Raw genomic sequence first — 114,422 nt, 5'->3', positions numbered from 1 at the left:
GCAAATATAAGTGGGAGAGATTGAAGTTCCAAGTGAGGTGAAGTGGGTATGGGGGAGGATAGTCACTTCAAAAGTGAATCCCCCATACCCACTAAAGTAAAGCTATGTCATCTGCCTCTTTGTTGTAGTCATTAGGATTCCCTGTGATCTATCTTAATGTCCCAACATTCTTGGGTAGGTATACAGATTGGGCTTCTATCACTACATTCACTAAATTTTCATTCATGGAAATCCAGTTAGGGCTAGCAGAGACCTTGTAAATTACCCATATACTTCAATTGATCATTTAAAAAACTTAAGCTAACCCCAAACAAGGGAGGCTAGGGAGGGGAATAATAGAAATCCATTGGATTAAACAAAGGGGAATGAAGGGAAGGGAGGGGAAGAGGAATAAGAAAGACAGTAGAATTAACTGGCCATAATTTTCCTAGCCTTGTGTTTGTTTACATGACCAGGGTAACTCCAAATCATGTACAACCACAAGAGTGGGAACCTAAATAAAGTAAGTCATACTTTATGTATGTATAATCCGCCAAAATAAATTCTACTGTCATGTATAACTGAAATTTTTTAAAAATTAATTTAAAAAATAAGGACTAGAGGTAGCAAAGGTTTTGGGCCTTGGGATTCTCTGGCCTTCGTACTGAATATTGCGAGACCTGTATTTTTTTATTCTCCCATTATTCCTTTAATCCCTGAACCATGTCCACCCTCTATATCAAAGAAGCTAAGAAGAAGGGAAGGACATAAACGGAAGGTCACCAGAAGGGACGGAGAAAGGAGGTTTCTCACTAGACCCTGACTTACTTCCTTTTGCTTTCCCCCACCCCCAGGAAAGTTATTTGGAACTTCGGGAAGCCTCTGTAGAAGGACTTTACTCTGGCACTTTGGAGATGTTACACTATTCATATAGGTTTGGCAGACAAAGGCTTGAACCACACAACTAGTCTTGTCAGAGTGCCTGTGATCCTTTCCCAGAGCACAAGAGTATGGCTAGCCTGAGAGGAGATGCTTCAAAGCCATCACCACTTGTCTCCTTATCTCCCCTGGGAGGCTGTGTGAGTCAGTTTTTCATCACCTCCCAACATCTAGGTTCTGATGAGGTACAAGGCTTCCTGACCCATTTTCCTCAGAACAGGACTACAAAATATATAGCCATTTAGCTGCAGTATAGAATTGCCTTCTCAGCATGGGATGTATCCCACACTTCACATGGTAGTCCTCTGGCCCCAAAGTCATCCTTTTTTGTGTTTGAGAGAAGCACCCAGAGGAACTGGAACTTCTGGTGCTTTCTGTTTCCCTATGTTAACAACCATCTGTTAATAATAAATGCAACGAATCTAAAAGTGATTCATTTTATCTTTACTTGTTGAATCAGCCAGGCCTTGAATTTGGCCTTGCCTTATGTGCCTGATAGTTGCTTGCTGTGAATTTCACATTCTAGTATAGCACCCTCCTTTGTTACAAAGGGAGTTGAGCTGGACAAAAAGGTGTAGCTCATAATGGCTTTTCCTCCCCCTGTACATCAAAGGGAAAATCAGTCCATTTTCTGGGACTTTCAATTTGTCTGGAGGAGTAACAGATTCTCTTTGCATTCTCTATATGAGGCCAACCTTACAGAAAGTAGAGTTGGCATCTATATTCCAGTATTTGAAGGATTCTTCTTGGCTCACAATATGTTCCCTACAAGTCTTCCAATACATTGTCTGTTGACCCTTATAAACCTGAAAGCTCAGAGCTTGCCCTCCCCACCTTGTTACCCCTAGATGACAATGAAAGTGTGTTTCTAAAAGGTCCTTGTTAACATTTATGAAAAGGAAGAGGTAGAGTAAGTAGTTGGTAAGGGTATGTATTTTGCCCACACTTCTTCATTAGCACATTATTGATGACTAATTCATATATTCTTCTAACTGTTCTCTTTGAAGAAGCCTGGCCCTAAAGAATAACCAAAATACACGTTTATAGGAATGCTGAGTCAGGAGTACAAGGCAGGGGGGAATTATATAAGTGGTGATGGCGAGTCCTGCTTGTTAGTCTGCTGATCAGGTTCTGTTTCTATTTTACGAGCATTTACTAAAAATTTACTAGGAACAAGTCTCCATAGTAGGTACTAGTAAGAGCTTCCACTTTTGTCCCTATGTCTCCATTAAATGCTCCCTTTCTCAATTATCAATAACTCACTGAGTTCAGACACCTAACACTATTTGAGAATTATTGACTTGGGTGCTCTAATAAGAGTATTCACAATATTTTTCATCTTAGGATACCCTCACTGAAATGAAGAGTGCTAGGAACATAATGAGTGGTCAATAAATGCTTCTTGAATCAGGCCAGATAAGTCACAACTATAATTTGTGCATTGTGCCCTGCAATTATAAGATCACTTCCTTCTCCACTCCTGCAAATTCACAGTGGAGGACTCATTCTCATTAACTATCATGCTATATACATCCCCCTATATCTACAGAACTTTCTTGATCTCTGTTACTCCTAACATTTGTAACTGAGACCCCCTCATCCCCACCTATGGGCTCTGCTTCACTGAGATTCTGGGGCCAACTCTTTTCCTACATAGCATATAAGATTCCTGTCTTTGTTCTGGCACATTGAACAGAGATGGTCTTTCCAAACATCACATCACGCATTCATAGACAAAAAAAATACACCTGAAAACCTTGGCTGTTATTATGGTTCATGAAAGGAAAGTGACCATAACACTCGGAGCACCAAGAGATCTTTATTACAGCAGTGCAACAGAGGAGAAAAGAGAGAAAGAGGAGAGAGAGAGAGAGAAAGAGAGAGAGAGAGAGCAAGAGAGAGACAGAGAAAGCAAGAGAGATAGCAAGAGAGAGAGCAAGAGAGACAGAGAGAGCAAGAGAGAGGGGCCCGGCAGGAGGGAGTTTTTATAGCCCAAATCTAATGGGGTCTCTGGGTCTCCAAGCTGCCTTGTTGGCACAAGGGGGTTAAGTGCTCAGCCTTGAGCGGGGGCTTGGGCGTTTGGGCTTGAAGCAAACAGGTGATAAAGAACCAGACAGAGGGTTTGAGTGGTCAGGTCATCCTGCAGCTAACTTTGTTTGGCATGCCCTACAGACAACTTACTCAGCCTGTCCTGCACCTAACAGTTCAGATGTTAGGTGTCCCCCCAAATGCTTATGTGTGAGACAATACAAGAAGGTTCAGAGGACAAGTGATTGGGTTGTAAACATCTTAACGCAATCAGTGAATTAATCCCCTGGTAGCGATGAACTGAGTGGTAACTGAAGTGGTAATGAGTGACTGGAGGATGCAGGAATTGGGGCGTGGCTTTGGGTATATATTTGTATCTAGAAAGTGGAGTTTCTCTCTCCACTTCCTGATTATCGTGATGTGAGCTGCCTCCCTCTGCCACACTCTTTCACCATGATGTTCACCCTCACCTGGAGTCCCTAGGAATGGAGTTGGACTTCTATGGACTGAAATCTCTGTAATCATGAGCCCTAAATAAACAGTTCTTTCTCTACAATTGTTCTAGTAGGGTTCTTTAGTCATAGCAGCTAAAAAGCTGACTAAAACAGCTGTGGACAATAGCCTCATATCTGGCATTTCTCCAGATTACCAATTAGACCAATTATTCCCTAATACTCCAAATTCTTGTCTCCTTTATGTTTTTTTTTTTTCCTTTATGTTTTAATCCTCTTACCTTTGGGCTATACTTCTGTAGGCCCTTGGTCTGACCTCCTTTCAAGTCACTACTCTAACTGCCTACTTGACTGCCCTGTTTGCTTCACATTGCATGGCCTTTTAGTCTCAGGGCAACATCAAATCTGATTAATTACTATGTGGCATTAAAATTTCTTTTAAATCCCAACCCTGAGGTACTGCCTACCATTCCTAGGCTCCTCCTATAAAGCAATTATTTAACAGTAAGTTAGCTCACTGGCTTCTGGTCCTACTCTGACCTTAACCAATGAGTTCTGGCACTAGGGACTTACTTGTTCTCCCTTAGTTCCTAACTTCCATTCCAGTTCCTGAAACTGGATGTGTCATATTTCTTTGGACTTTATATCTTCATTTCCTTGGAGTTGACTGTAAATAGCTCCTAAAATAAAAGTCTTCATTATTGGATCCTGAGTTCCAGACCTCCTAGACCCCTCTCTGCACAGATCTCTACATATTATGAGTGTTTTCCCCCAAGTCACTTACCCAATTCCAGTAACCCATAATTGTTCATTTAGTCCTCCCCCAATTAAATTCCAGTGACAGACAGCCAAGAACTCATGAATACATATATATTTATTTAATTCATAATATAGCATTTTGGATGGGCTGGGATATTTTAGAGAGGGATGAGACTGTGTTTAATTCACAGATGCTCATATTTGTTTCACTGGGAGAGACACTATTGGTCCAGAGCTCCCAGTACAAACAAGCCTGGGATAAAGCATTTGATAAAAAATAGTTCAACAAGAGTCTAATAAATATTCTAGCCAATAACAATAACACAGCATATGTCTGAAGCCGGCAGACCACACCATAAAGGGCAGCTTTTCCTGACCTGATGGCAATGTCTGGCCAACTTGTAATACACAGCCAAATACAGCCAATGGCTCTAAGGCTGAAATTGGCTTCAGGAGCTAGAAATAAGTGTGGGTGTGGTTCATATCTACCTGCCTCACTTTCTCTTTTCCTTGGAAGAAAGGATATCAAATATTTGAGCTAATTCAAAAGTCCATCCATGGATTGCTCCATCCAGGTAGTCATCATATATAAATATGTAAACCATGGAAGCTTAAAAAATTCGCCTAGAGTATTTTTGCTGAAAAGAATGTATAAGTGATTTTGCTGCAATTGGAATTTCACTGCATCTGAAGATACACAATGGAATGACATAATAAAAATACAGCCAGATGCAGTTACTCTTACTTATAGGTAAATAGCCAGAACCTCTATGTGGCATTAAATTTTCTTTCATATTCTCAAACAGGCTAAACTTTATTTTTGTGCTTTCTTCAAGAAGACAATATAAAAAGTGAAAAAAAGCATAAACTGCAGACAGAAAATAATTTTCCAGCAGAAAGAGCTGTGGAGAATAGATTGAGTAAAGCAACAAAAAAAGTTTATGAAGTCACCTTCCTTGAAGATGTTAAATACAGATTCTATTCCCCTTGTGCAACTGGGTTAAGCTAGAGACAGCCAATGGCTTCTCTTATGGTTCCTGGTACTGCCAGGATTCTACGAAAGTCTTAAGTTTATTAAAGTAAATATGTGAGACTTGAAGAATCCCTACTGTGTGCTTTGCAACTTTGCTGTATCTTGGAAGTCACTTCATTATTTGGCTCAGAAGTTGGGACTTTACAGTCAAACTTCATTGCTTACCTCAAACTGTTTCACTTCCCGGTTTATTTAGTAGGCTTAGTTCTGAGTGATTTTAGCCTATAATCAACTTAAACATACCTTCAAAGAACAAAGTGAAAAAAATTGAAATGTTATTGAAAAGAATGGTGTCACATGTTCCAAAGACAATTCCCCAAGATGACTGCCAAAGTGTATTTGAGGAGAACAATGCTCATTTATATGTATGAGCCCTATTGCATTTTCAAAATAATATCAATACAGACAAAATGGAGAAGTAACCAAACTTTTCTGCCCAGTAAATAACAAATACCACCCTGGTCATCAGAGTACAAGAGATAAATTTTGCTTATTCATTTGTTCATTCATACATTTGTTCAACAAACATTAGCCAGGCAACTATTCTCTTCCAGACACTGTGCCAAGTATTAAAAACACAACAACAACAACAACAACAAGACACAGTCCTTGCCCTCAAGGCATTCCCAGTCTAATAGGGAAGATAATTATTATACATTAAACTTTCATGTGCATTAGAATAACCTGAGGAGCTTGACAAAAATGTACATTTCCGCCTGTTTCCAGATACTCTAATTATGTGGGGTCCAGAAATCAGTTGTTTTGACAAACAAACCATGGAAGGTGATCCTAATATAAGTGTTCTGAAGACCACATTTTGAAAAACACTGCTATACACTGTGATTATTGCTCAGGGAGGGGATACTTAGAGTGCCATGTGGGTTCCAAAGAGGGGCCCATAACTCAGTTAGGAGATCAGGTGTTAGTCTGAGAGAGTGAGAGGTGGAGAAATTTAATCCAGGCTAGAGTCAAAAGTAGGGTGGAAAAATTATTGTCCCAGGGCAGTAAAAGGCTTTGAGAAGGAGATTAATATATATGACACACTTACTAAATGCCAGGTGCTGTGCTAGGCAGTTTCCACATGCAATCTTTTTTTTATTTTTTTATTGTAGATGGACATAATATCTTTATTTATTTATTTTTATGTGGTGCTGAGGATGGAACCCAGTGCCTCACACATGCTAGGCAAGTGCTCTACCACTGAGCTACAGCCCCAGCCCCCACATGCTATCTTTTGAAATCTTTGAAACAGTCTGTGAAGTATTATTTTACAGAAAAGAAAACAGAGGCTCGGAGAAGTGAAATGCCTACCCTTGGTCACACTACTAGTAAATAGCAGAGAAACTAGGATTATTCTAATTCAAAATTATAACCCAAAGGCTTTCCATTACAGTAAGCTGTTTGCCAGCACTACTTAATCTTACTGGGGTTGCTCATTTCCTGATTAGCAGTAAGTACATATGGTCTTTAAAGCCAGAAAGCTGACTTTACCATTACATGTGTAAATTTGAGCCTTCCTTTTATATCTGCATCAGTCTTGCTTTCCATGTTGGGTAAACAATATCTGTAATTAGGTGATATTTATAGAGATACTCTTTCTCTTATGCAGAATCATAAGCCATTTGAGAGCAAGAACTGTTTTCTTAATATGTGCATTCTCAGGGCAGTAGTGTGTTACCTGGCATCTAATAGTTTATGTAACAAATTAATAAATGAACATTTACCATGCTGAAGGAAAGGAAGACGAGCAGAGTTTTGACATTACTTTAAGGCTCCAATCTACAAGTGATTGTAGCTGTAGCTATCACTTCATAATTGCAAAACAGTATTATCACAATTCCCAAAGAACAGACTCCTTGGGGAAGACTTAGCTCCTGGAAAAGGAGAAAGCTATGAATCTGATAGCTCTTAGTCTCTGCAATACAACTGGCAAAAATCATAGACCATGAAGTTCATTTCCCTTCAACTTTGCTGATGAGGATGAAGTTAACGTCTGCATTTGAAAAGATGGCTAAGTAAATGAATAGTGTGAAGAAGATTGTAAATGGAAATAGTATTTAACCTCATTTAACAATGACAAACTATTCTCAGGCATTTGCGAGCACTTCAGAAGTTTCAGGGTTTTTTAAAATCTGAAAACAGTATATTTATATGCAAATAGTTGTTGCATCTATACAGTTCCTTCCTTACTGATTAAGTAAAGCAAGTTTCTACAGAAGCTGCATTATACAACCGCTTTGGCCTAATTCTGGGAACTGTATATATGTGTGAATGATGAAACCATATTTCTTTGTAATATTCTGACATAATTTTTAACAATTCAGATGGATCTCCTCTATTAAGTATCCTCCATGAAATTGTGCCACATAGGACACTTCTACCTGGATCAGTTTTCTATCTAGCAATAGCATCTCTTGTACAATGTTCTCCTCAAGTCTCTCTTAATTGAACCAAGAGTGCTTCTCACTGTCTATGTCAATGATTGCATATATTATGTGTGTGTGTGACAAGAGGAGGGAAGGAAGAGTTGGAAGGGGGAAGGGAGAAATGCTGATTGATTTTGTTGTTTATTTTAGGGAAAAAAAATGAATGGTGTAATTTATTTTTCCTTCCAGTATATTTATCACTCAAATGTGCAAATTAAAACTTTTATTTTGTAAATATAATATATAAAATTAATTTGATTATTTTATATATTATATATACATCCATGTTTTCTTTGTAGTGAAGCATTGCTTGTAGGTTTTTATTAAAAGAGACATACAATATGTGATCATTTGACACTGTTCAAAATTCTACTTGGCCAAACTGGCCAGTACTAGAAAGGCTGACCACCATACCCTATTCTGGCTGGCTAGCTCCTTGTTCAGAGTATCTTTCTACATTATTACCTAGAATTACCCTAATTCCTTCTAATATAATTTAAACTCTTAAATCACTGGGAATTTTTAATTGTCCAATGACAACAGAGGCTTTCTCTAAATTTCGTCTTCAATGGCTTGAACCCAGACTATTCAGATAATTTGTTCTGAGGAACTCAATTACATTGATTCAAATACAAGCTTTAATGCACAAAAATTAACTCTACAATATCTAGTTATTTTGGATGCTTCAGATGAATTTTATTTTTATCTTGTATATTGAACACTAACTGAGGGGAAGAACTGCTGAACAGGAGAGCCAGTGAATTATATGCTCTCTTGAAATTTAATGGCAAGCTTTCATCCCAGAAACATAAGGGGATTCTTGAGGCCTACAGTTGCATTCCTGCCGCTCAGGGTAATCAATAAAATCTGGGGCAGGCAAGCCAGACAGGATCATTAAGGATTTGTTCCAGATTGTAAATGTTGGACACACTGGAAGAATGAAGGTCACATCAAAGGTATGAAGATGGAGAGAGTTAGCTGGGTCATAGAAAGACAGCATGTTGTTGTCATAATCCAGGAGGACACCTAGACGCTTCAACTGTGGGGGCACATCCACCAGCATTTCCTTATTGTTATGTCTCACTACAAAGTTACTATTGCAGCGAGAGAAGACCCATGAAGATGCATTCTTGCCAATCCATTCATTCTTTGGAGCTGATTTATAGGCAATACCAATTGCATACCTGTGAAACAATGGAAAGGAGAGAGAAATACACATTCATAAATGATATGAGTTGTTCTAGACACCATATAGGACATATAAGAAGCAGAATACATGTTTTTGCCTTCAATAGTTACAAAATGCTAATATCAATAGAGCTTTGAAAAGTTAGCAATTAGAGCTATGTAGTCATTTCCATCTCCTACCACCACATATATTCCATAATCTTATTAAAAATGGAAATTTTTTTCTAGGACTGATTTTCATCACATACTTTTTAAACCATGTCTTATTGATATTATGGTTATGCTATAAAATTGAATCCCCAGGGATTTAAAAAGAGAGGGAATAAGAAAAAAGAAAAATTGGATCCACTCACCATGTTGAAGAACCCATGACCACCTCCCAATAGTGGCAGCCACTATCAATGAATATATTTCCTGCAGCCCCATAGCACCCTGTGCCACTAAACCTCTCTGGGGTATGACTTTTCTTCAGAGAGCTTTCATCCTTCTCCATCTGCAATCCATCATTGGAGATCTTCAACTTCTTGTGAGTCATTTTAGGATCCAGTTTAAAGGGCTGGCCTGAAAAAATTGAAAATAGAAAAAGCATGATGAAGCTTTTAAGAATTTTACTTTTTTCTTCCAGGACCATCAATAGCAGTGGAGCCTTGATATAATGATCATTCTTTGGTTAGTGCAAGTTGGCTGCTGTTTAGACTATATTAAGGAGGCAGATCAGAAGCCACATTTTCAATTAAATAAGAATAGAGGCCAATCCCCAAAAAATTATCTTCTAAAGGCATTTATTTCACCACTGCAGGAAAAAATTGGATCTCTCATATGAGTATTTTCCTAAAATCATATTCTAAGCATATGAGAGCTAGTCAGCTGCCCACTAGAATATATTATCAAATTAAAAGGGATGTCTCTAAGGCTTGTGTCCTCAAATATGTTTTGTACTTTGCTTTATTTCAGTGGGTGGTTTGAAATTCGGGTAGATTGTAAGAGAAGGAGTATCATGATATTTGAGGGGGACAAAGTGAGGAGTACCTATAAGGCAATTGCTGTTTGGTGGCAAAAACAGAAGACAAAACCTGAAAAGAACTCAGCAAAAGAATAAGTTTTTGCTCTCATTAAATTGGAATGTAAACAAAATATCATTAGGCATCTTTGAGTGACAGTGCATCATCAGTGATGAGAGAAAACATTTATTGTGTAAGGATCATTCACAACAGATAATTCTTTATAACTATATGACCAAAGCATTGTTATCAGAGGCCAGTTGCTGGGTATGGCAAAAGCTTTATTATTAAAATGCTTCTGTGACAGACACTGTTGGCTGGCCCAATTCCCATTCCCTATTTATTCTCTTCTACCCAATCTCCTATCCTCCCTTGCTGCCAAAGGTGGCTAATGAGATGGAACTAAAGTCAGAGGGGTAGAAACTTCTGGGAAGTTTTCTATTTTCCTGATAGAAGAGATAGTCATCATGTGTACCAATGGTTTAATTCTGTCTTCCTATCTTTAAAAGAAATAAGATATCTGGAGTTTGCAGTAGCCATTTTGTGATCACATGGCAATAAGCCAATGCACAAAGGGAGAAGGTACCAGTGCCATTTATGATACTGCAGAGCTGCTGCTCCAGCCCTGAACTGCCTACCTTCAAACTTCTTTTTTGTTGTTGTTTTTGTTTTTAGAAATACATGACAGTAGGGTGTATTTTGACATATTATACACACATGGAGTGCAACCTATTACAATTTTGATCCCATTCTTGTGGTTGTACATGATGAAGAGTTACACACTCGTTGTGCATTCAGAAAAAGAAAAAAAAAACTATTTGTTTGAGTTACTAACAAATACTAATGGTTAAGCAGCTAAGTTAGTTGCATTTTCTATTATTTGTGGTCAAAAGCATTCCTAACAGATATGGCTTCTCTGCAGTAGAGGTTTGCTGCATAATCACAAATAATGGTCTTTCCCTCAATTTTCCACCAAGCATGGGGGCAGGGAAAAGCAGAGAAAAACGTTTCAGTTACATTTTCCCAAACAATCAGCTATTTTATGTATCTCTCTGTCCACAAATTTCCCATAGACACCAACAAACCTCTTGTTCAAAACACAAATTACAAAAGTACAGCTCCTCCACACAGTGCCGCTGCTCTCACACACTATTGTGGGTGCCTGCTCGGGTTATCCTTCCTGGGGAGAAGAAAATTGATCTTTCCTTTTAGAATCACAACATACTGTTAGTTTTTAGTCGGGTAGGTTCACTGTTCCGGCTGCCTGCTTGGTTTATGGCTTTAACAATGAAGATGTAGCGTGTTCCACTCTGGAGTCCATGCACTGTGTAATGATTCTGTTTAATGTTGGGAACAATCATCCAGCTATCCACTGAGTTATACAGGCCTGTAAAGTGGGAAAAGACAAGGACATCAATCAACAGGTTCTAAAGAGAGGATGAAAAGCACACTGAAAATTCAATCATAAGCCCCCCAAAGTGAATTCATTTTCTTTTGAGTCCTGGACAACAAAATGAAATGAACAAGAGCTTATGATTCCACTATTTTTTAGTCCCACAGAGCTAGGCTTATGCCACGTTCTTGACTTGTAACCACTAACAAAAGTTAGGTTATTTCATTTTTTTGCCAAATAACTCAGGAATGACCATTATGCCAAATACACAGAACCATCATTCTTAGGGAGTCACTGGATCTTTACCCCAAGTTCCCATTCCTCCACAGGCTGAATCTGGCCTTTCATGGGTGGAGCAGTCCTGTGCAGAGCACAGAAACATGAAAACTCAAAGCATAAGGGACACCTAGACATTGAATTTCCCTCATTTTACAAATGGGAAACTAGAATGGAGAGAAGATATGCCTGAGGTCATAGATTTTTGATGAGGGTGCTAAGTAGAATCTTTTAATCCCAGTCTAGTAATCTCTCCACTACATCACATTTCATGGAGTTAAGGACAGTGTTTGTCTCTGTAAGCTTGTGAGGCTTTCAGGGTTTATGATTCCTCTTTAGTACCCATTTTCACATGTACCAATCTTGCTAGGTTTCAAAGTGTCAGAGAAGTCAATGAGATGACATGATAATCAAAATAAGATATCATCTCAGTCTGACACTGTACATTTTTACCCCTTCCTGGCTGATTCTCGTACTTCTCTGGGGTTGGATAGTCTAGGAAAACATTATCATCTGGAACCTTTTCCCCTCCAAAGTATGGAAAGAAATCAGAGATCCAGACTTCTGATTTTGAAGATCTTTTAGACTATAAACATTGACTTAAAAGGGGGAATATACATAATTAAAAATATATATTTGACTAGCTTTCAGTAAAAGAAGAACCTACATTCTAGTCTACGGGTTATCTAGATTTCCCTCTGCTGTTATCTCTTTTTTCAGTCAGCTTACCACTTTTTAACCACAGTTCTACCAGATGATGGAAAGGGCAAGGAAAATGAGTAATGGATTTGGTCACTTCTATGAAGCTCTAGTAAAGGATGTACTGAGGTTGGAAATTGGAAATAATAAGTCATGAGTGTTTTGCAAGAGATCTGATCAAAAGGGTTTTATAATTCATTTGGGGGAAGGTTGAAAAAGCCTAAATTAAAACTAGAAAAAGAAACATAATAGGAGGCAAACCTATGTTGTATAAAGAATAAGTACATGGAGGCACTGGTGATTCTTATGAAAAGACAATAAGTATAACAGTCAGGAATATTATTTGAGACCCTGCATATCTATGTACCAATACACATGTGAATCAAAAAGTGCACATAAAATTTTAATACAAAGAGGAAATTATATGATCTTATAGATACACTTCCAACAATAAAAAAACTTCAAAATGAAGTATTATACATCTGCAGAAAAAGAATATGTATGATCTCTATGAGTTAATATAGGGTGCTTTCCAGGATATATGATGAATTGTAAAAAGTTAATTAAACAAAAGCATCTATAGTATGCCACACTTTTTGAGAGAAAAAATAAAGTGAGAACATAATAAAGTGTCTTGTATTTGCAAAACAACAATAATAGCAATAGGAAAGATAACCAAAAAATAATGAAGTTAGTTATCCTGAAAGGATGAGGATGGAGGAAGAGGATTAAATGGACATGGGAGAATGGCCTGGGGTTGTAGCTCAGTGGTAGAGCACTTGTTTCTCATGTGTGAGGCACTTGGTTCTATCCTCATCACCACATAAAAATAAATAATTAAAACAAAGGTATTGTATCTGTCTACAACTAAAAACAGTCTTAAAAGGACATGGGAGGAAATGATACTTCTTTGAGTATATCTTTTTGAGTTAAATCAGCAAGGATGGGAAAAGACTGAAAACTAGACTGGAACTAATGACAACTGAATTTCCAATAAATAATAATCACACCACAGCAATGGGGATGGTAGAACTACAAGCAGACCCTTGAATTATTGTTAAGTGGTTTCTGTTTGTAGTGATATGAGCAGAGCAACCCTGAAAGTATTTTAGATATGATATTGAGTAAATAAGTATACATACTGATGTTATTGGGAGACAGGGTTCCCACTATGGAAGAAGGAATATACAAATATGGAATGAGGGAAGGTGAGAAAGAACTCATGGGGATGGGTTGGAATTGACACTGATGTGACTGAATGACTTCTAAAATATATAGATCAGCCCTCCTTATCTTCAAGTTCTCTGTCTAAAGAAACAACTAACTACATGTCCAAAATGTTTAAAAACTGTATCTGTACTGGACATGTACAGATTTTTTTTCCTTGTCATTATTTCCAAAACAATACCATAACTATTTATATAGCATTTATATTTCTTTAGGTATTATAAGTAATCTAGGAATGATTCAGAGTATAACAGGAGGATATGTGCAGGTTATATGCAAACATTATATAATTTTATATAAGGGACTTGAGCATATGCATAGTTCGGTATCCTTGGGAGATCATGGAACCAATTTTACCTGGATACCAAGGGATGATTACATATGTTTTTGTATGGGCATATAGGTGTGTACACAGAGTATATATGTATGTATATTATAGGTATATGCATATGCTTACATAGGTGTATACCTAATAACCAGATCTTGGTCTCTACTTTTCCCACTAAAAGAAACCAAGGCTGATTGAACAAAATGGCTGATTTCAAGGCTGGGACAGGATAAGTTCAAAATTAGAACATTTTTGAAAAAAATATTTTGTAGTTTTAAATGGACAGCATGCCTTTATTTTATTTGTTTATTTTTATATGGTGCTAGGGATCAAACCCAGTGCCTCACACATGCTAGGAAAGTGCTCTTCCACTGAGCTACAGCCCCAGCCCCAAGCCTAGAACATTTTTTTAATGACAGAAAGTAAGGAAGTCCTCATGAAAATGATAGGAGAATGAATATAAGACCCAGAAGTCATCCTGAAAGATTACTACTGGCCAGAGCTGGACAAATTGAGCACCAAAATAAATAAGGGCAGTAAAGAATTATAAATAATTGATTATGGAGAATTCATGAGTCCATACTGGTAAGTAAATAAACAAATGAGGGGGTACAAGGGGTAGGGCTCTTGCTTACAATAGAAATATGAGTGCTAACTTGTAATTGTGGGAGGGAATACTCAGCTGGAGAATCATCATCTTTCTATCATCATAGTAAAGAATGGATAAGACAAAAATCAATTGATGCTAAAACAGGTGTGAGGTGAGATGGGTTTGATGATGTAGCAGAACATTTTAATGATCAACAGATTTAACAGATTGCTTATTAGTAGCAAAAGAAAAACACAAATGGCATGGTGAAGAAACCAGAAGATACTTTGACCAGGTGATCAAAAGCAGTATCAACAATAAAGGGCAAGTCAGCATCATGTGCCTCTAGATATGACACTCTGGGGACATAACATCCCTTATGTAGTATTCCAGCCATGAATGTGTGACCCAAAAATAATTGTGAGGAAACATCAAAATGAGGAACAGTATAATAAAGAAATTAAAAGGGGACTGAATTAGAACAAATTACATTCCATGCTTTTATAATTATGCCATAGTATATTCTATTGTCACATATAACTAAAAAGAACCAATAAAATATTTACAAAAAGTCAATATCATTAAATATAAGCAAGGGCTGAGGAAATGTTCCAGACTAAAGGAAGCTAAAGAGAAATGCTGAGGGCTGGGGTTGTTGGCTCAGTGGTAGAGCACTTGCCTAGCATGTGTGAGGCACTGGGTTTGATCCTCAGCACCGCATATAAAACAAAATAAATGTCCATCAACAACTAAAAAATACATATATTAAAAAAAGAGAAATGATAATTAAATGCATTACCTGATCCTAGACTATAAAGGACAACATTGGGTTCTTTATAAGTTATAATGAACATTTTGGGGTTAATTGTCAAAATTGGAATATGAATGATGGTTTAAATAGAAGTATTGCCTCAGTGTTAAATTTCTCAAAGTTGATAACTGTACTATGATTATGTAAGAGAATGTCCTTATTCTTAGGAAACACCCACTGAAGACTTTAGGGGTGAAAGACTATGATGCATGCAATTTACTCTCAAACAGTTCTGAAAAAAAAAAGAGAGAATTGTGTGCCTGTATGAACATGGCACAACAAACCCCATTAATATATGCAACTATAATGCACCAATAAAAATGCAGAAAAAAAAATAAATCCAAAAATAGAATGTTTCAAATGACAAAGGAAATGGGGCAAAGTATTAACAATAGGTTAATGTGGGTGATGAGTACATGGGCATTCTTTGTGCTAGTCTTGAACTGTTCTGTAATTTTGAAATTATTTCTAAATTTAATTGGATAAATATATGATCCTCTGACTATCACTGAGATGTTATGAGATGGGACTTATGACTGAACTATGGAAACAGAAGTTTATCTCTTGTTCAAAAGGGAAACACCACAATATGGAAATCTATGAACCTTAGTGTAAATGCATAGTAGAGAGCATTTGTATGGGAATGAAAAGGAGGGAAAATAAAAGTTATATCTTTGTGGTAGTATGTTATAGACTGCCTAGTCAGTCACAGGTTATGAACATTGCTTTTGTAATGCAAAATACAAAACTGAGACGAGGAAAGAAAAAAGAATAATTGGGAAGACTAACATCTGTTGGAATTCTCATTCAGCTAACACGATCATCTGAAACAGTATTGGTCATGATTGCAAATCTTACAAGTGGTGGAAAGATGGTTTAAAAGGAAGGAAGGAAGTTGAAAAACAGGGAGAACTACTTTTCTAGCCTTAATTTTAACCATCAAGAAAGAAACATGTGGATAAAGAAAACATGAAAAATCCTCAAGGGGAAGTAGCTCTCAGAACTGGAGTTCAGTCCACAGCGGCAGGCCCTACTACCCCTTGAATTTTCATCTTTATTTCTTATAAAATTGTTTCCCATTTCAATTAGAAATTTTGCTTCAGGGGTCTCTTCCTTTATTCCTGTGCTACTGCACTTTTCTTTCAATGATTAGAGGAAGAAATAAGAGTCAGGCTGGTAGGGAAAGCAAATGTATTGGAAGGTATTTGGATTCAAAAGGATCTTGGCATACTGAAATGAGGGTTCAAATCTAAGCAGATTTTTTTTCTTGTGGTGGTACTGGGAATTGAACCCAGGGACACTGTACCACTGAGTACATCCCCAGCTATTTTAAAAAAAATTTGAGACAAGGTCTCATTAAATTGCTGAGGATCTTGCAAAGTTGCTGAAGCTGGTCTTGGATTTGCAATCCTCCTGCCTCAAACTCCCAAGTCACTGGGATTATAGGTACATGCCAATGAATGAGTTCCAGATAAAATGTAATAGAGATAAATGCAAGGTGTTGAGTTTCAGATATTCAATTATAGGAATAGGATTTGGACTTCGTAGAGTTTTCAGTTGGCTATATGCTCAGTGAAGTCAGTAGTCAATGTGGCCGCCAAAATACAAAAAGTAAGAGTACAGAGCAACTGGACAGTGACTCATGTACAAGAGAAATAATCCAGCAATCTTTTGTGGTGACCACATTTGGATATGCTATTCGCCCTTTTTACATCACACTTTGTAAACCACTTTAACAAACAGGAGAGTGTTAATAAAAAGGATATCAGGATGGGAAAGGGTCTGAAAACCATGCTGTATGAGGAGCAACTGAAATAACTAGCCAAGAAAAGATAAAATTTAGATGGAACATATACAAGTTACCTAAAATTATATGATGAACTGGTATGTTAAAGATGGATCAGGTTTGTTAATAAGGCACAAAATACCAGACCTATTACTAACTGGTAGATATAGTTTAACTCAAGGAGCATTAAGCTTGAACTCTGACAGGTTTGGTTTTCAATCCTGACTCCATAATTCTGTAGCTCTGTGACCTTGGGCAACTCACTTGAGTCTCAGTTTTTAAATGTATGAAATAAAATCAATATAATCTACTTCATATGGCTAAATAAGAAGTCATAAGGATCAAATGAAATAATATATGTAGGAGTATTTATAAATGGCAATGATAATATGCATAGAAAATATTATTGTTATTATTTACTAAGAGAAAAGAAGCACTGATAATTATTTATAGCTATACAAAAATCAACTGGGCTATTTTGTTAGAAGTGAGCTCCCCATCACTGGCAATGTTCAAGCAAAGACAGGATGATAATTTATTGGATGTCTGGCAGAAGAGAAGATTAGAGTAGACTTCTAAGGTCCATTCCAATTCTAAGATGTCATAATTCTATCACTCTTAGGAATTATCCTTCAGATATTTCTTTACAAAGGAATATATAGCTTTGAAAACAAAAGGTGACAACCTTTAGATCTTTGTCAATTTTTAAATTTGCTCTCAACTCTCAGGGAATGACTGTTCTCCCTGTATTAGGAAGTAGAAGCACAGATACTGGTTCTGAGACTTTCTAAGAACATGAAAGACAAGTACAGAAAGGTATGTCACTGAAGAAACATCCAGGAACTCAGCTACATGAGCCAAGTGGCTTAGGCTGGAGCTGCACGAGGCAAGTGTTTTTTAGTGTTTGACTCCCAAATGTCCTCTTTTATCCCCTCCCCACTATTGTCACAAAACAGAATTCTGCCCCAGAATTGTCACAAAATAGGAAAAGGAAGTCCAAAATGAGGGGTCAGTTGGAAAAATTCCTCTCATGTTGGCCTGTAAAGTCAGACATAAATGAAAAACACGAAGTTAAAAAAATATTGAGTTGCAGCTATGAAGATGCAACCATAGAGTGGGGATCAGTCCCAGTCTTGAATCCAGCTTTAATATTGCTTTTATTTCTATCCTCCCATCAAGTGCATTGAGGGGAATTTTCAGTTCAATGCCTGTAAACTGGCAATAGATGAATCAAGTTCCTACTCTGCCAGAAGGTGAAACCATCATAACAGGTGAGCTAAACAACTGCATTATAACATCTTTCATTTTGTGGTCCACTGACATGTTTTTATATTTACTGTAATTCTTCATGGAAAGGGAGAAGGAGTAAAGGGAAGAGTGACAGAGGCAGGAGGCTTGTCACCATGTTTACTAATACAAATCAGTACACCAAAGGAAGTAATAGTCTTTGAACAAAACATTTTATCATGATAATGAAGTGGAAGAAGAGTCAGGGAAAGAGATGTTCACACACATGGAATCAGTGATGATGGTAGCTTAACTGTCCAGGAACAAATGCTGAGCAGCGCTCTCCTTAGGAGAGTGGAGTGCCATGGATTAGTTGAGAAAAGGCTAGGGATTACATAAACGAATGGGAGTGGCCCCAGTGACTGCCCAGCAAGGAAATACACAACTTGCTTGTCCACCCATAAATAAAGTTTTTGCAATGCCCTGAGGAGCTTACACTGTCTATGAAAGACTATACTAAACAACCTAACATGTCTTACAAACACTTGCCTCGTGGCGCCCCGGCCAATCTTGAGCAGCTTACTGCTTCCTTACATTTCCTTATCTCTGGCCACAGGCCCCAACTACACCATGACTTACTGATGAAGTTAGCCTGGCCAGTGAATATGGTGTACTGAAGCTCATAGGAGCTGATGCTGAACTCATCATCCGAGATCCAATGGACTGTAATGGTGTCATGGGAGGCAGTACAGAGTTCTTCTCGGATGGATGGTGGGTTTGGGGCTGTAAGGAAAGGTAGACAAGACAGTAAGGAAAGCACATTCTCCTTTATCCAAGTTTATAATCCTTACTCTTTCTGCCTAACCCAACATCTCTTGGAGTAGTTTTCATTGTTTTGTTTTGCTTTGTGGTGCTGGGGGTCCAACCCAGGGCCTTGGACATGCTAGGCAAACACTACCACGGAGCTGCACCCCATCCATGGAGACATTTTCTTAGAAAAACTTAGGATTGCAAGAACCATGCAACCTGAAGCACAGTGCTGAGACTTAAGCTCTCCCAAAGTACTTTTATTTCAATGATGAAATATTTTAGGCCAACATACAAGCTTAAGTTATTATGATGATCACCCCAGCTGTCTAGTTTGCCTATAAACACATATGTAGGTATTAGAGCAAAGTAGCCACATGGTTTTCTTATTACATGGTTCTTAGCATATTTATTTATATTTCAGAATGGGTTTTATTATATATGTTTGACAGTATATTCAAATGCAAATCAGTATGAGTTCCCCCATCTGTAAATGGGGATGATAATTACCTTATAGATTTGTTGTGAGGATTAATTATTTAAAATTAATATACAGTGTCTGTATAAAGTAGATGTTCAGTAAATGATAGCTATGTTAATATATTAACAAAACAGCTATAAATATAATGTTAGTGTGTGTATATTTTCTTAGGAAATAACCATTCAATAACCCTCAATGTAAGCAGCATTTTTAACAGGCAGGCTGTATCCCTTATTTTCTTTTTTGTAGACATTTATTACCCTCTATTTCAGACATTTTAACAATTGTACCCTGTCACTTTTGACAGATGTTTCTGATATGCAAAACATGTCTTGAAAACTAATCCTGAGTCCTAATAGCTCTGAGACTGGATATAATGTTTTACAAAATATTTAAAAAATAAACATGGTAACTAAAACCGATGTTAGAGAGGATAAATTCTCAGTAAGGCTGAGATAGCTCATGCTTAAAGAAAAAAACAGATCAAGAGGGATCACATTTGTTTGGTATCCTGTATTTTCTCAAGTTGTCTGCAAGCCAGTTATTTCTTACAATTTTCTTCCTGATCAGTTGATTCCTAAGTTTCCTTAAAACCATTTGAGTAGGACCTAACAATGTGGGACATTCTATAATATTCCCTAATTCTTACCTATGTTTTACCCTTATAACAGTTAAAAATATGTAACTGATAGACTCAGCAATTTCTTGTGTTTTACCTTTAAGTATGGATGGTATACCCTTTCTTACTCCAGAAATATTTGACAAATAATTTTTCACTCCAATTATATAAACTAAGACACATTCTAATATTTTTACAATCATTTTAAAGATTTCAAAATAATTTACTTGTAAATATTGTCCTTTTCAGATTATTTTCAACTAAAAGCTCATTGAAAAATTAAAATGGGAAGGAAAGCACAGTAATTTCGCACCTGTTAAATAGTCTAGCCCCTCCAACAATTTCTTTTCTCTAGAAAAATCTAAAGCAAAGTTTTCAAAGGCATCATTAAAATTGATATCTGGAATCAGAACTTGAGAAGATGCAGTTGCCATAGCGACCCTGAAAAAAAAAAAAGAAGAAAAGTTCATCAATATACATCAACATAGGTTTGCAACCTTCATTCAGTGTTTGATTTCTGGTTTAACGAGGTGAAAATAAGTGACTTGTAAGGCTTGATTTGTTAACTGAAAATATCATAGCTGTGCTTTTCCAACAGAAACCATTTCAATTTTAATCGTCAGGAACCAATTAAGAGTTATACAATATTTATTCACATATGTTCACCCCTCAAACATACTCCCCCATCCTGTCTTAATTTTGAGAAGTAAATACAGGATTTTTTCCCCTCTGCATCATTTTCCATCTGGCAGGCAGCATCAGAACTAGACCTCTGAAGGCTTGGTAAGAGCAGTTTGAGAAATTGTTTCCTCCCTCTCTATTTTGTTCATGATAATCAACAAAATGACATGCTGGGTTAATACCTTACTGTAAATCCTGTCCTTTATTTGATCTTTTATAATATTTATGTTTCATTTTATTGTTCTATATTGTATATGCTACAATAATTTTATTTTTCCAACTAATTCTAAGAGACTCAAGAACGAGGTTCATATTTTGTACTTCTTAATTTTCCATGGTCTCTAAAACAGTGTTGGAAATATGGTGAATAAATAATTGTTGAATTAATAACTGAATTACTAGCAACAACAATACAATTACTAAGATTTATTGAGAGTTTAATACATATAGGACATTTTGTATACACTTTACATGCATTATATAATTTACTCCTTACCATAACCCTGTGTAGTAGATGCAATTTCTATTTTGCAAGTGAGAAAACTGACACAATGAAAAAACAAAGTAACTTGCCCAAAATCACACAACCAATAAAGATCAAAATATAATTGAACCTTTGTCCACCTGACTTTAACCTCTGTACCCATAACCATTTCTACTATTCCTTTTATTTAAAAAAAATGGTGTATGTTTTACACACTTGAGCAAATCTTTTTTTGTTTGTTTTTTGTACCAGGGGTTGAACCCAGCAGTGCTTAACCACTGAGTAACATCCATAGTCCTATTTTATATTTTATTTAAGAGACGGGGTCTCACTGGTTGCTTAGGGCCTCACTAAATTGCTGAGGCTGGCTTTGAACTTGTAATCTTCCTGCCTCAGGCTCCCAAGCCACTGGGATTATAGGCATATGCCACCTCACCTGGTTACACTTGAGCAATTCTTAACCATGTTTCTGCATCAGAATTACCTGGGGGGCAAGGTCTTTTAACAAAATACATATATTTAAGTTCTGTATCAGACCTTATGAACCAAAGCCAATGAAGATCTTTGTGCATGCAAATGACAGGCTGGAAAGAAATATTAAATTGGCATAACAACATGCAGATTAGGGTGGAAGGAAGAAGCATCACATGTAAAAAGTTAAGAAAGGAAATTTTTATGGGGAACAAATTATAAGGGGATAGGGAGTTGAACAAATACATATCCTCATGTAGGCATGCCCTCATATACATCTACAAATATCTCTTGTATGTTTTTGAAAATAGAGATATTTTGGGAATAAAGTGCAGATCAATATAAACAAATCAAGGGGCTGGGATTGTGGTCCAGTGGTAGAGTGCTTGCCTAGCACATGTGAAGCCCTGGGTTCACATAAAAATAAATAAATAAAACAAAGGTATTGTGTCCGTGTACAACTAAAAAAATTAAATATATATACACACAAATCAAATACAATTTGGTAAAATCTTTAGGTCTCACATTTAACAGCCAGTCTTCTAAGATTTGGTGAATAAGGAGACAACTTCTTAGGGTAAAATTTCAGCCAAAATAATGGTACATAAAATCTCTTCCTGGCCTCCCCAATCTTTCTTCTATCCATCCATCCATCCATCTATCAACCCACCCATCCAACAAATACTTAAGCAAAACTAATGTGCAAAGGGAGTCACCCTCAGGGACTTGGAATCTAAGGGAAATCTCCCCAGAAGAAGTTAATTTTGAGCAATCACCTAGATGATGAATAGGAGTTAGCTAAGCAACGGCAGTGAGGGTATGTGTGTTCTCTCTTGCCTGAGGACTGGAGAATGAGACAGTCATGCAGGGCCTTGTAGGACCTCATGTTACAAACTTTGGCCTTTATATTAAGAACAATGGACCACTGAAGCATTTTAAGAAGAGGTGTGATATGCTCATATTTATGTTTTGAGAAGAGTATTATGACTGCAGTGGATGGACTGGAAAGGGACAAAATTGGAAGCAATTAGACTGGATTTTAAGGTGCCAGAAATGAGTAGCAAGTAAAAAGTGGTAATGCACATGTAGACAAATAAAACAGAAAGAGTTTATTCAAAAACTGTGAAAGCAAATGGAAAACAAATATATTAAAAATCCAAACTACATGAGAAATCAAAGAAATGTAAATTGAAATGAGATAGCATGTAGGTTATAAATAATGATGATATAGGGGTACTTTTATTAGGACTGAAATTGATAGAAATTTTGAAGGTTCATTTAGCATTGAATATTAAAATACATTAAAGTGAAATATTCTTTGACATTGCAGTTCTACTTCATAAAAATTTTAACAAGGAAATAATTTAGATGTATGCAGTGACACAACTACATGGGCATTCAACACAGTGTATGTAACCTAATTGTCTAACAATGGAGAGTGAGTTAAACATTGTATTATACATCAAAAGATGAAATATCACTAGACCATTGGTTTTACACTGATAGGGAAAAATTTGTGATATGTTGTTTCAAATGTAGGATATAATGCAATATATACAATATGACCATATGATACACACACACACACACACACACACACATACTACCACTAGAATGCTAAATTCCCAAATGTTAATGGTGGCTGGAAGGTTAAGAATGAGTTAAAGTAATGCAGTGGGATGTGGGTGTGTATGTCTTTCTGTCTCTGCAAAACACAATATCCACATCTTGTTGCAGTCTCCCAAGGTATTGATCTCTATTAGGGATAATATAACAATTGCTATTTGTAAGGGGAAAGAGACAGCTCTTTTATCTAAAATTTAATTTTATCTGAAGTCATGGTGCCTTAACACAATACAGGGAATAATGGTGGGGAAGAATTTCAGACTCTGGGAAAAACCAATGAGAAAGATTAAGTTGGATAATTGATTCTCAAGTCATACCACATAAACAGTCATTTATTCCACCTACACCACACACTACATTTGAGCCTATGAAAAAAGATTTACACAGAAAGTTGGGAATCATCAACATGGTAATTGATGGTAATTCAATGGTAATTGAAGCCCTACAAGCTAATAGGTTGGCAAAGAGGAGAATGTATAGGGAGAGAAGGGAATATCCTAAATCAAAATCAAGAAGAGCAATAGCATTAATGGAATAGATCAAGGGAGAATTGCTCACAAAGGCAAAACCGATCACATAGGTTAAAAAAGGGAAAAAAAAGAAAGAAAGAAAGAGAGAGAGAAAGAGAGAAAGAAAGAAAAGAAAGGAAGGAAGGAAGGAAGGAAGGAAGGAAGGAAGGAAGGAAGGAAGGAAGGAAGGAAGGAAGGAAGGAAGGAAAGAAAGAAACCAGGACCATTCATGGAAGATAAGGGAAGAGCAATTGAAAGGAAAAATATTAAGCATACAAAGTTCTCTTTCCTTGAGAAAAACTAAAGAACTAGAATGTTCGGATTCATAAAATAATCTTTAAACCATTTTAGGTTAAATACAAATGAACTTCTTGGGCTGGGGATGTGACTCAAGCGGTAGCGCGCTCGCCTGGCATGCGTGCGGCCCGGTTCGATCCTCAGCACCACATACAGACAAGGATGCCGAAACTAAAAAAGAAATATTAAAAAAAAAAAAAACCCCTCTCTCTCTCTCTCTCTCTCTCTCTCTCTCTCTCTCTTAAAAAAAATGAACTTCTCATAAAAATTAGTTTAGTCAAGACCTCAATTCCTTAGAAAGTCATTTAAAAACGGAATACTGTTCTCTTCTTGCTTATTTCCCTTAATTAGCTGGAGTTAAAAACAATTTACAATTTGTACCTAAAGAATTCGGTTTAAGCCGGGCATGGCAGCACAGGCCTAAAATCCCAGCGGCTTGGCAGGCTGAGGCAGGAGGAGTGTGAGTTCAAAGCCAGCCTCAGCAAAAGCAAGGCACTGGGCTGGGGCTGTAGCTCAATGGCAGAGCGTTTGCCTGGCACATGTGAGACACGGGGTTCAATTCTCAGCACCGTGTACAAATAAATAAAATAAAGGTCCATCAACAACTAAAATATATATATTTTAAAAAGCAAGACACTAAGCAACTCAGTGAGACCCTGTATCTGAATAAAATACAAACAAAAATAGGGCTGCAGATAGCTCAGTGATCAAGTGCCCGTAAATTCAATTCCTGGTACCAAAAATGGTTTGAACACAGTTGGTCATGGCAATTCTACTTACTTATTAACTTTTCAGTTCTTTTTCACTAGGATGGTTGTGAGCTATGGAAAATGTCTTTATGTTCTGCATCCAATCTAAGAGGACTCTAATTACTTAAAATCATATAGGTCATAATTAAAATTATTTTCATTTCTCCATAAAATAAGCATTATTATTTCACACTCTTTCTATTGTCGGAATTTATATAACAGGTATATTTCTTAGAAAGATGGTTGTTTGCAACCTCTGCTTTTGAAAAGGCTATTACTGTATATTCTCCATTGTACAATATATTTTCATGAAGACTGTTATACTAGTGGCTTTGATTATCAGTGATAACCAATTGTAACTGCCTATTTGTACCACACACACATGAACTATGAATAAAATGGAGTTAGCAAACAAAAAATATGATCGGCAGAGAAAATGCTACTTAGACAGCAAGTAAGATGAAAGACAAAGATGAAAAAAAGGAGTGGCTACTATATTTAGCAACAAGATCTTTTTTTAGTGATCTTGAAGAAAAAGCACTTTCAAAGATATGGAAGTGGGAGAAAACATTACACAGTTGAAGAGTAAGTGGTAACGATTAAATACACTGGTTTCAATACATGTTTTAGCTTTGCTTTCATGAAATCCCACTGAAATGACAAAGAATAAAGCATCATAAATCCACAAAGACAAAGAGAATGGAAAAAAAAGATGCCAGTAATTAAGAGATTGTCAACATATGTTTGGAAGCTAGAAAGGGATGGGTGTGTGGTAACCAACAACAGATCAGAAAAAGCTAGATCAGGAAGCCAACAACATCAAACTGATTTAGTGCCACAAATTTGAAAGTTTGCATGAAGAACAGCTAGATCCCAGATTCACTCAATCAGAGACTGCATTTCCCTCATCCTGGCAGGAGATGTGAGGTTTGCCTTCTGCAGAGCTTTGACATTATACTAAAAGCAGTCTTAAATCTCTCAGTTCTCTTTCCCCGGTTGGCTCCCAGAATCCTGGCAGCCAGGCTTATAACCTCCACCACCAAAGCAGGAGATTGGAGAATTTCTTCCAAGGGAAAATAACCCAAGAGAAAATGCCTATAGAATTGACACTTCAGGTCTCTCAATAAAAAACTGGCACTCTACCTTGTATTACTACAGCAAAGTTCCCTAAGCAATGAATTGCCCCCATCCACTCTGAGCTTCCAGACATCTTATAGTGCTTAAATTAAAAAAGGCAGCTGAAAACTTACCAGAAATTTAGAGAAGAACAGAAACCAAAACAAACTAATAGAGAAAAGAAACTTGGAAGATATCAAGACAATGTAGGATTTGAAAGGAAACTTTTTAAAATGAAAATATTCTCAGACAAATAGTTTGAATCCACAAAGCAATAATGCTAAAGAAGAAACAAAAAGACAAGAATAATGCCAAAAAATATCTAAAAAGAACCCTTGTAAATAAAAATATGAATGTTGGAATTAAAATTTTAATAGAGGGCCAGGGTTATGGCTCAGTGGTAGAGTGCTTGCCTAGCATGCCTAAGACACAGGGTTCGATCCCAGGAACCATATAAAAATAAACAAATAAAATAAAGGTATAAAAATGTTTAAAAAAATTTAAAGAAAGATGGGGGAGAGAAGTTAAGGAAATAAAAAAAACTAAAACAAAAATAAACAGTCATGGAAAATAGGAAACATTTTTTTAATTTGAGGAAAATCTAGGATGTCAATTGCATGATTAATTAGAGTCCCAGAAATAGAGATGAGAGAGGATAGAGGGAGGAAGTTATTAGTGAATAATAAAAGAAAATTTTTCAGAATCAAAGATCACTAGTGTTTAGACTGGAAAGATTCCCTGAGTATCCAGAAAAATGAATAGTCAAAGATGCATAATCAAAGCAAAACTTGGTAAGATTTTGGAAAAACTGGGTTAAAGAAATGACTTTCATACATACAAGAGGAAGTGAGGGGAAGGGGAAAAATAATATAAGGGGGACAAACGAATGTCAGTAGAGGGGGCAGAGAGAGAAGAGGGGAGGGGAGGGGAGGGGAGGGGAGGGGAGGGGGGATAGTAGAGGATAGGAAAGGCAGCAGAATACAACAGACACTAGTATGGCAATATGTAAATCAATGGATGTGTAACTGATGTGATTCTGCAATCTGTATATGGGGTAAAAATGGGAGCTCATAACCCACTTGAATCAAATTGTGAAATATGATATATCAAGAACTATGTAATGTTTTGAACAGCCAACAATAAAAAATTAAAAAAAAAAAAAAGAACACGGAACTAACTAATGGGGCATTGTTTCTGTAATTAGGGTAAGGGGGCTCTGTTTCTGTAACTGGGGTGATTGGGCTAATTATGATTGGCTAAGTGTCCCTTTGCCTGACTGCACTCTCCCGCTTCTGTAACCTGGCTTGCTTGCATTGGCTAGACCCCCAAATGTCCCTTTTGTGGTTTTCAGGCTTATAAGGAGCACCCTTGCAATTATTTGGGGCTGATCAAGGGAACAGCTTTATATTCTGGTCGCCACCGGTGTGCTTCAATAAAGGCTTGATTCGATTAAAAAAAAAAAAGAAATGACTTTCATATATTTTATTGGTATAAAGATAGGATTTTAAAACCTTCTAGATTTTAATGGTTATTATTAAGAAGGTGAAAGATAACAAATGCTGACATGAATGTAGAGAAAGGAGAACCTTTTTACACTGTTAGTTAGAATGTAAGTTAATAGAGCCATTAAAGGAAACTGTATGAAGTGTCTCAAAAAATGATAAATAGAACTATTATACAATACAACCGTCCTATTTCTCAATGTATATACAAAGGAATTGAAATCAACATGCCAAACTCCCCATGTTTATATGTATTCACAATAACTTATATATAGAGTCAACACAAGTTTCTGTCAATGGATGAATGAATAAAAAATATGGAATGAATATATATATATATATATATATATATATATATATATACACGCACACACACACACACACACACACACTGGAATATTATTTAGCCTTAAAAGCTTTATCCATGACAGCATGGATAAAGCTAGAGGACTATATGCTAAGTAAAATAAGCCAGACAGAGAAAGACAAATACCATATAATCTCACTTATATGTAAAATCTAAAAATGTCCAACTCATATATGTTGGGAATATAACAGTGTTTACCAGAGGCTGGTGGAGGGAGAGAATTGGAAGTTATTGCTCACAGGGTACAATATTTCACTTAGACAGGAGCAATCGTTTTTATTTTTATTGGTGCATTATAGTTATACATAATAGGGGAATTTATTATGTCATATTCGTACATGCACATAACACAATTTGATCAGTCTCATTCCCCAGTAATTTCCCTTCCCCTTCCCTCCTCAGGAGAATAGTTTTTAAGATCTGTTGCATAGCAGAGTTACTGCAGTCTATAATCATATATTGTATATTTCAAAACAGCTAAGAGAGCAAATTTCAAATGTCTCACCACAAAAATATAAGTGAGGTGAAATATATATTAATCAGTTCAATTTAATATTCCATATCATGTAGATATATCAACACATCATATTGTACCCCACTAGTGTATACAATCATAACTTGTCTAATAATGCTAATTTCAAGGAAACTTGTACATTTAAAAATATGTCATATTCATAAGACCAGGAAATCAGAATGACAGTGAACTTATCCATACAACACTGGAAGTCAGAACACAATGGAGTCATGCTTTCAGAATTATAAACAAAATTTATTTATAACCTGTGAAGAATGAAAATTAATTTAAAATATTTTTGAGACAAAGTTCTCAAAAATTTTGCTTCTTATGTGCTATTAAGAAACACTGAGAAATTTTGTTTCAAAAAATTAAGAATGTAAACTTGTAGAGGAAGAGAAAATCCAGGCACAGCCTGATTGACTTCCCATAATTAAGGAGACAGGGTGAAGAATGGAGAGAAAATAAGTTTGTAGAGTTCACAAGGCAGAAAACCAGAAAGTAAAGAGCTACAGTAAGAAAATTCTAGAGATCTTCAGAGGGTTTCCATGTAGTATTCAACAGAATACTGATCAACATATACATGGGAAGAAATTACCAGTGCTGGGGAAAGAATCAATTAAAAAGATTAGGGAGAACAATCTCTGATGGTAATACAGGGCCAGAAATAGTGGCAATATTGTCTGCTCCCACAGTGGTTCCAGAAAATCATGGATTCGTGAGACACTGTATAAAGCACTCATAAGTATTTCACCTCAGTAGCGAGGAAAAACTATTCTAGACTAGACACTTCTCTGCTCTCATCTAATCTTTGCAGTGCTGGGGATGGATCCCAGGGCCTTGCACAGGATAGGCAAGCATTCCACCGCTAAGTAAGTATACCCCCAGCCCTTCTCCTAACAAATCTAAAAACAAGACTCAAAAGGATCAAGCTATTTTTAAGTAATTTGACTGTGTCTCAGAACAAAGTTTACAAATCTTTATAATAAAAAAGCCAACAAGATAATATTCACAAAGTTTGGCATCTGATTAAAAAAAAAACATCAAGATAAAATTCACAAAATTTGGCATCTGATAAAAAAAAATACCACATGCAAAGAATAAAAAAATACAACCCATCATGAAAACAAAATCAACCAATTGAAACTGACCCAGATCTGACACAAATGTTAGAATTAGCAATCAAAAACATTAAAATAGTTATTAAATTTTTATTCTGTATGTTCAGAAACTAGAGGAAAGGCTGAATATCTTTAAGTAGATATTTTAGAAGATATTTTTAGAAAGACCCAAACTTCTAGAGAAGAAAACTACAATATTTGAGATGAAAAATACACTGGAGGGGGTCAAGAGCAGATTAGTCATTATAAAAGAAAAAGTTAATGCACTTGAAAAAATATCAGTGAAACACCAAGGGAAAAAAAATCCAAAAAACAAACAAACAAACAAAAAGAACATCATTAAACCATAGGACAACTTTAGGCACTCTAATACACAAGTAATTAGAATCCCTAAAATAGAAGAAGGAATTAGCCTAAAAATATTTGAAAAAATAATAGGAAAATGTTGCCAAATTTGCATGTCAATTGATATCTAAGATTAAAAAGAGAAAATAAAAGTAGCAATGTAAGAATGCTATTTATAAATGTAAAGTTCATGCCCATTGAAATATCTAATAGAGTTGAAATGGCTTGGCTTTGTTGAGAAAATATAGATGATGATATTAGACTCCACAGATTTGAATCCAGCTTCTGCCCATCACTAGTTGGGTGATCTTAGGCAGGTTGCTTAACCTTTATGAACCTTGTTGTCTTATTTATAAAATGGTAGTAGTAGCAGAGTCTACCACATAAGGTTTTTATGAGGATTAAATGTGTTAGTCCTTATAAAGACTTAGCATAGTACCCAACATAAAGTAAGTTGCTGTTGCTATTATTATTATTATAGATCTGGAATTATAAATGAGAAGATTAATATTTCTTTCAATGTGATTTGCAGTAATATTTTACTTTCTAATCATGCACAAGGTATCATTTGACATAAATATATTTAAAATATTATGGTAAATTAAGGGTGAGGACCTGGAAAGTCTTAAAAGTAGTTTAATGTGAAGAAAAAGAGAGGGATATGGTGACAGCTAGAGAGGATATGAGGAAAGGAAAGTTTCAGGGATTTTTGTTTTTGCTTTTAGGTAGGAAAGACATTAGTGGTTTTGAATGTGGATGTGAAGTCAACTAAAGAGTGGCAGAAATTGAAGCTATGGGGAAAAAGAGGGCATGTGGTCAAAGGACAAATGAAGGAACATCTCTTCATTGTACACAGAAAGAGGGTAGAAGTAATGGATGTAGATGTAGGTGTGTCCAGCACTTTGGTATGAGTAGATGAGGAATTTATCATTTCATACCTACCATTTTCAGTTTAAAAGGATGGGCAGGCATTTCCTGAGCTTAAGCAGGAAGGAGGCTGGGTTGGAATTTTGAAGCTAGTACAAAAGATTTAAAATAGCCAGTGTGGAGATGACTTTAAAAGGAAGTGGACTAAAGCAACACAACAAGATTTTAAATCAGTGCTTAAGGCTCAGGTCAGATGAGAAGCCACACATTTTTGGTAAAATAGTACCAACCTGTTTGGCTATGTGATTTTTCCAGCAAAGTTCTGCAACTCAAATACAGGCATGAAAATATTAAGAATAGGTGGAGTGATTCGGGGTTAGGATTTTATCAGGTGGGTGTGATAAAAGGACAATGAGCAATGGAATTGGGCAGATTGAAAAGAATAGCTGAAGGAAGAAATCACAGATCCAAAATAGGTTAAAGAAAGAAGTGAAGACAGGAAGTAGCTGGTAGGGAGGAAAAAAGAATAGGAGTCCAGATTAGAAGTCCCAATGGAGTTCAAAAATAGAGATGCATTTGAAGCAAAGAGTTTTAAGCATGGAGTTGTAATTAGAAAGTGGGATGCTTCAGTTTATGATTTCAGTGCAACTCTGAGTGAGGATAAGGTTCAGCATTTAGTCCATGGGAGTGGGTGGATTAAGTGGAGCCAAGGTGAGAGTCACTGGAGGAACAGATGTTGGGGCGAGTGCTAAATGGCTAGAGCATTAGATGGGTCAGTCATATGGGTGCAGCTAAAGTCACCATAATGATGCACAGGCAATACGAAGAAGACTATGAGCTGGAACCCAATTCTCCAATGAATGAGAGGGAGAAATCAGGAGGTTAAGTCTGGCCTAATGATCTACTGTATCCCCTTGAAGCCTTGGAGATTATACTCAACAATGTTTCACTTTAGGCCATGGACTCTGCCAATAGTTTATAGATGGGCTTCTAAAAATCCATCATAAAATTATATACAAAATTCTCTGTGTATACATCTAAAATGCATTTTCTTTTTTTTATATTTTTTTATTATTATCTACACATGATATTACAATGATCTTGGCAATTCATACATTTGCATCATTGGGGTATAATTTCTCATTTTTCTAATTGTACAGATTAAAATGCATTTTCTCCACTCTGGAATAAGGTTCATCAATTTCATCAGATTTTCAAAGAAGAAAGTGACTAAATAAAAGTCAAATTATCATTGCTCTAAATGTTTTATAAAAGCAAGAATTAAATAAAAACAATAGAAACTGCATGTATACTTCAGAAAGGCACACACCTATCAATGTAACCAAAAGTTTCTCTGACCCTACACCACTACCATCAGAGAGCTCAAGCTCTAAGTGAGCAACAAGGAGAGAAGGCAGTAGCTAGGCCTCATGTTTGGCTGCGCATTAAAAGAACTGGCAGGCTGCAAAGATGGAGAGAAGGATACAGAAATCCACAGGGAAATTTACCACTGAGGCTCAAGAATTACCTAGCTGGTAAAATCTTCAAATGGCAGCTGCTATATACATGCCTGAATATAATTCACTGACTTTTAAGCTTGTTCCTTTTCACAATACAGGACATTTCAAAAGAATATAAGAAACCCACCTCTCAGCAATATTTTTTGCAGACTGTAGAAACCGTGCCTGGTCATTTTCTTTGAGGATATGCTCAGCTTGGTTGATGAGGACCGTTGACCGTTCAAGACACTGGCGGCAATTAGCAACCTGCTGTGCCAACTTTCTTAGTTTCATAACCTTAAAGGAATTAGTCAAAGAAAAAAATAAGATAAAGACACAGCACTTAATTAAAAACAATAAAACAAGTTGAAGGAGATCTGCTGCAGTGATTCTAAAAATAAGGCTTATTAATACCCCATGATCCCTTTACTAACCATTCACCTTCTCACCCCACCCACTAAAAACTCTCTTGCCAACCCCTCCTCCTCCAATCTACAGCTCCCTTACTTATGTTGCACTCAGCCATGTACTCTGTTATCTACCTCCTCTTTATATTAATAATATTAATTTTACTGATTGTAGAAGCAGTCCATGCTCATTACAGAAAAGCTAAAAAGTTGAAAGTATAAAAAAGAACTGCTATCACCTAGAGATCACCATTGTTTACATTTTATCGTCAATATACTTTTGCACATAAATTTCACAAGAAGTACCTCATTTTTCTTTATGAATATATATATATATATATATATATATATATATATATTTCTCTAAATATCTTTACACATACCTGTGGGTACACAAATCTGTGTTCTTGGAAGCTTCCATTCCTGTTAACTGGAGCTACCCAGAATGGCATAAAGTATTGGCCATCAAACCAGACTCTCATAACTTTTTACATTGTGCCCACAGCATGAGCTTATGATCACTAACACTGACCAGCAGGCCGTCAAACCTAAAACCATATAGCTGCATGGAGGCTCACAGCTGACGTTTTTGACCATGATTCTTCAGTTCCCAAGTTTTTAAAAATCTGGGAGTTTTTCTGGACTCCTCTCTCTCCTTCATCTTTTATACCTAAATAAATTGGATGATTCCAATCATTTTCTTGTTGGCACTACCTATTCTGTTCTTTCCTTCTGTGTGTGCTGTCTACATTCTGCTTTAGGTCTTCAACAATTCATATGAAGAATCATGTTGTAAGCCTCCTAATGTACTTCCCAGACTTCAGCATCATCCGATCTGCTCTATCTGGCCATATCAATCAGTCTTCTAGAATGGCTTCCCAACACCATTCAGTCTAAAGCCAAAGTACTCATAGTGACATTCACAGTCTTTCCATAATTCTAACCAACATTTCTATTATTACTTTTTTCTTTTTCTTTCTTTGTGTTCACTTACAACAAACAGTAAAGCACTCAGATCCTAAGTATACAACTCAGTGAATGTTTACACATATATACATGCATGAAACCAACAACTAGGCCAAGGTATAATATGTTTCTAGTATCCAGATCTGCTATACTTCTTATTGGATCCATAGCACTAGGCCAAACATTGCTTCTTTGCCTTTCTTCTTTTAACCTCATTTCTTCTTGCTTTCATGATCTAATTTCAAACTGCAATCATCAGAATTCAACTCTTTCATTTATAAAGAGTCAACTCTTCCTTGGCTTCACTGAAGTGCTGCTGTGCTTTACCTTTGTCTCTTTGATTTTGACAGCAATCATTTGCTTCCTCTGCTGGATGATCTCTACCAACTCGTCACATTCTTCCATAAGTTTTGCCTCATGCATAGCAGTATTCACCTGCCAAGAAAGTCCAGAGTATTACACAGTGATTGTTGCCTTTGTCCCCTGCTGGCTCTAAAAGATTCGGACTGACAGCTAAACATGCACAACTTCTTCCATACCTCCCTCGATAAGATCCACTCCTAGAAGAAGAGTAGAGATGATGATATTAATGATGCAAGGGCATTGAAGCACCACAGATAGGAAGCTCTCCGGGCCTCTGGTAGGTCATGATGGTTAATGGAAAGCTGGGCAGAAGGACAGATGAGATGGGGCATGTTATTCCCACTGTGCAATTCCCTTTACTCCAGCACCCTGTCCTCCTGATATTCTTTTGTAAAGAGGGTAAGGAGATTTATGTATGTCAGGAAAAGAGGATCCTTCTCCACAGGCACAATAATATTAAGATAACAATGCAACAATATATTTTTAGCTCGCCTCACCAAAAATGTTTTCAGTTTCCTTGTTCCCTTCTACCTTCTAAATATATGAATATGCAGATACATTTTCACATTAAATATATGAATGTGTAGATAGAATTGAAAAAGAATACTATTTTTCATTGCCTTTCCATGGGTTGATTTCTTTTTCTACTCATCTCTATCACTATTCATATTATATGGTACAGAGCCACCAGAAGGGGCTAAAATGAGAGCAGGGCATTTGGAGGCTGCCTAAATGTGAAGGGAAAGAAAGGGACCAACAACTAACATTTTTTCAAACATTTAGTGTGCCAAGCACTTTAGAAATAAAAATTTCATATAATTATCCATATGACTCTATGACATAGGAATCATTTTTATTTGCATTTCAGACAGGCAAGCTGGGGCTCTGAGAATTTTAGTGACCTGCTCCAAGTCACATAGTTAGAAAGTGGTAAAACCAGAATTCAAACCAAGTTCTGTCAAGTGAAACCCTTTGGCAGGCTGGGTGGGCAGATGAGGTTCAGTTCCATTTCAGCAGCACACAGAGCAGTCACACAGGGAAGCACAATCATTCCAAGAGTCTATTCAAGGATCACTCGAGCAGAGCTCTAGAAGGCTGAGGAATAGACATGGGTTACTTGAGAGCATCAAAACTCAAGGGGCTACCTGTGCTTCATTAGCAAGGCAGGGCTGCATTTCTAATTGCTATCTGTCTTTTTTTTTTTACAAGGTTCCTCTACATACTTCAATCCCAGCAAGATAGCTTTGCCTGGAACCTGTTACCTCCTCTCCCAGCCTCTAAGGCCCCTACTGGATAATTTCCTGTTTATTATTTAACCAAAATAAAATCTATTAGCCAGTGAGTGACAAACTTATTTTGCTTTGTTTCCATGTTCCAGGGAGAATGGCACAATGGGAGCTTCCACTTATTTCAAGTGAACATTCCTACTCTGACCATTGCACTTTCTTTTTCCTCTGACTACCCTTCCTTTCCCTAAATTGTATCTACCTTTCCAAGGCAGATATCTTAACATCTCAAGGAACTCACACTCATCCAAGAATAAGAGATTTATCTAATTCTCCTTGGGTCCTTGCTTAGAGTATCTGGAAACTTAGGCACTGCCCGTTTATAGTTTCTCTTTTTGAGCTGCTACTGGTGTAGTAAAAAATGGTGTGCAACCTCGTTACTTATAATTTAGTTCTTGAACTAATCTTTACACAACACTTATTCTATGCCAGACACTGCTTTACCAGTTTACAAATATCAGCTCTCTCAATTCTGAAAACAATCCTATGAGGCAGGTATCTATCATTCCCCTTTGACAGGTAGGGAAACTTGAGCACAGAGAAATTAAGTGATTTGCTCAAGGCTACACAGCTAGTAGTGGTAAAAGTGAGATTTAGATCCAGGGAATCAAACACCAGAGTCTATATTTTTACCTGTTACACATATTGCCTCTCCAGATTAATATAACAACACATCTTTGATTTCTGACAATCATTATGTCTTTTGTACCATTTATCTTTATCCTGTTATCCCCTCTTCTTTAGTCATTTCAGAGTCCTTGCTGTTCCCCTAGAATCAATGAACTTTCATGTTCTGTGACTTTGCCTATGATTACCCTTTTCCTTAGAAGGGCATGTCCGCATTATTGAACAAACTTCTACTTATCTTTCAAAGTTCTATCCATGGTCATCACTTTTGTAACTTCTTCTCAGCTCCCCATACACAATCAATTGGTCCCCTCTTTATATTTCCATAGCACTTTATATATAATTCAGTAACACCATTTACTACCTTATATCATAGCAATTGTATTAGTCTGCTTTTCCCACTTAAACATGAATTCTGATGGCCAGGAACTATGTCTTATTTGACTTTGTGTATCTCCAGCATAATGAATGACACATGGGATATGTTAAGTAAATATCTGTTAGATTGAATTCAATGGTGATAAAAAGTTTTTGTTTTTGTTTTTCTGCTTGCTAGGCACATCAGTTTGATCATCCAAGTTATCCTAAACTCTCTACACTATATCTAAAGACAAATATCATCTCCTCTCCCGATTTGTCCTTCACTCCTGACTTATTTTTTTGTCAATGGTACTATGAGTATTACAGTTTGTCAGGTTCAGTAAAACTTTGACTTCTACTTCTCCCTCATCCCCCACATAAACTCACAATAGTCTTAAAGTCTTTCCATTCTTTTCAATCTTGCTAAGGCTCCTTTGATAATAAAGTGATGATCTGAGTCAAGGAGTCAATAAATTGAGGCCTTCATTAATCACCCTTTTGGATTATTATTGCAATAGCCTCCTCAACTAATCTACCTCCAGCATCTTTCTTTACCCAAAAGCCAGAAAAAAAAATACCATCTTCATTGTCAAACTGGTATTAAACATATTTGTGTGCAATGCATTAAGCTAAAGTTCTGCCCTCAATAAATTTATAATCTAGATGGGGAAGATGCTTATACATGTAAAACAAACCAGTCATGGTAGCAGAAGTTAAACACCAAATGAATGATGTAGAGTATAATCACAGAAACTGAAAGGAAAGATCAGACCCTCAGTAGGGAAATGGAGAAAAGATGCATGAATGTCATGGGACTTGGATTGAATCTTAAAGATGGAGTAAGATTTAGATTTAAATGTAAGAGTGGGGGTATATATCAAACCATGCAATAGGGTTTGTGTAAGATAACATATTGCCAAACTTTTTCTTCAGGTAATATGCTATCTTTGAAAAAAATAGTTTTGAATAGAGGGAAGGTAATGTGATGGGAGGATGACCACAGTTGACTTTTGAGAAGAGAAACTGGGATTGATGTGATGGGAGTAATTGCAACCTTGCAGGCAAATTAGGAAGCTATAGTGATGTGAACAGCGCCTAGCCAGGGGGGATAACAGGAATAGAAAGGAAAGGTCAAATAGTCCCTTGCTGAAAAATCTAGACAACAAGCTCCGAGGAAAGGAAAGGTTTATACGCTACTTTGCTCCTCCCTTGGTACCTGGCCCTAAGCTTTACACACAGTGAATGCTTATGAAACATTTTACTGATTACTTTAACACAGTAGAATATCAAAATGATAATGCCAAGCATTAGAAAACACACTTTCATAAATGTATTTTGTAGATAAAATATAAGTTGAAGGGTGGGAGCTTGTGCAGGAAGGGTCTTTTGACAGCCACATCAGAGGAGATAAAACAACCCAGCATGACTGGTGGAGCGGAAGTTTGGCTGAAGAGGCAAAATCCCAAACTGAAGGTAAAGAGTGGCATTAAAATCTTTCCATGTCAAGAAGCAGCCCAAAAGAGCAGGGTATTTAAGTGTTTTCTGAACAGGAAATACTCCAGGGGAAAAACTGCCTTCATGATGTGAATAAAACAACTCAAATTGCTTGGAAGGCACTTGAAAGCCCAGATGTTTTGTTTGAAAATGCAGTAAGGTATTTCACATGCATATTAACCCCTAGTTGGAAATAACTGGGGCTATCTCCTTAAGTGTCCTTGGTTGGTTGTTTTATGGAAGACCCCAGCTCTTTATTTGACTTTTGCTCTTTGTTTGGGGTTAGTGGGTTTGATTAAAGTGCTTTATGTCTATGGAACAATTTATCCTCCTTGAAATTACCATTAGGGTAATTTTTGTCAATCTACTTGTGCAAATCTACCCACCTCAAAAAAAATACCTCTAAGGGGCAGTTTGTGATGCTTAAGACTAAGAGCCCCAGCCTCAATATTCCAGGACCTAAGCCCTAGATACACAGGCTTCCCTTGTAAGTCCCCAGGTCCTCATTCTGCTCTGTGCACTTTTACTTTCTTCCCAAAGATGACAATTGTTTTCGATTTGTGTTATTTCTTTCAAACTGCCCATTCTACTCTACTTCCTGAAGTTCTTTCTTACCTCCCAGCCCAAAGAATGACTGTATAGTAAGACCCCCAGTCCTCCCAAAATTCTACTCTTCCCTAATGCAAACATACAAGTCCCTTGTTGGAAGAATTTTACTGCTGGTCACTATGAAGAAATAGACTTAACAAACAACCAAAAGCTATTTTGGCAATTGTTTCAATTTTGTATTAAAATGTAAGTGGGGGCTGGCGTTGTGGCTCAGTGGTAGCATGCTTGCCTAGCAAGCGCAAGGCCTTTGGTTGGATCCTCAGCACCACATAAAAACAAATAATAAAGGTATTGTGTCCAGCTACAACTAAAAAACATATTTTGAAATGTAAATGGACTAGATCTTTGTACCCTTAACTTCTTGAAGAGAACTTATTTGATAATTTTTAAGAGGTCTCTCATATGTTCGTTCTATAGGTCTTTTATTCCTATGATTAAAGTTCATCAGCCTTGCTGGGATTGGTGGCTCACACCTATAATCCCTGTAACATAGAAGGCTGAAGCAGGAGGATCACAAGTTCAAGGTCAGCTTCAGCAATTTAGCAAGGCCCTAAGCAAATTAGAGATACTCTGTCTCAAAAAAAAAAAGTAAAAAAGGCTGGGGATGTGGCTCAATGGTTAAGTGCCCCTGAGTTCAATTCCTAGTAAAATAAATAAATAAAGTTTATCAGCTTTCCCTCCGTATTTATACCCATGAGAAACTTCCCCATTCACACTCTCCCCTCAGCTCAGTCATACCCATCAGCCCTACAGAGTACTGCACAGGAGTATAGAAGGCACTGACATTTCCTGTTCAGGTGGAACAATATATATAAAGTAGTAGATGATTCTATATAACCAGACGCAAATGCAATGTGTTTATATGGCAACAGGATCCTGGTTGACTTTTCCATCTTAGTGTCTTCCACTCTACACAGTAAATACCAGACTGGTTTATTTCTTCAAATCTGTTACCCAAATATATATTCCCATTCCACCTAGAAGATTCTGAAATTCTAGCGTTAAAAATCATTTGGGAAAGTTTTTATTTCAGCAAACATTTGTTGAGTGCTCGTCATTTCCTGAGTGGGAATAAGACTCAACACTTCTGCCTTCAAGGTATTTGCAATGCAGTAGAGAAAACGAGGATACAACTAATTATAATTTAGGAAACAACAAAACAAATAATATAATAGGATACAAATAAAGATGTAGTAGAACTTACAGAAGGGAAAACAATATTTGTCCAGAAAAGGACAACCAGAGAATTCAGGTAGGTTTCCTGTAGCTAAATTGTTCTTGATCAATGTAAATAGCAGCATAATTCACAATAGCCAAGCTATGGAACAAATGTAGGTACCCTTCGACAGATGAATGGATAAAGAAAATGTTGTATACATATACAAGGGAGTATTACTGAGCCATAGAGAAGAATGACTTTATGATAATCACTACTAAATGGATAGAACTGGAGGTTATCATGCTTAGTGATAGATGCCAGCCTCCAAAAGTCAAAGGTTGAATGTTTCTCTGATATGCCAAAGATAATCCAAAATAAGGGGGTATAAAAAATAGAAGATCAGTGGAGTAGATGAACGAGATTGAAGGGGAGGGAGGAGGACTGGGATAAGGAAAGAACAGTAGAATGAATCTGACCTAACATTCCTATGTACATATATGAATATACCACAGTGAGTCTCACCATCATGTATATCCACAAGACACTAATTAAAAAAAACTATAATAGCAAAAAGAACAGTAAATGAGAGGGAAGGAGATAGGGGAAGGGAAGAGGGAAAGGAAAGGGGAAATACTGGGGACTGAATTAGAACAAATTATATTCCATGCTTTTATAATTTTGTCAAAATGTATCCTAAATGTTATGTATAACTAAAGAGAACCAATAGAAACATAAAAAGAAGTGGGATTTAAGGAAACAAGTCCAGCCAGAGAGAATGTTATAAATAATATGAGCAAAAGCACAGGCAGAAAAGTAGAGAATTTGCTTGGGTAAAGCAAATCAGCCTGACAGATACAATGGAGGAAATAAGGCTGGAAATGGAGGTTGCAGATATATTATAAAGAATATGCTGTCGTTTTGTGTCTCTGAAAGTACCTGGATGAAATGTCAGGAATTTAGCACTATAGTAACACTTCAAGTATTGTTGAGAACAAGGTAGAGAGAGAAAGCAGGCACTGTATTCAAAGTGGGAGGGCATGACAAGCTCCCCACTTCCCACAGTTGCCTTAGCCCACTCTCTCAGATTCCATAACATCAGGGAAAAAAAGGCTGAATTGGACTTCATTCAACATGCAGTTGCTTTCTATACAAGGGAAATGAGAAGGAAAAGTAGGAGGTAAATTGGACATCTGATAAATTATCAAGAAGATGTTATGAACAGCTTTGTCATCTTAGTGAGCTGCAAAGACTTCATTACATTTTTATAAGAAAATGCAGTGTTTATGAAGCAGACAGCAATCACTGTGGCAGCAATGATGCTAATGTGTTAAACCAGATTGCACTTTGAGGAGACATACACACACACACACACACACACACACACACACACACACACACCCCAGCACCTTCAGTGGCACAGTCCTGTTGTATCAGGAAGATTCAAATGAATAAATAGGAGAAACTATTTTCCTTTTTGTTTTTGAAACACCACAGCATTTCAAAGATCGTCCTGCTAGCTTTATATAAAAATAACTAAATGAAGCAGTAATTTCTTTAATGGTTCTATTGGTTTTTATTGATTTTTTAAAAAATAAATGACAGCGGAATGCATTACAATTCTTGTTACACATATACAGCACAATTTTTCTTATCTCTGGTTGTATATAAAGTATGTTGACACCAATTCGTGTCTTCATACATGTACTTTGGATAATTATGTCTATCACATTGGGTTCTTATCTGTTTCTTTAGATTTAGTGAGAGGTGGCCACTTAAGTACTAATGGATATGTGAAACTATTAATAGGAGTTTTAGTTTCCTCTCCTGGAGTAACTACAGGCTAGGAGGTTATTATTATTTTTTTTTACTGAAGTAAGTTAAGCAATCTATGGCCTCAGTTCCTAAGTTATTATATTTTGGCAGGAAAAGGGGACAGAGATTAAGAGGGTGGAGTTGGAAGTAGGTGAAGAATAGGCTGTTTGAGTTAGAAAAGTAGTATGGATGGGGAGGTGGCAGCTAAGGCATCTCTAACAGTGAAAGAATGCTACTGAATTGGGCTCCAAACCACAGGCTATGGGAGGCCTCTAGGAAGACATTGACTGAGAGGTTTCCTGTCAGCTTGGGGGAAAAATATATAATAGTGAACCCTTTTCTAGTGCTTGCCACATGCTAGGCACTATTCTAAATGTTTCATGTATTTTAACTCATACTTAGTCCTGTGACGTAGACCCTCTTATTATGATTCTCATTCTACAGAAGAAACTGAGAAACATAGAAGTTATGTAACTTGTCCAGGATCATAAAACTAGTAAATATCAGCCAGTATTTATAGTCTGCCTCATGTCTTTGATTTTAACTTCTCTCTCTCTTTCTCTCTCTCTCTCCTCTCTCTCTCTCTGTGTGTGTGTGTGAAAGAGAGAGAAAGAGAGAGAGAGAGAGAGAGAGAGAGAGAGAGAGAGAGAGAGAGAATGTTCACAAACATGCTTCTTTTCCCCCTTTGAATTTCCTCTGAAGATAATCACATTCCCTAGAGTTAACCATTGCAAGTGTTTTGTGTATTTCCTTCCTTTTGGGAAAAATATACTGTAGAGATACATAAAATGAAACATATTTAGAAAACATAAATAATGCTCACATACACATATTCCATGCTTATTTTACCTAGTCTACCTAATAAAAACATTGAAGACAGAGAGCAAGGACACTTTGTTCCACATATATGCTTTAGGAATGGCTTTTGTTTTTTGGCTATTCATTATTGGTTTTGGAGTTCCTCCTCTCCAGGGTTCAGACCACCAAACTTTTATAGCCTTAAGGTTAGTTACTGTATCCCCCATATCTATTTTCATATCAGGTAACTGCTTAAAACATGAAATAAAAAGTGGGAATATATAACCTAGGTTTTGCATATAGTAGTTTCCTTACATAGCTATAAATTTTATTTGAAATGAGGGAGAAACCTCTTTCATATGTCTTCAGAACCATGAAAGGAATAGATGTAGAAAAGACTACAAAATCATATATTCTGACCCTTTCAGTTTATATATAGAAATATAAGCCCTAGAGAGGGGAGGGGGCCTATCTAACATTACTATTAAGAAGTGACAGTGCCAAGCTCCAGAGTCAGATCTTTTGACTCCCCACCCAGTGTTCTTTCCACTCTACTGCTTATTTTGTGAAGCATAGCACTTGCTTATAAACTCCTCTGAAGACATAAAACTTTCCAATTCTTAGCACTATGCATTTACCCTAGAAATATGAACATTTATGTTGATGGAAAAAAAAAAAAAAACTACAGGAATGTTCATAACAGCTCTGTTTGCATTAGCCCAAAACTGAAAACAACTGAAAAGTTCTTTACTTGGAGAAAGGACAAATAAATTGGGAAACATCTACACAATAGAACACTATTTGGTAATAAAAGTAAAAAATAAAGACTATCCATACAATTTGAATGAATCTCAGGGGCATTATGATGAGTAACAGAAAAATCACAATATTTTACATGCTATATGATTCCATTTACATAACATTCTAGAAATGACCAAACTATAAGCATGAAAAACAGATCTGTGGTTGCAAGGGAAGGCAGATATAACAATAAAGAGGTAGCACGAATGAGATTGGGGGGATGATAAACTATGCCATCCTAATTACAGTGGTGATTACCAGAATCTATACATGTGTTAAAATTACACACACACACACACACACACACAAAAATATACAAATATACACACAAATATACATGCACCCAGAAAGCTAAGTGCATGTAAAAACTGGCAAAAAAAATTTAATCGGGCCTGGAGTTTTCTCAATATATTATTGTAACAATGATAGTTTCCTGATTCTCATAATTAGGTGGTTATGTAAGATATTAGTGCTGGGGAAGGTTTGGTAAATGATATATGTGAATTTTTAATTTTTTAAGTAACTTCCATGTGAAATTAAACTACTTCAAGATAAAAATTTGAAAAAAGAAAACACAAACTTTGGGGAAGTCCCACAATCTCTTAGACAATCCTAGTGACTCAATATTTCTATACTTTTCTGAAAACCTAACTGATATACCCTATTACATCTTCAGGCCCTTGCACATATATGATAAATGGCTTGAATCAGAAATTCTCTCTCTCTCTCTCTCTCTCTCTCTCTCTCTCTCTATATATATATATATATATATATATATATATATATCCATCTCTCTCTTTCTCTTTCACATACATGTACCTCATTCTATCTTATTTTTATACCACTTATAATCCTTAATAAGAATATTTATTTATTATTTATTTAGCTATTGGGACTTGAACCCAGGGGTGCTTAACCACTGAGCCATATCCCCAGCCATATTTTCTATTTTATTTAAAGACAGGGTCTCACTGAGTTCCTTAGTGCCTTGCTTTTGCTGAAGCTGGCTTTGAACTCATGGTTCTCCTGCCTCAGCCTCTGGAGCTGCTGGGATTACAGGAGTGTGCCACTGAGCCCAGCTAAGAATATACATTTTTTATAATATACATGTTTTATTATGCATCTCCCCCCAGTAGAATGTAAACTCCATAAGGCTAAAGATTTCATTGTGTTCATTACTGCAGCCTCCACACATAGAATAATGCCTGGCATACCCTAGGTGCTTTATAAATATTTGTGGAATGAATGAATATGTGTGTGTTGGCCATGCAATAAAGATATAAAGAAAAATGTGTAATTTGACCTTCAGTATCCATGGGTTCCATATTTGTGGATTTAACCAAACTCAGATTGAAAATATTTGGAAAAAGATATTGTATCTTCACTGTACATGTACAGGGTTTCTGTCACTACTCCCTAGACAATACAGCATAACAACTATTTATATAGCATTACATTGTATAAAGTGTACTTTAGAGCTATTTAAAGTATATTGGAGGATGTGGGTAAGTTACATGCAAATACTGCACCATATTATGTAAGGGCATCTGTGGATTTCATATCTGAAGGGGATCCTGAAACCAATTCCGCATGGATACTGTGTAATGAATGTGCTGTGTTATGCTTCTTCATTACATGAGATAAATTTCCCTTTTTTCTACACAATTACTCAAAATGATTTTCTTTTATCTCTTCTGTCACTTCAATATTGTTTGCTGAATTATGAAAAAGATGTTACAATAACAACCTAGGTTCTAGAAGGCCATGTGTTCTGAAATATTTCCTTTCCCAATATTAAAAAAAAAAAATGTTGCTTTTCCTAGGTTATTGGCTGTACTCCAATCATACTTCCAAAGGAAAGATTGTACTTTCATCAGCCAGCCACCAGAGGGTACTGTTTACTTGGTTATCCTTTCTCAGTATACTTTGTGTACCAAGCCATGTGCTGGGTATAAAAAGAAAACTGGATAAGGTATAATATCCGTGTTTATAGTTTAGTCTGATGAAGAGACAAATTGGCACATATAAGTGCTAAGATGAAAGTATGTACAGGGTATAAAGGAGGAACCCCTGAACTAGATATGGGAGGTTCAGAGAAAAGCATGGTGTATGGGTGATGGCTTTCTGGAAGAGGTGACACTTGAACTGAGTCTTATGCAACAAGCAGTAGTCAGCCAGAAGAAAAGGGAGAGAGTGTAACTTCTAAGAAGATAAGTGCCATGTCCACCATAGTGTTCCCAGTGCCTGTCTCGAGGCAAAAATATGCTTAAATATTTATGGAATGAATGAACAAAGTATATGGTACAGATGGTAAAAGAACAGGCTTGTAAGATAGGCAGGGTTATGCTTGTGCTGGGTCTTATAAATTTTTATTTTAAAGGTGATGGGTAACCATTGAAGGGTTTGTGGGAAAGGAAAGATATGAGGGATGTTGCACTTTAGAAAGCTTATTCCCACAACAGTGTGGAAAATGGATGCTGAAGGTGACCAAATGTGTCAGAAAGAATAGTTAGGAACTCTAGTCTCCAAAGTGAATGTGACATGGTCATAGCCACTGCCTTCAGGAAGCTTATATTCCAATGAAGGAAATAACATGTAATCAGGAAATTCCAATTCAGCCAAGTAAGAGATATGCACAGGCCACACTGCCTGAGTTTATGTAGCTGGCAGGTGGCAGAGCCAGTATCAGAATCCAGGATTCCAAATTCCTAGTCCAGGGCATTTTCGAAGCTACCCTTTTTTCTGCCTTTCACAACCATGAAATTATATAAGCAAAGAAGACCAAGGCAAGCCAATGAAAGCTTATGCCTTCTTTAGCCTCAAACAGGACTATAGAGAGAATTTAGTCCCTCTTTATACTCAAGTCTGATACAAGCATTCCTCCCCTAAGGCCTTCACTTCTGGGAGAAGGTATCAGCATCGTGATACTCCTATATACATACAGAGCCATGAATCTCTATCAGAAGGACCACAGAAATTCAAACTAGGGCATTGTCCTGAGAAAGAAGTCACACATTTTAAGGCAGGGGACTTTGGATGACAAAGGGGAAAAAACCCTTTGGTTCTACATTCAGAAAGCCAGATGATCACTAGGAGAAACAAAGCACAAGTGGAAGAGTGGAAAGAGCTAATGAATGGCTTGTATTGCCTTGAAGCTGTAGGGCTGGGCTGGGAGGTAGTGAGAAAAGATAGAGAAGTACCAGGAAAGAACCCCAAGAACAACAACCTGAGAAATTCTTTATGAAAAGATTACTGGGAAGGGAAGCCTTAGAATAATCCCCAACTCTATGGTAACAAAGATGTCTTGAGGATATATTTCCACAGATCTCAAATCCCTTATATGTCAGGAAAAAGACTACACTTAAGAGGTGTCTATGGAGCAAAGTCCACAGGGATGAGGGGGTCCTGACTAGAGGCCTTGGCCAGGTTACCTTGGTGAGGATGGGATAAGGAGAAAAAGAAAAAGAGATAAAAACACACAGGGAGACAGAGACAGAGGCAGAGGCGGACAAAGATCACAGCAAGGGCTGTAAAGACAAATTCCCTAAAGGCAGTGTCAAGGAATATGGGATCCTGGGAGTCCTGGGATGAGGGCATATTTTCTTGAACCAAAAATAAATTAAACTAAAATTGGAGATAGTTAAAAAATGGACTTTGAAGCCAAACACCACCAACAACACACACACACACACACACACACACACACACACAGGTTAGCCTCCTGGTTCTGCTACTTACCAAAACCCTATTTGATCTGGGGTAAATGGTCTCAGTTTCTTCTTCTGTAAATGAGGATAACACTAATACCTAGACTCATGTGATTTTGTATATATTTATTAAATTAAATAACATATATAAAGCACCTAATATCTTTCCTGATATATGCTAGGTTGTCAAATACTTGTATTTTGTTTTTTTTTATTTGTTTTACTATTACTACTAAGACAGTGACAACAACTGTGACTCCTAATGTTATACACTATATCTTCTGAAGTTTTCTACGGAGCCAACAATCAGTATAATTTTATCATATGGTCTATTTTTAATGGTTTTGTTAGGGCATTATAGTTATACATAACAGAGAGGTTCATTTTGATATAATCATACATGCATGGAATATAATTTGCTCCTTTTAGTACCTAGTACTTCCTCTTTTCCTCCCCCTATTCCCTTTTCTGTACTCTTATTGGTCTTCCTTCTATTTATTGCTTTTTAAATTGGTGCCCTAACCCAGAATAGCTAAAGCAATCCTTAGCAAGAAGAGTAAAGCAGGCGGCATCACTATACTAGACCATAAACTACACTACAGAACAATAGTAACAAATACGGCATAATATTGGCACCAAAATATTGGCATTTGTACACCAATGGTACAGAATAGAGGACACAGAGACCAACCCACATAAATACAGTTATCTCATATTAGACAAAGGTGCCAAACACATATAATGGAGAAAGGATAGCCTCTTCCGCAAATGGTGCTGGGAAAACTGGAAATCCATATGCAACAAAATGAAATCAAGCCCCTATTTCTCATCATGCACAAAACTCAACACTAAGTGGATCAATGATCTAGGAATTAAACCAGAGACCCTGCACCTAATAGAAGAAACAGTAGGCCCAAATCTTCATCATGTCAGATTAGGCCCTGACTTCCTTAGTAAGACTCCTATAGCACAAGAAATAAAATCAAGACTCAATTAATGGGATGGGTTCAAACTAAAAAGCTTTTTCTCAGCAAAAGAAACAATCAGTGAGGTGAACAGACAGCCTCGGAATGGGAGCAAATTTTCACCACACGCACATCAGATAGAGCACTAATCCCCAGGATACATAAAGAACTCAAAAATCTTAACACCAAAACCACAAATAACCCAATCGATAAATGGGCCATGGAATTGAACAGACACTTCTCAGAAGATGATATATAATCAATCAACAAATATATGAAAAAATGTTCAACATCTCTAGCAATTAGAGAAATGCAAATCAAAACTACTCTTAAGATTTCATCTCACTCCAGTCAGAATGGCAGCTATTAAGAATACAAACAACAATAAGTGCTGGTGAGGATGTGGGAAGAAAGGCACACTCCTACACTGCTGGTGGGACTGCAAATTGGTGCAACCAAAATATGGAAAGCAGTATTGAGATTCTTTGGAAAACTTGGAATGGAACCACCATTTGACCCAGCTATCCAACTCCTTTGTCTATACCCAAAGGACTTCAAAAAAGCATACTATAGTAACACAGCCACATCAATGTTTATAGCAGCACCATTCACAATAGCTAAATTGTAGAACCAACCTAGATGCCCTTCAGTAGATGAATAAATGGATAAAAAAACTGTGGTATATATACACAATGCAATATTACTCAGCATTAAAAGAGAACAATATCATGGCATTTGCAGGTAAATGGATGGAGTTAGAGAATATAGTGTGAAGTGAAGTAAGCCAATCCCAGAAAACAAATGCTGAATGTTTTCTCTGATATGAGGATGCTGATCCATAATGGGGATGGTGGAGGGAGGAGCATGGGAGGAATGGAGGAACTTTAGATAGGGCAAAGGGGAGGGAGGGGGAGAGAGGGAGCAGGCAGGTAGGACAGATGGTGGAATGAGATGGACATCATTATCGCCAGTATATGTATGAAAACACAAAAGGTGTGACTACTTCGTGTACAACCAGAGACATGAAAAATTGTGCTCTTTATGTGTACTATGAATTGAAATGCATTCTGCTGTCATATATAACAAATTAGAATAAATAAATAAATTTAAAATATAAAAAAATAAATAAATTGGTGCCCTATAGATATACATAAAGATGAAATTCACTGTGGTTCATCTGGTCTATTTTAAATTAGTTTCTGAATATAGTCTGCTTTGCTTTCTGGAACATACTGGGTCATAATTTGTTTTCCCCTTACTCTTCCTTCCACATATAAGCACATAGACATTATTTCCAAATGCAGTCAATCTCCATACAGGGTTAGCCATGACTCTTAAGGTAAGAAGGTCTCTCTCCCTACCAGAAACTATACTACCACCTACTCTTTAATTCAGGCAAGAAGGTCAATGCCAGAAAGGAGGTCAACTACTAATTTCTGACAAAACACCAATTACATTTCACATCACTGGCTGGGAATGAATTTGGCTGGCCTGAGCTTGTTTTTCTGCTCTGGGCTCCCCCATAATTAACACAATCCCCCAGGCTCAGAGCCCAAAAGATAATAGCTTGAGTTTAGAAGAAATAGGTGTGTAAGCAGGAAAGATATCTAACATGTTTCTTGCTTATAAAAATATAATACTGTAATTACCTTCAATTGTAGTCTCTCTTTGCTCCTTGAGAGAAAGAACTACGCCTCTTCTGTGCTACTATTCTCTAAGCAGAGTAGTGCTTTATGTACTAGAAGCTCATTAAAAGATTTGTTAATGAATTGATGAATACACACCATCCCACATCCAATCTCTGTTCTATATAGTAGTGAATACTCTTACTAGCCCGCCCATGGTTGGATGCAGGAATAAGAGACAGTTGTCAAAAATATCAACAGAAAAGATACCCACTGGAGTCAGGCTGGCCCAGACCCGCCTCGCTGGCTTGCGTGGGGATCTTGGGCCCAGAGTAGGCACGAGTCCATCCCACCACACACCAGAGTTCAGACCCAGCCCAGATCCGCCTCCCTGACCTGCGTGGGAGTCAGGGCCCAGGATAAGCTTGGGTCCGCGCCCCCCCCACACGCCACCACCACATGGGAGCCCAGGTCTTGTTGAGAGCCACAGCCAAAGGGGCCCCAGCAAACTTCCAGCTGCCAGTTAACATTCGTTAACCCCGAATGTTAACGCCTGAAGCAAGAAAGGCATTAAAAATCATTGAAACATATATGGAAAATATGCATTTGGATAGAATTGATATAAGTTTGCCTTTATTATTTATTGTACTACCAACAAAAAATATTCCTACAGGAGTATTTTGGCAAGAAGGTCCATTATTATGGATACATTTATCTTATTCTCCTAACACTATTCTTACTAGGTATCCTGAGGCTGTAGGACAATTAATACTCAAAGGAATAAAAGCAGCAAAGGGAGTGTTTGGAATTTCTCCCAATAAAATTATTACTCCATATACTATGGATCAAATTGATGAGTTAGCTAATGAGTTAAATACTTGGGCAATAATCATGTGCAAATCTAATGTTTCATTTGATAACCACTTACCATCTAATCCTTTATTGTCTTTTTGGTCATTGCATCCTGTAATTTTTCCAAAATTGACAAGAAAAACACCTATCATGAATGCTCCAAATATATTCACTGATGGGTCAAATAATGGTACAGCAGCAGTAGTTACCCCTGATCAAACTTTTACATTTTTAGTACCCAAACAATCAGCTCAAAAGGTAGAGCTTAATGCAGTTTTACAAGCTTTTGTGATGTTTAAAGATTCTGTATTTAATTTATTTTCTGATAGTCAGTATGTAGTTAATGCTATAGTATCTCTTGAAGATGCTGGTAGGATTTCCCCTTCCTCTACTGTTTTCTCTTTGCTTTCCACTATACAAAGTCTAATCTGGGACAGAAAAGATCCATTCTTTATAGGACATATCAGGGCACATACAGGATTGCCTGGAGCCCTTAGTTTGGGCAATGATTTAGCAGATAAAACTACACATGACATACATATTTTCTCTACACTAGAAGAAGCTATAAATTTTCATAAAAAGTTCCATGTCAATGCTAATACTTTACAAAAGCGTTTTAAAATAACTAAGGAACAAGCTAGACAAATAATAAAACAATGTCAAAATTGTGTGACCTTTTTACCACAAGTTAATCTTGGAGTCAATCCTAGAGGATTGATACCTAACCATATTTGGCAGATGGACGTCACACACTTGCCAGAATTTGGAAAATTAAAATATTTGCATGTTACAGTTGATACTTCTTCTGGATTTTTGATGGGCTCCCTTCATGCCGGAGAAAAAACTAAAGATGTTATAGCTCATTGCTTACAAAATTTTGCCACTGTGGGTGTTCCAAAACAGTTACAAACAAATAATGCCCCTGGTTATCCTTCTACCTCTTTTAAACAATTTTGCTCAACATTTGGCATTACTCATATAACAGGAATGCCATACAATCCACAGGGACAAGGCATAGTTGAAAGAGCTCATCAAACTATTAAAATGTACTTATTAAAGCAAAAAGAAGGAATTGGGAAGGGGTATATATTCCCCAAAGATAAACTTAAAATAACCCTTTTTACTCTAAACTTTTTAAATTTGGATTCATCAGGACTTAGTGCTGCGGAAAGGCATATGTGTCCAAAAAATGTACATAAGCCCAAGGTACTTTGGAAGGATATTCTAACAGGACAATGGAAAGGTCCTGACCCAGTAATTGTCTGGAGTCGGGGGTCTGTTTGTGTGTTTCCACAGGGAGAACAGCAGCCGATTTGGATTCCAGAGAGATTAACCAAGGTCCTGACCCAGTGATTGTCTGGAGTCGGGGGTCTGTTTATGTGTTTCCACAGGGAGAACAGCAGCCGATTTGGATTCCAGAAAGATTAACTAAAGCGATTTCTACAGACCAAAAAGAAGATGATTTGGCTCAAATCCATAACAACTGATATCCAAAACTCCAGTTTGGCTATTCTTACATCTGCAACAGAACCAGGATGCTTTTTTCAATATCTATTTTATTATTGCCCTTTGCCATATCATGAAGTTCTATTTTGTTTTTTGAGCTCATACAGACCTAGGTTAATGTTTTGCTGATCAGTTCTATTTTTTGACTATAGAGTTTTTAAACGTTGCAATGGAGATTTCACCTGTAAAAAGTTATAAGGCCTTTACTATAATGTTATGTGTTGTATGTATTATATTATGTGTGCACACTTGTGTTTTGTGTTATATGTTTGAATGTACGTATGTCCATATATCATATATGATGAGCGCTCATGATAAAATGGATCCAAATATTTTTTTTCACGTGATTTATATGGTTTAATTTAAATTGGGTAAACAACTGTTTAGGATTGTTTTAATATGTAAACAAAAAAGAAGGTTAACAGATCTGTTTGTTTACTTTCACCTTTCCTTTTCATTATATTTAATAATTCTCTTAAAGATAATGTAAATTGTTAAGAAAATTGTTTTCTTTTAGTGCCTTCTGTAATGTTACATAATTTTTTCTTTAGCCATTATTGCCAGAATTCCTATCTTCATCACAGTGCCAGTGAAGACAATGTAAATTGTTAAGAAAATTGTTTTCTTTTAGTGCCTTCTGTAATGTTACATAATTTTTTCTTTAGCCATTATTGCCAGAATTCCTATCTTCATCCCAGTGCTGGTAAAGTCAAAGATAAAACCAATCTACAGCTTCTACAATAGCCATCACTGAACTGCTTGCAGAACTTGCCTGGACACATTGTGAGCTCACCTGTATGCATTGTGAACTATCTGTTGGTACAGCGAATTGTGGTAGTGCTGGAGTATTTTTGCTGATGGTGTCACCGGTGGTACAATTTTTCAAAGGAGCCCTCAATTGGCTTAATGTCATGGCATTTTGCATCCTCCTCTACTAGTGATGGTCTAAAATTTGGGGGCCAACAGAGGTGAGGCAAAGAACCTCACCCCCCCACAGGTGCAAAGGCCTATCCACAAGTATGGCTGTATGCTGGACCGGTAGTCAGTGACGGGTATGATCCAATTGCAGTGGTACCAACCTAAGACAGGAGGCTGACGCCTAGAGGTCAGTTCATCCGATGACGGGTAAGGACCATATGTTGAATTGGACTGCCTAACAGGCACGGTCCCTAAGCCACATGCTTGTTGTTTAAACAGAGAGGGGGAGATGTTGAGAGCCACAGCCAAAGGGGCCCCAGCAAACTTCCAGCTGCCAGCAAACTTCCAGCTGCTGGCTGATGATTGGCTCACAGCGGCCCCAGCAACATCTAGCTGATTGGCTCCTCGGCCCCAGCAACATCTAGCTGATTGGCTCCTCTGCGGTGATGCTCATTGGGCTGTTTCCCTGCCCTTTCAGACCACGGAGCTGCTCATTGGGGGACTTTTTTGGCTCCGCCCACGTGACCCAGCCAATCGGCCTCAAGAGCAGGAGGATTGTGGGAGGTGGAGAGAAGCTTGTGTGGGAGAGAGAGGCTTGTGGAAAGCCGGTGGTGGCAGTTGAGGCTCTGAGGGTTTTTCCTGAGAGGCTGTTTTGTTTGGCATGTGTGGTTCTAAAAATAAAGTTAGTTTCTTTTGACAAGTGGCTCCTGATTGTGCCCAGCCAGACTGCGGCAAGGTCTAATCAACTTCCATCTTTTTTTTTTTTTAAAGAGAGGGAGGGAGGGAAGGAGAGAGAGAGAGAGAGAGAGAGAGAGAGAGAGAGAGAGAGAGAGAGAATTTTAATATTTATTTTTATTTTAGTTTAGTTTAGTTTAGTTTCCGGTGGATACAACATCTTTTTTTGTATGTGGTGCTGAGGATGGAACCCAGGCCGCACACATGCCAGGCCAGCGCGCTATTGCTTGAGACACATCCCCAGCCCAAATCAACTTCCATCTTGAGACACTGCAGCCATCCCCATTACCTTCCCCTGCAGTAGCCTCTACCTTAGGACAACAGACAGGGCCTAGAAGCAGCTGCATCTTGAAACAGGCATCCCAAAGTCAGTGTAAGGCCCACCCTTTCAGCCACATTCTGAAAGACATTGCATCCATCTTGGGGCACCTCCACTGCTATCTTGAGTTAGTTCCTGCTATTGCCGCCACCACCTATAGTTGCAGTAGCATCCATCCTGGGACACCCACAGGGTCTGGAAGCCCAATACCAAGGTGAGGTACAGATAATCTGCACAGAAACTACAAAATTACAGGGTAGAAACTGTGATACCTCAGGTCCACACTGCAAATAAGGAAATCACATAGACAACATGAAAAAAAAGGGCGGGGAGGAAAGTGCCCCAAATAAACCAGGATACTAAAATAACAGAATCCATGGACAGTGCAGTTGATGAAATGTCAGAGAATGAGTTAAGAATGTTTATAATTAAAATGATCTGAGAGTTATTGGGATAGAAGAAGGCCCAGAGTTTCAAACCAAAGGAATGCACAATCTCTTCAATGAGATAATATCAGAAAATTTCCCAAGCATGAAGAACGAATTGGAAAACCAAATACAAGAGGCTTACAGGACACCAAATATACAAAATTACAACAGATCTACACCAAGTCACATTATAATGAAAATGTGTAGCATAGAGAATAAGGCTAGAATTTTAAAGGCAACGAGAGAAGAATCAGATCACATATAGGGGGAGACCAATTCATATCTCAGCAGATTTTTCAATCCAGACCCTCAAAGCCAGGAACAGCATATGCCAAGCTCTGAAAGAAAATGGATGCTAACCAAGAATCTTATATCCATGGGGTGAAGGTGGGAGTTCATAACCCACTTGAATCAAAGTGTGGAATATGATATGTCAAGAAATTTGTAATGTTTTGAACAACCCACAATAAAAAATTAAAAAAAAAAGAATCTTATATCCAGCAAAAATAAGCTTTAGATTTGATGATGAAATAAAAGCTTTCCATGATAAACAAAAGTTAAAAGAATTTACAACGAGAAAGCCTACACTATAGCCTTGGCAAAATATTCCATGAAGAGGAAATGAAAAACAACAATGAAAATCAGCAAAGGGAGATATTACACTAAAGGGAAAATCAATCAAAAGAGAAACCAAGTCAAGTTAAATTGCCAAAATTAAACAAAAATAACTGGGAATACAAATCATGTCTCAATAATAACCCTGGATGTTAATGGCCTAAACTCACAAATCAAAAGACATGGACTGGAAGATTGGATTTTTAAAAAAGTCCCAACAATATGCTGCCTCCAAGAGACTCATCTCATAGGAAAAGACATCCACAGGCTGAAGGTGAAAGGTTGGAGAAAAAATCATACCATTCATATGGACTGCAGAAACAAGCACGGGTTTCCATCTTCATATCAAATAAAGTAGATTTCAAGCCAAAGTTAATCAAAAGGGATTAAGAAGGGTATTACATACTGCTTAAGGAAACCATACATCAACAAGACATAACAATTATATATGCCCTAAACAATGGAACATCTACGTTCATCCAACAAACTCTTTCAAGTTCAAGGCTCAAATAGACCATAAACACAATAATTCTGGGTGACTTTAACACACCTCTTTCACCACTGGATAGACCTTCCAAACAAAAGCTAAACAAAGAAACTACAGAATTCAATAATACAATCAATAACTTAGACTTAACAGACATATATAAAATATTTCATGCATCAACAAATGAATACACTTTCTTCTCAGCAGCACATGGATCCTTCTCTAAAATACATCATATATTATGCCACAAAGCAACTCTTAGCAAATACAAAAAAGTAGAGATACTACCCTGCATTCTATCAGAACATTATGGAATGAATTAGAAATCAATGATAAAATAAAAATAGAAGCTACTCCAACACCTGGAGACTAAATAATATGCTTTTGAATGAACAATGAATTACAGAAGACATTAAAGAGGATATTTAAAAATTCACAGAGGTAAATGAGAACACTGATACAACATATCAAAATCTCCGGGACACTATGAAGGCAGTACTAAGAGGAAACTTCATTGTATGGAGTTCATTCCTTAAAAGCAGAAAAAGTAAACAAACAAATGACTTAACATAACATCTCAAAGCCCTAGAAAAAGAAGAACAAATCAACACCAAAAGCAGGAGAAGACAAGAAATAATTAAAATCGGAACTGAAATCAATGAAATTGAAACTAAAGAAAAAAATTGACAAAATAGAAAGTTGGATTTTTGAAAAAATAAATAAAATTGACAAGACTCTTAGCCATGCTAATGAAGAGGAGAGAGAAAACTCAAATTACTAACATCTGTGATGAAAAAGGGAATATCACAACAGACATTACAGAAATACAGCAGATAATTAGAAATCATTTTGAAAACTTGTATTCCAATAAAATAGAAAATATCAAAGGCATCAACAAATTTCTAGAGTCATATGATTTGCCAAAATTGAATCAGGATGATATACACAATTTAAACAGATCAATTTCAAGTGATGAAACAGAAGATGCCATCAGAAGACTACCAACCAAGAAAAGCTCAGAACTGGATGGATACACAGCCAAGTTCTACAAGACCTTTAAAGAAGAAGTAATATCAATACTCTTCAATTTATTTCAGGAAATAGAAAAAGAGGGAGCATTTCCAAACTCATTCTATGAGGCCAATATAACCCTGATTCCAAAACCAACCAAGACACATCAAAGAAATTAAACTTCAGACCAATATCTCTAATGAACATACATGCAAAAATTCTCAATAAAATTCTGGCAAATCAAATACAAAAACATATCAAAAAGACAGTGCACCATGATCAAGTGGGGTTCATCCCAGTGATGCAAGGTTGGTTCAACGTACAGAAATCAGTAAATGTAATTCATCACATCAATAGACTTAAAGATAAGAACCATATAGTCATATCAATAGATGCAGAAAAGGCATTTGACAAAATACAGCACCCCTTCTTGTTCAAAACACTAGAAAAACTAGGGATAACAGGAATATATCTAAATATCATAAAAGCTATCTATGTAAGCCTCAGGCCAAAATCATTCTAAATGGAGAAAAATTGAAAGCATTCCCTTTAAAAACTAGAACAAGACAGCTTCTTTCACCACTTCTATTTAACATAGTTCTTGAAACATTGGCCAGAGCAATTAGAGACAAAAGAAATTAAAGTGATACAGATAGGTAAAGAAGAACTCAAATTAGCACTACTTGCCAATGATATGATTCCATACCTAGAAGACCCACAAAATTCCACCAGAAAACTTCTAGAACTAGGAAATGAATTCAGCAAAGTAGCAAGATACAAAATCAACACTGATAACTCAAAGGCATTTCTGTATATCAGTGACAAATCCTCTGAAAGGAAACAAGGAAAACTACTCCATTTATAATAGCATCAACAAAACAAAACAAAACTTGGGAATCAACGAAAGAGGTAAAAAACCTCTACAATGAAAACTACAGAATGCTAAGGAAAGAAATTAAAGAAGATCTTAGAAGATGGAAATATATCCCTTGTTCTTGGATAGGCAGAATTAATATTGTTAAAATGACCATACTATCAAAAGCACTATACAGATTTATAATTCCAATCAAAATCCCAATGACATTCCTCATAGAAATAGAAAAAGCAGTCATGAAATTCATCTGGAAAAATGAGAGACCCAGAATAGCTAAAGCAATGCTTAGCAAGAAGAGTAAAGCAGTTGGCATCACTATACCAGAACTTAAACTATACTACAGAGGAACAGTAACAAAAACAGCATGGTATTAAATAGACTGGTACACCAATGGTACAGAATAAAGGACACAGAGATTAACCCACATAATTATAATAATCTTATATCAGACAAAGGCACCAAAAACGTAATTGGAGAAAAGATAGCCTCTTCAACAAATGGTGCTGGGAGAACTGGAAATGCACATGCAACAAAATGAAATTAAACCCCTATCTCTCACCATGCACAAAACTCAAGTCAATGGATTAAAGACCTAGGAATTAAACCAGAGACCATGTGTCTATTAGAAGAAAAAGTAGGCCCAAATCTCTATCATGTCAGATTAGGCCCCAACTTCCTTAATAAGAATCCTATAGCACAAGAATTAATATCAAGAATCAATAAGTGGGATGAATTAAAACTAAAAATCTTCTCATCAAAAGAAACAGTGATGTGAATAGAGAGCCTACAATTTGGGAACAATTCTTACCACACACACATCAGAGCACTAATCTGTAAGGTATATAAAGAACCCAAAAATCTTAACATAAAAAAAAACCCAAATAACCCAATCAATAAATGGGCAAAGGAACTGAACAGACACTTCTCAGAAGATGATATACAATCAATCAACAAATATAGGAAAAATGTTCAACATCTCTAGCAATTAGTGAAATTCAAATCAAAACTACTCTAAGATTTCATTTCACTCCAGTCAGAATGGCAGCTATTATGAAGACAAACAACCATAAGTGTTACAAAGGATGTGGGGAAAAAGGCACACTCATACATTGCTGGTGGGACTGCAAAATGGTGCAGCCAATATGGAAAACAGTAAAGAGAATCCTTGGAAAACTGGGAATGGAACCATCATTTGACCCAGCTATCCCTCTCCTCAATCTATACCCAAAGGACTTAAAAACAGCATACTACAGAGACACAGCCACATCAATGTTTATAGCAGCACAATTTACAATAGCTAAACTGCGGAACCAACCTAAATGCCTTTCAGTAGATGAATGGATAAAAAAAAAATATGGTATATATACACAATGGAATATTATTCAGCATTAAAAGAGAATAAAATCATGGCATTTGCAGGTAAATGGATGGAGTTGGAGAATACAATGCTAAATGAAGTTAGCCAATCCCCCCCAAAAAACAAATGCCAAATGTTTTCTGTGATTTAAGTATGCTGATTCATAATGTGGTAGGAAGACATGGGAGGGTTAAATGAACTCTAGATAAGGCAAAGCAGAAAAGAGGAGGGAGGGGAAGGGAAGGGGTATGGGGGTAGGAAAGATAGTGAAATGAGATGGACATCATTACCTTAAGTACACATATGAAGACATGAATGGTATGACTCTATATACAACCAGAGATATGAAAAATTGTGCTATATATGTGTAATATGAATTGTAATGTGTTTTACTGTCATACATAACATATTAAAATTTAAAAATGAGGAAAAAATTTTAAAAATTATCAACCGAAAATGAGGTACTATGAAAGTCTTACTGGAGTCAGAGGTGGCCATAGTTTACACAGGCCCTAGATTACACAGGGATCTGGATGGGTTCTGCCTTATGGTTAAAATTCCCTGAGGCTCATGTATGTGTATTTATGCATGTATAATGTCTATAATTTATAATCTCTCTCCACTATCACTAGAGCAAAGCAAGTATATCCCCCATCTCCACACTTGCTAGGCAAAAGGCTACCTTTATGGAGCTTCTTTCCCATATAGGTCTGTCCTTGAGTTCCTCTTAATCTCATCTGCCTATATCAAAATGGTGAGGGCATGTGGGGAATAGCCCTTAACTATGGGTATACCATATATACCATAAATCTGAACCCTGTGGCTCAAGGTTCCACATTTTGGAAAGTCCAATGGCTTCTGGAATAAACCAAAAGGGAATGAAACCCCATCTCCTGGGAAATTCCAAGGATCCAATCATCTAACACATTATTACTGTTAAAAAAAAGGAAATAAGTACAGTTGTGTAGTTATTATAGCTACACAGTTGTTAAGATTTAATGTATAAAGTGCTTTCAGATGTATTTGATCTCTATATTTGATCTTCACAATAACCCTATGAGATAGATAAGGCAGGCACTTCTCTATGCATTTTATGGATAAGGAAACTGAGAACCAGAAGGATAAAGTGAAAAAAAATTAATTAATTAATTAATTAATTTTAAAAAAAACAGAAGGGTAAAGTGAATTACTGAAGTCATAGCTAGCAAGTGATGGAATTACAACTCCCAAACTGGGCTTTCTAACTCCAAGGCCAGGGCTCCTGCAGATTACCCATGTCTCATTCAAACCATCAAAGTAACCCTGCCCTTTGATCACTGTCTTTGTAGCTAAAGGTATTATTTGGAGGAAGCCCCACTCTCTCTTTTGAGGATTTTCACATGCTAAGTTTCCATTTCTTCTCAGCACTTTTTTTTTCTCCCAGGAGGCAACAGACTAGAGTAGAAAGGGACATGGATTTGAAGTCAAGCAGGCCTGAGTCTGAATTCCACCTTTCATACTTATAACCTGAGGGATCTCAGACAAGTCACTTAACATCTCTGAGCCAAATATTTCTATCAGTAATATAGAAATAATGTTAGCTATCTCACAACAAATGAAATAATAGAGATAAAGATCTTAAACTACCTGGAACACAGTAAAAGTCAAATAAATATTGACTTCCTTCCCTACTCCTCTTCCACCACAACTTGCCACCCTGATCTGAAAACAGCCAGTACTTCTTTCCCAGAAAACTGAAAATCAGTCTTTGATTCATGTCTCTATTTGTCTTATTATAATATAGGATGGCTGGCATTTCAACTTTTGGTTTATAACTTATGACATGCATGCCCATAATCTTTTGTTGGTTATTTGACATTAGATGAAAACTTATATTTGTATATATGCATGTACATGCAAATGTGTTTCCAAATAATTTTAAAACTTTTGAGCTATTACTCAGAAATTACTTCCATTCTAAAAATCAGATAAATCATTCTTAAGTTCATCTAAGTAGAACCTAAAAAGGCTGGGTTGCCTTTATTTGAATAGTGAGCAAACTTGTTCAGTTAGTTTGATCTGAATGTACTGTAGCACTTCGTGTCTATGATCTCTTACCAAGATCAGATTTCACATACTCAGCACCAGATTCCAAATAAAATTTTCTAACAAAGGATGCATCTACTAACAGCCCATTTCCCGTGGGTTGTGTATACACAGTCATGTGGTTTAGCTTGCACCTGGATCTTTCCCTATTGTCACATTCTCCTCACTGAGGAGCTTCAAACAATATGACAAAAAGGAAAATAAATTAGGCATGGGAGAAAACTGGGATAGTCCTGAGGGGTGGGGATGTAGGACTTTGAAAAAATGGATTTGGTGTACCAGAAAAATAAGCTAGGCTGTGGTTTGTCACTAGAAAGAATAGGGAAAGCTTTAAAATTTTAAATATATTTTGGCATTTTTCCTGGTTGCAGTGAAAATATATTAGTATTATCATCTTAAACATTTTATATAACATTTTCTAAAGATATTTAAAACTAGAGAATATGATGAAATTCCATGTGCCCACCCACCCCCCAGCTTAAAAAGCCATCAACACTTTTCTACATGTGTTTAATCTACCCCTTCCTTTTTCTGTTGGGGTATTTTTAAATAAATTTAAGACACCATGTTATTTCACCCTAATATTTCAGTAGGCATCTCAAAAAACAAAGGAAATTTTATCACATAAGAATGATTAAAACAATCCATCAATATTATTCCTCTAATGCTTGTTCTGTATTTTAATTTCCCCATTAATGAAAAAAAATTACCCTTAAAAATGTCTTGCTTGAATCAGAAAATTTATGAAGAGGAATCTGATACTGATTTTTTCAACAGCCATGTGTATTTCTCATGAATAATTATTGTTGTTTCATAGTGAAAAAACAGAAGACCTCATCAGGTTCTATACACCTCTTCCACCCTCATTATTGACACTTAAAATTCCATCTTCAGGAATGCATGTCCTTTATGAAAACACAGATCCCTGTACAATGGGTTTCATTCAGGCATGCAGCATTATGAATTTCAGTATATCAGAAAACAAGTTTTGAAGGAGATACTGGAGAGAAGAAAAGGTTATCATTAGGTAGAACAAAGACAGAAACTTGAGAGATGCATGGGCAGCAGGAATTTTGGAGGAGACTACTTAAGTCCATCAGGGGACATTCAACTGCATATTGAAAATTGTTTCTGATTTCTCTGACATTTTTTTATGTATTGAAACAACCATGCACTTACAATTCAAAAGTTTTGTTTGTACCATGGATACTAGGCCCATTGGATGATATTCATTAGGTTTGCAGCACTAACCTTAACCCAATGGAAGTTTCTGTTCTCAACTATAGCCTGGCATCCAAGAATTATTTTTAGAGAGATGAACAAAAAGTTTCTGTATGTGACTGAATTCAAAAGTGTTCTATAACAACATGATAAAGGAAAACATGAAAGCACCATCTACTCCCTGGTACATCTCTGGTGGGAGTATAAATGCCTCAGTAAATACAGATTATTGACAATATGTATGAATAACTTTAAAATGACCATTCACTTCTAGGAAACAAATATTCTCAAGAATAGAAGGAGAAGGGCTGGGATGTAGCTCAGTGGTAAAGGGCTTGTGTAGCATGTGTGAGGCCCTGAGATCAATCCCCAGAACTGCAAAAAATGAAAGAGAGAGAGAGGAGGGAGGGAGGGAGGGGGAGGGGGAGAGAGAGAGAGAGAGAGAGAGAGAGAGAGAGAGAGAGAGACATGATGATGATGAGAAAATAATATACAGTTATAATATGAAACAGATCAAGTGAGGGAAAAAAGCAAGAATATAGAAGATCTGAGCCAGGTACAGTGGCACATGGCCTATAATCCTGATGACACAGGAGGCTGAGGCAAGAGAATTACAAGTTTAAGGCCAGTTTCAGTCTCTTACAGAGACTCTGTTTCAAAATAATAGGGTTGGGGATGTAGCTCAGTGGTAGAGTATGCCTGGGTTCAATCCCCAGGACCAAAAAAAAAAAAGGAATATAGGCTTGAAAAATAAAACTAACAGTAAATCCATGTAATAGTTATATATTTATAGTACTTTGTACCTTACAGAAAATATGCATTCTTCTTCTACATTCACGGAACATTCACAATTGACTCAGCCACAAAGAACGTAATGCAGGTACATTTAAAAAGTAAAGAGTTTATAGTTTACCATCTCTGACCATTATCTTGTAAAATAAAGAAAATTTTTAAAAATATAAGCTCCAAATTCTTAACGACTTAGAAATTAAGAAACATACTCCTAAATAACCTTAGAATCAAAGAAGAAATCAAAACTGAAATTGTTAATCCTCTAGAAAATAAAAAAGGGCTCAAACTTAATACCAAAATCTATGGGATACAGTTAAAGTTCTACTCAGGAAAATGTAAGAATTGGAAAATACATGAATTAGCTGTTTAATTTAAAAAACTGGAGAGGACTATAAAATAAGATATTTAGGAGTAAATTAATTTTTAAAAATCTGAAATTAATCAAATCAAAATGAAACTATCATACAAAAATAATTAAAACCAAAAGCTGATCATTTGAAAATCCTGATTAAGGGACAAGAGAAAGTAAAAGAAAACAACACCAACAAAGTGAAAGGAGATAACACTCATTTATAAAGACAATAGTGTGCTGGTAAACATTTAATTATTGGCCACAATTTGAAGTGCTTACTAGTTTTCCTGGTATAAAAATTCCCACAATGGTGGATTTTATGCTACCAATGTATAGCCACTAAACTCGCCATGGGGGAAAAAGGCATACAATTGGCAAGCCAGCTCCATCACACTACTAGATAGATATAAAAGTAATGGTAAGGGAATATTATATACAATCTATGGCAAATAGCCTAATCTATTGCATACTACCTAATTTTAGCCAATAAAAAATAACATAGGTTCAAGAGACTGATAACTTTAGACCATACAGGAGAGGTAACTAAAGATCTATCTTTTTTTTTTCAAGGTTCCAGATGATTTTAGAGTCATATTCTATAAACAAGAACAGATCATTCTTAAGCTGTCTGAGCTATTAAAGGCCAAAGAGAAAAATAAAAACAACCTAAATGCATTTAGTGAATCTACTATAATACCCAAAACGTAAAAAAATATAATCAGGCCACATGTGGTGGCCCACATCTGTAATTCTGGTGGATCAGGAGGCTGAGGCAGGAGGACTGCAAGTTCAAGGCCAGCCTCAGCAACTTAGTGAGACCCTGTCTCTAAATAAAATATATTTTTTAAAAAACCGGGGAGCTCAGTGGTGCATGACTGTAATCCCAGGGGCTCATGAGGCTGAGGCAGGAGGACCACAAGTTCAAAGCCAGACTCAGCAACTTAGCAAGACCCTATCTCAAATGAAAAATAAAAAGGACTGGGGATGTGGCTCAGTGGTTAAGTACTCCTGGAGACAGATAGATTATATATATATATATATATATATATATATATATATATGAAATACTAAGATTGTGGATTGATTTCACTTTTGAATATATACAAAAATGTTCTAAATAAAAATTTAAAAAGAAATCCAACAGGACAACAAAGGAATTAAAATACCAAAATCAAATAGGGTTTATTCCAGGAATAAAAGAATGACTCAATATTAGAAAATATATCAACTTATAGAACTATGTTAAAATATTTAAAACCTTTTTTAAAATTAGAGCATAGTATTTTGGTTCATTTGACAAAATCATACATGCAAGGAATTTGATTTGAATCCCCATTCTCTCCCCCTTTTTCTCCCTCTGCTTCCCTGTATTTTACCTCCTCTATTCTATTAAACTTCTTTTCATCTATATATACATAAAGGTGAAATTCCCTTAGGTGCCTTTATATATGTATATAACACAATTTTGTTATTCCATATTTCTTCCCCTTTCCTTTCCTTCCTTCCTCACTCTTGTTCTCCTTCATCTACTCCACTGATATTCTCTGTATCTTTATGATATCCCATCCATTCTTCAACCATCATCTTTCCATTGTTCATTCTAAACCTTTCAAAACAAAATTCAGCAGCCAATCAAAATAAAAACTCTAAATAATAAAGACAATATTTAAATATGATTCAAACAAATAGCAAATATACTAAATGATAAAATGCCAAAACCATTTCCAATAAGATCATAAACAAGGCAAGGATATCTGATATCACCACAGTGTTTTGTTTGTTTATTTGTTGTGGTGTTGGGGATTGACCCCAAGGCCTCCATGTAACTACCATACCACTTTGTCACATTCCCAGCCCTCACCACAGTGCTTCTAATGTTTTGGTTGAGGCAAAAGAAATTAGAAAATTAAATAATTAGCATAAATATTGGTAAAGTAGATAAAAGCATCACAGATAAACCCAAGAGACTCCAGTTTTCTTTAAATCTAAAATTATCAGTCTGGTAAGATTATCATATACAAGAAAATATATCAAGTCAAAATATTTATTGAGATACAATTTAATCTTTCTTATTTTTTATCTTTAAAAAATTTTTGACATATAATATATATGCCATAACATTCATCCATTTTAATAGTGATTAGGGTAAATTTACAAACTAAACAACCACAATCACAATTCAATTTTAGAACAATTCCATTGCCTCAAAAAGACCTCTTTTTGCCTCCCTTACATTTATCTCTATCTTAAATCTGTTCTGAAATTTAGACCCATGTATCTCACTGTTTACCAGATATTTTCATTTAGATAATCACAGGCACCAAAAACTCAGTGTTTCCAAAGCTGAACTCATCTCCTTCCCACACCTTTTTCCATTAAATTTGATTCTTCTCTAATGTTCCCTAAATCAAAGAAGGGCACCTTCTGCCTCCTCAGAAACATCGGGTATCATTCTTATTTTCTCTGACTTTGTCATCTCCATATCCAATGAATCATCACATTCCATATATTTTACCTCCTAAGTACAATTCAAATAGACTCTTTTCAGTTCTTACTAGTTATTACTTTGCTATATGTCCACCAAAATCTTGTCCTTAAATGAATCTATCTGCACATACATTCAAACAATCACATATTGAATGCCTACAATGTGCCAAGCACTGTGCTACAACATTCCCTGACTAGTATCTCTGTCTCCAGCATTATCTTCCCAAAACATTCTTAATTCAGCCGCCAGGCAGCATACTCTTTGGAAACACACCACTCCCATGCTTAAAATGGTTTTATGCTAAGATTCAATAAGATAAATTCTATCTGACCATAAGATAAATTCCAAACTTCTTAACATGGCTTTTAAGATTCTTGGTGATCAAGTCCCTATGTACCTCTTTAGTACCTCTCTAGCCTCTTATCACTCCCTTTGGATAAGTCACTTAGCTATCTAAATTTATTCATCTGAAAAAAATGGGGATAATAGTGCCTATCCCAATAGTTGAGAAGATTAAATGCAATAATACACATAAAGCACTTAACACAATACCTGGTGCATATTAAATGCTAATTAGTATTAGCATTGATAGTAGTGATGATGTTAGCCTTCTTTAATTCCCCTCTTCTAATAAACTCCTACAGTGCTTCTGGTTAATATCATACAATTTAACATGAATTATTTTATTTTGTATTGCTTGCAAATGCTTCATATTATAACTTCTAATAACTAGACTACAAAGTCCTTGAAAAAAAGGATAGTGACTTACACACCTGCGGTATGCCCTGTAGCATTTAGCACAATGCTAAACACATAATGGATCTTAATACTTTCTGATAAAGATTAAGAAAGGGAAAAGGTGATGAAAGTTTTACTGCATCTCTAGAAGGTTAGTTATATTTTAAGACCATAAATAATAGACACCAAAACCTTGTGAACATCATTGGCTTTCATCTTTTAGGCTAATCATGTGTCACTGGTTTAGCATGGGACTTGGCAGTACTCACTGTAAGTCAGTGGGTTCCCCCCCACAATGGTTTGCTGCCAATATTCTGTTTTTTACAGAAATTGAGTGTGAAAACATGGGTGTTTAATTCTACTCTCTGGCATGCAGACAATATGCAATTTGCCTACTCATCTGTGGTAACAGATTTTTACTTCTTGAATATAAATGTTCACTGAGCTACCAATATAATATAAATTCTGTTCCATTAGAAAGCCAATAGAATCCTCCCAAAATTTGTATTTATTTTTTAATAGAAAATCTTTTTTAATATACCTTTACTTTTTATTTATTTTTATATGGCACTGAGGATTGAACCCAGTGTTTCACACATGCTAGGTGAGCGCTCTACCACTGAGCTACAACCCCAGTCCCCTAGTTTGAATTTCTGAACTGAAGACCTTTGAAAATCAGAAACCCAGACTAGCCCCAGGGGGCTAGACTATCCAGAGCTCCTCACAGAGCTCTTCAGATGCTAGAACATCCCACAAATTTGGCAAGAATTTCATAGTATGTGCACTATAAACTGGCATCCTTGATTGGTTCCCTTTCCTTTTCACATAATTTTTCTTCATCTATCATTTTTACATTCCCTACCTAATCCTGTCACTTCATGTTCCAGGCTTGCCCCTGCACCTGATACCTTTGGGCATTCGTATGCCTGCTGCTCTGTGCCAGTGCATGACTACTCTGTATACTGAAGAAGCAAAAACTCAGTGGTTCTATACAATTTGGATTCCCATTTGGTACAATGCAATCTTTGAGCTAAAGTTTTATCAGTTTAGAAATTGTTCCAAAGCCAATGACTATTTTGTGCCTTTGAGGTTACTAAGGAGAAGCTGAAAGAGGCTTCTTATATGGAGGGGAAGGGAAAGTCAGTTCTGAACAGAAAAGACAATGTTTCCAATTAGAAGAAGCAAAAGGCCAGGGAATCCTCCTGTTGTGTTCCAGTTCTTCTGCTTATGTGGAGAAAACAGCAAGGAATTGAAAAGAACCCTTGGTAGGAAAAAGTAGTCCCCACCACCTGGTTAAAACATGAATTGTCTCACTGGACATACACACTTCTTCTTAGATAAATCCTCTTACACGCACACACATACCCCCAAACACAAGAGATGAACACTCAGGCTGCCATCTATAAAATAGATGCATAATACGTACCGCACACAAGGGCCTTAAGATGCATGCTCTAAAGAGATTATCAGTATAGAGAAAGGCATGCCCAAAATACTGCTCTACTATCACACTGCATCATTCCCACATGGACACACACCTATGTAACACACCAAGACTGGTAACACAAACATCTCCTTTACCCTGACCATAAACACAATAATCAGCAACTTGCAGAACATTGCACATAGAGCCATCAATTGATTAATCTTGTGTTTTGCCCTTCACTTTTAACACAGCACAGTGGTTAGGAGCATATATTTAGAGTCAAACTGCAATATAAACCCCCATTCTGACACTCCATGTGTGACTTTGAACATATTGGTTACTTGCTCTATGTCTCAGTTTCCCTGTTTGTAATACAAGAATAGTATGTACTTCATCAGATTATTGTGCATATAAAATGAACTCATGCACTTAAATCTCTTAGGGGTACTGAATGTTCCTAGGACAAACCAAGATAGGGTAAATATGAATTCAAGATTTGAGAATGGGCTGAGGTATGGGATTCCCTTTCTGTCTTCAGGTGGTAAATAGCTGATTTCCTGGATATACATGAATTTGTCTTTTTAAAATATATATATATATATATATATATTTTAGTTGTAGGTAGACACAATACCTTTATTTTTATTTTTTATGTGGTGCTGAGGATTGAACCCAGTGCCTCATACATACCAAGCAAGCGCTCTACCACTGACCCACTGCCATAGTACTACATGCATTCCTTTAAAATTTTTTTTTGTAGTTGTAGATGGACAGAATGCCTTTATTTTATTTGCTGATTTTTATGTGGTGCTGAGGATCAAACCCAATGCCTCACACATGCTAGGCAAGTGCTCTGCTGCTGAGTTATAGCCCCAGCACCCTACACACACTTCTTGATAATCATTCTATCAAAGGACATGGATCCACAATTAATAACAGCATACTCATTCTTTTTCAAAGGAAATATATATTTGCTGTCATTGTGGTATTATATTTATTGTTTTTAGTCTGTTTTCAATGAGGTAATATTAAATATGCTTTAGAGAGTACCTCCTTATTGCCAAACTCTTTGTAACTGTTAAGAAAATCTGTGTCTCAGGCTGGGGTTCTGGTAGAGCCCTCGCCTAGCATGTGCAGGGCACTGGGTTCGATCCTCAGCACCACATAAAAATAAATAAATAAAATAAAGATATTGTGTCCAACTAAAACTAAAAAATATTCTTTTTCCTTTTTCTGATATTCTTTTTTAAACAAATAAAAAAACTAAAAATATTTTTAAAAAAGAAAATCTGTGTCTAATTTTTTTTTACAAACAGTGCTGATAAAACTAGATATCTATATGTAGAAAAATGAAACTAGATCCCTATCTCTCACCTTACACCAAATTCAACTTTAAGTGGATCAAAGACCTAGGAATTAAACCAGAAATCCTGCAACTGCTAGAAGAAAATGTAGGCTTAACACTCCAACATATAGGCACAAGTGACAACTTTTCTCAATAGGACTCCTAAAACTCAGGAAATAAAATTGATAACCAATAAATGGGATGGCATCAAGTTAAAAGGCTTCTACATACCCAAGGAAACAAGAGCATGAAGAGAGAACCTACAGAAATATGCTTCAGAGAGTACCTCCTTATTGCCAAACTCTTTGTAACTGTTAAAATCTGTGTCTCAGGCTGGGGTTGTGGGAGAAAATCTTTGCTAGCTGCTCTTAAAGGATTAATACCCAGAATATACAAAGAACTATAAATAAATAAACAACCTAGCCAATAAATGAGCAAACAAACTAAACAGACAAGAAGAAATACAAGTGACCTTCATATACATGAAAAATGCAATTAGGAAAATACAAATCAAAACTTCATTGAGACCGAGCATGGCTCATGCCTGTTATCCCAGTAACCCAGGAGATTGAGACAGGAGGATCATAGGTTTGAAGCCAGCATCAGCAACTTAGTGAGGCTGTGAGAAATATAGTGAGACCCTGTCTCAAAATAAAAATTAAAAAGGCTGGGAATGGGGCTCAGTGATTAAGCACCCCTGGGTTCAATCCCTGGTACAAATTTTTGTTGTTGTTGTTGAGATTTCATCTCACTCCAGTTAGAATGGCAGACATCAAAAATACAAATAGTAGGGCTACGATATAGCTCAGTAGTAGAGCACTTGCCTTGCATGTGCAAAGCCCTAGGTTAAATCTCCAGCACTGAGGGGAAAAAAAAGAGAATACAAATCATAATAAATGCTGAAGAGGACATGAAGAAAAAGAAACACTTTTAGACTGTTGGTGGAATTTTAAATAAGTACATCCAATATGGAAATCACTATGGAGGCTTCTCAAAAGACTAGGAATAGAACCACCATATGACCCAGCCATACTACTCCTTGGTATTTCTCCAAAGAATTAAAGTCAGCATACTCTAGAGATGCATGTGTACTTATGTTTACAGCAGCACAATTCACAATAGCCAAATTATGGAACCAGTCTAGGTGTCTGTCAACAGAAGAATGAATAAAGAAAATGTGATATATATACACAATGGAGTTACACTCAACCATAAAGAATAATGCAACTGTCATTTGCAGGAAAATGGACGGAGCTTGAGAGCATTATGTTAAGCAAAATAAGACAAATTCAGAAAGTTAAGAGTAGTATGTTTTCTCGCCTATGTGGAAGCTAGAGAAGATTTTTAAAAATCCCTTCTCTTTTCAACTCAGGAAAAGAGAAGGGATACCAGTAGAACAGAGAAAAGGGATCAGGGGGAGGGAGGAGGGAAGAAAAAGTGGAACAACATTGACCATATTATACTATTATACTGTATGCATGTATGAATATGTAACAATAAATAAGACTATTATGTATAATTATAATGTGACAATAAAAAGAAACAAAAAGAAAGAAAGCTGGGGGATGGTAATGAATCCTGGAAAAAAATGAAAGAGAAGTTGTGTCTCATCAAGACAACTTTTACCCTGCAACATGGTCATGCAAAGCCTTAAAAAGGAGGACCTAGCTAAGTAGTCTGACAAAACAAAGTGCAGATTCTATAATAAACTGACTATATGGCTGGGAATAATGCTGCTACCTGGAACTACCCATCCTATTTTCACCTCCCACCTGCCTGAAAAATAATATGAGCAAGTAACTTCTTGATGTTGGGCACTACTCCTTTTGCCAATGCTAGCAGCTGTCCTCCTCCCTACCCAAGAAGGACTCTTAGGATAGAGCCACTCTGGATTATCAAGATAGGTCAAAGGCAGGAGTACATAAGAGGTTTGCCTTGGATCCAGTAATGTCAAGTCCCCAAACAGACCATCTATTCTTCCAGAGCTAGAACTATTTGGGGGAGAAAAACAGTGGGAATTCCAGAGTTGTTTCCTTCCTTTCTGAACACAAATTAATCAGTGGCAAGCAAACAAACAGCTTCTCTGAAAAGCTGCCTAGTGCAATGGCAAGAACATGGGCTTTGGGGTAGGAGAGATATAGAGTGGAGTCCCAGCTTATCCTATGTGTGACCTTGAGTTAGGCATCTAATTTCTCTAAACCTCCAATTCTCTTTTACAAAATGGGAATATCAACTGTATTACAGGGTTGCCATAAACATTAAGTGAGACTGGAAACAAGAATGCCTGTTACACAGTGCCCAGAATAAATTATTCAAATATGATTCTCTCTCCCTCCCAGTCCCTGCTTAACCATACCACACAGCTGGACTCCTCTTGACAGGCAGAGACAGAAAGGATGACTCAACAGCTGTGTGCATGTCTGTTGTGGTAATGGATGTTTGGTTTAGGTTTGAAATTTTTTTTTTAATTTGGGTTTTTGGCTGGGTTGATGGCAGAAGAGAATGGAGGTAAGAGTAGGACCAAAAGTGTTCAAAGGTGCAAGTTAGGCTTGATAGGTCTTTATTAGGTATCAACTTTCCAAGAGCTCATTGGAAATAGGTAACTTGAGCAGATCATGAAGAGTGGAGCAAGCAGGAGGGGAGAAAAATTAGGCAAGTGTTCTGGTCATATAGTGTCATATGGAATCTGAACACTGAGGAATGGTAATGGAAGAGGAATTCAGCAGATGATAAATGGGGTTACAAGAGGGGGTTCATTGGACCCAAGCAAAATGTAAAAATAGAATGAGAAAGCATGCCTATATAAACTATTTTGGCTAAGAAGACATGACCATACCTGAAACCTTCCTGTCCTATATATGTGGGGAAGGAAAACAATATTAATCCCAACTCACTTTATCCCTAATCCATATTATATGTTCCTCCATATATTTCAACTGCAACATTTAATGGCATCGAAGATGTTATTTTACTGTAATACATCAAGAATTGTCACAAAGCATTTTTGAAAAAGGACTGAACACCTTAGGTGTCTGAAATATTATAAAGTGTTTTCTTTTCTAGTATAAAAATAGGCTATGCCCACATTCAGATTGCAGCTGATTTAAGTTTTTTACCTATATTAAATGTAAATTGCTATATACTTAATGTATTGAATGAAATACACTGAATTAGTCAGTACTCAAATATAAATGAATAGAATGACTAGGTCAATAGGCACTTATTCTTGCATTGTTCATGGAAACCATTTTCTTCTCCTATAATCCTACTGTAGTTTCAAAATAGGTATTTTATTCTCATAAGGCACTGGTAGCTCAAGTCCTTCTCAGGAGCTATTATGTCTGCTTCCCTTACTCTTCCATCTCTCACAAAAAATACTAACAGAATACTTTGGCTAATGAACATTTAAAAATCCCAAAGAAGTCAAGAGATGAAAGATGCATCCCTCCCTAAAATTTCTCTTTTGCTTTTCTTAGAGGCAGTAACCCAGAGGGCTTTGGGCAGGATACAAGGCAAGTTTACTGAAGTATCAATGTAAAGAATCTATTCTTGCAGAAGGGCAACAAACTTTTGCCTACCAAATAAAATTTGTTTAAGTTAGTAACTGACAACTAGCAGCTAATGGAGCACAGAATCTTTTTTTAGTTTATGGCCTTTTCAAACTTACAGGGGTTGTTGAATAAGGCCATAGGACTGGGATTGCCAGCATTTTTGGTGCTGCAATTTCATTACACCTTCCTCTTTCCAAAGAAAGTTCTGGTTCATATATGTTATATTTGAAATTGTGAACCTTTGGGAATTACTTTCTTCCACCCCCCTCAGAGATAGTGATAAATCCTCTGGAAGTCCTAAGGTCAAGGATAGGATAATCTCTAGCAAAAGCTATGATGCCCATAAGTACTACTATCAACAACTGTTCCTACTACTACTTTGCTTCTTCTTCCTCCTTTTCTACCTTTCCCACCACCCCTTCTTCTCCCACACCACCATTTATTTAGCCTTGATTATAATGCCAGGTCCAGTAACAGGAGTTTTCCATGTCTTACCTTTTCCTTTTAAGATATCAGTGCAAGTTTTATAGATGATGAAATGATGAAACTGAAGCTCAGAGATGTTCAGTTACACACTTGGCATGATTCCTGTCTGTCCACCTCCAAAGCTACCATATAACACTGCATCTGAGAACCTACATATCATTTCTAGGGGAACCAAGTTATAAAAACAAGGCTTTGGTGAGCACAATGGTGCATGCTCGTATTTACAGCCACTCAAGAGGCTAAGGCAGGAAGATAGCAGGTTCCAGGGTCACAACTTAGCAAGACCCTGTCTCAAAATAAAAACAAAAACAAAAAGGGCTGGGAAAGAAGCTAATGGTAAAGCACTCTTGGGTTCAACCCCCCATACTGAGAAAGGGAAGCTTTGGAAATGGGCAAGAGAGTCCTTGGAGAGGTACCTGAACACCAAGTCAGGAAGGGAAGGGGAACATGTGTGGTTGGAAGTAGTGGATCTAGTAAGTTCTATTGTTAGTTACTCAGTAACAAAATAATAAACAACAAGAGCTTTACACATGTGTTTCTTTGTAATTCCAATTGTTTTCCACTTCAAAAGGATTAAAAACTACCACCCTATTTCTCTCTCATTTTCATGATCCAACTCCTTGTAGCTTGCATTTCCTTACAACTTACTTTCTTCTTGACCTCTTTGAATGTATCTTCTATTTTCATCTTTGCACAGAACTTTGTCCCTCAAAGGTCACTAATGATATTTTATTCTATGTTTTCTCTGAACCAATGGATTCTATCAAAACTTTCATACCATAAGAACCTCTTTTCCTTTGAAATTTTGATCCTTGGTTTCTGATTGTATTCCTCCTCCCTTAACTGTTCTTTCCACCTTTCCTTTGCTCTCCTCCAGAACCCACATCCCTATCTCATATTTCTTACTCACTACAAGTCATCTTGAAAAATGGGTCCAGGAACCACTAGTGACAAGGAGACATCCAAGTAGTATATACATTAGTCTTGAAAAAGAATGTGTAATAGATCAATTAGGGGCACAAGCTCTGAAGAAAAAGAATCTGGATTCAAATCCCCACTACGTTACCTACTGGTGGCATCACCTTGGCAAATCACTTACATCTTTCTGTACCTCCATTTATCTAACTGCAAAGCAAGAATAACAAGTGTTTACACCACAGAGTTTTTGTGAGGATTAAATGAGTTAACATATATAAAGTGTTCACCTGGTGGAGAGGATATACTCACTGTTATTTCTTATTGTAGTCTTTAAAACATGAAACCTAAAACTTTTATTCTTTCCACAAATGAAGAGTTTACTTCTGATATTTAACTTTAAAAATTTATACCATACCTTGGTAATCTCATTAAAGCACCACAGTCTTTATATTTATTTTCAGAAGATCAATTGTTGTTGTATTCTGAGCAACAAACAATTATTGGAAATCCATCTTAGCTCCCCTTCTTCTGCACATTCTCCACGGCTTGAAGTGCTACTTAGATGCTGATGACTTCCAGGTTTATCCCTTTCCCAGATCCCTCTCCTAACCTGCAGATACAGCCAACAAGCTGCCTAGCAGGCATTTTCCACCTGACTCTCTGAGCCATGCACAACAAACCTCACATGTATAAAAAGAACTCTATTTCCTAACCTAGGTAAAAGCAACAAATCCATTCAGCCCTCCAAGGCATAAAGCTATGGATCATTCTAGTAGTCTCTCTCATTGCATCTACCTGATCATCAAACTCACTTTTTGCAATGATTCTTACAACTTACATTTTGGCTGAACCAAACTTCTGATACATATCTCTAGGATTATCACCCTTCTACTTTCTTGCATATCATCACCTATTCTCCTTTATCTCATTTTTGTTGGCAAAATTCTACTCATATTTCAAGATAATTCCATTTATATTTACAATTTTTAGTCTTTCCCAAGTCCCTCAGGCAGAATTAGGTGTTTCTTCTTCTATCTTAGCTTGTCATCTTGAAATTACCTTCATTACAACAATGATCACTTCATATTCTATTTGCCATTTTGCCAGTAAGATTCTCAACCAATCTGTGTTCCTCGAGGGCAGGAATCATTTCCTATTTACTGTTATATACCCAGAAGCTTAGGGAACCATTTCAATCATATGATTTGTCATTCCCATCCTCACTAATACTTCTGCTGTGTGCCTCTCCAGCCAAGAGAAGTAATTTATTTTTTTCTTCTTTGACATTTGACCAAAATGCATTATCTCCACTAAATTTTTCCTGATTACACTTGTTTCACCCTACTCACACCTGCATTTTATCATGTCTTCAGTGCTTATAGAGGGCTCCTCCAACAAACATGTTTGTACTTGAATTGTTTACATTCCATTCCTTCTTCTAGCTCAATCTCCCTAAAACATTTAGGGATCATCTCCTGAAAACATTTATAGCAGCGCTTTTTAAATTACTTGCTTTTCAAAGACCTGTTTTGGGGCTTGAAAAAGAGGTCAAACTGTTAGTACATAGGCCCCAAGATTTTTGCTCTTCCCAAACCTAATACCCTTCCAGGGAGCAATAGCATTGGAAAAGGGAAAGGAACAAGCCACCTAAAATGTGATCTCCAAAGAGAAATATTTCCAAAAGTGATTGAAGCTGAGACCCAGGGCTAGGCAGAAAGCTGAAATTCCCCTAACTAAGGGAAACCTCTCTTTCTTCTCTTTCAACACATCTTCCTTCTTTCTTCTTTGTCCTAAGCCTGAAAAAGCAGGGCCACCCAGCTCCTTAAGAGGTTTGTGAAGAGCCATAAAAAAAGCAACCTGCCCATGCAGCTTCTGGGATAGATTAACCCATCATATTGTCGCAACTCTGGAGAGGAAAAAAGAAGATGGCACATTAAATTTCCAGGAAAGTGTTTTAATGTGTTCAGTGTCCTAAAAGCTAAGAACAAAACAAAGTAAACTTGTAAGGGCTCTATTACATTCATTTGTACTTACTGTACTTCATAATTTTCCACTAGATACTGTGCTTTCCCCAGCTATACTAAAAGCTCCTGAGGGTCATCAACCATGTGTATTCCTTTTGTAGCTTCTAAGATGATCATCATATTGAGCATGTTGTGTATGCTCCAAGAAGTACTGTTGACTGAGTGATTACTAAGTATTTATTTTTTCCCCTTGCTATTTTTCAGGAATGCTTGTTATTCACAGAATCATGGAATCTTGGAAGCCAAAAGGAAGTATCCATCTGTTGGTATACATTTTCCCTTGACTATGCATTATACAGAGATTTCCTTTGGAAATATAAACAAAGGATGCCTGATGAGCCAGGACAAAGAACTATATATAGAGATCAAGTGGCCAGAGTAACAAGGTCAAGGCATGCCCTTCCTTAACTAGATTAAAGGGAGTCTTGATCTGCTTCTACCTCCTTCCCATGCCCCCAAAGAAATTATTTTCAACTGCCTATTTACTGAATTCTGAAAGCTGAGAAGCAACTATAACAAGCTACAATTCAGCTAATAAATCTGTGGTGATCTTAATCTCCGTTTCTGTAATAATAGGAAGACTGCAGCTTTGTTTACTTTCTGAAGAGAGTAGAGAACAGGGAGAAAGAACTAGGATAGGGAGGCAGTATTTATGGCTTCTTTATGAAAAGTCAATCTGTGACAAAAACATTTGCAGACAATAAGGAAGGGAACAGGTTTGGCAGGGAAATAGCCTATTCCAGTTTTCTCAGAAGTGCCTTAGATGTGAAACCTCCACCCCCACCCAATGTGAAATGCCTGGTTTGCACTGTGAATATAGTCATTCCTTATAGACAAATCTGGATTAGTTAAAATGAAAACAAACCAAACCATCCTTAAGTGTCTGGCTCTCAAGTTTGACAGTATCCTATTATTTCATTTTATAAAGTATTTATAAGCATTTATGAAATTTCAAGTCCTTCCTTTAACTCCATTTCTAATCCTGGGGCTTGTCCTGAAGCATTTTGGACACACAGGCTTTGCGTTGAATGAATACAATAAGTAGCCTGGATTCACCCTATTATTAAGGGGAAGGTAAGGGCACAGCCCTAACCTTTCACACAGGATGATGTCAGAGAGGACAGACATGGCCTTCCACAAGCTATCCCATAAGGCCCCTATCAAGGATAGAATCCTAAACTGAAAAACCCTGAAGTTAACCCAGAAAAATACACTTTCATGTTCAACATTTATTATATTACTATTCTTTCTTAGTTTTCAGTTAATGTTTTTATCCCATTGTCCATATTTATTGCATGTGGATATCCACATCAGGGTAGGCTTTTGTAGTGTAAACCCTCAGAAAGTAGACACTGCATCTGCACTGTTTTTTTTTTTTTTTTTTGGATCTGGTATGGTGACATGCATACAGAAGTACTAGTAAAAGGTGACTTTTTGTGTAGCCAGAACAGACAGTAGCATACATGATGGGATTTAACAAACATACTTAAGAGTTTTCCTTGAATACTTTGCTAGCTCATCACAGGGCTACTTTCCCCTCTTATTTTACTTATGCTAGTGCCACCTCCTTAAGGCTCAGGGTGTAATGCTAACTTCAGAAAAGCACTGATAAAGCATCAACTGTTATCCAAAAGGTCAGAGTGAGTCCTCCCCTACCAAAACAATGATGAATTAATTTGGGAGGGGGGACTAGCTCCTTGCCACTTGAAAACAGTAGGGCACAGAATGTAAAGGCTTGGTTGGCAGCAAGAGCTGGGAAAGGTTGGAATAGGGCTGTGTTTGGGTAAGGCTGGTCACAGTGATAAGCTTCCCTGGGGTGAGGAGATGAAACACTAGAGAGGTGCTAACATAAATGAGCAATAGAAATAAACCACTTACTTTGCTATTTTGACTACTACTTGCTCTGTGTTTAATAGTCTTTTGATTAGAATGAGGAAGGTGATAATTATAATTTCTAACCATATTTTATTCACTATTAAGTGTTACTCCACCTTCAATCATTAAAGTTCTAAACCAAAGGATCACTTATCTAGTCTCCTATTCACAATACTCCATTGTTCCTTCACCAGTGTGGATTTCTTTCTTTCTTTTTTTTTTTTTTTTTAGATTCTTTTTTTTATTTTTTTTCAGTGTGGATTTCTTATGCTGTATTCTAGCAGCATAATCAGAAGCTTTGAAAGAACAGAACACAGAGGGATTCTGATTAGCTGAAAACCACTCTGAACTATTATTTTGTTTCTCCCCTCTTGGAAAGGATGAGACAGTAGAGAAAAAGTACAGAATAAAGTAACCATTTACAGAATTGTGACATATGAAATCTGGAAATACACTGAAGATTGTGGAGTCAGTTTTAACTCCTTATTTTATAGGTAAGGATGCTGAAGCTGGGAGGTTAAATTACTTACATTATGTGGCCAGTTAACAGAACAGCCAAGTCTAGAACCCAATTTTCCAACTCACATTCCATTTTTTTTTCTTTTATGTCTTATGCTTCTTCTCAAATCCCCTATTCTATTCTATGCTCTCACACCTAAGTTTAACCAGTACCATATATACCCACATAAAGTACCATTCTGTTCCACAGAGTGCCGCACAGGGATTAAGTTGCAATGGTATGCTCATCATACAAGTACACTCTACTCCAGGAAACCCAAGACTTTAAGTCCAAACAACTGGGAGATGTGGCATTATTCATATAATAAGAGCAAGTCTTTGCTTTATAAGAAGCAAAGTCTCTACAGTCTTAAATAGGAATACCCAGGTGGTATTATAGTAAAATATTTAACTACTTAAAATAAAATAAACTTGAACTCTTAATATTCATCTGTCATACAAGTAAGATTAGAACTAGAAAATCAGGCTCTAAATAGAATCAGAAACATTCATATCCATCATTACCCATGAGGAATCCTCTTTTTTTATATGGCCCTATTTAGATTTTAAGGCCTATGATCAGTTCTTCAACAAAAGCAACACAAAACTAAATGATACATGGGTCTGGGGTTGTGGCTCAGTGTTAAGAGTGCTTGCCTAGCATGTGTGAGGCGCTGGGTTTGATTCTCAGCACTGTATATAAATAAATGAATAAAATAAAGGACCATCAACAACAACAACAAAACTAAACTGATAAATCTGAAGTTTTGTGCATGTTGTTGAGAAAGAGAGAGGAATAACATCTTTCTTTCATGATGCTCAATAAAGAAGAAGTCAACTTCTCTTTTGAGCTATGCTCTAATATTCTATGTAGGTAACAATTTTTAAAACCCTTACACTTGTACAGCACTTTACAATACACAGACAACCTCAATGTAGATATTATTTGTTGATAAAAAGAATAAGAGGAAAGATGATGAGTGAGGGCCAGGTAGGGTGAATGGTATAGCTAAGACCAAAGGCAGGGAATGAAGGGAGGACAGGCATGCAGTCTTAATCATATTGTTACAGAAACAATATTACACTAATGTCCCTCACCTTACCTCAAGGACTCAGAGTTCCCAACTTCCTTATGATACCCCAGTAAAATCTTTAGGCAGTGATAATGTCCAGTTTGGTGAAAGAAGAAGCACATTTCATCTCTGATTCTCATACTACCTGCTTTTTGGAAAGGAGAGGGATGGCCTCTTTGACTGCTATCCCCGCAATTCATCACCATTACCCATTTTTAAAAACATAGATATCTGTCACTTTTCTTCTTAGGACAAACATCCTAAAGGAATGAGACTTTCTAAAACTTCCATTCTGACCTTTGTTCCAAATGACTGAGCTATATTCTGTCAAAATACAAGTCCCAAATGATTGCCCAATCCAGGTCCTCTGAAAAAATTGCAAATATTTCTGTTACATACCTCAACCTGCTGGCAAATCTGTATTAGTTTGGCCATTTGGTTTTCTAGTTCACTGTTGCGTTTAACCAGGTTGGTGAGGTTCATCTCCAGAGTTTGCTGTCATCGCAGAGAATGTGAAGCCAGAGGGAAACAGGGAAGAAGGGGGGAAAAAAGAACAATGAGACCAAGAACCAATATCATGTAGAGATCATTCAATAAATAGATATTTCAGAGATTCATTGAGCACTTGCTACAGGCTAGGACTGTTCTAGATACTAGTTAATAATGCTGTCCATCTGTTCCAGAGTGTAATTATTGGGCAAAAGACGATATTCCTCACTTTGTAGGTAGATGTAGGGATTTATTAACATTAAACGATGTAATATTTTATAATATTATAATATTTGGAACTTTTCAAAATATCTCATAGTAAATATCTCAATTTTCCCTCATAGTAATTTTATAGCATATAAAAATTGGTAGCATCTCTTCTACCAATGAGTAAACTAAGAAAACTATAATTTATTGAATGATTACTGCTTGCCAGATTATATTCCATGCAATTTCATATATACCATTAATATATTGTAACAATTTCACAAAGGAGATGCTAGTATTTTACTGATGAGAAAGCTGAACTTCAGAGTGAGTGTAAATCATTTTGAAGTCATATAAGTTTGCAGCAAAGTGAGTATTGGAACCCAGATCTCTATCCCCTAGACACAGTTTTGACTCAGTACTCTGGTTTTTGTGTTTTGTTTTGTTTTATTTTGTTAGTCTTCTTGTTGATGACACTATAAATTTATCTGTAGGCTCCTTCAATGAGAAATTCATAAAAATCAAGCATTGTATCTCACAATATTCCTTCTTTGGAACTAAGGCATCATCCACAGATATGCTCAGCTTCAAACACAAGGCCTCAACTGTGTCAAGAGGACATCCGTTGCTTACCATCATTTATTAGCACATGCATTCTTTTATGTATACATTAGGAGAGTACTTTGCATGTTTGTTGAAAATAAAGTAGCTAGAACAGTACTTGGAACTCCAGTATATTTTTCAGTTGAGCAGGCAACTCTCTCCTATTCCTTATGTGAAGATTTGAGTGCTATTTTACTCTAGATGAATTATGGGTTTTTAAATCTTTTTCTCTCCTCAAGTCTTTATCTTTGATGGCTATTTTTTCCTCCAGGACCTGTCCCAATACCTTCTCATCCAACATACCAACATACCGCAAAGTCTGTTCCAAATGTAATACCCCAACTTGTTGGCCCTTGTCATGATAGTATTCCTTCTCTCAGTCTTATTAACTGCTTCATTGCTGTCTCTGTGGTTATTAATGGTTTCTAATTGTTCAAAGTTCACACTTTTGAAAGAGAGGATAAGAATAACAGTGGGCAGTGAGCAGACATGGATGAAGAGAGGGGACTTGTGTTTTGGGCCCTTTCCTATCTACTAAGTATCATAGCTCAATAAGTGGGCACTGTCCCTACGAATATATCTCAGAGGATATATTCACATAGACATATGTATTTCTAGGCTGGATATTCTGATTTCACTTGTTCTAAAGCTGGATTTTTAAAAAATATATATTTACTTTTTTAGTTGTAGTTTGACACAATACCTTTATTTATTTTTATGTGGCGCTGAGGATTGAACCCAGGGCCTTGCATGTGCTAGGTGAGCACTCTACCGCTGAGCCACAACCCTAGCCCTCAAACTGGATTTTGAAGACCACCTTAACCATTGCTTCCCTTCTTGCCAGTGTCTCATTTTCTTCAGCTTTATTTCCATAAAAGTGGTTTTTCAACATTTATTACAGTTTTCTTGGCTTGAGGGTTTCCTCCCTGACCTTCTTTAATCCCACTAACATCTCCATCTGTGGTCTCCTTAGTAAGCACAAGGAAAGGGAAGAAGGAAAAAGGCAGAGTATTGACAATTGATTTGGGCATGATCTCTAAGCTAAATAGATACCAGATAGGGGGAAACAGCAGTTTGGATTTTTTTTAAATGGTAACTTTTAAAAATATCTTTATTTATTTTTTATATGGTGCTGAGGATCGAACCCAGTACCTCACAAGTGCGAGACAAGCGCTCTACCGCTGAGCTATAACCCCAGCCCCAGTTTGGATTTTTAATATAACAAAAATATATTGAGCATCTACTCTGTTCAGTACAGTGACTTCACAGATAGGATGTGAAATTAAGATGGATTTTGAAGTATATGTTGGATTTTATCAGACAGATGGAAGAGGGCAGGGTGTTCCAGGCACAAGGAATAGCATGAGCAAAAGTAAAAATGAATAAAGTAGTTAGGCACTGTGGTGCATGTCTCTAGTCCTAGCTACCTGAAAGGCTGAGGCAGTATGATCACCTGAGCCCAGAAATTCCAGGAAAACCTAGACAATATAAGTAAGATCTCATCTCAAAAAGAATGGAAAGGAAGGCAGTGAATAGGGATTGGAAAGGAGGAAGAAACAGAGATATAGAGAGGAAGGAAGGGAGGGAGGGAGGGAGGTAAAGGAAAGAAAAGAAAGGTAGGAGGAAGGGATAGAGAATACTGTTCAGAGAATGGTAGTTTAGATGGCTAGAACAGAGGGTACAAAGAGATTAGTAGGGGACAAGGTTGGAAACGGAGATCAAAGTCCTGTTATGAAGGTCTCAAGTGTGTAGATGAATTTGTACATACATTTTTTCCAGTATAAGGTGCTTACCAAAGGCTGTTGAGCAAGCTAATGGAATAATCAGGGTTTCATTTAAGACATTTACCTAGCAGCAGTATGTGGGGCAGACTGAAACAGGAAAGCCTGGGGGGAAGAGACACTGGTTAGAAGACTGAAATATTAGGCAGTTGCTAATGCAGGTCTGAGCCAAGCTAAGAGGATAATGAATAGAAACACATTTGAAGAAAAGATTTGTCACTGTCAAATATGCAGAGAGTACAAGAAATATGAGCATTGGTAAAAGGCAGCTAGATTCGCTAATTAGAGATCACAGCCTTTGAAAAAGGAATTTCAGTCGGGTTTTTTAAACAGATGCCAAATCATAGGGTTAAAGAGTACGTCATTAGTGACATAGTAGAGGCTACAAATCTAGACTCCTCTTCAAAAGTTTTGTTGTAAGGTAACTGTGACAGAGCTCAGTTTGGTCAAAAGATCTAACTTAAATTAGAGAGTGGGAATTGGTAATACATCCAATTGGTCAACAATTTCCTCTACAAGTGGTCCAAATTCTTAAATCAATGGGAATTCCATGTATCAACAAATGAATGTATCAACCTATTAGGTAAATATAATATGTATTGATAAATGCAGAGCAGAAACAGTATTAGAAATCTGTTTCCAACTGTGAAATATTTCCATTCAAACATAGGATTCCATGGGGAATTTTTTAACAATCATAAGCGACCTGTTGCAACACTGGTCCTGAAATTGATAACTCATAAATAATTCATAGTGCAGAGCAGGACTAAGATTCCTGCTGTGTGTTCCTCATTTATGACCCCAAACTGAGACTCATGCCTTCTCTATAAAGCCACTGAAAACAAAAATTAGAAATGAACACATAATTTGGGGTCTGGTTAGACTATGGGCCTTGGGTTACTGTCACAAAATTATGGTAAATGGTTAGTTTGCTCTGGCCCCCTAGCAATTTGCAGAATGCTAGTGCATTTTAACAACACCAAACTAGAAATGACAAGATGATTCTAATTTCAACCTTGCTTCATTAATATGAAAATGCTTTGAAAAATAAATCTTTGGCTAATGAAAACACCATCTGTTGATGGCTTTTTGCCACTGTTTTCTTACATTATGAGACATTATTTGAGGAAAACACCGAACATTTACTTACTCACTTCCTATTCATTTACAAAGTATTAAAGCCTCCTCTCAAATTGGAATTGATTCTCAATAATGAACATATGCAAAGGGAAGCAGAGAACTGAAGCAATTATGCAGCCTGTTTCCTCACCCTTTCCTTATCAAGCCTAGCACTGACAAATGATTTAAAACTAAAAATTCTGGGCCATTCTAGGTTTGAATGATTTGATTTATTTGGCCAACAGATTATCTTGTCTGTACTCTGGCTGAGTAAACAAAGTGTGTGTGTGTGTGTGTGTGTGTGTGTGTGTACATGTGTGTATGTGCACATGAGTGTGTATAAATTCTCTTTATGTAAAAATAAACATGCTTTGTTGTCATTTAGCTTGAAGAATTGGTTTGTTTTGTTCTTTTCTTGTGCAGTCCTGTTAATGACTGGGCCAGGTTCGCTCTGTCTAAACTCAGTTAGTACAATTTTCTCAGAATAGTTGAACCATGACAGCAAGAGAGCCAAAGTGGCAGGGGAGATTGGAATGGAGATATCTGCTGGGAGGAAATGGGGACAGGAGGTTGGCAGGGAGAGCAGGATGAAGCTCCCATTTCCTGCTGCAGGAGGTCACCTCTGGGTCCTTTGTGCTTCCCCTTTGTGAGGGTTAGAGAAACCAATTTGTTTATGAAACTGGGAGACCCTCTTTCCCTCCAGATATCTATATCATTCTAGCTCTTACAAAATTATACATGTGTCTAAACAACACAAAGCAAGGAGAAGATTTGGCTGGCTTGCATAATTGAGATTCAAACGGCCCAAGTTAGCTAAATTGGCAGTCTACACTGATTCCATTTTTACCCATGTTCCACTTCATTTGTGTTATATAGACAGCCTCTTTGTGCTCCATAGTACCTTTCCCAAAGATGAACATGTTTTGCCATCTGAGAAAGGTGGGCACAGGTTATTCTTCCAGAAAGCATCCATCCAATTTTAAAAAATGACTTGTCTAACCCTATCAAAACAATTGCTATATTTTTAGCTTCTCTAGTCACAGGTTATTTCAGGTAACTTTCTTACGTGCTCCCTCAAAAAACCTGGCCATGCATCAAAACACCAGCTCTTCATTAAATCAAGAGATTATTGTTACAGGACAAACTGGACTCTGATCTCCATCTGTCATACTCTATGAAGGCAGATGTATTCACACGTTTATGAGCACGCTTACATGCACCAACCTGACACAGTAAATTCTAAAGACTAAAATGGGATGCAGCCTTTCTGTTTGTTCTACTGAAACATCTAGTATTGCCATTGAATATCTGTATCTATCTGGCTTTCTAACAGGTATAAGGGGAACATTATCTAAACCTAGGCAAGATTCCAATCTTGGAGTTTTGATGTGGAAATTGAACCTTGAGGTGAGTAGGAGAGGGAGAAGTGAAGAAGGGAAGAAAGGATAATCCATCCAAGCCTGATTCTTCCCAATTGACAGAAGACAATCTCATCTTTAAAAATAATCTGAGCCAGTGACCCCATTACTATTGTTTGACATGTTCTTTTTAGACATCCTGTCTACACACAGATATTCCTAGCTCTTCCAAAAGCCAGAAGCCAGAATCTTCACATGCTTTTGGGGTCACATTCTGCCTTCTTTTTTAAATTGCTTGTCTTAAAATACTTACTTTGCTTTCACTTCAGTCTGTCACTTTATGTATCAATTACATATGGCCTTTCAACAACAGAACACACCATCTGGTCCACAAACTGAAGCCCACACCCTTATGCCAGCGTTTATTCTTTCCCCAAACATTTATTTGCTGTTGTATAGACACAGGCTACATCCCAGAATGAAATGCAGGTGATATACTGGATATATAGAACATAGGCCTACTCTACTTGAGGCTTGTTAGAGAATAACTAGACCCTCAAGCCAGGTGAAGCAGGTTGCATTCCTCTTCTTCACAGAAGTCTCTGTAACTACCAAACAAAGACACACACCTACTCATTTCCCCTCATCAGGAATGCTACCCTAACCATCTGCAATTTTCCCATCATCAGGCACAGAGCATAATTAATTATCTAACTTAAATGATTAAATTATTATTTGGACCTTCTTTTTTCATTTCTTTTAGTTGTAGATGGACACAATACCTTTATTTTATTTATTTATTTTTATGTGGTCCTGAGGAGTGAACCCCAGTCCTCACACATGCTAGGTGAGTGCTGTACCACTGAGCTACAACCACAGCCCCTTATTAGGACCTTCTAAAAGAAAATATAAACTAAAAATCTAAATCCAGTGTTTAGTTTGCTACCACTCAGAATAGTTAGCCAAAGCCACTCTACTTTCCTAAAGGCCTCAGGATTGTATTCCACTTGCACTCTTCCTCTTTTGTGCCAGCCTCTCATGCACATCCTTTCCTTTCTCTTTCATCCGTTTTTCCTTCATTTCTAGAACATGAATATGCTGCAAGGCTAAATTCTTGGCCCCCACTTGGCTCACCACTGCACAAATCTACCTCCATGCTGAAGCCACTCCAATCTATTTCTCTAGCCTGGACTTTTCTGTCACTGGAAAGGCCTGAATTTCAATTCCGTCTAGGACACTTACCTTTTCCTTTCTAAGAGCACTCCATACTTACTCCATGCTTCTCTATTTCCAGATGTTTGAACACATTCTTTTCTCTGTACTAGAACATTCCCTTCCCTGAGTCCACCCCATCCCCTGATTGAAGGGTATATAAAAACTTACCCCAAATCTCTTAGTGCCCCTCCTATGCTCCCTCACAACTCCCTATGTCTACACAGTCTTATAACTATGACCTTACTTGTCTGTCTCCCCACACTAAACTGAGAGCTCCACCAGGGATGAGACTATCCTGTCATTAATCACTGCAACCCCAAAACCTCTCCTGGTGACTAGAATCTAGTAGATGTCCAGTAAATTCTGATGAATAAGTTAAAGGTGAATGACCCACAATCACATCAAATTCAAACCTAAAGTTAAAACATTCAACCCAAACTGTTGCCTTTTTCTAATTTCCCCATTTCTGTTCTCAATGCCAGGATAATGCCTTGAATAATATAATTATTCAAGATATTTGCAACTCAAAAAAATCTTTTTAAATTTCTTTCTCCCCATCATCTATAACCACTACAGTTATATGCCAAGTCCTGTCAATTCTTTCTTCACAGACTCTCTCTAGTTTGAGACTTCTACTCTTTTAAAAATATTTTTTAGTTTTAGTTGGACACAATGTATTTTTTAATTTACTTATTTTTATATGGTGATGAGGATTGAACCTAGTGCCTTGCACATGCTAGGTGAGCACTCTACCACTGAGCCACAACCCCAGCCCAGGACTTCTACTCTTGACAAATTCATTCATGATTCTCTGTTTTTGACTTGATGACATTCTTGCCTTGACTTATCCTCTGTGCCTCAGAGCATTTTGTGAAAGAAAATCTCTGTCATGGCATTCACCATTCTGAATTAGAACTCTCCATTTACTTGTCTGTTTCCCCTACCAAACTCAAAGACCCTTCTTGGTAGGGACTATGTCTTTCTGTGTCCCCAGCTCCTACCATGGTGTCCAAAGCACTCAGTAAATTTCAAGTATTCATTAATTGTTAAAAGAGTGAATGAATCCCTAGCCTAAATCCCTGATGCTATAATTTAGGTTATTAACTATTCCATCTTTTATTAGGTACTGGGGATTTAACCTATGACCTTGTGCATACTAGGCAAGCACTCTATCTTTCAGAGCTGTTCTATCTAGGAATGACAAAGAACAAGGTGTTACTTCATTATTTCAACCATTCATGAACTTAAAGGTCACTATCACATTTTCCCTTCAAACCCTATTGCTTTGAGTTTAATAATTCTTGTTTCCTTAATCTTTCCTCACCTGTATTATGTTTCTGTAATATGTTTCTTTGTCCCCTCAAAAAAACAGGACTTTTATCAAACCCAAAACAATCTGAGTCAACATTTGAAAATTATTCTGAAACTAATGATAATTAGCACCTTTCAGATGTTGATGAAGAGAAGACTTAGTACAAAACAAATAACAAAAACAGAAAGATAAGGGCACAAATGATAGGAGTATTATACTTGTTAAACTTGATCCCCCCCCAAAAAAAACCAGAAAACATCTTTCAACACAGGATTCTATTAATATTAAGTTAGTATTAAAGCCAGATAAATCAATATAAATCATGGAGGAAAAAGAACAAAGAATCAAAGTAGTCTTAGAACACTATTTGAGTAGAGATAAAATAAAATGCATTTTTACCCATATAGTTACAGGGAACATGTACAGATTTATACATATTATATGTAATGGGGAGCAAATCTTGAATAGTTAGAGACGGCAAAGAAGCCAAATCTACAAGAAATAATGACTTTATGACCATTAGTTGGTTTAACTGAGAAACCCCTTGACAGATATTGGGCCTATTCCCATCCACACGTGTGCCATGACCACTATGGGCCACATACCCCAAAAAGAAACAAGGATACACAGCCACAGAGTCATTCTCAGGCACTCATTCATGCAAGAATACACACATTCATATAAATTGATGTATATGTATGTTTAGAAATATATCCTCTTTCAAGCTGATCTCTCATAAAGATATTTTTCTTCCTTACTTTTATCTTCTACTCATACTGGTTCAGAAATAGTCAAATGCCCACTGATATATAAGTTAAGAGGGTATCTGTCTTTGTCAACAGAAGTGAGTGTCAAGTGGGTGAGTGGACAACTGAGAGAAGGTGGCAGCTGAGTGAGAATGGATAAGTGGATGACAGAGCAACTGAGTAGGAAGAAGGACAAGTAATCAACTGTGATAAGATTCTAGAATATCATATTTTCCAACCTTTTAACTCCTGTTGTGGCTTTCCTTTGAACATTCTCCAAGTCTCATATCTCCTTTTTCTTTGTCTGGCAATCTTTGGTTCTCTCTGTCTTGGAATCTCTTTATTTGTATGTGTGTGTGTGTGTGTGTGTGTGTGTATTTCCCACTGGCAAAATGCTTACTCCAGTGCCAGGTAATATTTTATAACAATGAGATCCCTCATATGTAAATGTAACTTCATTTAAGAATTATTTGTAGTAATGAGTTTGTGGAAATGTAATGAGAAAAAGAAAATGTGCTTGTTTATTCCTTTCAGGAAATTCCTCTATTCCCCCTGGTTTTCATCAGCTATAGTTTTGGCAGGCTGTGGGCATGGAAATGTGAAGACATCATTTGCAAAGAGATTTATACAGATGTCACCATAGGGTTAGGCAGTTGGAAAATCCAGCAATCAAAACGAATAGGCATTTAAAATTAAGGACATGCCATACTTTTGCTAACACTCTGGTTTTGAAGATTGTCAGTAGTTCACAGGAGACTTTTCAGACCTCAAAAGTATTCATAGTGGCAAGACCAATTTATATCCACTAAGATGAGAACCAAAGCAAGCTACAGAAAATGGTATACTTCCTTCAAATCCATTAAGGTGACAATTCATTTGTATTTCAAAAGCATACTATGTGTGCTAAGCACTAAGGAGGATACTAAAGAAACTGATCTCAATGAATTTATGGATGTACCTGTGGTACGTTGGAGTGGACTTTCAGGGTTTTAATTGAGCACCACTAAAAATAGGTATAATTCCTAAGCAGGCCAAGGGAATAGCACTAGCAAAAGTTAAGAGTGAGAAAAGATAATGGGATGTTTAAGAGACAAGAGGGTAAATGAAGGTAGAATGTTTCAGAGTACTAATGAGAAATGATAAATGAGCAGCATGGAAACCAAGTTGTATAGGACAGAGTATCAAGTTGAGGTCTATCAGCAATAGAGAGCCACCAACATTTGACCACTTTTTATAAAGTCAACAATCATTGTTATAATATCAATCTTTGATAAGGGGAGAAACTCATGGGATGATGAAAATTCTGGAATGTAAAATAGTTTTATACAAATGCAGCACATATCATGAACTAAGATATATATTGGGACTAGTAAGTGAGAAGCAAGAGAAGCAATGAACAAAATAATTACTCTTGTAGGCCTTACAACTGTACTAACTATCAAGAACACAAGTATCCTTTGAAATTGAAGAATTAATTGAACCACTGGTAGCCTTTTGAAGGATGTGTGTCCTGCATCTCAATCTTTTAGGCAGACTAGACAACTAAATAAGATCCTGATGATACTATGTAAGTATCCCCAAGCTTTCTAATTCATTTTGAGTATATGTTAAGAAGACAAGCCAGCTTCTGGTTATTCTAACCTTTCATCTATAACATAATGGTTTGTTTGTACTTTGCTGAACAACAAATATTAGAAACAACTAATCTTAATCAGAGAGGTTAGTACATAAAAGTTAGTTATAAACACTAAAAATGAAGCTCCAGAGTTGAAAAGTAAAAATAAACACTATATTAGTTACAGGACAGAAAGTCAACCTCTTTGAGATATACATAAATAAAATCAGTCTTCTCCTTCTCTCCACTTACAGGACTTCCCTGCCCCTCTCAGGGCCAGGGGAATATGCTCAGACAGTCTCCCCCACAGCTTCTGCTAGCCAGCTTTCTTCTTTTCTCCTTGGGGAGGAATCAAGCAGATTAAGAGGATAATCCTAAATGCTTCTCTAAATTAAACTTAACCCAAAGAAGTGAGTATATATGACACTAAAAATCAGAACTGCTCTCTGCTTAATGTGGGGAACTAATATCATTTTCCACTTGGCACCAAACAAAAATGACCCCACCATACTCATGCGCACACACACACACACACACACAAAGCAGCACCTCCTTCTCCTCCCCAAAGTCCAAGATGTTCCAGACAACATAACAAACCACACAGTTGGGAATGATTCATATGTTTCCACTCTCTGTCCAAAAATGAGCAAAAATAGTTTCCACTTAATTTATAATCAGAATTTTCTGCACATTTCCTAAAAAACGAAACGGGAACTATTAAAAATCTGCTCTTTCTTTCTCTAAAAATTACTGACTAGTCACAGACTGAAGCATCTTTTGATAAATACTTTCATGTTTCCTCTATCCCTTGAGACAAGAGTTATATAGCTATATGATGCCAAATGTCTAGTCAATCATCCAGTGTTTTCATATGTTTTCAAATAGTTGGTGTTCAGTAGATACAGGCTTACTCTCTCCAGTCTTTTTGTTATCTCAACAGTACATATGGATACGGATATTTGTTTGGAAAATTTCTCAAGGCCAATGCCTTATTATAGTCCTAACACCTGCAAATATTTGGCAGAGATTGTTCCATCCTCTCCAAATCCCCCATTCTTCCTACAATCCCACCGCCATTTATCACCACTATGAAGTTGTAAGTTTATATAATATGCCCTTTCTTTGATGCTGCTAATCATTTTTCTATGACCCATTAAATGTGCAGTTGCTAGAGCAAAAAGTTAAGTTTCAAATCACATTTCATGAACATACATCTAAAACAAAGTGGCAGAAGGCTACAATGGAAAAATTGTCAATTTGATCTAGACACTGAGATTTAGTTGCAGCTCTCCTACTACTAAACAATTCTGTGACTTTGGCCAAATCCCTTAAACTTTCAAAGACTCAGTTTATGCAGCTTTAAAGTGTAAGGTTTTGGCTAGACCAGATATAAGGACTAAAATTTTATGATTCTAAGGATTGAAGTCAATGAGATAATCCCCCTCTGTTGCCTTGATATGAATGAGAGTATCACCTTGAGTGAAATCAAATGATAAACATTGAATTTTATATACATTAGATATAAATAATAACCTGAATTGGCACAAACCATTATCAGTGTGACCATTCTCAATATTAATTACAACAAATTACAGAAGGGAAAAAGTGTCCTGTTCTGACTACTCCTACCCTCATCAACATTATATATTTTACATAAGTTTGAAAGAATTTTCCAGAACATGGAAGGAAGAAAATATTCACTCCCTTCTTGCTCTCCTTACATGCTATCTAGCTCTTTCTTTATTTATTTATTTATTTATTTTTTGGTACTGGGGATTGAACTCAGGTGTACTTAACCACTGAGCAACACTCCCACCCCTTTTCTGTATTTTATTTAGAGACAGGGTCTCACTGAGTTGTTTAGTGCCTCGCTAAATTGTTGAGACTGGCTTTGAATTCAAGATCCTCCTGCCTCAGTCTCCCAAGCAACTGGGATTACAGGCATGCGCCACCACACCTAGCCCCTATCTAGCTCTTTATTCTAACTTGGCCTCTGTACTCAGGTCCTATTTTGAGGTAATAATAGTACTATCCATTTAAAGATTTTATTTTTATGGAATCTTTGTTTTGTAGCTTCCTTCTTAAGAAAAATTATACCACATAGCAGGCAATGGGAATAAAACAATACATCTGACATTTGTTAGCATCAATGTGAGGTAGGAGGACTTAAAAAAATAGGAACTTTGACTTGCACATAAACTTCAGATGCTACAACTCCAGAAAACTGTCCACTGTCCACTGAACACAAATGAAAGACTTGGAACTTCCCAGGTGGGTACTGCAAACAAGTGCTTCAGTCTGTAGCCCACAATAACAAGCACTGGCACAAAATTCAATACTGAATTAAATATTTATTGCATTTAGTTGAAATTGCTAGTACAGGTCTTTGATTATCCCTCCTAATTTTGTGGTACATTAAAATTTTTTTGTTGTTTGTTTTAAGTTTTTTTTTTTAATTCTTAAGGCAGGTTTAGAATTACCAGTGTTAAGTGCTTAATGACAATTTGTAATGGCCAATAGCATACTTTTGTTTCTTTTTTTTTAAAAGAAAGAGAGAGAGAATTTTTAATATTTATTTTTTAGTTTTCGGCGGACACAACATCTTTGTTTGTATGTGGTGCTGAGGATCGAACCCGGGCCGCACGCATGCCAGGCGAGCGCACTACCGCTTGAGCCACATCCCCAGCCCCAATACTTTGTTTATTTACTGCACTGAACATGCAAATACAAACATATGCTAACTTCCTCCACAAAAAAATCTCTCATCTATATAGATACACTCAGACACCTCCACCCACACCTACACAGAGACACACCCAAACATGCAAATCAGTGCATATGCTTATTGTAGTACACCTACACAGGCACTCACATACTTAAAAGAAGAGTTAGAAAGATCATAGCAAACATATGCAATGTGCAATATGCCACTGACAGAGGAGAGAAGTTGCTGGTTCTCTGGATGGACTACTGGTGGAGTGAGCCATGGGCTAAATCCCCTGGAATTATCCAGAAGTATATGAAAGCGTGCAGGTGAGGTTATTGCTCATGAGAACAACTTGGAGATCACTCTGTTGTCTATAGGAAAAGTGACCCATTTTATTAGGGAACTTGCTAACTGTATAACTATGTGTTAAGAGTCAAAGTCATGTAAGGAATATTTTCCAGATCCCTTACCTTGAGTTTCTCAAATCGATCATTCAGTGAGGCGACTTGATGGTCTCGGTGACGACCCACCAGTTTGCATAAGGCACAGATCAATTGGTCATCAGATACACAGTACATATTCACTTTCTCATTCTCATGGTCCAGGCAGGCAATCCCCCGAAGATGTGTGTCTGGCACTGGTTCCACCAGGCGATGGCTGGTGAAAGGTTTCTTGTTGGGGTGTGTGGCCCTTAGGCAACGGTCACAGTAGGAGACCTCACAGGTGATACATGTTTTCACTGCATCCCTTGGCGGGTCCTGCTCACAAAATTGGCAAGCAATTCGCTCACTAGACATGGTGGAACTGGGCCTATATGTCCTTTCCCGGCGGCTCTCACTTGGGGAATTGGGCCCACTGACTGAAGCCTTCTGGAAGCGATCAATAATGTTCTGCAGGGTCACATTCCTCTTGAGGCCATCCAGGCCCCGGTGGTTCAGCGAGATAACATACCTGCACGTGGGACACTGGAAAGCAGTAATGGGTTCAATGGATTCACCGGAGCTGCAGCTTGAGACCAAGATGCGATGGGCACAGCTGAAGCACAGACTGTGAGCACAAGGGAGCAGAAGGGGGTCTTCAAACAACTCGAGGCAGATTGGACAGGTCAATTCAGACTCCAGTGTTTCCATCTTTAGTGAAAATAATCCTGCTGAGGCATTAAGAACCACAGAGGCTGGGCTTTCACCTGTAAGGAATACAAAGCAAGAGTCATTAAGTATTTCCAAAGGAAAAGTGGATATTGCAAAATTATATTCTAACCAATCGAGACTTTACATGCTGAACTACCCAGGGATGCTTGAGCAATAGGAAGGTAATTTGGGAATTAATCAGGAAACCTTTCTTCCCGCTTCAAACCTTGTTTTTGACAAATGCCTGCATTTATCCTCTTGCACTAATAAATGAGCCAAGTGGCCACCTCTGGTTTTCTGATTAACATTACCATTCCAGCTCAAAATATTGGCATGATCATTCTCTCACATATTCTCCACTGACATCTCTTCTCCAGGGCTATGATGAGTTGAAGGCCCTGCAAAATTCTTAATCTCTATTCTCCAATATTGTTCTCTATTTCACTTCAAGGAAAGATATAAGGGCTACTCCTATTTCACATCCAGTGGAAAGAAAACAAGCCCATATTTCAAGCTAACTCTCTACTTCCTGAAATGATTCCATTCTGAGAGCCTGCATGAAAAAGGAGAGATAACTTTAGAAAAATGTGGTTCTCAGTGCAGGATAATAATTTCTTCTTCAGAGTGTGAACTTGAATTACTTCCTATTATCACACATGGAAATGTCTGTTACATCCCATTTCTAGTAAACTGAGTTGGTAGAAACAAAAAATGAGAATTCTCACTTTTGCTTTCTTTCCTCACCTTCAGAAAACCCATCAAGTCAAATGGGAATGAACTTTAAATTTTGACATATTCAGCAATAGTTGCTGATCAATGATAGTCATACTACCTTGTGGCTTCAGTTTGATTTTATTTTTAAACACCACTGAACTAGCAAAAGTGTGTTACGAAGTTTATCTCCCATATGTCTTTTAATACTTCCTAAAACATAACCAGATGCAAATCAAGATCAAGATAGAACTTAGCCAGATGAGCAGCCAGAAATTTTCAGATCTGAGGACTTTCATTTTAGTGTGCATCAGAGAGTAAAAGAAATCACCCAACTGACATGAAACTAACAACCTGGTTAGCCTCTAAGTCTCTCCATTCTCCTACAGGTATTTCTGAGCTATACAGATCTTACTGTAATGTATCTTCCATTAATTAAAATCCACACACATAAATATTCAAAGTTAGCTTTAAATAAGAAAAAATATAAAACATCTTTAACTGACTGAAATTGTTAATCTATTAGTATAGGAAAGAAAAAGGCATCTTTTGATTTTGAGCTTTTGTTCATCATCACACTATCATCATTCAAAACCTCATGGGGGCTTGAATTTTTTATTCCACTCATATATTTATCAGTGATATCTGCATACCTCTCACAGGATGCATAAATACTGAGTACAATTAAACCTAGTGCATATGTACAATAGATGTACACCCAAAGGCTGTTTCTAAATCAGATCTTTTAAATGCACTGAACTAGCTAGATACTTAATGAAAATCTAGTTAAAAATAGGAAAGTGGGGTATAAAAGGGAAGACTCTTTGTAAAGCAACCACTCTCGGTTAGTTTAATAGGTTCAAAGGTGTGTGTAACCACTTTTCAAAGGAAATGTGAGATGTGGATCTAGGGATGTAGCTCAGTGTTAGAGTGCATTCCTAGCACACGTGTACTAAAGAAAACTGAAAACTAAAACCTGAGACATGTATTTTTATTTTACAATCTGTAAGTACTTGAAAATTGTTGATCAGTATTTTATAGCTTATAAAACCTATCAGCATGCATTTACAGAGATGAAAAATTAAAATATGCACATATATAACAGAATCTTAGAATTGGAAAAGGTTTCAGAAAAGAAAGATTCCAATTTCCGCTCAAGGTAGAAATATTGCTGAGATAGCTCCACCTTATTTCATTTAGATGCTCAAATTCAACATGTCCATAAATGAACTTGTGTTCCCCCACTATCCTTGAAAAAAAATATCAGCTCCTTTTCCAATTATCGCTGCCTGGTAAATATCAAGCCTATAAACCTAGGAGTTCTCTCATTTACATTTATAACTTCAACTACTGGTGACGTCCAGAATATTCTGTTTCATTTCATTTACATATCTGTATATCTAGTGAACTCTCTCTGCTCTTTCAGGACATCAATGATTTCATATTTTTATTCACAGCATGACACCTCCACAAACTAGGTATTCAATAGTTGTTAATAAAGTATTCCTTAAAGTAGCAGTAAGAAGGGATTTAGCATTTATTGAGTACCTCCTGTATTCTGAGTACAATGTTAAGCACTTTACACACATTATTTCACTGAATTCTTTCACAAAACCTGTGAGGAAGGTATTATTATTATCTTCATCATATAGTTAGGAAAGTGGGGCTCAGGGTTATTAAGTAAATCAACTGGGAACATAATACCCAGTCACAGGTCAATCTAATGCCAATACCTGTGCTTTTTACACCTTAATTTCAATCATCTCACTTCCTTCACTGTATTTTATCTTGACTATTTATAAGAGTATTCTAAAGAGCAGGTTTCTACTTCTATTTTTGACTCTCTGTCCCTCCAAATCTGTCTCCTTCATTCTGATCACTTCCAGAATCATATCTCTTTGCTCTAGGGCCATCTCCACTTCACACTACACTTCTACTACTATCTTCCAGGGCTGCATGTCTGCATTCCTCAGCGTCTGTGTTGGAAGCTACCTGGGTTGATCAGAAGCATTGGGGAAAGCACATTTATGGTTGAAACCTATATAAAATCTACCAGAGTGCCACAGTTTTCCTGTCTTAGAAGAGTTATTCTACACAGAGGGAAAGTTCTCCTATTTTGCCTGAAGCCCAAAAACATGTTCCCAAATCAACGTGACCATTGAAACTCACTATGAAACTGAGCATGGGAAAATGTGCAATGGGTCAGGATTACCTTGAGTAAGGTCAAAAATACTTGTTCTTTTTTTTTCATACTGGAGTTTGAACCCAAAGGCACTTTACCACTGAGCCACATCCCCAGCCCCTTGTCCATAACTTTCAAAGGATTCTTAAGAGTCCTTGACAGAAAACTCAAGCAGCACAGGGCTCAAGTAACCAAACTTAACTGATTTCAGCTCTATGAAGAACAATGTAAAATGGTTACAATCTGTTGCTTATTGTAAGTAATTTTTCTATTCTGTTCTATTTTATTATCACATAGTAATTACTTTAGCCAATGGTGGGGAACTGGATACTTTTATTAACTTCTTCAAACATTTATTTATATGCATAAACTCTCATTTATGAGGTCTCGTTGTTCTGGTTACTCTTAGTGATTCAGCATCCTTTCAACTGGTCTATTTTTCTATACCTCCATGATTATCAAAACACTTTTACATACATTATCTCAATTAGCTTTCTCAATTTTCTAAAAGGTGGTAATATTATTACAAGAAAATAATTTGTCCAAGGTCATACTTGTTTGAAAATATTAATGCTAATATTCAAACTTATGGAGAAAACTCCAGAAATAAACCTATATATTTATGGCCAACTTATTTTTAATAAGAGGTTCAAGCTCATTCAATACACAAAGAAGAATCTTCTCAACAAATGTGTCCTCAGACAATTGGATCTCCATAAGCAAAAGGATGAAGCTGGAGCCCTACCTCATAACATATATAAAATTAATTCAAAATGGAAAAGTAAGGGCTGAAACAATAAAATTTTTGGAAGGAAAGTATACATTTTCATGAACTTAGATTAGGCAACAGCTTTTTAAAAATATCTTTATTTTATTTATTTTTATGTGGTGCTGAGGATCAAACCCAGGGCCTTGCGCATGCCAGGAGAGTGCTCTACCTCTGAGCCACAACCCCAGCCCACAACAGCTTCTTAAATGATACCAAAAGCACAAACGACCAAATAAAATATAAATAAATGGTATTTCATCATAATTTAAATCTCTAGGGCTACCAACAGAACCATCAACATAGTGAAAAGACAACTCACAGAATAGGAGAAAATATTTGCAAATCATATCTGATAGGAATCTGGCATCTAGAAACACAGAAAACTTATAACTCAACAATAAAAAAGACAAATGGCCCAATTTAAAAATAGACAAAGGGTTTTGAATACACATTTCTTCAAAGATGATATACAAATAGCCAAAACACACATGAAGACATGCGCAACATCATTAGCCATTAGAGAAATGCAAATCAATGCCACACTGTAATACTACTTCACATACACCAAGAAGGCTGTCAACAAACAAGCCAAAATCAGAAAATAGCAAGTGTCAGTCAGAATGTGAAGAAATTAGAGACCTTATACATTGCTGGTAGGGATGTAAAATGGTGCAGCTGCTTTGGAAAATAGCTCAGCAGTTCCTCAAAATGTTAAACAGTTATCATAAGACCCAGAAATTACACTCCAAGGAATATACCTAAAAGAATTGGAAATGTAATGTACTCATTGAAAAATGTGTACACAAAATGTACATAGTAGCAGTATTCATGGTAGCCAAAATGAAAACAACCCAAAAGTCCATTAAGAGATGAACAGATAAAGAAAATATGGTTATACATATAATAGAATATTATTTGACTGTGAAAGGAATGAAGTACTGATACTTGCTACAACATGGATGACCCTTGAAAACATTATTCAGAGTGAAAGAAGCCAGACACAAAGGCCATGTGTATTGTATGATTCCCTTAATGTGAAGTGACCAGAATAGGTAAACCCATAGGAATAGAAAGTGGATTAGTGGTTGTTAAGGGTCAGGAAAGGGGGAGGGGAATGATAACTAACAGGTACAATTTCTTTCTGGGATGAGGAAAATGTTCTGTAATTAATTATATAGTGGTGATGGTTGCACATTTTTAATATACTAAAAATCAGCGAATTAAACACTTTAAAATGGTGAATATTTTGGTGTGTGAATTGTAGCTCAATTTTTTAAAAAGAGAGATTCAAATCCAAATCTGTCTGACTCCAGAGTGGAAATAATTAACCACTGTACTATACTGCCAACTGTGTAATTACATAGTATTTACGAACTCTACTGGATTGCTTACTTCTTTTGATTGTTTTTCTAGGTCAGTGATTCCCTATCTAAGTTTTGCAATGCCCTGAGATATTGTTAATGATCAACAGGTGTCAGAAAATTCTCAACTCACAATTTTTATTCAGTTAAAAATATTCAAGTAGCTCCTGAAAAATATTTTACTCCTATCATCACAACATAATTTTAGAAGAAGGAAGTGGTATGACAAAAACAAAACAATAACATAGTGTTGCAACTTCAAACAGATTTCACATCAGTGATCTATGAGGAATTAAAGGATATGCTAAGGACAAAGACAGGACCTGATAGGGTGCAACCTGATGACAAGTAATCGTGAAACTTATTCCAGAAAACGCAATGGTTTGTCATAAAAATTAATGAAATGCCTGGGAGGGTAGGACCATTTGGTATATGTCCTGGTGTACTGTATGTAGTACATCCATAAAAACTTAAATTGAGCAACAAACTTTAACTCAATTTAAGTTTTTATAGTATCCTATATACAGAATGCAAATGCATAGTAGGTTAAGAAGCAAATGTCCATGTGCATATAACTGGATTAATTTGCTTCCAAATCATTGAGTTACTGCTGTGTAGTCAAATATATATGTTTATGTATTTGCCCTTGCTCTATTATAAAATTGTTTCTGTATGGTTTATCTTTATCCTGCTCTCTTCTTTAGGCTAAAATCCATGAAAAAAAAAACTAATGAGAATAAACTCATCAATGAGTTGTCAGAAAGTTCTGTGCCTGGGTAGAAATACAAAAGAGGAGTTTCGATGAGCAGGACATCACTAGGTGACAGATATCTTATGGGACCACTGTAATATTAGCAGTTTGTCATTGCCTGAAGCATCATTACACAGCACATGAGTCTGTGTGTATGTATGTATACTGTAATTTATTGTAAATGCAATATATATATATATATGTATCTATTATTAATTGGGTAATCTGAAGTTGCCAATTTATCATTCATATTTTTTGGTTATTCCTTAAGGCAAATTGAATGATGTGATTCTTCTCAATATAAAATTTCAGAAAAAAATAATGCATTCTACCCTTACAAGATGAAAGATTGATTTTAGCATAGCCTTCTAAATACAGCATCTAGATAACTCTGATCTGCACTTGGCAGAGTTCTATTACTTAAAATGTTATCTGAACATACTTAAATGTCCACTTATTCTAGCAGCTAATACGTCATCTAGTTTTCATCTTCTATTCTGCAGAGCATGGGTTCTGGGCTCTCACTACCTACCTACCTACCTACCAAACTACCTGAGGAGCCACAATCTTTTTCCTTCACAGAAAATCCATGAGTATCAAACCAAGCCTGACCTCTGGGCTATAGATTAAGAATTGACCTGAGTTGTAAGGTTTTATTTAAAAATAAATTAATATAAACTAAATGTTGTTCAGAATATCAACATTAATCTCCCATGAGATCTTCCTTAAAATATTAGAAACTGTAGGGGAATGAGAAGATGAGTCATGGCTTAGTCTAATGTTTCCTCCATGATAAAATATTGTTTAAGTTGTACTAGAATCATCAGATAATATTTTTAAGATGCTTTCCATCTCTGACATCTTATTATTATAGAGCTCCTGCTATTTGTTGATGAATAGGAAAGATAACTTGGGTTATTGTAAATTAGCTAATATGAACACAAATCTTATTTATTTTTCTAGTTTTAACTAGAAAGGCTAACAAGTGATGGACATCATCATCAAGGGAACTAAAAATGAACAAAATGCATGACTTTCCCTTGGCTAAGTCAAGGTGCTGAATTACAGTGGATGGTTTTGCCTGTTGTATCTCAAGGAAGTTACAATGAATGTTCCAGCGGACAACTGAAGAAGAGAGGAGTCCCAGGTGAGTATAAACTAAGGAGGACACCTTTTTCAACTGAAAAAAGAGGACAACCAAATCCCAGGACACTATGATTAGCAAAGGACCCTTTGAAGTTCAAATTCTATGCAAACAATGTGTAGAATTCTTACCATAGAGGATAAGGACAAAAGAAAAAGAAAAAGAAAAAAGAAACCCCCAAAAAGAGGGCTAGGTATTAAGTAATTGTAATTCATAAGAATAGTTACATTACATTTGTATAGTATTTTATAGTTTTCAAATTTCAAAGCCATTATCTTTTTTGATCATCCAAATAGAGTCTGGTTGTAGTCCGGGATCTAAACCAAATTAGCAGAACCATCCAAAGGAAGTCATTTCATCTCTTTGGGCCACAGTTTCCATATCTATTGGATTAAAAATACTTGTCCTATGCATCTCACAGGCTCTTGTGAGGATCAGATGAGGATAAAAGAAAATAATTAACCTGTTTGACAAATATAAATATTCTCATCATACCCTTCATAGAGGATACACATAAAACATGTTATTTTTTTTTATAAGCTGAAAATGTTTGGAAATTCATCCCAAACACATGCTTGTCATAATGGAGGATAATCACACTTCCCCACAAGATTGTTGGAAGGCATGTGTCTGTGGTATTTCTTATTCTCCTATGTATTCCCCTTTAGGCTAGGATCCCCCCCCCCCAAGGAAAAAAACCTATCTCTGTTCTCTTAAGCTCTCACGACACACAGGGAGAGCTCAGGACTGGAGGTTGATTACTGACTGGCAGAGAAAACCACAGCCAGTTCCTGTCTAATAGGTTATTAAAGCCTACTTAATATTTTATAGTATATGGATTTAATGATATTTTCCTTTCAATAATTAAATCCAACCATTGGGTATTTTATATAATATAGTCACCATAAACATTAAAATAATATGGAAGTAGCAGAACTAATAGTCCTGAATCTGCTGCAAATGCAAAAGATTAATCTAAGTAACCAAGAAACGGATTTGCCAAGGTAACACATGATAATTGACAGGAATCCTAAGTACAATTCATAACGCCTTTATCTTAATGCAGATTACACTGGCAAGGTTAGAAGGTTGGAGAACAAATGCAGAACAAACTTAATTTACCTACTGCTATCAGTACAGCTTTTCATCTATTCCAGGACTATTTTTCTCAGCCTGTTTCCCAATGAAATATTTGTGATTTTTTTTAAGTTCAGCAGTCCACCCGGATGGGCCAGTCATCTCTATTTTTACAGAATAAATTTTGCAATATATATGAATGTAAGACCTGCTGTTGAATGTTAGGCTGCAAGGACCCCAAGTTCAGGTCAGAAACAAGGGACAGAGAACAGAGGCCTACTTGAAATCAAACTTCTATTCTCCTGGGAACCACATGGATCCTAGCAACACTTAACAAAGGGCTATAGACAAAGTGATAGAGGATTCTGGACCGTAAACCATTTTTCTACCTCTGGGCTGTATATATTCAGACATTTCACTGTTCTGAATTAACATTGTTTGCCATGCCTCTGCATTATGATCCTATCAGGACAGATTGCAAATACTGGGATTTTTATATTTCTGGAGGATTTTAGATTATATAATGTGTTTGTTATCAGATCATCTGGTTTCAAGATACTCCAGAGACAGAAGAGGCTGACCTGCAGGAAAGAGGCTGAAACAAAGGCCAAGGTCAGGCAGTCAGAGCATTGCAAGGAGACAAGAACCCAAGTAGGATAACTCTTTACAAATGATACTTTGCCAATCCAGTTAGCCTGAACCAACATCCTAGTGTGTATTCAGGTGAACTCTACATGAAGAAGGGAGTGATTGGGTGTTGACACATTATTCAAAATCCCTCCATCACCCATACTTTAAACAGCTTATATCATCTAGTAGTCTTATCAGCATATATAATTTATAAGGAAAAATACAGAATCTGGAAGACTGACTAACAAAAACATTATATCTGCCTATGGTTACAAAGAAGGGGAATATGAAAAGAGTAACAGTCAGGAAGAGCCACAAACCTCTAGAGCCCATAAAAAACTCTAAGAAGACTTTTAATAAATGAAAGTGGATGCCAATACCAATTATCAGAGGAAGAGGGAACTGAAAGGGGAATAGCTATTTGCACAGGGGGATAACTAGAGTTGGAATTTCTTGTCTCAATGCCACTTGTCTGATCTTCTGACTTGTTAATGTGACCTAACACACTGGTTGAGAAACACTTCTCTAGTCTCTTTTTTTAACTGCTCAGCAATGAACACAATGCTTTTTGAGAGACCTGAAATATCAATCTTTGTGCAATACAACCTTCATATCAAATTTTCAATCATGAAAAAGTGAAGCGTTTCAAACTCTCCTGAACTATGGGATATCTAGTATGAACATGTTACACTTCATATTTAGATGATGCAATTCTCCAAATCAAGAAACCCAGCTTAAGTAAGGAGGCACTTCATGAACACAAAGCCTCATTTTTTTCTTTTTTGCACAGAAGAGAGAACAAAAATTTAATGCTAAATGGAAATGGAGCACCCTTGTGCCTCTTGCAGCTCCTTAGCAGCAAAGGACCTAAGACCCAGAACCCAAGAGCCCAGTTCCAGGGCATAACAGCTAGGGAGTTACCAAGATCCATAAAAATTAGATGACAGATACACACAAGACCAAGCAGGTACTTCCAAGAACAGTCATTTGAGACAGAGACTGCACCTCAGCCCTGTTTTCACCCTTTTTAGGGCATATGTATGTCACTATTCAAAAAGAGAAAACTTGAGTTCTAAGGGACTGAATGAACACACAGCATTCTCTCCTCTTCATCAAGCCAATGAGTTTCTCTGAGTGATAAAGACATATTCCTTCTATAGTTTCCTTCTCAATTGCTGTGATGTCAGCAGATTTTATGGGAGGAGGGATGGGGGAATGGACAGGCTCACTACCCAGAGCAATATTTGGATGCAATTATGAGACTCCACTGGCACTACTTTAAGTTCTGCAAGTTGAAGCAAGTTGCCCTGTTCTTAGACAAGGGATTAACTAAACCAATTTCATTTAAATCAATTTGCACTGTTCAGATGATATGCTTATGATGCAACCAAGTCACTGATTTGCAACAGTATTTCCTGGAGGTGGCCTTACAAGGTGCAACATGCTAAATGAGAATTTTAGCAGTCTTGAGAGTAAACAGAAGAAACATGACCAGTCCTTTACATACCTAGCCCTCTGCCCCTACCCTGAACAGCACTTCCCCGTCCTCATGCTGGAGCTACAAGTATGAAATCTAGCCTGGAATGAGCTGAGGGCAAAATACTGGGCCAAATAGTTAGTCCAGTCAACAGAGGACCCTGCACATTATAGGTGCTTAATAAATATTGTTGACTCACTGCTGCCAGATGCTAATCATGTTAATATAGCAAGGCCTAAAATTATTTATGCCACTTTTCATTAGAAATTAGCTAACTGCCCCCATATGGGCTAAAAATGGGTGAGGTTGTTTTTGAATGAGTCTGACTCAGATTGTTGGGTTAGAGTACATTAGATGTGATGCAAGACTCAACTTAAAATCATCACCATTACTCTGTATGCCTACTTGTAGGTATGTTTTCATACAGTTGTACATTCATTGGGGAAAAACAGACTTAGTACCTAAATACAATGATAGATTTGAATCCCAGGGAACTAATAATGGCAAATTAATATTTTGGTAAACTAGGGTTCCTACTTATACTCAGTCCACTAACCCCATAAAAGGTAAATGAAGTGCTTTCTTTGAGAAGTAGAATACTGAGGATTTATAGAATCCTTTCATCTTCAAAGGACCAAGCCAAGACTCACAATACCCAGTACACAATATTGTGCCTTTTATACAAGTAACCAACTATGAAAGAAAGGTCATAGGAATGTCCTAAGGCCATAAAGCCAATGCAACATCAGATTTGGGATGAACTCTCTGATCTTCTTGGCTCCTAGACCTGTATTTCAACCAAATAAATCAAGTTGTGAGGAACAATCAGGAGAAATCTAATTCACATTATATATCTGTATTAAGTTAATTGGGAAGGAATATATAAAAATAGCAAAGATTGTCTCTCCCTCAGGGCAGTGAGAGTGGACAGGCCGATAGATAGAGGGGTGTATGGGGGGTAATCATCTGGGGTAAAGCAAAACTACTCCCAAATAGAAGAGAAGTAGAGGAGGGGAACTCCAAAATTGGCAACCCCCTTTTATTGGAACATTGCCAGAGAGACTGATTGGAGTACAGGGATGTAAAAGAATGAGGTTAAAGGCCCAACTTAAGAATTACATGTATTAATCCCCATACTGTACTTATCTATTTGCTGCTTTCAAGATATTCTTTCATACGGGTTCCTCCTCAAAGACATGCAACCATAACCATCCACCCATCCCACAATCAGAAATCCTCATAAAAGGCAACGTGGTTGAGAAACAAGAAGCCGTATGGCTGGAAGTGCACAGGATGATGGAGAAAGGCTGGGGATGAGGGGCTCTGGTGGGAGGTTTGGATGAGTAAGTAGGTGTTACAAGGCAGGAATAAAGTGAGTGATCTTGAAAATGGGTGGGGGAGACAAAGAGGGACAGGAAGAAGAAGCGGAAGAAAGAGAGATAAGAAGAGGAGAGAGTGAGGAGGAAGAAGAGAAGAGGGGAGGGGAGAGGGGGGAGAGAGAGAAAGAGAGAGGAAAGCCCAATGAGCCCAGGACCCCAAATTTGTTGCTCTAAGAAGAAATGCCTCTGAAAATAGTGTGTTGCACACGAAGTGCTAAGTAACCTAAACCGGACCATCACCAGTAATGTTTCTGTAAATCTACTCTGCCGTTATTTACTTAATTCTCACGAGCCAGAAATGGAAATCCCCACCTTCCCCCGGTTCAGTCGCAGTCTGTCCTGTGGACATATGTAAGTTTTCTCTCTCCCCTACAGAGCTGGTTTCACAGCTAGGCCAGAAATAAGGAACCACCCAGACGGAGACTCGAGGATCGCTCCCCTGGCTGGAAAAGGATTAAGTTTCGCCAGGCCTCCCCGCAGACAGGGTGTCCGCAGCATCACAGGCTGCTGCGCCAGCACCGCTGGTCAGACGGCCGACCCAGGGGCGCCGCCCGGGCTGAAGAGGCTACTGGCCGCAGGAGCGTGGGAAGGCAGCAGTGACCTTTCCCAGACTCACGCTCAGGCGCCGGGGAGAGCTGCTCAACTGCTCTGCCCCGCACCACCCGGGCCCGGAGGAGGCCTCCAGCCACCCCCGCCCGGCACCCAGGAGTGCTAACACCGTCCCAGGAGGGCAGCGGCAGGAGCCAGAGACAGGCCAGGGTCCCTGTTGCTGCCGGCCCGGGCTTCACGGGCCCCGTCACCCCTTTCTGCTGACCCGGGAGACCTTGCCCAGCTCCGGGCCCCAGTGGCACCTGAGGAGTAGCCGGAACCGGGGCCGAGCCCTGCGCGGACTGCTACACTGGACCCCCAGGGCCGCGGCGAGAGGGCGCATTTTACCCATAGCGTTCCCGTGTGCCAGCCATCTCCTACGCGCGCTCAAGAGCGCTGGGCGCCCGTCTGCCTCCGCAGCAAGCTGGCTCGGGCTCTGGCGCGAGCTCCCGGGCCGCCGTCGCTGCCGCCGCCGCTGCCGCCACCACCACCGCTCTAGGCCGCCGCCCGCCTTCGCCTTCGCTGCCTCCGCTCAGCTGCCGCCGCCGCGCAGCCAGCAGAATCCGCCAGCCTGCGCGCCCCGCAGGGGACTGCACGGCAATAGTGACGCTACCGCTCCTGGATCTCCCGAGCTAAACTTAAGAGTTTTCGCCCCTCAGTCCAGGGGCAGCACCATGACACTACAGCAGCACCACTGTCATTTCCGCCGCCGCAGAGGGGAAAAAAAAAAGGCAATCCCTTCGAAAAGGGGGGTGGAGTGGGAGCATACAGGGCTGAGGCTGACACCCCAAGGGAGCACTGGGAGGGGCCCCGGCAGAAGGGGCGCTGGGCCACCTTCCTGAGCTCACCTTCCACCGCCACCGCCACTCCCAGCTCCCCCAGCCCCTCCTCTTGAGACGCGTTTACATGTTTTCTCCCCTGGCAGGAGTGACCGGAGAAACCTGAGCAAGCAAAGACAGAGGGTGGGTGGGGTTCGGGTTACTACTGTACCTACCAGCTGATTCCAGCAGCCTTTTCTCCAGCGCCCTGTCATCTTGAACGAAGACACCCGGAGAGGGGCCCGAGCGGGTGTGTGTGTGTGTGTGTGTGTGTGTGTGTGTGTGTGAGAGAGAGAGAGAGAGAGAGAGAGAGAGAGAGAGAGAGAGAGAGAAACAGAGACAGAGGGGAAGAGCGCAGAATGTGTGTGAAATGAAGAAGGAAGACTATGGCCAAACTCTTCTCCCACCCACCAGCCCCCTCGCCCCACAAACCCCCAGGTTAGAACAAGGAAAAGGCCGTTGCACCCGCTAATGAGAAAAGAGTATCTGGGTCCACCGAACAGGTCCTCGGGATGAAGCTCCTCTATGCAAAGTTAACTACAGAGTAAAACAAAAATAGTGGAGGAGACAGAAAAGGGCAGACAATTGAAGGAAACCCAACCCCTCTTTCTTTTTACAAAGGGAGAATGGCTCTGTAACATTGGCCTTGGGCAGAAGTTATGCAGATGTATTAAAGCTATCAGAGAGTGTGTGTGTGGGTAGGGGAGTTTTTTGCATCTTCAAATCCTTGATGAGCAAAACAAGAGGGTCATTACAAGGAGGACAATGGGGCAGATGCTAGCTATCCAGGTATACAATATCCCTAAAAAGCTGATTGGTCCATTTGGAACCCCAGAGCCTCCCATTGGTCTGGAGTCGGCCTGTCTGCTGACCTTTCATTGGCTCAGAGACCACCGCCCCACTCACAAGGTGAATGAGAGAGGAAAGGAGGAGGAAGCCCCAGAAAGGACTATTTCTAATAAGGAGCAAAAGGTGAGAAGGGAAAAGAAGCCATATAATGGGAGGAAACAATTCCTCTCAGTTAAGCCTTCCATTATTGTGTACGGGAACAAGTCCAGAAAAATTAAGGTAGCTCTGGGTGTATCCTGTCAGGGAACCAATAGTATTTAGCCAACACCCCTGTTAAACAATGTGCTGGACAGCACTGAGGTGGAAACAAAGGCAAAAATCACAACCAAGCTACCCTGTGAAAGTCCAGCGCTAGGAGAAGTAAAAGTTAATGAGTCACACCAAAAACACAGGCAACAAAGGCAAAAAATAAACAATAGGACTACATGCAACTTAAAAACATCTGTACAACAAAGAACACAATCAACAGAGTGAAAAGGCAACCTACAGGATGGCAGAAAATATTTGCAAACCATATATTTGATAAGGAATTAGTATTCAGAATATATAAAGAACTTCTAGAACTCAATCAAAAATACTAAAAATTGGCAAAGGATAGACATTTTTTCTAAAGAAGAGGAATGAATGGCCAACAAGTATGTGATAAGATGTTCAACATCACTAATCACAATGAGATGTCATCTCACTCCTATTAGGATGGCCATTATATTGAAAAGTGAAAATAATAAATGCTGACAAGGTTGTAGAGAAATTGGAACCTTTGCACACTGTTGAAAAATGGTGCAGTCACTATGCAAGGGATTTTAAATTGGTGTAGCCACTATAGAAAACAAGATGGAGTCTCCTCAAAAAGTTAAAAATAAAATTACCATATGATCCAGCAAATCCACTTCTGAGTATGTGCCCAAAAGAAATGAAATCTGTATATAGAAGAGACATCTTGACTGAATACACTTTCTTCTCAGCAGCACATGGATCCTTCTCTAAAATAGAAGCAACATCTTCACTCCCATGTTTATTTCAGTACTATTCAAAATATCAAAGAAATGAAAATCATCTAAGTGTTCGTCAACAGATTAATGCATAAGGAAAATCTGATATATACATGCCACGGAATACTATTCAGCCTTTAAAAAGAAGGAAATCCTGTCACATGTTATAATATGGATGAACTTTATGCTACATTAAATAAGCAATCAAAAAAGACAAATATTGAATAATTCTACTCATATGAGGAGTCTAAAATAGATAAAATAAATCAGACTCATAGAAACAGAAATTAGAATGGTGGTTGCCAGAGGCTAGGGCGTGGGGGCATGAAAATTGTTGTTTGATGAGTGTAGAGTTTCAGTCATGCAGGATGGGGGCAGTTCTGGTGATTTGTTGCACAATATGCATGCACTTGACAATATTGTTCTGTGTACTTGGAAATTGTTCAAAGGGTAAATTTTATGTTATGTGTTTTTTTGCCTCAATAAAAAAAGTTAATTGCTTTTTTAAAAGTTAATGAGTCAGGCTGGATATGGTGGTGCACACCTGTATCCCAGCTACTCAGGTGACTAAGGCAGGAGCATCCCAAGATGGAGGCCAGCCTGGGCAACTTGGTGAGGGTATCTCAAAATAGTTCAATAGTAGAACATTTGCCTAGCACATGCAACACCCTGGGCTCAATCCCTAGTACTACAAAAAAATGTTAATAGGTGAGAAGTCTGCTGATCTCACCATAACAGAGCAGATAAATAAATTGTGTAGTTGCTAAAAACAATCATATATATGCATATGCATACATTGGATGTGTGTATATATTAGAGTATATATGATATTGTTAAATAAAAACAGCAAAGAACTATGCATGCATTGCCAGACACAATGGCACACTTGTAATCCCAGCAGCTTGGAAGGCTGAGGCAGGAGGATGGAGAGTTCAAAGCCAGGCTTAGAAACTTAGCAAGGTGCTAAACAACTCAGTGAGACCCTATCTCTAAATAAAATACAAAATAGGGCTGAGGATGTGGCTCAGTGGTCAAGTATCCCTGAGTTCAATCCCCAGTACCAAAAGCGGGTAGGGGCTGGGGATATGGCTCAGTGGTTGAGTACCCCTAAGTTTAATCTCTGGTACCAAAAAAGAAGAAGGAGAAGGAGAAGGAGAAGGAGAAGGAGGAGAAGAACAACAACTATGCATGATTTGTTAGTACTCGTGTAAAAAAGGAAGAGGTATATGACTGTGTACGCATACATAGACACTCTTCTGTAAAGCTACCCAAGAAACTGATTACACTGATAGCCTGGAGGTGAAGCATAGGTTGGAAAATCAAACCCAAAAGAGTTAACATTGTATATGCTGTTTTGTACTGTTTTAATTTTTTATAATGGTCATGAATTGCCTTTTCAAAAGCCATTTAAAAGAGCAAGGAGCAAAGAGATAGAAAGTAGAATGGAGGTTACCAGGGGTTAATGGGAAGGGGAACTAAGGAATTATTGTTTAAAGCATAGAGTTTCTGTCTGGGATGATGAAAAATTCCAGAAATAGTATGTTACACAGCATTATGAGTGGACTTAATGCCACTAAATTGCACACTGAAAAATGATTAGAATGGTAAATTGTGTGTTATGTATATTTTATCACAATAAAATAAATAAAAAATAAAAAGAAAGAGGAAGTTCACAGAACAAGTACAGACTAATCTATCTGCATAAAAAACCAAATATCTGTACATTTCAGGAGATGGGAGCACCTTGCAAACAGTGTGATCCTGGAACTGAGGTTGGTGTTTGATTTTATTCATTTCATAATTAGATATTGTGCAGTGAGATTGTCTTTAGTCATTTTCAAACAAAAATTTAAGGTATGTCTCCCAAAACCAAATTGAACCCCCAATTGAGTCAGAAGTTCCTTGAGAATCCTTCAATCTCACCTGCTATGCTCTCCACAGAGAGCTAGATAATTTTCTAAAATGTGAAGAAGTGACCACTTTCATCAGTGACATTCCCAGTAAAAGGTAACTAGTTCTTGACCGAACTGACAATAAAGGATATTTGCTTTTAATGGACTTTCTTATCCTTTAGAAACTATCCTATCAATCTCCCTTCCACCTGAGCTTCCAGGGTTTTTAAAATAGCCCCTGGCTCACCAGAGCTCTATTAGCAGCTCCCCAACTCCATCTTCCCTCCCCAGCAGCAGCCCATGTTCTGGACTTTTCCTTTTCCTCCTCAAAACTTAACCACTTCTGGGTTCTGTTCACAAAGAATCTTGCTAATGATTAAGAATTCAACCAATTAATTTGAGCTAAATGTTAATAGCTTCATTTGTCTATTAGTAGATAATACTTTAATTTTAACAGAGGCCTTCAATGTATTAATTCAAAGGAATGACTAATAGTGTGTGTGGGTGGGAATGGGGGGTGGGGAGATTTTTGCTAATCACAGCACATAAGCAGCTGCTTTGAAAATATCCTCACTTTCAGTGGTTTTATGTAAATTACTCACTGTAAATTTATTAAAGTAAATGTTTTGTATCTGGCAGGAGATGCAAAATTGGCTGGGAGTATGTGATGAAATTATTTGTTTATAATTATTTAATGGTTACCTTTGTATAGAACATATGTTGATCCTATTAACAAAATAAATCTGGCCCATGGAAAAAAAAGGACATTTGACCGATTCAGCTTGAGGTGTTTAATTGAATTAATCTGAGGCAGACTTACCACACCACAGGCCCACAGTATGAAAGGGATAGCTTATGGGCTATTTTTTCCAGCTAAGAATGTGGAGCAGGGAGGAATGGCTCCAGATACTTTCTACTGAGAGAAGCACAGAGCCCAGTCTGTTCTAGGAGGAAAATTCACAGAAGGGTGATTCTGTTGTGCAACAGAATCCATGCTTCTGCAGAAGGGGACCTTCATACTGCTCTCAAAAGAAGCAGCTAGTTGTCTGAAATCCAGAGGTTGACCAAAGAAAGGCTTTTCTAACCAGGGGACTCTTAATAAGATGGAAGAAGAAAAGCACTTTGGGCATGGACTCATCAATAGGACATTGTTCTAAAACTCTGGTTGTGAATAGCCTATGCAGGCAGCTTAAGAGAGAGTGGTTTAAAATAAATATGTTCCCAGTATGGAGAAATGGCATGCCCCTGGTACTCTTTATTCTCCTTTGATTTATATTCTGCTATTGCTATTATCAATTTTGTTACTTACCCAAATTGTGCTTGTTACAATATATATGTTGTATGTTTGATAACTATGCTGCATTGGTAAATATTTTTCTGGAGTTTTAATGTGACTTTAGAACTAAGCCTAAAACCTTTCTGCTGGCCATGCTTTCTAACCAGAGTCACACCTGCCTTCCATGAAACCACATCTTCCTGGTTTTCCTCCCATCTCACTGCCTGTTCCTCAGGTTCTGTGGCTTCCTCCTCCTGCTTTTCTACCTCAGAAGGTTGCCATGCCCCAGGGCTCAGACCTTGGCGCCTTTCTCCATCGACACTCACTCCCTAGTTGACCTCCTCTAATCTCAAAATTTTAAGTACAGTACATATGCTGATGGATCTCCACTTTATCTTTCCATCTCTGATCTCGCCCCTAGATCCAGACTTGCATATCCACCTAAATATTTTACATCTCCACCTAGCTGTCTCATAGCCATCACTAACTTAATGTGGACACAAGAGAGCTCTTAGTTTCCTCTCCTCCTCATCTCAGTTAATGGCACCACCCAACTACTTAAGCCAGACACTGGGATGTCATCCTTACACCTCCCTTGCTGCAATGCCCAGCATTCATTCAATCTATGACCAAGCCGTATTTTGGCATCCCCACTTCTAATTACAATCAGTAATGCAGCCAGCGTTATCTTTTCAAAATGATCATTTGACACCTGTTCCCAGCTTCAAACCCTTCAATGTTCTTTGTCATTAGAATAAAATTCAAAATACTTAGGTTGGTCTACAGGACCTGGCATTAGCTAGCCCTGCCTATCTCTTCAACCTCATTCTGTTCTACTCTTACCCTTGCTCACAGCAATCCAAATACACTGGCCTTCTGACACCTCTGAAACTACACAATGCCCTTAGCCATCCCAGAATATTTGCATGCTCTTTTCCTTCTGCTCGAATGCTCTTCCTTCTACTATTCACATTACTGCCTAGTGCCTTCTCTCAGATTATATGTCACTTCATTGAGAAGCCTCCTCTTACCATCATATCTAATGTACCCTGCCTACATTATATTCTCTAGTATAGTATCCCATTCTGTTTCCCCAGGGAACTTATCACTAGCTAAAAATAATGTAAACATACATAAATATGTTTACTATATGCCCTCATACGTGCATGAATGCACACGCATGAATACACATTGCATGAGAGCAAGAGACTTGTCTGTATCTATCACAGGTATATCTCCAACACCTAGAACAGTACCTAGATCACAGTAGATACTAACATTTCCTGAATGAATAGCAATAAACAGGAAAGAGTTTGGTGCAAAGATGATCTGAGTAAGTCTGACATGAATTTACCCCCACCTTCAATCTGCAATGAGAACATTGCATGGAAAGGAGATCTTAGAAGATCAGTGCATTCACAGCAGTTTCATGGTGGAAGGACAGATGCATAACTTAGTACCTCAATTGCCTATATGCCAGCAATTCTTAAACTGGCTAAAGAAGCACTAGCATCCCTCAAGATATTAACTAATATTCTGAGAAAAAAAATTGATCAAACATGCTTAGGAAATGCTGCAGACTGAAGCTCTCTCCTTCTCTCTCTCTCTCAGAGACTCACAGCACACATTAGCATATAAAGGCTCTAAGAAGTCCTTCCAGAAATTAAACCTATTTTAACTGCGTTTAGCATTTCTCAAACACAGTTGGCCATGGAATATTTATATTCTATTCACTTATTAATGTCTCACAGGGTTCAAGCATCTCTCAAAATATAGTTTTGGAAACACTGCCATAGATATCACACGTGTGTACATGTGTGATAGAGATAGATGTGTGTGTACATATGTGTATGTCTGTATCACAGATATTAATGAGAGTTAACTTTAGGTCCATGACAATAAATTCCAATTCAAAGACATTTATGTGAGGAAATACAGTGTGATGCAAGTTTAAAATAAAGCAACGAGTGGAGATATTGCATGCTGTTAATATTGATCTGTTAGGAGGGTACTGGCCTACAGTGGAGGGAGAGTACTAAATTAGTTCAAATATTCTAGCCTGAATGAATTACCTTGAGGCTACTAAGAACCTGCAAACAAGATCAATGAACCACTGTCAATGCTCCTTGAGAAAGCAAACAAATGAGAGAAATATCAATAAAAGATTCAAAAACTACAGAAGGGCAGGTTTCAAAAAGAGGAAGGTGGATTCTGAAAAGTAAGGATCAATGGACTTGTTTTGAGACAAGGTTCACACCACTATTCCTCTTATTCATTTGAGTATTTCTTTCTGTTCCCTCTACTGGATCAGAGACTGCTGAACTTTTTGTGTAAGAAACCAGTGATAAATATTTCAGACTTTTTGGGCCAAATGATCTCTGTCCCAATTATTCAGCTCTGTCATTGAGTGCAGAAACAGCCATAGACAATACATAAACAATAAAACTTTATTTTCAAAATCAGGTTGTGAGCCAGATTTAGCTCAAGGGCTAAAGTTCTTGAATTTGGAGTAAGCACTGCCAGGATTCTTTTTTGTTCAGAATTCAACTCAAATAGCATTGTTTTGGATTACACCACCCAATCTAAAATAACTACACATTTGCTTTACTTGCTTTGAAATATTCCCATTTTAATGATCTCCACTGCACCTATCACCAACTGGTATTTTCTTACTCATTGGCTTATCCCCACTTCAACACACGCGCGCGAACACGCACGCACACGCACGCACGCACACACAAAACACAATAACATTTACTAAGATCTTTTTGTGTGCTTAGCATTGTTCTAAGCACTTTATATAAATTAACTCTTTAAATGTCACTAATAACCTCATGACAATAATCCATAATCTCCTAATTTTATAGATGAGGAAATGAAGGCTGAGAGATTAATTAATTTATCCATGGTCACATAGCTTAGCCAGTGATTTTCCAGAATTTAGATCAAGGTTCATAAGCATTATGCAATGTTATATCTCAATGACAAGCTCCATAACAGCAAAAATCCTGTCAGTTTTGCTTACTGAGGACACTAGAACAGAGCCTAGAACAATGTTTGGCACAAAATAAGTGATCAATACACATTTGTCAATT

General features: G+C 37.3%; 1 protein-coding gene across 5 annotated transcripts; it reads right to left on the bottom strand.

Moving 5' to 3' along the window:
* Positions 1–4,254: 4,254 nt before the first annotated feature.
* Mid2 (midline 2) lies at positions 4,255–108,143 on the bottom strand. 5 transcript variants are annotated; one of them, XM_046420737.2, is made up of 10 exons: positions 108,037–108,143; positions 92,772–93,487; positions 79,549–79,644; positions 33,897–34,004; positions 32,345–32,493; positions 20,362–20,489; positions 18,691–18,924; positions 11,031–11,192; positions 9,158–9,365; positions 4,255–8,800 (listed from the first exon to the last, which is right to left on the bottom strand). In XM_046420737.2, exons 1-10 carry the CDS (start codon positions 108,104–108,106, stop codon positions 8,398–8,400), a joined length of 2,274 nt encoding a protein of 757 aa, XP_046276693.1. In that variant the 5' UTR covers positions 108,107–108,143; the 3' UTR covers positions 4,255–8,397. The 5 variants fall into 5 exon arrangements, with proteins under 5 accessions (XP_046276693.1, XP_046276695.1, XP_046276698.1 ...); XM_046420739.2 differs by having other exon boundaries at positions 18,781–18,924; positions 108,037–108,136; XM_046420742.2 differs by lacking the exon at positions 108,037–108,143 and adding an exon at positions 106,495–106,727.
* Positions 108,144–114,422: the final 6,279 nt, after the last annotated feature.

The sequence above is a fragment of the Marmota monax genome, unplaced genomic scaffold, assembly GCF_021218885.2.
Source record: "Marmota monax isolate L192 unplaced genomic scaffold, Marmota_monax_Labrador192_F-V1.1 WCK01_AAM20220418_F8-fsc00050, whole genome shotgun sequence".
NCBI lineage: Eukaryota > Metazoa > Chordata > Mammalia > Rodentia > Sciuridae > Marmota > Marmota monax.
This window is presented reverse-complemented; position numbering and strand designations above follow the sequence as displayed.

Bases quoted from the DNA above. Each gene is read 5' to 3' on its own strand.
- Mid2 (XM_046420737.2), bottom strand. From the start codon at position 108,106: ATGTCTCTTCTATATACAGATTTCATTTCTTTTGGGCACATACTCAGA. The intron at 93,488-108,036 runs GTAATTTTATTT...TATTCCTTACAG, and splicing joins TGGATTTGCTGGATCATATG to GTGAAAGCCCAGCCTCTGTG. The intron at 8,801-9,157 runs GTGAGTGGATCC...ATTGTTTCACAG, and splicing joins GTCATGGGTTCTTCAACATG to GTATGCAATTGGTATTGCCT.